The following is a 122519-nucleotide window of genomic DNA, read 5'->3' as shown; positions in this document are numbered from 1 at the left end:
ATTTTTTTGGCATCTGGCCGGTATGGGGATCCAAACCCTTGACCTTGGTGTTATCACACTGCACTCTAACCAACTAAGCTAGGCAGCCAGCCCTCTTGTTGTTTTTAGCTTAAGCATCTCTTCCTCTAGTGAGGGCAAGGTGGTTTCTCTCTTCTCCTAGCTTTCTCCCTTGTTTATTTACTTACCAGCCCCTTTTATTCAACAAATATTTATTGAGCGTTTAGTATGTTCCAGGCACTGTTCCAGGAGCTGGGGATATGGCAGTGAATGAAACAGATCACCATACCTGCTCTCTTACAGCCTTCTTTCAGGTTGGAGAGACAGATATCAAATCATAGAGATATAAATACATAAGCTATGCAGTGTGTTTGATGGTGATAGAGCTGTGGAAAACCAGAAAGAGGAATTAATTGACATGTCTCTCTCCTTGCTGGAGTTGGGGTTGAGTGAGGGCTGGTCGCAAGTCTGGCTCGTTCACCAGCATAGCCACGGAGTCAGCATGGTGCCTGCACATGGTAGGTGCTCAGGAAATATTGCTGGACAAATGAGTGAATCAGCAGGGCCTGGAAGAACAGGGCATGGAGAGATGGTGGGAAGGATACTCTAGTGAGAGGGAACAGCGTGAACAGAGGCCTGGAGGAGGGCAGCCTGCTCTAGCACCTGAGGAGGTCCCGTTGGGTCAGAGCGGGTGGCCAGCGGAGGGAGTGGTGGGTTCCGAGGCTGGCACAGGGTGGGCAGACCTGGACCCCTTCACCCCCACACTGGAAGGATGTTTTTCAGCCTGTGGGGTTGACACGTGGCAGGCCAAGGTGCCTGGGAGCTTATGTAAGGCCTGTGGCTGTTTTTCTGGAACCAAGAGCAAAGCCCTGAGCACAGGAGAAAACTCTGCCTCCCTGACCAGCCGGGTGAAGTAGCAGGAGGCGCCAACTCCCGCCCGTTGCCCCTGGGAGCCAGGGAAATGTCCAAACGCATCAGCTCCAGGCTGCTCAGTCGACAGCTGAGGAGCCGCTGGCAGCAGCCGGGTGGGCGCCAGGGATCTGGGCCTCATCTCCCATTCCCGCTGCCCTGCCGGGTGCCGTCAGGGTGTTAGGGCCTAGGGGACCCTGATGGACAAGGCTTCAGGGATGGGTGGCATCCTGGGTAAGGTGGGGCTGGGGCAGGCCTGGGAGTGGCTACTCTTCCCGCCCTCGGCCAGTGAGGCTACTGTCAGTTGTCATTGATGGGTCTGGAGGGCTGGTACTGGGATTCTGGCCTGTAAGCACCACCTGGTTCTTGGCTTGGCTCAGTGTGTAGACTTGGCAAGCCTCTGCCTTCTCTGAGCCTCAGTTTCTCCATCTGTCAAATGGGCATCATACCCTCCTGAGGCTGTTTGAGCATCAGAAGATGCCCATGAGTAGAAGTGCCCCTGAGTTGGAGTCAGGACCAGCTACATGATTTGCAGGGCCCAGTACAAAATAAACGTGTGGGCTCCCTTGATAAAAAATTATTTCGAGCTGACGACAGCAGACTGTGAAGGCAAGTGCAGAGCTTTCTGAGTGTGGGGCCGTCTGCAAGTGTCCAGGTCACAGACCCCAGAAGCCTGCCCTGACTGGAGTTCCATCTCTGCTGTTACTTGGCTGTGTGTCTGTTCTGTCCCTTCTTTGGGCCTCAGTCTCTCCATCTGTAAAGCAACGAGGTTGGTCTCTAAGACCCCCAGGTGCTCAGCCCTGTGAGGCAGTGGGTAGGAGGTCTCTGGGTCAAGGACTCAGCTGCAGGTCTCAGCTCAGGCGTCGCTTCCTTGGGGAAGCCTACAGTGATCCCTTCGTGGCTTGTCAGGGTCCCCCAGTGTCTGATTCCACAGCACCCCAACTTTCCCTTTGTAACATGCACTGTTCTGGCAACAAAGTCTGTCTTTACAGTAACTTTTTTCTTGCAAGTTTTCTTTACCTCTGATAAAGAAATAAATATAGACTCTAGTCTTGTAAAACAATTAATATCACGATTACATTCTGAGAAGGTTTATTCTCCCCACTTTGCATTTGCCAGAACTGAGTCCCAGCAAGGTGCACCACACCTGGCCCATGACCGCCCGGCTGGGTGGGTTCTAACTGGGGTGCAGCTGGGCCCTTGGCACTTTGCTGAGAGTGAAGGCGAGGCCTGCGGGGGTCTGGGGCTGGTTGAGCCGTGTCCCCATGCCGGGGGGAGGGTAGGTTTGGATGTGAGTGCCGGGCCTGCCCCCATGTGCTACCCTCTGTGTCTCCCTAGGGCTCCCAGCTCAGCGCTGCCATGGCTGAGAGCGCCTCGCCGCCCTCCTTGTCTGCAGCCACTCCAGCCTCTGAGCCGCAGGTCGAGGAGCAGCCGGGGCCCCAGAGCCCCCCTCCCTCCCCTCCAGGCCTGGATGAGCCCCTGGATGGAGCCGATCCAGCCGATCCGGATGTGCCACACCCAGACCTGGCACCTGTTGCCTTCTTCTGTCTGCGACAGACCACCAGCCCCCGGAACTGGTGCATCAAGATGGTGTGTAGTCCATATCCTCCGTGTGGCCCGGGCCATTCCATTCCAGCCCAGTGAGCCCTCCTGCCCACACCTTCCTCTGTCCGGAGCCCTGAGGCCTGGCTGAGGCCACTGGGCCTTGGTGGTGGCGACGGAGCTCAGGTGGTGAGTCTAGGAGACACCGGGCCTGGTGAGGACCTGGTGTTCTGCTGACATGAAGGTTCTGGAAGTTGCAGATGAGTGTGGGGTCATCGTGTCCAGTGGCTGGCTGGCTCAGAGTTCTTGGGTGGGGCCGGGGGTGCAGATAAATCAGATGCTGGCCCAGCTCCCAGAACTGAGCCGTTCATGGACGGTGAGCACACAAGTGACGGGAGCCACGATGGAGGACCTGTGGGCATGGCCTGGGGCAGCTGATCCCAACGGGGCCAACAGGCAGGACTGACACACAGGGGAAGCCCCGCCTACCCCTCGCTCTCCACGTTGTGCCTCTGTCCAGCGCCACGGGGCAGTGGCAAGAGCCTCCGCACGTCTTCCTGCCTCCACTTGCTGCCTTGTGCTTATGTCACCCCTGCTTGAGACCCTTCGTGGTCTCCCATTGCCCTAGAGGTACGGGGCAGAGTCCTAACCCCGCCTGCCAGGCCCTGCGTGCCCCTCGCCCGCCTTGCTCCCCAGCACTCAGCTTCCCCAGGGCTCTTACAGGCCTCAGGGCCCCTCAGTGCTCTTCCCTCTGTCTGCAACACGTGTCCCTTCCCTCCTCACCTGACCACATCCTTTGCTGCGTCACGGCTTATGCGTCTCCTCCTTAGGGAAGCCTTGCCATTTATTGTCACATTCCGGGGCACTGTCAGGTGACCAGCACCGTGCCTGGCATGTGGCGGGTGCTCAGTGCTTGCTGGGTGCATGCTGGCGATGTCTGAGCTGGCTCTTCAGTGAGGCATGGTGCTAGTCAGGTAGAGGGCGGTGGGCAGGAGGGCGTCAGGCACAGGGTGCAGCAGGAGGAGAGAGGAACGGAGGCGTGTGGTGCGGCTGGGGTAGAAGGAGCGAGGGGCTGAGTGGAGAGAGATGAGCTGGCGGGAGCAGGAGACCTTGCAGGGCCTGTGGGCTGCAGGAGGGCTCCGGGGAGCTGGCAAGGAGTCCAAAGCAGGGGTGTGGGGACATCTGGGATTTAGGACTGTGAGTTAGCCGTGATGTGGGACTGGATGGCAGGGGTGAGCCAGTGGCCAGGGGCCAGTGAGGTGGAGGCTTTGGGACCTAGACTGTGGTGGCCTCGAGGTTGCAGGACCCACTGAACAGAGCCCACTCAGGGCTCGAGGTACTGGTGGTCAAGGGCAGCATGGGGGATGCTGGGGATTCGGGCTGCAGGTCTGAGCCAATCCCTGCCCTGTGATGCCAGGGATGCCTGTGATGTGGGCTGGGGTAGTGGGGCTGGCCAGGGGGACGCAGCCGTACCCGAGCCCACATCTGCCAGCCTCCCTCTCTCTATGGGGCTCAGGTGATAGCGGATTCACCAACTCTTGGAAACCAGAGGATCTCTGCTGGAGTGGGCAGAGAGCACAGTTGGGAGAGTGGGGGGATGGCAAAAGCCTTAGAGCTGCTGTGGGATGGCTCATGGGGTCTCAAGTGTGGTGAGCGGGTCTGCTCAGTAATTTAGTCCATCCAGCTCTCACTGACGTTTGCCCTGGGGACACAGAGGACAAAGAAGCAGAGCCCTCCCAGAGAGGTCTTGGAGTAGGGATGCAGGCACCACCCATGTGGGTAGTTTTAACACAAAGTGCTGGGGAAATCCTAGAGGCCTGCAGTGTGTGAGCAGGGGTGGCCAGGCCAGAAAAGGGGGTGACCACAGGAGCTATGGGCTTTTGAGGAAGAGAAAGGCTGACTGAAGGACAAGGGAGACAATGAGACAATGTCACAGGGCCTTTCCTGGGCGGGATGACAAGAGTTGATTCTGGCTCTGCTACTTGGGTGCTGTGTGACCTTGAGTAGGTCACTTCACCTCTCTGAGCCTCAATGGTTAGGATAGTCAGTATTGCTCTGGGCTGGAGGCAGGGGTGTGGCTCAGATGACCTTGGCTGGGAAGTGTGGCGCAGCTCGGTCTCTAATGGGCTCTAGCAGGTCTGGCTGGGCTGAAGCAGCACAAAGCTGGCTCAAGTGTCACTGAAAGGCCCCTAGATGGGGAGTTGGTCTGAGTCCTGTCTGTCATGTGTGACTTTGGGCAGTCCCCTCTCTCTGAACCTCAGTGCCTCCACCCAAAAAGGAGGGGCTGGATAAGATGCCCCTGTCCTACCCTGGGAGCTCAGGTACCAGCCACACTTGCTACAGAAGATGGTGCCCACGCCCTTGATGTCAGGCACTGGGCCCTGGCCACTGAGCCAGTCCTCAGGGACCCTCCCAGTTCTCCACCTTTCTGGCCTGTTCGGCAGAGTCCCTGAGGTCCCTGTCCCCTTTGTCTTTACTACCCTTTTGCCTCTACCCTCAGAGCATGTGGATCATGGCCTGGGATTGGAGACAACAGAGGGGCTGACCCAGGAGGGGACAGAAGGGGTCCCGATCCCGGGCAGAGCTGGGCTTGGCCCTCATTTGTCTTGGGGAGAGCCCTGGGTCCAAGGGGGAGGGGCAGAATTCAGCTGTCTCCTTCAGGAGGGGGCTTCCAAACCCTGGGAGCAGCCCAGAGTGAGGGGCTCCACCAGGATCCCCCTGGCCATAGGCTGCAAAGACAGGGGCTGAGGGAAGGAGATAATTCAGGTCTCAGCCCAAACTGGCGAGGTAATTTCTGGGCTGCTTTCAGACCAGAGATTTGGTGATTCCAAAGCAGAGCAACTTCAAAAGTGTCAGGTTCTGGGACACTCTGACTTGAAACTTCTGTGACTGAGTCTAAGGGTTCAAAGTTATGCTTTAAGGCTCAGCGACACTGAAATTCTAAGCTTCTGTGATTCAAAGAGTGCAAAAATTTTGTGTTTCAAAGAGACACAGAGTGTGTGAGTCTAAGATTTGGTGGCTGCGACGTTGTGTGTCTGGGAGTTGGAGGTCCTGTGATTCTGGGACCTCTGACTACAGTGCTGCCGGGCTAAGACTTCATAGCCGAGTTGAGTCAGGCGGGAGAGAGGCCATGGGCGGTTTCTACAAACACAGGCCCAGGAGACTTTGGTATCCATAGAGGGCCCCTGGAGCAGGGACTTGGTCATGGGAGCTCAGGATGGGGTTTAGGGGCTTGGAGATGGTGTGTTTGCATGTGTGGGGGGTGTCTTTGGTTAGGAGCTGAGGCCTCTAGGATTCTTCCCTGGTCAGAAGCCTCCCTCCCCCACATTATCAGGGTTAACCTAGTGCTTAACCTAGTGCTTCCCTGGGCACTACTGGCATTTTGGGTGTGACGGTGTTTTGTAGTCCAGGCTGTCTTGTACATTACAGGATGTCTGTTGTTCTTGGCCCCTGGGGGCTGAACATGAATCATGCCCCTCAACCATTGTGACCACTACAAATGACCCTTCACATGCCCAGATCCTGCCGTGGGTGGTTTTGCTACCCACTGAGAACCCAAAGGCTTGGTGGACACACAGGCATTGGGGTCAGGCTAGTGGGAGTGGCTGTCGTGACCCCCAGCCCAGGAGGGGGCAGGCAGTGTGGGAGGGTCTGCCCAACAGCCTGCCTTGAGCTCGTGTCCCTGGCCCAGAGCCAGCAACCCTTTGAAGCTTGGGGCTCGCTGACTCAGCTCCTCAACCGGCCCAGAGCTCGGCCCTGAGTCACCACCTGACTCACTGAAGAGCCAGCAGGCTGCAGGACCCTCCCTGGGCCCACGAGCTGGGGCGGGAAGGGTCCCCTCACTCAAATGTCAGCACCGCTCCCTGCCTGGCCTGGGCCTTGGACATGTGCTGTCAGCTGGGGTTTCAGCCAGAATCCCTCTTGGTTTGAAATGTCAGGGGATAGATTGAACCATTTGACTCATGGGGATGTAGAGTGTGGCACTGTGGGGAGCACTGTGGACCTGAGTCAGACAGACCCAGGGGCTGGTTCTGCCTCTAACTTGCTGTGTGACCATGGGTCAGTTTCATGGCCTGAGACCCAATTTCCCCACCTTTCAAACAGATTAGTAATACCTGCTTCACGGGGTTGCACTGAAGACCAAAGTAGTACATAAGGCAAATGCGACCCTGGAGCTTTGTGGACTAGAAAAGCTGCCACACATTGGTTATCCCTCTGATTACCTGTGCCCCAGCAGCGAGCAGGGCCCTCGCACACAGCTGAGTAAACACTCTGCTTGTGGTAGATTCAATAAGACATTGGGCGACAGGTCTTCAGACAGAACATAACACTTTCAGAGAACATTGTTTCCAAGGAAAATCAGATTCCATCTCTGTTATTTAGGTGAATTTGTGCGAGCTGTGCTGATGGATCCCGGCATCCTCCAGCAGGGCACCCCTGCCAGCCCTGACTGATCAGTTGGAAACCTGTTTCCACCCTCAGTCAGGCTTCCAGAGCCTTTGTCAGGAGCATAACGGGCTGCACATGAGAGAAGGGCCAGTCAGAGGGGGGTTGCACTCGCTTTTGTTCCCCTTCCTGGAGCCTCAGTTTTCTCGTCTCTACAATGGGGCTATTGAAGACGCTTAGAGATGATTCCTGTAGAGCACCCAGCAGCGTGTCCGACATGGAGGAGGTGCTCAGGGTGATAACAAGAGTTGCCGCTTACTGTTCAAATTGCACCCCGAACCCTTGTAGCTACCCCCAGAGGTAGATGCCGTCACAGCCCTGTTTGACAGATGAGGAAAGTGAGGCTCAGAGAGGTTGAGTAACTTTTATCCAGGGTTGCACAGCCAGGACGTGGTAGAGCTGGGATGAAAACCCCAATTTCTCTGACTCCTCAGCCCTGGCTTTTATCCAGGACACCACTGCCACCTGTGGAGCCTGGAGAAATGCCTGGCTCTGCACTCCCCCCGGGCCAGGGAGGTGGTTTGCTTCAGTTCCAGGTTGCTGGGCGATGATCCCCCAGGTTCCCAGCGTGAACATTCAGCCGCAGCCTCCCTGTGGTCTGCCGGGGAGGACCCCGTTGAGGACTTTGCAGCCCCCTCCCGTCCTGGCATGCTCCTGGGCTGGGCCCCTCGGCAGCCGGTGCTGAGTGTGCTTCTGCTGCGGTGTACGGTGCGGAGCGGGCCGGCCGTGCGTGGTGGGGAGGCAGTCCGCCATGCAGGCCTCACCTCTGCTCGGGAGGCGGGAGGGCGCCAGTCTGGGCTGGGAGGCAGGAGGCACCAGCTGCCTAGTGACCTTGGACAAGTCACTCCCCTTCTGGTGCCATCGGTCTCCCCATCTGCACGATGGGGAGAGTTGGGTGGTGAGGTCTGGAAGGGGCTGCCTGGGGTACCCCCTCTGCTCCCCTCCTCGTGGGAAGGCTCACTTGCTGTGTGCCTTTGCAGCTGCGGTCCTGGTTCAACCCACCGTTCTGCCTTGCCCCGCTCCCCTGCCTGCCTCCAGCCCTCTCTCTGCCTGCTAGAGGTGGAGTCTGTGGGTGTTCTTGCTCCTAAGTGGCCGTCCAGCCTGGTGGTGCCCAGTCTGGTGCTGTTCCCTGCGAGGGTTCGGTGAGTCTTTGGGGGATGAATGGGCTCTCATTCCCCCATTCACTGGCCCAGCCACCAGAGCAGTCACTACTTCACTGACGGCTGTGAGCAGCACTGTGCAGAGGACAGCCTTGGCCACCTTGTGTAGGGGAAGATTGTTTGGGTTCCTAAGAGAGATGTGCAGCCTAGAGACCCATCATGAATGGGCGCCTGCGAGATTATGGTGAAAAATAGTGGTAGCCCATTGTGTTGGCTGGGGGCCTGCAGAGGAGGGTCCCAAAGGAGGGGTGGCTGCTTCTGGGATTGGTGTTGGAAGAAAGGGACTCAGAGGTGACTCAGGGTCTGCGGCTTGGTTGCTGAGTGAATGAAAACCTGCTCCTGGCTTCTTGGCCGAGTGGCCTTGGATGAGTCCCTTGCTCTTGCTGGGCCTCTGTCTGTGTGACGAGGGCTACAGTGACTCCCAATGGGAATGTCAAGGGGTCAAATGAAAATTCCAGGGCAAGCACGGGGCAGATGGTTAAGTTCCTAGTGGTAGCTTTGTGTGCCCTGGAGCTGATGGTGGAGTTGGCAGGGTCCTGAGGGCAGGTGGCAGGTAGGCCCCACGTCTCTGGCAATGGTCTGAGAGGCCCAGGGGGTGGCAAGGGTTGAACTGTGCTGGCCCCTGGAGGTGGGAGGGCAAGAAGTCAGCGGGGGGCACCTAGAAAGCTGTATATGTGGTGGGGGAGGAACGGGGCCATCACTGCAGAAGACCCCTTTCCCTTCACCTGCTACCCCTGCCCTGGTCATTTAGTCCATCCCCCTGCCTCTGGGCTGCCTGCCTGTCAGTCCTGCTGCACCAGACAGAGCCTTGGGCTGGTGAATAAAGACCCTTCTGGGGGCCCTGGACTAAAGGAAGTCCTCCTTTAATCTAGCTTCCTTCCCTCTAGTCCTGAGCCCTTTCTCCCTAGCAGGGCCCTTGGGAGTGTCTGGGGTTGAGTTCCTCCTTCTCTTCCTGTCTAAACAGGCAGCTCCTGGGACCTTGCTCCTCCTGCCCCATGTGACAGTGGTGTCACCCTCCCTGCCCTCCCCCCACAGTGGAGGGAGCACTGGGCCAGGAGCCCAAAGCTGTGTGACCTCGGCAATCACCTCTCCCCTGAACTGGCTCCCTCCTCCGGGGATCTGCATGGAAGTTGCTTGGCATCTGTCAAGTGCTCTATACCCAGGAGGGGCTGTGGTCCCTGTCCCTCCCCTCACTTGCTTGCTTGTTCTGTCCTCACTTGGAAACCTTTGTTGCCCCCCACTGCTCCCAGAACAGTTGAATTCAGCCCGGACCCGAGTTCTTCCGCCGCTCACCCTGGCTGTCCTCCAACCCCACGCCCGCTGTTGCCTTCACGCTCTCTGTCCTGAAGCCCACACAGCTGCCGCCGCTGTCGCCGCTTTCCCTCACCTCTGCGGTTGCCTCTGCCGGGCTGGCCGCCTGTGATGCCTTCGCCCCATCGCTGGTTCCAAATCCCACCTGCCCCACAGGGTCCAGCTTCCAGGCACCACCTGCAGGAAGTCTTCCCGGATCCCCAATGTTTTCCTCCTCAGACCCCTTCAGCTCTCATCAGTCCCTCCCTGCATTTGCTCCTGCGTCCCCGTGCTTGTTTGCTACCTGCCTTGTCTCTCCACAAGGCTGGGGGACCCTGGAGGGCAGGGCCTGGGCTCTGGCTTCACCATCTCAGCACCAGCACAGGCCTGGCCCTCACGGGCTTGTGTAGCACTTTCCAGCTCCCAAAGTTCAATCCCACCCACCGTAACCTCTCAGATTGTCACAGCACCTGCCACAGCCCAGAAGGGTGGGGAATGTGCTAGCTCTCCATTCTGCAGCTGGGGAGACTGAGACCCAAGAAGGGAGCATGACATGCCCAAGGTCACACGCTGAGTAATCAGCAAAGCCAGGGCTGACTGCAGCCCCGAACTCCAGACTCTCAGGCCAGTGCAGCCCCCAGCCCAGCCTGCTCATGGCTGGGGAAGGAGTTCTTTAGAGGGGGCGGTGTCCTCTCCGCCTTCAATCTTGGCCTAATGGGAATGTTGAAAGGGGTGGCAAGCATTGCTGGGAGAAGCAACACATGCCTGGGAAATTGACCATTTCTCTCCATCTGGTGAGAAGGTTGTTTTTCTCAGAAATAAAAGCCAGCAGCAAGTACCAATGCTCATGGTGGCCAGAGTGGATGCTGCACTGTCATTGGTCAGCACGGCAGGCCGCATAGCCAATCAAAGGAGCCTGGCTGAGCCAGGGGAGGGCCCGACCCTCAGGACAACCTCAGGTACCTCTTGGAGCTTTCTGTGCAGATTGCTGCAGGCGTAGAGGCTGCCTGTGACCCAGCCTGGGGTGAGGCCTACCTGGAGGAGTGGGTATTCAGCCTGGGCCTTGCTGTATAAATAGGAGTTTTCCAGAAGAGTTGAAGGGGGTGTTCCAGGCAGAGGGATTAGTGTAGAGAACAGTGAGGAGTTTAGTGTGGCTGGGACAGTGGGAGGCAGGTGCTGGACAGCAGGGCGTCACCTGCCAGGCAGAGCCTGCACTTGCTCTTGTGGGCACTGGGGTGCGGCTGATGGGACCAGCAGGGATGGAGCATGGGCAGATTCATTTATTAGAATAGTCACTCCTAGAGCAGAATGGAGAATGCTTGAGGGAGAGAGACCGAGGCCTGGAAACCAGGCAGGAGTTTCCTGCAATGGAGATTCATTCATTCATTCAACAAGTGTTTGCTGAAGTCCAGCTGTGTGTCGGACACTGTTCTGGACTTGAGTGGAGGTGCCCCCAGGGCTGTTTAGCTGTGTTGGGTGGGGTGGTAGCACACCAGGCCCGGGCACTCAGCAGTGACCCCAAGGAGTCCCCAGCCTGATGGAGGAGGCAGAACCACACCGAATCACACTCCTGTGAGGCAAAATCGAGTAAAGTCTGGGCAGAGGGGCCCTCAGGGGGCCACAGGTGACAGGAGAATGGAGTGGTCAGCTTGTCCTGACCAGGGATGCCGTGGGAGCCTTCCCCCGTGAAGAAGGAAGCCTCGGAGCCAAGACAGGAGAGACTTGAGGGGAGAAGTAGAGGCAGGGAACGGTATCCCAGCTAAGGGAACAGCCTGGTCAAGGGCTCAGAGCCCAGTTTGTGGTCACCAGGGATGCTGGTAACAGCCTGGAGTGTGGCTGGGGGGGACAGGAGCAGGTCGAGGACAGAAGGATGTTTGGGGTCCAGATTCCAGAGGGCAGAGGGGAAGACTGCAAGGGGAGGGCGCTGGTGTTCATTAAGGACCTACTCGGTGCTGGGTGCATTTCCTCTTCCCAGCAGCTCAGCCGGCTCCAGATGGTGCCCATTGGACAGATGAGGTCCAGAGAGGTGAACTGCTTGTCCGGGGCCACCCAGCCTGGTGGTGGCCGAGTGGGGCTTGGGTAGGAGACCCGACAGGCAGTCTCGTTGTGATTGATATAGAGCAAGTGACTTAGAAAGAGGGCTGGCTGGCTGGTGAAGAGTCAGTCTCCTCCTGGGGAATTTAAAACATGATTGGATTTTTACTGGTCCATCCTGCCTGGGCTTCGGCGTCTGACACAGAAGCGACTTTGACCTGCGGCCTCCCTCAGACCGCTCACGATCCTGTCGGGAGACAAATGGCCTCATCTGTTTCCCTCAGAGAGAAATCAATATGTCTTTTTAATCAGCCAGAAGGTCTTCCTGCTAATCTCTCTCTCCAGCTTTCCGGTGGGGCCCCTTCGCATCTCTGTCCCCCTCTGCCGGGTGGAGCTGCGCTCTGCTCCCCTGGTCTCCCTCGCCTCTCCCCAGGCTCTGATCCCGAGGCTGCTGCTTACTGCTGTGCGCTGCTGAGCAAACGACTTGGCCTCTCTGAGCGCCGGTTCCATCCAGATGAGAAAGCAGGAAGAGAAGGCTTGGCCGACTGTGGGGGCCGGGGTGCTGAGCTGCGGGGAGAGGGCCGGGTGGAGGCGGACAGAGAAGGGACTGCCAAGGGCTGCGGCAGGCTTACCCCGGCAGAGCAGTGGGGACGCGCCCAGGCCTGCCCCTGCGTCCAGTGAGGAGGTGATTGTGGACTGACTGTCCCAGGGTCCAGACTGGACTCTGCCAAGTCCAAGCCCAGTGACCCCAGGCAGGTAACCCCTCCTCTCTGGGTCTCAGTTTCCTCATCCATAAAATGGGGGTGGGGGGTGGGCAAAATCAGTGATTTTCAACCAGGGGTGATTTTGCCCCCCCAGGGGACATTTGGTAATGTCTGGAGACATTTTTGGTTGTCACAACTTAGGGAGGGCTTCCAGTGGGTAAAGGTCAAACATCCTACAATGTGCAGGACAGCCCCCACAAGAGAGAATGGTCCGTCCCCAAATGCCACCAGTGCCAAGGCTGAGGAGCCCTGGCCTAGGTGGTCTCTGAGATCTCTCGAAGCTCTGGAAGTGTGGGAATGGCATGGAGTTAAGGGCCTTGCAGGGAGGACGCCGAGACAGTGGGAATCTCGGGGAGGAGGCGGGAGTGGTGCAGAGTCCTAACCTGAAGGGTTTCCTGTCGTGTCTCTCTAGTGCCCGTCTCTTCCTCTGCCCTGCACACAGTCGGTGTGCAGCAAAGCCTTTGATGTGGCGCGTCCTAGCAGGCAAGGTTGGAGGTGGAGGCGGTGTGGACAGAGATGAGGCTAGAGGGTGGCCGAGGGCGCAGACACCAAGGACCTTGGATGCCGGGCCAAGGAGATGGGCACCTACCTGGAAGGCAGTGGGGAGCAGCAGGAAGCTTCTGGTTTCGGAAGAGCCCTTTGGCCGCCGCGTGGAGGATGTATCAGGAGGCAAGGCTGGAGGAGCGGGCTGTTGCAAGACTCTGGAAGGAGGGAGTGTGGCCTGCCCGGGCTGTGGGGTGCAGAGGAGTGGCTGGAGAGGAGAGGTTTAGATGGCAAAATGGGCAGGTCTCCGAGGTGGATGTGGGACAAGGGGGAGGGGGACTCCTGAGGAGTCTAGTCTGGACACCTGCCAGGACTGGCAGTGGTGATGGGGCACCGGTCATGGGGCTGGGAAGGCAGAGGGAGGATCCGGTGGTCTGGGGAGAATATGGCGTGATGAAATTGAGGTTCCCAGAGACATCCTAGGGCGGGGTCCAGGAGGCCTGTTGCTCAGCACAGAGTGAGCCTGCGCTGGACAGAGACTCAGGACCTGGTCAGCCCGTGGACCAGCATCAAGCCTGTGGGATCGTGAGGAAAAGTTTCTGGAACCGGAGTTTCAACCTGGGGTTTGTGATCTTGGATGGAGACAAGTTGCATATTTGTTTTCACTGAACTTTGAAATTTAGCATTTCTTTCTATCATGAATGAAGGTTAAAAGAAACCACGGTGCTATTATTAGCAGCTCCTGCAACTGTCACCCGTAAAAATCACCAACATTTTCATGTCACATCATGGTCGTTGCAGAGCTCTCGGGATGTCATTTACATTCATCCTCGCGACACAGACTCTTAGTATCACACCCACCACTGGATCTCGTTATTTATTGTGCTGATGACGAAGCACATAGATTCTCTATCACAGATTTGTTTCTGAAAAATATTTTGATAACTATTTTAACATGACTGACTTCCTTTCTAATCCTAAGCTTTTAAAAAGATTTTATGCATTTAAAATTGTTATTCCGAGCAGGGGCTCATGAGCTTCTTTTCGGAGTCACAGGCAAGGTTAAGACCCCTCTTCTAGAAGGAGAGGGGGTCGGTCATGCCCCGAGCTGCTGGCCTGACGGGTGAGGAGGAGGGCGGGCCGTGGGAGTGCAGATGCCTGCTGTTGCCCTGTGCACACGTGCACGAGCATGTGCAGATGTGCACGAGCGTGTGCAGATGTGTGAAGGGCTGCCGGTCTGCATATGAGCGCACATGTGAACGTGTGCATGTGTGTGTTCAGGGGCAGGCAGGGAGATGTGTGGTGGAGGACAGGTCCCCCAGGGAGGTTAAGGGAGCACATCACCTGCCCTTTGTCCAGCCCTCAGCCTTCTATGTGTGTCTCCACCGAATGTCTGCTCGCGGTTTCTGGAGGGCAGGGGGCAGGTACCGTGTCTCCTTCATTCCGGGTTCCCAGAGCCCCTGTGGGCCAGACACAGAGGCAGGCCTCAGTGAGGGGGTGTTGAGTAAATGAGTAAGGTGTGATGGATGTCACCAAGGGGAGGAGGGGCGTTCAGGATGGGAAGGCAGGCTGCGATTTCCCCCATGCAGAAATCCCTTCTTCGCCTCCTTGATGCCTCCAAGGCTGGGGGTCTCACTGCCTTAGGAGGCTGCAGGTGGGGCCCTGAGCACGGAGGGAGCATATGCTCTGCCCTTGAAGAGCACAGCCTACGTAAGGGTGAGGGGCCCAGGACAGACCACACTCGGTTCAGTAGCTTCAATAAGGGGGGCCGTCCAAGGCACTGCAAGGGCCCAGAGGAGGCGTCTACACCCCCTGCCTAGGAGTCAAGCAAGGCTCCCTGCAGACACACCTTCTTTATGGGTGGGCTCCAGAGACTGGGTGAGCCCACAGGCAGTGGGACCCTGGCCCCCAGAGGCCTGCCTGGCCCTATCTCTTCAGTGGTGGCATCTGCTGAGTCTCCTTGGCCGGAGCCTCCTTCCTGTGGACCATCCGCCTGGGTTTCCTTCCAAGCTGGCAGCCCCTGCTCCCTCGCCTTCGCCTCCCCCGCTCCGGCTGTCCGCACTGGGCACCCGGCTTGCTGGGCATCTGGGAATCAGAGACTTTGGCCAAATCCAATGAGTTCTCATACGATGAGTACACCAAGAAGTGGGACTGGGGGCAGGGACAAGGAAGGGAGGGATGGCTTACTCCCTGTCCCCTCCCCCATGGGATCTCAACCCATGGAGATGCGACAGCTCATAAGCAGACCCAATCAGCCCTGGCAGGGCCATTTGTCGTGTGGGGAGCTCCCCGTCGATGGAGGCATGTAAGTGGGGGGAGGCCGAGGACCATCTGCCCAGCAGGTCCGTTCACTTAATGGAGCAGCTTTCTGTCCCAGCTCCACTGCTGTGTCACCTTGGGCAAGTGCTGTTGTCTCTGGACCTTCCTTTTCATACCATAAAGTGGGTGTAATAACGTCTGCCATCCTGTCTTCCAACGTTGACATGGGCATAGGCGGAGCAAGTCCTAAACAAACATTAGAAGATGGGATGGTGTCAGGTTCAAATCCTGGCTCTGTCCTTCACTAGCTGTGGCCTTGAGCAAGTCCATGAAACAGGGATTGCACCCCTACCTTGCAGGCTGTTGTGAAGGTTCCTGTGGAGGTTGGTGACAGCGGGTGCCCCAGCAGGTGCTTCTGCATTTTAAGGCCTCCTTATAGCCGTTGCTCTTCGTCATTTTTTATTCCATTTTTTATTGAGGTAAAATACACATGTGGTAGAGCTCACAAACCTTTGTGTGCAGCTCAAGGCCTTTTCCATACAATTCCTCTCCTGTGACCACCACTCAGGCCAAGAAGAACGTCTCCAGCCCCCAGAAGCTCCCTCCCCCCAACATAGGTACTCCCCCAAAGTTACCTCTCTTCTGACCTCTTTCACTGTGGATTCCCTTTGCCTGATGTTTAACTTCATAGCATTGGACTCAGACGTCATTTGCTCTGTCGTGTCTGGCTTCTGTTGCCCAGCACAGATCCATCCATGTTGTGTGTGTCAGTAGTTTTTTCTTTTTCACGGCTGAGTAATACTCCATCACATGGATGTCCTGTAGGGTTTCTCAACCTTGGCACTGTTGACATTTTGGGTTGGATAATCCTTTGTTGCGAGGGGCTGTCCTGTGCATTGTGGGGTGTTTAGCAGCATCCCTGGTCTTTACCCACTGGATGCCAGCACCCTGTCCCCCCCCAAGTTGTGACAACTAAAAATGTCTCCAGACCCGGCCAGATGCCCCCAAGGGACAAAATCATCCCTGGTTGAAAATCACTGCCCTACCCATTCTCTTCTTGATGGACATTTGGGTTGTTGCTGGGTTGGGGCTGTTTCCAATAACACAACTGTGAACATGCTGGGATGTGCCTTTTTCTGGACTTATGCCAGCTTTTCTTACCCCATGCAGGATCTTGCTGGGTGCTAGTGTGGGCCTCTATTTAGCTTCAGTAGTTATTGCTAAGCAGCCTTTTCAGAGTGGCTGTTGCCCATAAAGATTTGTCGAATGAATGAATGAATGAATGAGTGAATGAGTGAATGAGTATCCTCTTAAAGCCCCAGGCCCATAACATAGATGATGTGCGAAGATGGTAACCACTGTTACTACAGCACGTGCCACACGGGCACCTCCAGAGAAGGAACTGAGCCTGCTTCATTTCGGTACCCCGATGCACAGGTCAGGTATACAGCAGGTGCTCCATGGATGCTTGTGGACCTGACCCTAGAGTAGCACAGAGCTGCCCAAGAACCAGGGTCTGGAACCTCAGGCCTGTGAGGGCCCAAGGGCTGAACTCCCCATCCTTGGGCCCTGTGGGGACCAGCAGGGTAGGGACTCTCATATGGGGGCTGGTCTGCCTTCCCCACCTCCCTGGTCCAGGAGGATGCAGCCCCCAGCCCCCTTCCTCCACTTGATTTATTTAGACAACTGAGACATACCCCGGGAAATGGGTCAGATTTCAGATTTGACAAAAATAAAAACAAACTTGGCCACCTCCGCTAAACCCAGCACTTCCACCCCCACCCAGCCTCCCAGAGCCCCCCGAATTACAGAGACTGTGACTGTCAGCAGGGCCTGCGGGAAGGAGGGTGGTGGTCGCCATGGTAACCATGCAGGCCTCCAGCTCACTCCTGGAGAGGAGGCTGCCCTGGGGCTGCTTCTGTGTCCGGCACTGCGTGTCCATCCGGTCACTCTTCTGTCTAGGAACTGGTGGGTGTGAGGGGGCCCCTGGCATGGTGGCTTCCCTGATGACCTTGTCCCCCAGTCTACACCTGGCTTTCTGAAGACTTAGCAGCAGGGCGTGGGGTGGGATCCGATCCAGCTGGGCCTCTTCCCAGGCTGGGGGACTTTGAGGCAAACAGCCCTTGCTGGCTTCCCCTCCTGCCTCCTGTAGGTAAATCCTTCCTTCTCAGCCACAGCAGGGCCCAGAATATCCCCCTTCCTGACCCAACTGGAGCCACCCAGGCCTGGGCACCCAGCAGGGGCACAGCCACACAGGCTGACGGCCAGGCTCACCGCTGACCCAGGCCCAGTCTGGCTGGGGCCCTCAGGGGGAGAAAGTGTGGATGAGAGAGAAAAAGTAAACATTCCACTAAACACATATCAGTTGAGCATCCCTCATGTGTCAGGCTCTGAGACTGGGGACAGCTGAGTATGTGGCTGAGAGCATAGAATTTGGAACCCGCAAGAGGTGGTTCAAGTCCTGCCCCTGCCACATACCACCTCCTGGCTGAAACTTCCCCAAATTTGATATTGAACTCACAGCTCTGGCTGCCTGCCCCAAGATGAAACACAAACTGAAATGTCAAATGTTGGTGAAAATGGAAGTCAGCTTTTATTCAGGAATACTGGGGACCTGAGGAGACATGTTAGACTAACCCATCTCTCCGGTAAACCTGAAGGGGAATGGCCAGGTAAAGCCACCTCCCAGACTCAGGTTTACTGAGGGATTTTGAAAGAGGAGGCTGAAGAATGGAACGTAGGAAATGAAAAGCAGGAGGGAGGGGCGCGTGAGCAGCGAGGGCTTCAGGCAAGGTCTCAGGTGCAAGGTCTCACCGTGACTCTGTCTAGTTTCTGCTCCCGTCCTTATCTCAGGGTCTGATCAGTATGTGCAGGTCTGCAGCTTCCGGCTGGCTGGAAAACTACATTCATGTAAATAATGTCCTCTTGCCCCATAACCAAGGTTCAAAATATCAAATAACCATGGGAAAAGAGGGAACTCAGAGAGATGCATGCCAAGAAAAAACTGTGCCTTTTAAAAATTTGCCTCCAGCCCATGCGGCTGTAGGTCCCAACATGGCTTCAGTCCTGCTCACTCGGATATTGTCTGTAAAATGAGGGCCAGTTTGGGGGAACTTTGCTGAAGTTCCAGGGCGACCCTGCTCGTGCCAGGTCTCAATCAATTGACTGATTATTTTTAAAAGGCGCTGAGTGAAGACTCAGGGGTGACAAGGCAGACATCAATCAAAAGGGCTTGTAAGAGCTTCTCTTTTATTTTCTACTCAAGGTAATATTAAGTAATCAGCAGGTAATACCAGCGTGGGATTCTCAGTCCTTTTCCTGGTGAGGTGGCTTTTCCTTTTTTCTCCAAAGCCCAAAACTGGGAGACCCCTGGCCCTGTTGCAAGAGAGGTTGACATGGAAAAAAGGTTCTCTCTGCTGAACCCCAGTGCCACCCCTGGTCCCAAGAGTCTCTGCTGTGTGAGCTCCACAGCCCCCTCAGCTCCCTGCCTCCCATGCTTGCTGTAAGGTTTAAATGAGATAATGCATGCTGTTTGATTAGGAAACTCTGTGACAAACACCCAAGACCACAAGAAATGTCTGTGATGGCTACTATTATAACAGTTGTTAACCTGGTGCCTGGCACAGCTGGCACTCAGTATATGCTTATTACTTCTCTGGTTGGCTCTGAGGCTCCAATTCTGAGGACTTTGGGAGGTACAAGCAGGAGGGGACAAAGTGGGGAGTGGGGGTGAGGGCCCAGGCCACTCGGGAGGGCTCGCCCAAGAAGTTGCGCTGGCCGGAGGTGTGGCTGACACACTAGGACGGCTCCACAGTCCCCAAGGCCTGGTGTCGAGGACGGCTTTTGCTGCCAAGGCAACTGTGCTGATTGGATTGCCATTGATCTGTTTCTCCATCTGTGTTCCTCAAAGGCACTCATGACTGCCTGTCAGGGATCTAATTTGCCCGAATGACCACCATGTGGCCGTGCTGAGCGGTGCCATGCATGCGGAGCTTGGACATGTGTGGAAACATCAGGTTTCCATGGGGGTTTGAAAATCCAGCCATGGCTCTGAGGCCCCCATGGGTGGGGAGCCTGCTGTCTGAGTGTCAACTCTGGTTTGGACTCACTGTATAGGTTGGACAGGTCTCTGCCTCTCTGTTTTACATTGGTGCAATGAGGGATTGGATGAGTTTCTCTCTAAGGGCTTTGGCAGGGCTGCTCGGTGACAAAGGTCACCCCAACAGGAGTGAGAGTCTTGTGGGGGTAAAGTAGGCAGGGTGGCTGGGTCCCAACTGCATGGCCTCAGATGTCCATTGGGGGCTTTGAGTCTCACTGTGAGAGGCAGTGGGGAGCCACTGAAGATTCCCTGCCCTCGTGGGGATAGCACTCAAGCCCTGCCTGCTCTATGACCCAGAAATCCTCTGCTGCTCTCCTGGGGCCTCTGTCCTCTCTCAAATTGTCCCAGAACCCCACAGCTTTGCTTGCCTGTGCTCTCGAGTTCTTCAATGCTTGTGACTAATGGTGCAAACATTAGGCATTGGGCCAGGCCGCAGTATCGCTCAGCTTGGAGACCTTGACTTCCCCTGACAACCTCCTTCCCCACGCCCCGTGGTCTGGTTCAACTGCAAGAAGGGCTGTTGCCTTTGATCCTGGAGCCAGGGGGAGCATGTCAGGTCTGTGGGCAGTGATGCCAGCTCTGGCCTGACTTCTGAGCCTCGTGGGCTCTTGGAAGGGACCCAGGCTCTACCATCTGGGATTTCTCCAAGTGGCTCTGACTAGGGGCTGAGATTGTCCATCCCTGGATGTCTGAAGCTGAGCAGTCTAGAGATGAAAGCCACTCTATCTGCCCCCTGGAGTCACTCAGTGCAGTGGGCAAGTCAGATGAGCAGCAAAGCAGTGCTGTGCAGTGGCCGTGGGCAGCGCTTAGAGCCAGTCTCGGCCACCCATGGACTGTGTGACCTTGGGCAAGTCACGTCAGCTATCCAGGTCTGTTTCTTCATCTGCCCCCAGTGGGCTATGGCGAGAGCTAAGACATGTCCCTAGGGTGCCTGGCACATGGTATTCATGGTTACTGCCATGTTCCTTACTGTTATGTGTACCAGACCAGGCAGGTAGGGAGCACTTCTGGAGAGAAGGCTGAGCCACCACCTGTGAAAGGTGCTTCCAGGGAGCTTCAAGAAGAACAGGGCTGTGCAGGAGTTTGCCTGGTGGGGAGGGTAGAGGAAGGAAAAGCACACACAAAGCGTGTGCTTGGGGACAGCAACGAGTTCAGTGCAAGCCACTGCCTGTGGGAGGTGAGACTGACCTGAGGAGCTCACTGAGGTGAGCGTCTAGGAGGCCTTGGTTGATGGGGAGCCACGGGAGGGTTTTGAGCAGGGGGAGGCACAATCAGAGTTGTGTTTCAGGCAGATTAATCTGGCAGAGCAAAACAGCTTGGGGGCAAGAAAAGCAGGCTCTGGTTTTGTGTCACAGCTCTGCGCTTTTCCAGCTGGTCACCTTGGGCAAATCTGTTCCCCTTTGTGTCTTAGTTTCCTCATTTGTAAATGGGGCTTATAGTAGAGCCGTTAGGATTAAATGAGATAACACTCAAAATTCTCAAATAGTGTTGGGCATACAGCAAGCGCCTGGTTATTGTGTGCGGCTGATTGGAGGGACAGAGACCAGAGCGGGAGGCTAGAGAGGAGGCTGGTGCAGGGTCCAGGGTCTGGGTGAGACCCTGGGGATGGCTGAGGCCTGGGGGGAGGGAGGGGCAGCCATGGGCAGGGACAGGCCATATGTTGCGGAGGGGTGCACTGGCCTGGTGTGAACCTCAGCTCACTTCCCACTTGTGTAACCCCGGAGAGGCCCCTCATTCTCCTGAGCCTCAGTTTTCCTCATCTGTAAAATGAGCCTGCTGACCCTCACTGCTCAGGGCCCTAGGAAGAAGTGGGCACCGGGCTCCTGGGAGACACCTGCTCTAAGTGCACTTTGAGCTTGAAACTGGCAGGAAGGACAGAGGGAGCGGAGGGTGGGGCTGGAAGGAGAGAGCACGACAGGCAGTGGGGAGAGGCAAGGAGGTTGGGGACGTTCGCTGGTAATTAGAACGTTTGAACTTCAAAAAAGTTAATTAACGATGAAACTGCTGCTGGAGCGATGCTCAGGCTAGAAGGGGGCCCTGGCAGCGATTGAAATTAATTACAGGCTGTGGCTGGAGAGTGGCAGCAGGGTGGGGGGACAGGAAGGAGCAGGGCTGGGGCGGCATCCCAAGGTGAGTGAGGGCAGGGGAGGGGAGGGAGGCCGTTGTCATGGGAACCGGGTCAGTCTCCCAGCAGGCAGGAGGGGGCGGGGCCTGGCTGAGGTCCGGCTGGCCGGCTACGCCCGAGCAAAGGGCAAGGGCTGTGACGTGAGGGCTCAGGGGGTTGTTTTCGAGACACTCGAGAATCACTGGATACCAGAGGGGGCGGGGCCTGTAGACATTTATTTGTTCATTCAATAAACATTTACTGAGTTCCTTCTAGATGCCTGTTACTGTTAGAGCCATGAATGCGAAATCCCTGTCCCCTTTGGACTGAGGTTCTAGCAGGGGATAAAGACAATGAGGAGGGGACAGACAGCTTCAGGGCCTGGTGCGTGCTTGGTAGGGAAATGGTAGAGGTGGGATGGGGAAGCCCCTGGGGGTGGCAAGGTGGAGTGGGGACTTCTCAGAGGAGGTGACAATGAAGTTTAAGGGTCAGCCCTTGAGGGTCTTGTGAAGAGTGTCCCAGGTAGAGGGGACAACAGGTGCAAAGGCCCAGTGGAGCATGCCTGATGTGTCTGAGAGGCAGCAGGGGTCAGCGGGGTTGGAGGGGATTGAGCCAGGGCAAGGGCAGAAGGAGATGAGGGGAGGGGGTGGGGCCTTGCCAGCCAGGGTGAGGGCCTCGAAGTTTGTGCTGACATAGACAGGGAGCCATGGCAAGGCTTTGCACAGGGGAGGGAGGTGATCTCACTGATGTTTTTAACTGCTCATTGCTACTGCAGGGAGGCTGGATCAGACGGGCCAGAGCAGACCCACTGGGGCCCGTGGAGAACCTCCAGAGGTTCAGAGGTGGGAAGGGGCTTGTCTGAGACCCCAGAGTCCGTGCTGCAACTGGAGCTCAAATGCAGGTCCCTGGTCTCCATGCTGTTACTGCTTTTACGGCACAAGGGCTGCCTTTCTATTTCCCGATGCTCAGCAGTGGGGGGTTGTAGGCAGTGTGTGGAGAGCTCTATCAGCCTCTCTCCTCTCAGAGAAGGAGAAATTACTCCCAGTTCCAGTCACCACCTCTAAGGTCAGTCAGACTTCATGGTCTGGAAGTTCACTCATTCGTGCTGTGTGGCTTAAGTCCATTTTACCATTTTACCTTGGGTTGCCCTCTTTTCAACTAGGCACTGATTTTCCAAGGCCCCAGGGCTCAGTGAAGGTGGGAGACACCAGTCTGGGAGATCTGAGCAGGCTGCAGTTTCTCACCTGCATAATGACAGGTGGGAGGCTGCGAATGACACAAGCTCCGAGGCCCCTTGGAGTGCTGACCTCCCTGGTTGCGTGACCAGGTGGACTGAGAGCAGTGGGGCTGCACACGGTTGGCTGTGCTCTAAGACTGGACAGGAGTGGCCAGGAGGGAGGGAGGGAGGGTGTTTATGGAGGTGCTTTCGGGATGAGGAGAACAGCCTGACGCGGCGTGCGGGAGGGGAGCCTTATCATCCCAGCTCCAAGCTAGTGCCCCAGAGCCCCTGCCCGAGGCTGGGTTCAGAGATGGTCTCCAGATCCCCTTGGCTGCAGTGACATTCTTCCTGGGCAGGCCTGAGGAGTCCGAGCCCCGCCCCGCTTGGCGCTGGGACTGGGGCTGGCCTGGGCACAGGCATTCTGGAGTCTGGCAGTGAGCTCTAGCCCCGGCCATGGGGAAGAAGAGAAGGACAAGGGTGTCCAGCCAGTCTCAGCCACACTGGAGGGTTCTCTGTGGGCTCCAGACCCAGGCCTCGGCAGAGATGGAGGGGCTGTGGGACAAGGGAGGAGAAAAGTAGTCAGGGAGGGGAGACAGTGACAGTCAGGGGTAGGTGGTCAGAGGTGGAGAGGGCGGGATGGTCCAGAGGTGGCCTGCCAGCCAGGTTTCTGGGGACCTTTCCCTTCCTGGGCTGGAGGAGAACGCTCAGGCTGGGGTGGGGGGGTGGTTCAGCAGGTGTTGGCTTGGTGGGGTTGGGGTCCTTTGGTGGTTTGGGCACTTGTGGCCATGTCTGCTGTGATGGGGGTAGGCTGGCTCCAAGCTCTTTGAAACTTGGGCATTGACCCATTCAGGGATCTACCTGGAGGGGGAAGAACCAGACACGGGGTGTGTGCCTGTGTTTGTGGTGGGTCTGGGGGGAGGTGGTATTACATTCCAGGGTGCACCCCACCCCCCATGGCCACGGTCAGCCACTGTTTTGTCCTTGACTCGGTGTGCACCTGGTTCGAATGTGTCAGCATGCTGGTGATCCTGCTGAACTGTGTGACCCTTGGCATGTACCAGCCGTGCGATGACATGGACTGCCTGTCTGACCGCTGCAAGATCCTGCAGGTGAGCCCGGCCTGGCCCATCCACTGTGTCCCCATGCCCTGCCTACCATGTGCCGTGCCCTGCCCACCGTGCTCCCATCCCCTGCCCGTCCCTCCGTGCCCCACCCCTCCAAGCCACGTCCCCACCACTGGCCCTCACTTGATGGGCTGTCCTCTTCCTCATGCCCAACTGGTCTTAGCCATTCCCCTTGGTGATCCTGTCTCCCCTCCATTCCTCTTCTCCATCTTGGGGCCTCTGCCAGGTGGGAGTAGATGGAGTCCAGACCCCCATCTACTCCTACCTGGGTCGGCCTCCTCCTGGTCTCCCAGCCCCAGGCTCCCCACTCCCCATGCCAGTAAAGCACAGATGGCTCCGACATTCCTCTGCCTACAACCTGCCCTTCCTCCCCAGTGTTCCTGGAATAAAGGCCCTGCTCCATAAGCCACCCTCGATACCCTTTAGGAGTGGGCCTCTGGTTTCTCTCCTGTTCTCATCTCCTGAGGACCCCAGGGGGGGTCCTGTAACCCTGTGCAGGACATGTATACTCATAGTGCAGGGTGTTAGGGTTGTACCCATTTTACAGATGTGGAGACACTCAATGCTGCTTCTTGGGAAAGCAGACTCCTCCTGGGAGGACTTGCTCTCTGCTTCTTGGGTATAGGACTCAGTAGATCCCAAGCAGCACTGGGCCACAGAATCTCCTGTGGCTCTTGCTAAAAATCCAGACCCTTGGCACATCCCACACATGCCAAATCAGCATCTCTGTGGTGGGTCTGGGGTCCGAATGGGGAACAAGCCCCTCGGCCACCCCAGCCTCAGGCCCGTTAGAACTGATTAGCCTGATGTTGAGCTCACTGAAGACTCATCTCTGTGTCCCCATCACCTGCCCACATCCTGGCACACAGTAAGTGCTGAGCACATGTTTGTGGAATTGAACTGACTGCAGCTCTCACTCATCCTGGAGAGAGGAAGTCCCCCCAGGGCCCGTCCTCAGGAAACATGCACTCATCTGAGCCCATGGTTAGGGACACATTTGGGGCCTCCCTTGTGAGCAGAGGATAGCAGCACTGAGGCCTGTGACTGGGGCTGGGGGGTGGGATGTCTGGTCTGTTTTGAGATGGCTCCTCCCACAGGAGCTTTGGAGTCAGACCAGCCTGAGTTTTAGTCCTGGTTCTGCCACTTACCTATTGTGTGACCTGGGACAATCACTTAGCTTCTCTGAGGCTCAGTTTCCTCATTTGTAAAATGGGGCTGCCCATGGGGTCCTTGTGAGAACTAGGAGAGAGAATGCAGGTCAAGTGTCTAGCCAGGGCTTGGCAATTATTGGGGAAAATATGGGAGAACCCCTGCCCCACCCCCATCTGGGTCCCTTGTCATTTCCCCTGGGCTTAGGGAACAAATAGAATGGATTGTATTACCCTGGGCAAGTTCATTCCCCTCTCTGGGCCTCAGTCTCTTCATCTGTGAAATGACTGCATTGAACCTGGGTCTCTGAGGTTCTCTTCCTGCCCAGGAGAAGTTTCTGGGTCTCTCGTGTCCATGCCCATGTTCCCACCTCACACTGTGGCCCAGACCCCTGGGTCCTGCTCTGCAACCTCACTCTGTCCCTTGCTTCTTTCCTCCTGCCTTCGCAGGTTTTTGATGACTTCATCTTCATCTTCTTTGCCATGGAGATGGTGCTCAAGATGGTGGCCCTGGGCATTTTTGGCAAGAAGTGCTACCTTGGGGACACATGGAATCGCCTGGATTTCTTCATTGTCATGGCAGGGTAGGTAGTGCATGCCTGACAGGTCCTGGCCTTTGGTGCAGCACACCAGACATAATTTAGATAAACTCTGGGCTTCTTGGTGATGACGATGAAGTTGTGGTCATATGTGGGGCCCTCTCGGACCCCTTGGCAGGAGCAATGATGCCCCTTCACTAAATGGCCTGGACAGACAGACAATCCTTCCTCCCTTCTTTTGTAAGTCGTGTGTCCTCCTGCACTGCCAGCTGACACTGGGTCCATTTTATGTTAATTCACTGAATGACCTTGAGAAAGCCACTTAACCTCTCTAAGCCTCCATTTACTCATCTGTAAAATGGGAATGATCATTGTAGCTATGTGAAAATGAGTACCTAGTAGATGTCAGCTATTATTATTATTATCCCAGATCACTTACCAAGTCAGGGATCGACTCGGAGACAGACTTGAGCACTGTCTGCATCCAAACCGTGATTATTTCCACCAAGGCACAGCCACAGAGAGAGGCCAGGCTGCAGCTTAGCCCATGTGGAGCACCTTGGACCCTTCTCTGTGCCTTGTTCCTGCTTTCCTGTGTCAAACCCATTCATGCATTCACCCACCAGCCAGGGATTGAATGAGCTTCTCCTGAGTAAGGAAGGTAAAGAGGGGGAGAAAGCCATGCAGACGCCTTTCCTTCCCCACTTCCCATCTGGGAGAGGCGTGGATGGAAACGTCTTCACACGCTGGGATGCTCTGGGCAGAACATGGTCGTTTGCTGAGAGCATTTGACCCAGGACCCAGACTCATCCAGGCTGGGGACCCAGGGGCTTGAGGGCTTTTCTGAGGAGGTGACACACAAGAGCTGAAGGACGAGCAGGCATTACCCAGGCCCCGTAATGGCCAATGTGGCCGAGGTGGGGAGGAGAGAGAAGCCTGGGACTGCGGGTGTGTGGGATCAGATGGGTGAGTGCGCGTGGGAGTGCGCACGGGGGTCAGAGTGCGCGTGTGAAAGTGTGTACACGAGTGTGTACGCGAGCGTGTACTGTGTGCATAATGCTGTTGGGGAGGGGCAGCGAGAGTGGTCCCGCACGGGGCTGAGAGGAGGACTCAGGACGTGGAGAATCCTACCAAATACCCACTGAACTTCACAGACGTGCTCCGAAGTGAATGATTGTTTCACTGAGGCTTTTAAAAACGTCACGCGTCCTCTAAGCGTCCTTTCCTAACACCCCATTCACTTGCACAACCATATCAACAGCTACTTAGACCTGGCTGGAGGTCGTGTGGCTTCAGGTGGCCTCTTGTGCACTGAGTCACCCCTATCAAGTTCCTCCTTCTGACTCTCATTCCGGTTTGGCTGGAGAACGCCCTTAAGCAGTTTTTAAAGAAAAGGTGTTTGGATGGTGTCACTTTTCAGTCCTGCCTGTCCAACGGATATTCCTTTGATCTTTGAGTACGAGGGACAGTTTACTTGTCTGTGCTGTTCTAGAGTCATATTTTCCTCCCCTGGAACCCTGTACACCTTGTGACATTCAAATCGACAATCTAGTGTTGCAGGTGAGTCTCGTACAGGTCTGGTTCTTCCTTCCTGGAAGTTAACCTTCCTTTTCCTCACTAGAAGCTTGTAAGGTTTTCTCATCATCTTTGGAATTCAGACCTTTCTCTAGGGCAGGTCTGGGTGTAGGTTTGCTCCCTGTGAGGACTTCCAGAACCACTGTCCTTCTGGAATCCCCATTAAATAGTCCCTCCTCTATATTTCTTTCTTCCACGTTTTCCTCCTTTCTGTCCCAGGTTTTGTCTGTGATATGAGAGAATTCCTTGACTCGGTCTTCTGAATCACACATGGGCTTCTCGGCAATGTCTTTCCCCCATTTACTGCCCTTGCTGGAATCGTTCCTTTCCTCTGCATCTTTTTAATTCCCAAGAATGCTCCTCGTTCTTGCATTTCTCATCTCTCCAGTAGCTTCTGACTGTTCTTGTTTTATGGAGGTAACATTCACCCAAATCTCCTATGGATACTAATTAGGCTTCTTGGAAGTCGTTTCCTGATTCTGGAAGTAGACTTGTGTCAGAGTATAATTTCTAAAAAGTTTTAAAAAATGAACCTTATACAAATCTTAGAATGAACATGTATCACAGATTTATTCGTATCACTAAGGAGGGAACCAGCAGGATGGTAATCAGCAGAATTAGGAAAGCAGGTGTTGGAGAAAGAATGTGGGAAGAAAGCTGGGTTAGAATCAAAGCTGGCTAAGGATCTACAGGGCAATAAAGCCATAACCTTTGAGGTTCTCTCTCCTACTAGGAGGAAATTATGTACCCTCTGCCAGACAAAAATCTACAAGTTAACAGGAAATTTCAAAGTATCCAGACCTTTAATTAATAGCAAATAGTCAGTCAAGCAAAGGTATATTCCCCTAGATAATTAAATAATCCTTAGATGGGTCTGTTAAATTATGATCCACAATGACATTGAGAGAAATGTCACCCTCTCTCTGCCTTACTTCTGAGTTATGGGATGAATTCTCCTAACTCCTGGTTCAGGGAAGTTGTTTGCTCTGCTGGCTCTGCTCACTGTGTCCCATGAGAGTCCCTGACTTGCCCTTTTGACTTAAAGTGTCTTCTCTATTGCTTAGTGACTCCCTGCTGTCTGCTTATATTTATCAATAAAGACCACAAAGTCTAAGCTGGCCAGAGTGAAGAGCTGGCCTAGTTTTGCGTGGTGGCGAAGTCTCAGTTGGATATCTTCTCCTGGTCTCTGGGATGGTGGCAGGATGGGGTGGGGTCTACAGGCCAGCATCCTGCAATGCGTGCAGTCACACAGGGCCCCCTGCATGGTGTCATGCTCTGCTGCCCCCGTATTGGAATTCTTAATCATTCATGAACAAGGGGCTCTGCATTTTGACTCGGTATCAGGCCTCACAGATGATGGAACTGGCCTTGGCTGGGGGTCAGATTCAAGGGGGACTTTTTTGCTAGAGTCATGAATACTCACATGTCCTGCCCTGTGCTGGATGCTGGGGACTCAGGTGAACCAGACCTACCTGGTCCTGAAGGTCCTCCTTATCCTCGTGCTAGGGACAGCACGGGTGGAGAGAGCAGGATGGGGAGTCACAACCCCGGGCTCCAGAGCCCAGCTCTCCAGTTCCACTCCCACCCACCTGTCCCCAGAGCCACCTGCCCATCTCCCACAGTTCCACCTGGCTTGGTGCTATAAATGTTATTTTCCCAGTAACACGCCTGACATCCCAAGGATGTTTTCTCCTTTCTTGACCCTCCCCTGCCCCAAATTACTTCTAGCTATGCAGGGTGACAAAGAACCTCCAAGTTGGAAAGTTCCTTAGAGAACACAGCCCTGATCTCCACATCCAGCGCGGCCAGCCCCCGCTTGCGTGCTGCCACTGTGGGGAGCTCACTGCCTCACACGGCAGCCACCCCCAAATAGGGACAGCCTAACGTGCTAGCAAGCTCGCTCTTCACCGAGCTGACATCTGTCTTCCTGTGGCCCTGCCTGATGGTACCATTCATTCACTTATTCATGTACTAAATCAACGTTTATTGAGCACCTATTACATGCTGGGCCTTGTGCTAGGCAGTGAGGACCTGAAGCTGAACAAGCCAGATGCCCTTCGTGATCTCATGGAGATCACAGTTCAGAGAAAGATACAAAACAGATAGTAGATTAATTCTAAAGTGGGATCAATGCTCTTGCAAAGAAGTACAGAGGACCGTGAGGTCATGGAATAGGGATCCCGTTTTCATTGGGGGGTCAGTGTATGGTCTGAGGAAGAGAGGTCTGGGGGTGAGTAAGAGCTGGCCAGGCAGAGGGTGGGGGGAAAGGGTGTCTCAGCTAGAGGGGGCCACATGCAGGGGCCTGATGCGGGTGCTGAGGAAGCGCAGGGAGAGTACAGGGGCATGTTGGAGCCCAGGGATTCTGAGGGTGGGGTGGGTGCTGAGAGGTGAGGCCAGAGAGGGGACTGGGGCTTGATCACACAGGGAGGACTGGAGGCTGCAGAGACGGTGTCACTGACGCCTGGCAGTCCTTCAGAAGTTGGAAGGCGGCTCCTGTCCTCCCTAAGTCTTCCCTTCCAGATGAAATGTCCCCAGCCCTCCCACCATTTGTCAAAGGACAACATTCCCAAGAGGCCTCACCTGCTGGACTAAATTCAGGCTGCCCTAGTCCTTGGCCAGAGAACAGGATGCCAACCTCCTGATGGCTTATGGGGCAGAGGCAATGGGCTGCCCTCGCCCCAGGGAAGTGTTGGATTCTGGTGACCTGTTGATGGCCATGCTTCCTGCCACCCCCAGGTCTTGTTCACCCTCCAGGCCAGGTCTCTCCCATCCTGGAACTAAAAGCAGGTGATTTTTTTAAACCTAAATACCAAACTTTGCATTTATTGCTATTAACTTCATCTTACAATGGCTCTTGGGGTCCCAATTCAGCCGCTCGTTACATTTACTTCCTGCGCTGCTCAGCCCAGGACAGCGAGCCTTGTGGCACCTCACCAGAGACCCTTCCAGTGTGTGACAAAGCCCGGTAATCATTTCTCTTTGTGTACAGTTGATCCCACTTCATTGACATCGTTTCAGCAACACTTTTCTGCCTTTGTCCATTAGGAGGTCATGAAATATTCAGTTACGTTCTTGATGAACTTGAGATATTCATTATCTGTATATATTCCTTTGTACATCGTGCTAGTTATTCTACCTCCTCCCCCAGCCAAAAACGTGAAATGGACTTGGCCTGGGCACCTCTGTTAAAAGCTTCCCCAAGAACTTCGATACCTGGTCTCTGGGGTGAGCCAGGGCTGGAGGGTGGGGCTGCGGGGACCTCTCCAGGTTGAGCCTTGCCAAGGGCATGGCCAGTGTGGGCCCCACTTGGGATGAGTGCAGGGAACAGGAACTGCCTTAAATCTGAAAGCCCTTGAAAGCTCCAGACTGCATCCTGGGAGGGCCTTGGTGTGGAGGAGGGAGCAGCTGAGGGATACAGGAAGGAGCAACCGCCATACTCCTCAAACACACGCACAGCCAGCCTTCTCAGAGCTCCTCAGACTTCAGGGAGCGTCAGGATGACTGAGGCACATGTTAAAATGCAGATTCCTGGGTGCCTCACCTCGGGATCCAGACCCAGCAGGTATGGCAGGACCTAGGAATCTGTATTTTAACCAAATGCCCAGGTGGCCCTGATGCAGGTGGTCTGTGGGCCATACTTAGAGGAACGGGTTCATCTGACCCTCACGGCGGCCTTGCTGAAAGGTGGAGATCGCATTTGCAGTTCTGGGAACCACAAGCAGGGGAAGGACGCGGGGGGTGGGGGGCAGCTGTGTCTCTGCATCTGTGTCCAGGCTCTGCATACCTCTTGTGACAGGTAGAAGTACTTTGTGAACAGACAGTGGGGACTCCATATAAGAATTTCTATGGTCATTGATAATATTAATAAGAATAGCGGTGACATCAGTAACTCAGCACCTCCGCCAGAGGGTGGGAGGGAGAGGCGGGTTCGGGATTTATCGTGGAAACACCTCCTGAGTGCATGCAGGGAGCAGCTTCCCTGCACTGACTCTTACAGGCTCTTGGGAAACAAGAAGTGAACAAGAATTGTTTCTCAGCTCTGGACTAGAGCTTTCTAAAAAGACAGGCAGGCACGTCCCCTCTGTGGTTGCTGGCTGAGGGTTCCTTTTGTCCAAAGTGCCCCATCAGTGGACTTATAAAAGCAAAGGGAATTGAGTCCTCTTAGGCGTCATCCAGGGCGTGACAACAAGAACATCTCCTGTTTGCTGAGTGTCCCTGCGGCCTGATGTTGAACGTCATCTTGTTTAACCTTCAGATGCCATCTGTGAGGGAGGGGCTGTGGTCAGTTCCACTTCACTGGTGAGGCGTGGTGTGACAGGCAGTGACTTGCTCAAGGTCACAGGCTGGCAAGGGGCAGAGCCAGGAGTTGAACGTGGGGAGCTTGGCTCCACCTGCTGGGATTGGGTCCTGGTTCTGTGTAATTGCTGGGTGTATTTGTCAGGGGTGCGTTTGGCTGCAAGTATTAGAAAACCCAACCAACAGTGGCTCGAGTAAATCCTGGCTGTGTTTTCTGACATAACACAAAGTTCTGAGGTTGGTGGTTACTGGCAGTAGCTCTGCGACGTGGGGGCTGACATCCTTGTGATTTTCCAGGCTTTTCCTCATGGTCGCAAGGCGGCTGCTAGAGCTGTGGGTGTTTGGATTGAAGGCAGGAAGGGAAGGGTGAGGAGAGACAGCGCTATGCCAGCCATGCCCGTTCACTTGGATCAGGAAGACACTTTCTCTCCCAGATCCCTCCCCTTCCCAGCACACTTGGCCAGAACTGGGTCTCACAGCCGTCCTTAACTGCAGGGAGGCTAAGAAAGCAGAAAACATCACTGAACTTGGCTACATCAGTCAAGAATTCTTCCCTGGGGTCAGGCAAGATCGGAAGAAAAGAGAATGCACTTCAGGTGGGCCACTCTCAGAGTTTGCCACATTTCCTTTCCTTGGGCCTCAGTTTCTTCGTCTGCCCTCCACCAAAGCTGTGGCTCTACCACGTCTCCAAGCTGTGGTCAGAGCCTCTGGAGCTCTTTCTGGGCTGGCTGGGCAGGGCCCATGTTGTTGAGAAGTCTAAAGTCAAATACCAACCTGTGCAAGCTCCACAGAGGCTAGTGCCCACCAGCCCACCCAGCCTGGTCATAGGGGTCAGAAGGTCATCATTGGGGTTATTTCCAGAAGCTTCTGGAGCCTCTGCCTCCTGAATGGCTCTGTGTGCACTATCAGTGGGTCAGGAAAGCACTCCAAAAGGCTGGAGGCCCAGGGCACCCTTCTGGCCCTGTCACTGACTTTACACACTGACTTATACTGGACTTTACAGGTCTGTCTGCCCTGAAGACAGGGTGCTGAGGGGACAGCCAAGGCTAGTCACCATCCTGGAGTCCCCAGATCCTGGCCCTGGGCCAGGAGGCGGGGGAGGATCCATGACATGTTTGTTTCCTATCTGTCGCACCCAGGCGCTGAAGCATTGGGGGAGCCATTTTCTTTAAGCTGAGCTGCCACTGGATGGGTGTGGACCTGGGAAGGTTCCACTGGGAACCGTAGTATGAATGTTTTTCTCATTTGCATATAGGGCAGGGTGGGAGAGAGGGTGATAGTCGCTGTGCAGGCCCGTATCCATGGAAACAGGACGGTAGACACCATGGGAGATGGGGTGGGGTGTAGTCACTAGAGAGTCTCAGGCCGCAGGCTGAAGAGCCAGACACTAGTCAGTCATGAATCAGGCAGGACTCTCTCAGTTGCATGGGACAGGAACATTGAACCTGGTTCAAAGGAAGCTTCCATTTCTTTTACTGAAAAGCAAGGGGTCTCTGGCTTCAGGGCCAGCTTGTTCCAGAATCCTGAAAGATGTCACCACACTGTGTGTCCTCCAATCCCACAGCTCTGCTCATTCGTCTGTGCTGACTTCCAGCCCTGGAGCTCTCCTCTCAGATGGCAGGGTGGTGGCAGGCAGCCCTAGGCTCACAGCTGACTTCCTTCTGTTCAGGAGGAACCTTTCCTTTCCTGCCATTCCAATGAGTCTGGAACTGAGCCTCCTTGCCTTGGATTGGCTGGTGTGGGGCACGTGCTCATCCTGGAGCCAATCACTGCAGGCCAGGGTAAGGCATAATCACTGTGCTCCTATTGACCAGGCCTAGGTCAAGGCCCACGCATAACACATGGCCTGAGAGTTGGGGGGATGGACTGCAAGCATCCCAGGCCCTGTCAACCTGGGAGCCCAGAAGTAGCTCCAGCAGGCAGAAACTGGGCTGCTTAGGTGGTTTACCACAATCCGGTGTTTCCTGATTGTCCTGGGCTCTTTTACATCCATAGTGATGTCACATCCTCACAATCCCGAGAAGTTAGGGTTGTTAACCCTATTTTGCAGATGAGGAAATGTAGGCTCAGAGAGATGAGTAGCCTGCCCCAGGTCACACAACCTGTATGGGCCAGACCTGGGATTGCAGGTACAGCTGCTCCCAGAGCCCATGCTCACTCACAACATGAAAGGATTTTACCTTTTCAGAAGTCAAAATACATCAGTTGATTTGCCCCTGAGGACTTGGGAAACCTCGCTAGCCTTCAGGAAGGTGTGAGTTGAATCCCCTGAAAGATACATTTCCCCCAAGCTCTGGTAGAGCTTAAAGTGTCTCTGCCCCACCCAGGGCCCACTTTCTAATTCCCATCTGCTATGGTGCCAAGACTACTTTGGGTAATGGAGCTAAATTTCTTGGGAGGCAGACATGATGAGGCATACTGTGGACACATACTACGAATATTATTGATTGTTGATCTGAAGTTCAGATTTAAGTGGGACTCCTGTATCTATCTGGCAATTTTACCCAGAGATAAAGCCATTGGAGTAGTCACCGAAATGGAGGCTTGTAGAGAGAAGGCTCAGGGTCTCCTGCCACCGACGTCCCCAGGGCTGCCCTGGTTTCCACCTGCCTGGGGTCTGTCTCAGTAGCCCATCTTTTGACTTTGTGGCCAACCGAGCATTCTTCCCCCAAATCTCCTTGTACTCTGAACTTGGCCTGAGTTGATTTTAGAGCATCTGTTTCCATATCAGTCAAGTGGGCTTAATAACCTCTGTGGTCTCATAGGATTTGTGTGAGGAAATATGGGTGTCTTAGTCCTTTTGGAGTACTATAACGAAATACCATATAGACTGAGTGGCTTATAAACAACAGAAACCTATTTCTCATGGTTCTGGAGGCTGGTCCAAGGTCAAGGGGCTGGCAGATTCAGTGTCTGATGAGGGCCTCTTCCTCATAGATGAGTCTTCTCGCTGAGTCCTCACATGGAGGAAAGGGCAAATGAGCTTCCTTTGGCCCACTTTACTTTTTTGGTGGCTGGCCAGTAAGAGGATCCAAACCCTTGACCTTGGTGTTACAATGGCCTATTTAAAAGGGCACCAATCTCATGAGGGCTCAGAGCCCTCATGACCTAATCACCTCCCAAAAGGCCCTACCTTCTAATACCATCACCTTGGGGGTTAGGATTTCAACATCAGAGTTGGGGGTGTACCCTAACATTCAGACCATAGCAGTGGATGTCATGACCCATAAATAAGTCCTAAGGTGCTGGTCAGAGTCAAGGGTTAATGTTATTCCTCCCTAATTCTCTCCATTATTTCCTTCCTCCCCTTCTCCTTGCCTCCCTCTGTCTCCACTGAACACCTACTGTGTGCTAGGTGTTGGGATACAGGCAAAGGGTGCTGGTCTAGTGATCAACCTACATGAGCCTGAGTCATCCCAGAGCTGCCTCCTGACAGATGATCTGCGGCTTCCAGCATCTCAGCTTCCCTTCCATTAGCTCCATCTTAACTTACATTTTAAGAAAGCCCCTTGCAAAGATTGAGGAAACACTCTATTTTTATCAGCAACACACAGAAATCATCTCTTAGGCGGGGTATTTCCTGGAAAGATGTTGAATCTCAGTCATTTTTTGTTGCTTCTTGTGGGCTCCAAGCTTTTTTTCTGATTATGTCCCTCGAGTTATTGGACAAGCTTGCCTAGGGAGCCGGCCTCCAAGCCAGGCCCTGGGCCAGGCACTGGGGACCCAGCTGGGAATCTGAGCCAGCTCCTGACCTGAGGAACGAGGACAGTACAGCATGTGCCTCAGAGCCAGAGATCCAGCGGGGCACAAGGCAGGAGAGCACAATTCTGCCTGGGGCTGAGGTCTGGAAAGCCCGGGAGGGGCCTCCTGCGACTCATGGGCATGTACGAATAAGGCAACACATGAGGCTGTGGCATGATAATAGCTCACACTCGTCTGGCTCTTGCTGGTGCCAGGCTCTGTTCTCAGCCCTGACTCTGTATGTGAGCGCGTTTCAGTTCAATGACTTGCCCAAGGTCACATGGCGCACTAGCAGTGAACTGGGATTAGAACCCAGCTCCAGGCTCTAACCATTGGACAGCTCTGCCTCCAGGGATGCTGGCCCTGCGTTGTGGCCACCTGCCCAGCTGAGGGGGGTGCTTGTGAGCCAGAGGTGGCGGCCTGCTTCTGGCCTGGATGATGACGATGAGGTGTGGGTGGTGGGGATGGGTCGCACAGAGCACCTGGATCCCCTATACCTGGCTGTATGACTTTGGCTCTTTCTAGCATCAGCTTCTTGGTTGGCAGTGGTGAAACCCGGTGCAAACGGGACCCAAGACCCAAAGAGAACGTGTGGGCTCATGTAACTGGAAGAACAGAGAGCAGGCCTGAGATTTGGGTTCAGCTGGAGGGAGGTGCTCCAACCATATGGTCAGGATCCTGCTTTTCCTTCTTTTGTGTTGGCAAAATTCTCAGGCCACCACAGAGGCAAGGTGGCCATCAGCACCTCTCTGTTTTGGTTTCCAGGTGGCAGCTGAGCCAGGGAGAGCACCTCTTCCCTGCGGTCCCAGCTCAAGGCCTGGTCACCCCTCATGGCCCACCTGGGGCCACGTGCCCATCCCGCACCAGTCCTGGTGGCAGGGCAGGGGTGTGGCGTCCTCTGGCGATCAGCCCTGAGCCTCTAGGCCTCTCTTAGGAGACAGGAGTCAGGGAGGGAGGCTGTTCAGAAGCAATAAGTTGGGGGTGTGCCCTGAGGAACTGTCCACCCTCCCTGCCCACTCTTGGCACCCTGGCATGGCCACACCCGAGCCCCTCTCCCCAGGTGACAGTTGGGGAACTGAGTTCAGCCACTCCCCTCCTGCGGTGATTTCAGGACAGCAGTGCTCCCTTTAAAGCCAAATTACCTAATTAGGCGCCTGGGAGCTTGCAGTAGGTTCTCGGGCTTCCTGTTGATTTTTTAAAGACTTTTAGCACTGAAGCTGTGTGATAAAGTAACTGTGTAATTAATTTCTCACTCCTGAAAGTGATGTCTTATTTGGGGCCTGAGGGAAGTCAGGCCGGTGGTCGTTCGCCCACAGAGCGTCCCTACTTCACTTTCTCTTTTTTGGAGTGGGTGCAGGGGCACCCAGCTCCCAGGCGGGAAGAGGAGGAGGATGTGTCTTCCATCACAGATGGGCTTCAGCAGAGACTGGGATGAGGCATTCATGCTGTGTAGATTCCCTGTACAGCAGCTGTGTGTCACACCAGGTGGGCTCAGGGTGAGTGACGGCGGAAGACAAGGTCCAAGGGGGAGAGACGGGCGCCCTGGGGGCAGCTGTACTGCTGCTGTTGGCAGAGCCCATCTTGCATCCCCTCGCCCCATGCCAGGGTCTCCTGCCTGCAGACGGTGGCCTGCCTGCTTTCTCCAGAACCGTGGGGTGCTGGCCCTCATCCCGCAAGCTCTGGACAAGGCCCTGGCCTCTGCCCCATGCAGGTCCAATTCGAAGGCAGCTCCATATGCTCTCTCGGGGCTGCCCGGTGGAATCGCTGGTTGTCTGCAGCAGAAACCTGCTCGTTCACAATCCTTTGTGGACTTCTCCCACATGCCCCTTCCTCGCTGTGCTCCCTGCAACGCTTCCCAAATCAATGGCTACTCTCGGGTCCTTGGCTCAGGATCCAGACAGGAGGTGTGCACAGGGCGTGGCAGGAGCCAGTGCAGAGAGGGGTGGGAAGAGGCTTCATGCAGAAGGTGTTCTTGGAGCAAGGAGAATCAGGAGAGAGGGCACTGTGTCGAGGAAAGGGGGCGAGAGGAGGATGTGTGTGGGGTGCTTGGTGGGCCTGGCTGGGCACCTAGGATGAGCAGAGTAGGAGCAGGAACTGGGAAGGTGGACAGAGGCCAAATTATGGAGGGCCTGGAAGGCCATGGTCAGGGCCTTGGACTTTGTTCTGAGGGCACTGGGGAGCCATTGAGGGTAGAGGAATGACACAGCTAGATCTGAGCTTTAGGAGGTTTCTAGTGACTGAGTATGAGCTGGTAGGCAGGAGGTCAGTCTGGAGGCTGCCACAGCTGTCGGGAGAGAGAGATGGTGGTGACCCAGACTAAGACAGAGATGGTGGAGTTGTCATCGTACTGTCCCAGTTTGGGCAGATGGATGTGCAGAGTCGCCATCAGGACAGCGAGGTTCCCAGGGCAGGGGCTGAAACTCAGTTACTACCTCCCAGCTAAGTGCTCTTCCTCATGTCCCCCCGTCCTTGTCCAATGCCCCCCTTTCTATCCTGTCCCCCCCAGAGAAGAATAACTACTGGACTCTCTGCCGTGAGCTACTGTGTATTTTGAATTCACTGAATGCGTTTATATGCTGTCTTTTCCCCCCAGACAGGAGATGCAGCCACAGCAGAGCACCCCGATAGGTTCTTGAAATGTAGAAGAGTTAGGACCCAGGAGAAATGTTCAGGCAAATGCATTCCCTGGAAGGAGGCACAACGTTGAGACCTTTCGTTCTGCTAAGAACTCAGTAACCTCATATTTCCCCTTTTGACTTCATTGCCAGGAAGCTCAGAGCTAAGCACTTGACACTAAATTCTATAAGAAGTTTCTCTTGGGGAGTTTTTCACTGGGGCCCCGAGGGCTGCAACTAAGGAGGTCTCGGCAATTTTTGCAGCAGACTATAGGTGTGTTCCTGTGCTGAAGGCCTGGTCAGGGGTGCAGGGAAGCGGCTGTGCCGCTCCAGGCCTGCCTGTCCCACGTGGACCTGCTCAGACTGGGAATCTTTGGGAGTCTTTGGGAGGCAGTGGCTCCTTCAGTTTCCCTCAGAGATCGGGCAATGGCAGAGGTTGCCCAAACCTGTAGCCAAAGTTACGTGAGTCTGATTGGCCTATGATGGCAAGGTCGGGGTCTGGGAGGTGTTTGGACCCTAAAGTTTATTAACTGGGTAATCATGGGCCTCGGTGCCATCCAGTCACAACTTGAATCTCTCTCATTCAGGCCCCCGGGGCCAGTCTCTTCCCACTGCCCCTTGTTTTAGAGAAACACAAAATGCAAGAGAACGTGTTTTCCCACCAAGGGACCTGAGCCGTGTGTGGCACTCTTGTCCCCCACCCATCCTGGGGCAGGGGCTGGCGTTGGCGCCCTCCTTTAATAGTCCCAGACTGTGGACCCAGGGTTTCTGCGAGGAGGGAGGATGGAGCCCAGGTGGCAGTGTGGGACGGGGAGTCAGGGCCAGGCGAGGGTGGTCCCGAGGGCTCCCACATTGAGTGAGTCCTGGGTGTGGCTTGTAGCCGGGTCTGCCCTGGTCCAGGGTAGGATGGAGGCAGGCTGAGGCAGGGTCACAGTAGCAGGCCACACTCGAGCGTGGGGGCCCTCAAGCGCGCTACCACAGGGTGTGGCACACAGGAGACCCTCAGGAAGCACTTGCTTTTCTCTGTCTGCCCACCCATCTATCAAGCATCTATTTTTATTGTGAGATGTCATGGGACGGGAACAAGTCCTGGATTGGCATCCACCAGAGCCAGGCGGATGTGCCCTCTGGGCCCCTGGGTGGCTTCAGTCTGGTGTGGGCTGGGAACTGCCCGTCCAGCACACCCAGCAATGCAGCAGCCGAGCCTCGGGGTGGGGGCGGTCTCCGCAGGGGCTGGGGCCCACCCCTGTGGCAGGATCTGGAGAACCAGGACTGAAGGAAGAGGGACTGTGTTCGCCGGGATGGGGTGTGGTGGGGAGGGGCTGGCTGTGTGCGTGCGTGTGTGCATGTGCACGTATGTGTGTGTGCGTGTGCGTGCGTGTGTGTATGTATGTGTGTGTGTGCGTGCGTGTGTGTATGTATGTGTGTACGTGTGTGTGTGCGTGCATGCGTGCGCGCGCGCGCATGTGTATGTGTGTGTGTGCGTGTGTGTGTGTGTGCACGCGCATGCACGTCTGCTTGCGTGCCATGTGTGCCGCCCCACAGCCCTTCCGTCACTGGCGACTCTGCTGCCTGCAGAGCTCTTTCTACAAAGTAGGAAAACGACAGTTCGGCTCACCCACGCGCAATCCTCACGCGGCCCCACTCCCCGCTCCCCTCCTCAGGCCACCCTCTGCCCTCCCCACTGCCTGGCCTCACCCCAACCCTCCCCCTCCCGTCTGCCCGGCTGCTGCCCTGGCACCCCTCCCTCTCTCCCCCTCCCTTCCCCTCAGTCCCCCAGGTCTGTGCCTCTGGTTCTAGGTCTCTGTCACTTTTGGGGTCACTCCCCCTCATCTGAATTTGGGCTTGGTAGGAGTGTGCATGTACGAGGTGTCCAAGGAGTGAGTGTGCGCACCGATGGTTGTGCACAGGTGCGTGTGTGAGAGAGAGGCGGGGCCGCACAGGAGCCTGCGCCTTAGGGGGCGGGTGGGTGGAGGCATCTCAGGCAAAGGCTTTCACTCAGTTACTGTTCAAGCAGCGGGAGGGGCAGCGGCTTCACAACAATTGGACAGGTTTGTGCGGTGTGTAGGAAAAGCCTTCATCTCCCTCTGACGCTGACGTGGTGACAGGTGGAGCTGGCAGCCGTGCTGGAGCCCGGGGTGTGGGGTGTGGGGGGAGGGTCTGCTGAGTGGGCGTCTGAGGTCAGGCTGGGGCCCCAGGCCCTGGCGCAGGCCCCAGTTCCACCCTCTGGGGTCTGTCTTTCAGTGGGAAAGGGGGGCTAGCCAGGTAGCCATCGAACAGGTAAGATCTGGTGGAAGCCCAGGGAACTCAGAAGGGGCCCCAGAGACCTGCCTCCTGTGGGAGATCTGGGAAGACTTCCTAGAAGAGGCAAAATTCCTCCAAAGAGCTGCAGGGCTGGTTGAGCGTGGAAGGGTGTGGACCCGTTTGGTGAGGCTTCAGGGAAAGAACTGGGGTAGTGGTGAGGATTCCTGGGTTGTCATCTGCCTTTGAGTCTCTCCCCTGCATGACTGGGTACTCCTGAGGACAGGGCCAGATCTGAGTCATTCGGGGCCCATAGCACTTAAATTGGGCTGGTTCATCATGGACTCCTGTGTGGAGAAACTTCCAGGACTCCAGGGGCTCTGCACGGAACCTTAAAGAATGAATAAGGTTTCAGTGCACAGAGGTGAGGGAGGGGTAAGAGCCTGCACAACGAGGTCAGGGGATCAGGGAGAGAGGACCAGACCTGGCGTGACTCTGGGCAGGAGCCTCTACCTATTTGCTGGGTGACCCGGGGCAGGCAGCATCACCTCTCTGAGCCTCGTCTGCTCATCTGCAAATCAGGGCTTTGGCCCTGGCTTGGTAGGCTCCTGAGGAAAGGGGTTGCTCTCAGGCCTCTCCCTGCAGCAAGGGCTTCAGGATTCTGCTGCTGCGACTGTGATGTTCAGTCCCCACCTGGGGTCAGCCTGGGGGTCCTGCTGCACCTCAGTTCTCCCCCTCTGAGGAATGGGCCTAATCAGATGGCCTGGCAGGTGGGGAGACGTTCCTCGCTATTTCAGGGGCTGCTCTGGAAGCCGGGCTGACATGGGTCGTGGGTCAGGCAGACAGGCCTAGAGGGCAAGAGCATGGGGCACAGGGCTGGCGTCTCTGCCCACTCCATCTGCGGGCCCGGCCTGCATCTGTGGAGTGCTCACGACGGTCTAGGAGGGAGCTGTCTTCAGCCCCGTTTGCAGAGGAGGAAGCAGAGGTGGGGGAAATGCTGTCAGAGGCACAGCCAGGATTCTGACCCTTTTTTTTCACTAGCCCCTTCCAGGCAGGTGTGGGTGGGCTGGGTGGCCGGAGACCACTGTTACCCGGCCCCTTGCCCTGCTGGTCCCCCTGCACCATCCCTCACTCTCCTACCTTTCTCTGCAGGATGGTCGAGTACTCCTTGGACCTTCAGAACATCAACCTGTCAGCCATCCGCACCGTGCGTGTCCTGAGGCCCCTCAAAGCCATCAACCGCGTGCCCAGTGAGTCAGCCTCACCCCACCCACCCATCCCTGGATGCCCAGCCAGCCCCCATTCATTTGCTCAGAGGAGACTGACCAGCACCTTCCAGGGCTGGGTCCTGCCCATGCTGGGCACAGGGATCCCACGGTGACTGGGCAGATGTGGTCCTGCTCCCATGGAGCTCAGGGGCCAGTATTTGGGCCTGAAGTTGCTGGGGGGTGGCCCTGACACCTCTGAGTCCCCAAGAACTTGTATTGCATGCTGGAGGGTCTGGCTTTGTAGGGACAAAAAGTTCTTGGTGGGGGGTGGGTGGGATTCTTCCCAGGCTTTCAAGGTGGGCATGGGTATGAAAAGAAGCTGCTTAGTTTGAGGGAAGGCATCGTGGAGCATTTCACTGGGGTGGTGAATCCCAACTCCCTCATTTGTGTTGACTTAGAACTTGAGCTCTGTCACCCACCCTCTCACCCACCTGCTCCCCACAGACCCATCCACCTACTCATTCATCTGCCTGTGCACCCACCCGCCCACCCACCTGTTCATTCATCTACCCGTCCATCCATCCACCCATCTATCCATCCATCCACCTCTCCATCCATCCAGCCATCCAGCCAGCCACCCACCCATCAATTTATTCATCCACCTCTCCACCTGTCCATCCATCCATCCATCAGAGGTTATTAAGCCCTCGACATGTGCAGGTGTGTGCACACATGCACATACTGTGGTGTGTGCGCTCATGTGAGTGTGTGGGGGCACCTCTGCCTCTCCTTCTCTGGCCCCCCTTGCTCCTTCTCCTGCTGTGTGAGGAGCTCATTAAGCCGCTTGTCAGCTGTGGAGGTCACTCCCCTGTTCCCAGCACCAGCCTGCTCTGATCTCTGGAGAAGGGCTGGGATCAAGCCTGTGCCCAACATTCCCTGTGCTCCTGGAGGCTCCAATTACCCAGAGAGGAGTTCTGACTCTTTTCTCAGGGGGCTCCTTCCTGCTAATGGCCTCCACAGGGAGGCCCATGTGGCCCCGAGTTGGGGGAGTGTCCGTTTCCATTTCCTGCTCTGGAGCCTGGTTCCATCTCTCAGCTGACAATCTAATCTCTCAGAACCCAAAGTTGAGGGAGTTGCTGGAGCACTAACCCTCCCAGATCCAAACTATAACCAATGTATTCCTGTCCCCAGATATGAAGCCACGCAGCGTTCCACCTGAAAGGGGACTTTAAGATAAATTCCTATTCATGAGTGATTTAATTAACAGGAGCCCTGGGTTGTTAGAGCACTTGGAGCCTTTTAAGTCCATGGTCCAGCCCCTCATTTTACAAGAGAAACAGCTTTGTTCCCAGGTGCCACGTCCCTGCCCAGAGTCACCAAGGAATGAGTGACTTGGGGGTTGGAGGGCACGGGCTCTTAAAAGTGCTTCCTAGAAAGGTTTGATTGGTTGCTGTCGCTTTTAAATATGAATTTCCTGGAAACATTCCAAGTGCTCTGATTTATCTCTAGAGCTGCTTCTGCCCTGGGGTGCTTTCTTTTCAACAGTAGCTGGTAGCATTCAGTTTTGCCACTAGGTGGCAAGGTAGAGAGTTGGTACTAGGCAAAGTCAAATTATGGGTTATTAATTGCAAAGCTGTGGGGAGTGGGGTGGTTGCCTGCAGTTGAGAAAATGCAGTGAAGGCTGCACAGCCCCAACAGGATCAACCAAGAGACTCGAGTGGGGGTCAAGTTCTGGTCTCAGCTCTGCCATAATACTGCTGTGTGACCTGAGAAGTCCCTTGGCATCTCCGGGCCTCAGTTTCCCCACTTGCACAAAGCAGAAGGAGGGACTGGGTTAGATGTGTAGTTCTCAACTTTGTCCAGGATGGGTGGGGGGTCTGGAAGTCATGGTGCTCTTCACATTATCTTGTGAAACATGTCCTTCGGCCCTACCCTTGCGGGTGCGTGTCCTGGCCACAGCCTCTGGTGGACACAGGGAGGGAGACAGCGTATAGGAGACAGCTGGAGAGGGAGGGAGGGAGCGCCGAGCTGCCAGTGAGGAGGCTGCGTTCTGGTTCCTTGCTGTGTGATCCTTCATAAATCACTGCTCCTTTCTGGGCCTCAGCAAGATGGGGCTGGATTATCTCTAAATGTGCCCCCTCCTGGCCCCAGCCAATTCAGGCCTGACCCTTCTGCACATCCCTTAAGCCTCTGTAGTGCTTCCCTAAGCCCATTGGCTGAGCCGTTTAAATACGAAAGTGCTCTTATCTCCGGTGAGAAACTAGGGCAGTCACTGCCCAGGCCAGAGCCAGCTGAGTCTGAGCTGCTGGCCCACATCTGCATCTGGCCATCACTCCCTGGCCCAGGCTGTGGAGGGGATGGGAGGCAGACCCTGGGGAGCTCCAGGCAGCTTCTGGGGTGCTGAGCCTCGCCTGAGTTCACAACCCCTGGTTTGGCAATAACCACCTCCAGGCAGGGGATCATGCAGAGGTGGAGAAGGTGCTCCCAGGCCAGGATGCATGGCTGGGGGTGGGGGGCAAATGCTGGCAGTGCTGCGGGAAGGCCACCGTCAGGCCCCCAGCTGCACAACCAGGAGCTGGAGGTTTGCTCTGTGCTGTCAGACCCAGGTCTAGTCCCAGGGCCTCCGCTCACCTCTGAGGAACACTGGGCAAGCCATGCTCTTCTCTGTGCCTCCATTTCCCCACCTGTGGAGTGCAGTTGGTAACCCAGTTTTCATCGGTTTGTAAGGATGCCATGCCATCGTGTGCATAAAGAGCTCAGGGCAGAGTCTCATGTGCAGTAAGAGATCAACAGTGCTACTATTGGAGGCAAGTGCTGGGGAGCGTTGAGGGTAGAGGCTGGGGAATCGGGGACAGCTCAGGGGCTGGTCTTGGAAGCCCATCACCAAGTGCACAGAGGGCTGGGAGGGCATCCCAAGGTGGAGTGGAGGTGTTGTCCTGGGAACGGTATGGCTGGGCAGGAGACTGCCTGACAGGAGAGGTGGGAGATGAGTGGTTCACATCTTCTGGGGACTTAATTATAATGATAAATGGCAAAAGTTTATGAAGTGCTTGTGACAAGCCTGTCGCGGTGCTTTACGTGGGCTGGCTGTATCGTTTCATCTTCACAATAGCCGTGGGATGTTGGTGCCATTGTGATGCCCCTTAACAGATGGGGAAACTGAGGTGGGGCTTGAGTAACCCACCCAAGGCCACACCACTGGGACAGAGCTAGGATTTGAACCTGTGCTTCCGCGACCCCAGAGCTTTTTAGCTTTCTGCACCATTTCACTACCTCCTTCCTTACGTTTAGCACATAGATACCTTTGCCACCCATCCTGTCTGCAGGACATTAGGAAATACCCCTGCCCACAGCTAGAGTCAGAAAGGCCCCAGGGGCTACATGGTGCCTCAAGCCCCCTTCTCTCCCATCGCCCCCCTCAGTTTGGTCTGCTTCAGACTTCCAGATGCCTTTCAGTGTCCAGGGTGCAGAGCTCTTGTGGTGCTGCAGACGGGGCACGAGTCAGGGCAGGAGGCCGGACAGTACAGTGGTCAGGGCAGAGTGTGCCACACACCTGCCCTCATGGTCCTTTCCTGCCCAGGTGTATGCCCAGCTGGGGTCATGGTCAGGCCAGCTGTGCTGAGGAGGGATGAGGAAAGCCCCAGGATTCCTTCTTGGAAGTGCCTTGGGGGACCTGTGTTTGATGGGGTCTGGGAGACACTCCTTGAAATAGAATTGGCACAGAAATCTCCGCATTTTCACTGGGAGTGTGTGTTTACTTGGGGCTTGGGGGATAGCAGAAGGAAGGCTGTGGGGGGCTAAACCCCTTGTAGAACATACCTTGGACTTCAGGGCTGTCTGTCCTTGGTAACTGCAAGGGTCTCCCAAGCCGCCCTGAGGGACAAAGGCCTGGTGGCCCCCAGGGGGAAGGAAGAGAGGGCAGGAGGGAAGGAGGAGGGGAAAAGAGATGGAGGCTGCCACCTTCCTGGAAGAGATGGGGGGAGAACATGTGGCCAGAACATCTGGTGAGGACGCGACCTGGGAGCAGGAAAGAGCGTGGAGACTGCGGGAGGATAAATGCTTGGGGGTGGGGGTGGGGTGAAGGCAGCCCCTAGGGTCAAGTTCCAGTTCTGTTCTGCAAATCAGGAGGGAGTGATTCCTGGACAGGGCACCAGATCAGGGGGGTGGGCCGCCGTGTGTTCATTCATCCTTCGGTTCATCCGTTCATTCATGTATCCAAAGTAGCAAACACCTGGGGACCACCAGGCCAGGCCCTGGACCAGTTGTGGGATCAAGAAGATTCAGACACAGCCCTTCCCCACAGGCCGCACAGGAGCCAGGAGCTACAGGCCAGTGGGACAGATGCTCTGATGTAGGAGCAGGGCCAGGGGAAAGGACACCAGCATGTCCTTTGTGGAGGCTTCACGGGTGTGTGTGTGTGTGTGTGTGTGTGTGTGTGTGTGTTTGTGTGTGTGTGAGACAGGACACTTGAAGAATAAGGGTTGTTTGGGTCCCTGTGGGTGGGGGGACCTCAGTGGGACAGGGGCCAGGCCAACCCCCTAGGACGTGAGGCCTGTCCTGGGATGGAGGAGGCGGGTGCTCCTTGGCTGGGGTTTGTTTTCTATCTGAGGAGTGGGCACCGAGGCCCCCATCAGCCCACAGGCCCCTCCCTGGCTGGGCTGGGGCCAGCAGCTGTGACCTTGGTGGCCTGGCCATCTGCTGCCTGGCCCAGCCTCACTGGCACCCACTGTGCCCCTGATTAGTTGGCATTGGCAATGGCAGGAGCAGCAGACAGCTTCTCCCAGCCACTCAGTGCCCTCCACTGACCTGGCCAGGCCAGAGAGAGGGGACCCTGGTGGCCAGGCCACAGCCTCGGCACCTCCATTGCCCTGACTCCCCTCCTTTGGGCCATAGGCTGTGCCCCTGGCAGAGGCTGGCACATGTCTGGAGATTTCTACTTGAGCTGGCCTAGCAGAGTGGCTGAGCTAATCTGGCCTGACAGCTCCTGTCTGCAGAGAGCACCCCAAACCTTGAGGGGAGATACTGCTCAGGAAGCACATCCCCTTCCTCCTGCCACCTCCTCCCAGGTGCCCCCACGGCCACCAGGGGGCCGTCCCTGCCTGGCTGCTGCCCAGGTTCCCTTTGAGCCAAGGCTCTTGTCTGGGGGTCCCCGGCCCATCAGGGAGGAAAGGGTGAGCGGCTCCATTCGTCTGCCCACCTGTCATCTGTCCCCACCAAGTTCCCAACTTCCAGTGTTGTCTAGAGACCGTCCCCACCCTTAGCTCCTTCCTGTCCCAGCTCAGCATTAGCTGGCATCTCCTGACCCTGGCCCCCTGGCACTCCTGCCCCTTTACCCCACCCTTCTGGTTTTGTAGCATTTATGACCCAACAAACAAGGACATTTACGTATGTATTGTGCTCCTTGTTTACTGCCCATCTTTCCCTACTCCTACCTAGAATCTACGCTTCATGAGGACAGGGGACTCTGTATTGCTTATTGAAACTGCTGTATCCCTAGGGCCTAGAACAGTGCCTGGCACATAGCAGGCCCTCATTAAGTACTTGTTGAGGGGACCATCTGCTCATCCCTTGCTCCTGCGTTGGTTCAAGCTGTCGTTCCCCCACGGGGCTGTACAGGGCCAGGCCCTGGGCTGGATTGGAGAACACGGGGCTCCCCCATGGGCCTCGCATGCATGCAGGACAGAGTCGCGAACTGATGAAGGCCACACGGCATGGTGAGTGCCATGATGGAGGGAAGACGGGCTGTGGCAGGTGCACCAGCCTGGCCTGGGGACCAGCAGAGGTGACCACTCAGCTGAGATCTGAAAAAAAGAGGAGAAAGATGGCCACACATGTGCAAGGGCCTGGAGGTGACCCAGAAGCTGGGCTTTCCAGAAACTGGAAGTGGGTCTGGCTGGCTGGGTGCAGAGGGCTACACCAGCACGGAACACCTCCTGCCTTGGGAAGGGGACTTGGAACTGCCCCTGAGCAGCACAATGGTCACAGCTCTCTATGGCAGAGAGTAGAAGAGGGCTCTGTGGGGGGCGGGGTGTGTGCAGAGGTGGGGAGCGGGGACGTGGTGGGGAGTCATCTGGCTGGAGCTGCCGGTTCAGGTAAAGCTACTGAGACAGGCTGGAGTCAGGTGGTGGGGCCTGTGGGCGGGGGCTGGGGATGGGGGATAAGGATTTGTGTTGGGTGGGTGGGCTGTTGGAGGCCTCTGACTTTAGGGGCTCTACTGTCAGAGGTGTCCTGGCCCCAACGTATTCCTGAGTGGCGGCTGGACAGGAACCGCTGTCTCCTTCTGTAGGTGAGACCTCTGGGGCCCAGAGAAGCCAAGCTTTGCCTCAAGGCCCCCCAGCTGGAACTGGGACCTGGGTATCCTCTCCTGGGTCTGTGTTCTGTGTGCTCACCGGGGTGGGGGCTACATCAGACGTCCTGGGGACTCTGGGGTCTTATTCCCCTTCCTGGGCGGGGGAGCAGGGCCTCAACCACACTCATGGGGTCACCTGCAGCCTGCCCCATCAAGGCTGCTGACCCAGGCTGAAAGCTGAAAGGGTTGCATTATGGAAGCAGAGGCAGATAAGCCCATCCTGAGAGGGGGTGAGTGAGAGCCGTGGAGGAGGAAACGGGGGGGAGGGCTTCAGACTAGCTCTGGGTAAGGATCAGGGAAGGCTGCCTGGAGGAGGAGGGTTTGGCTGGGGGAAGATTGAGGGAGATGGGGTAGAAAAGATGGCGTGAGGTAGGTGGTAACTTGAAGGCAGTCTCTATCTCTCTCCCCTGCATATCTGTCCGTCTGTCCATCCCTCAATCCATCCCCCGCCCCCTTTCTGTCCTCTTCTTACTTTGCTGTCTCTCTCTCTCTTGTTCTCTTTATCTCTGTTCTCTGCCTCCATTTCTGTCTCTCTTGATTTCACTTTCTCTTTCTCTGTCTTTCTGTGTCTCTCTCTCCCCCTCTCCTCTCCCACCTCCATCTCCTGGGCCCGGTGCCAGGGGAACCGAGGGCAGAGTGTAACCCTGCGACCTGTCCTGGCTAATTACTTGACTGCGGGCATGAAAGGAGGATTAGCCGGGGTCTCTTGGGTTCCTCCGTAACTCCTGAATCCTGTGGCCCCTTTTCACTGGCAGGGATGGGATGAACTTGTTCTAAGTCCCTAATTAGCTAATTATGCCTTGGCTCTGTGGCCCTGGGACTCCACGGGCCCTAGGGAGGATGTGAAGTGAGCTGGAAGCCCAGCTGGGCTGAGGGAGGTGCGAGGGGAGGAGGGACGGGGCTGCCATTCGGGAAAGCCAGCCAGGCAGGTTTTCAGGAGCCTTTCAGAATTTCAATATCCTGGAGAACAAGGAAATGTAATTAATTGAGCAACAAAGGCTGGACCCTTGGGAGCTGCCAATGGAGCGAGCCAGGCTGGGACTGTGCTGATCTGCCTCCCCTGGGCCTTTTGGATCCAGCTTCTTCTCCAGCTGCTGCCCGGCCCTCTGTGCTCCCTCCTGCCTCTGCCCCGGCCTCCAGGATGGCCCCTTCCAGTTTAAAGCCTGGAGCAGATCAAGGGCTCTGTCTGCTTAGAAATGTGCCCACGGACCTCCCTGACCAGTCACCTGGCACAGAGCCCCACACTCCGGTCCTTCTGTCCAGCAGGCTCCTCGCATGCTGCGGGGCCTGGCTCAGGGTTGGCCTCGCCACAGATGTGTCCGGAGCTGCCCTCACTCCCCAGGCATGGTGCTTCTGCTCCCCTTCTGCTAGACCATGAGGGGGTCAACAACGGGTCTCGTTTGTCTTTGAGTCCCCCGTGTGCCCAGCATCATGCCTGGCATGCGGCAGGCACTTCTTACAAATCTGATGAATGAATTTAAGTGATGGGGCACTAGAGGCCTGCCATTGACTGACTTCATCAGTCGGATCTGATTGGATGGATTATGAGGGCGCCCGTTCTACTGTCCAGCTTCCCTCCTCCGCACACCCCTGCCCGCCTGTTTGGGGTGTGGGGAGGTGACGCATTGAGCCTCACCCTGGCCTGCGCTCAGTCGGATAAGGTGGCCTGCAGGGGCCCCACTGCCTTTCCTGGGAGGAGGTGGACCTAATTTTGTGGGGAGGGAAGATGGGGGGTGAGCATTAATTATTGACTGGAAATCACTTCAGAGTCCATGATACAAATCCCAAATAATTATCCTTGTTAATAACCACCTCAGCATCACTCCTGGAATTAATAAAAACCTGAACAGGGCCACTGTTCTGCTTCTCACCATCCTTCCATCCTCCCCTCTCCAATCTTCCACTCTCTCCCCATGACCTAACACATCATTTGTTCACGAGCAGTCATTCAACAAATGGCAGCAGAGCCTGTCTTCTGGGCCAGCGCTTGCTGGGTTCTAGGAAACTGAGGTGACCCAGACATACGCCCTGGCCCCCAGGACCCTACAGCCCAGTGGAAGAGACAGGAGGGTGAATGAACAACTATACACTAGGGCTGGAAGAAGACTAGGTGTTGATGCAAATGGAACCTCCTAGACTGTAGAGAATACAACCTGCATACCTGTACATGGCAGCCTAGGCCAGGTCAGAGGTGCCGAGATTGCCTGGAGCAGAAGAGAGAGTGATGAACTCTACCTGGGATGGGGTGAGAAAGGGTCTGGAAGGCTTCACAGACAGAAAGAGCTTTAACAGGGCTGTGATGGCTGAATAGGGGTTTGCCAGGCACAAGAGAGGTGGAGGGTATTCCAGGAAGAGGGAACAGTATGTGTAAAAGCTGGAGGTGTGAAATCCCATGCTATGTTTAGGGAACTTCACATAATTTGGTATTGCTTGGCACGGGGTGCAAACTGATGAGAGAGAGAGAGAGAAACGGAGCTTGAGAGGTGGGCAGTGTAGACCCCACAGGACCTTGAGTGGTGTGCATTTAAGGGTGACCCACAGCTCTTGACCTTCTTTGGGGCCACAGATACTTGAGTGGACATTCTCTTCAGAAAATTCGTGGTGTCATACGTGCATTTTTACAGCAATTTCATAAGGTTCACGGGCCTCCTGGAGTCCCTCCCTGGAGCTCCTCCCCCCGGGTCCACCAACCTCAGTTTCGGTAGGTGATGGGACCCCAGAGGTTTTCATTCATGGTGGTGACATGCTCAGAATTGTGTTCCAGAGAGTGGCTGTTGTCAGGAGTCGCCCTGTCTCTGTCTCTCGACTCTGCTTTCCCTGGGGAGGCTTCAGTTTCAGGCAGGCGCTGCTCTCTCAAGGCAAGATGGTCCTGGCCGCTCCAGGCTCGTCTCCTCCCAGCCTGCAGCCTGTGCGGGACGACAGCACGTCTTTTCCTGTAGATCTAGCAGAAGTCCCTGGGCTGACTCTTATTGGTCCTGGCTGGGGTCACATGTTCATACTGGGCCAATCGCTGGGACTAGGGGAATGGAATAAGCTGATTGGCCAGGCACAGGTCATGTGATCTCCATGTCAGCCCCACCCACACCACATGGACTGGAGTTAGGGAGTGGGGCTGTTTTCAGAGGCCTGGGAAAGGGGTGCTGGGCAAGACCTCAGAGGTGACCATTGACCTGGGGCTTGCACTCCTGTGGATTCTCAGTGACTGGGAGCAGGTGGATCTTCCCTTGTGGGGTCAGGAGGCAGTGGGTGACATACAGACAGTAACTGAAGCCATGACACTGCATGACATTGCCCAGACTTGGGAGAGTATGTCCATTTTCACAGCCAGGGGGACTGAGCCTGTGGCAAGAGAGAGGACATGGAGGGTGCAGATGGGTCAGCCCCGGGCAAGATGGGGCTGAGGAGAGTGCGGGGAGACTGATGCAAAGGGTGGTGAGTGTGTGGGGAGGGCCAGGTGCTCATGTTCTGCCATCTTCTCCGTGGGGCAGGAGCCCTAGGGTTTGCTGAGAGTTGGGGGTGGCCCTTGAGCCAGGGAGCCCTTGTGGGGTGGATGCTGCCTTCTTGGGCCCCTTTGCTGAGGGCCTCTAAAGAGGGGAGGCTCAAGAGCCTACAGGTTACAGCCAGCAGAGCTGGAGTATGAACCCAGATCTCTAAGTCAGGGGCTGCGTGCTTTCCACAGGCTTTCGCTCCCTACCTGCCTGGTTTTCACTGTGACTCACACCCACACGACCCACTCTCCTGCCTGCCCAAAGTCCCCCTTAGATCATCCACCTCCTTCCCTGGGAACTCCTGTTTCTCCTTCCCCATTTTTCTCCTTGAGCCTCTGGCTTCACTGGTTCATTGCAGCTATTTCTCAGGAAGAGAAAAGGCCAGATCTGAGCCCCTTAGCAGGTCCATGTCTACTCTGAAGGTGGCCCTGGGTGCTGTGCCTGATTCCGTCATGCAGTGGGGGTGGGTAGTACCAACTGGTGCTGATGGGTCCTTACATGGTCAAGGGGACCGGTGCCTGCCTGGAGATGAAGAGCATTCAGGACACATTCATTGGGCACCTACTGTGCCCACCCTGTGTGGGTGCTGGGCATACTGAAATGAGCCAGCCTCTATCCCAGGCCTCCAGGGACAAGAGGGTTTTGGAAAGAGGGCTAGATTTGTTGTCAGGACACCTGGTTTAAATCCAGACTCTGCACTTCTTAGCTGTGTGACTTCGGGCAAGTAGCTTCAGATCTTTGAACCTGCAGTTTCCTCCTCTATAAAATAAGGATAACGTTACCAGCCTCACAGAGTTGTCATGAAGACTGAAGGAGATCACATTTGTGCAGGAACCCAGAAGATCACTTGGCACCTAAGAGGTGCTCCGTAAATGCCTGCTTGTTCATCTACAATCTAGTGTAAATGCGGTGGGGCCCAGAGCCCTTTCCATGGCTTTCTTGGTGGAGGGACAGATACGAAGGAGAAGGTCTATCTGGCAGCCACCGAGCAGGCTGGGAGCAACAAGGAGCCCCTGCCAGTGTGTCCCCATCTCTCCACCCACCACGCCCCTCTTTCTCTAGCCCTGCTCTTCCTCTCTCCTCTCTGGGACCTCTGCTCCCTGTCTGACAATCCCTCTGCTCTTCCCTCTCCCAGGTATGCGAATCCTGGTGAACCTGCTCCTGGACACGCTGCCCATGCTGGGGAACGTCCTCCTGCTCTGTTTCTTTGTCTTCTTCATCTTCGGGATCATAGGCGTGCAGCTCTGGGCGGGCCTGCTGCGCAACCGCTGCTTCCTGGAGGAGAACTTCACCATGTGAGTGCAACCCCTGCTCTCCGTTCAGCTCCTCGGGACTCTTACTTAACACACAGTTTTAACTTCCTTGGTGATTGGGAATCAGGACCGACAGGGTAGAAGCAGCAAAGAGAGGAAGGTTGGGTGGGAGGGGAGAGGGAAGTTAACACACGAGTAGGAGTGATGCCCACGCGGAAAAAGAAGACAGAAACCCTCAAAAGGAGACACAGAACCTGGCTGTCTGACTGCAGCACAGACACTCCTGTTGGTGACTCTGAGCCATCAAGGAAAGGCCAGCTCACTTTCGGCCCACTTGTGTCTAAAAGCAGGGTGATGGGATACTGTGCAGAGAGATGATTTTCAAAAGCTCTTTAAACATAAATCAGGCTTCAGCTTTTGGAGGAGTTGGGTGTAGTGTGTGAAAAATCTGACATCTACAGAATCCGTTTTCCCCTAGTGATTAGGGATAAACATACATACACACGCATGTACACACACACGTGTTTGGACATAAAGGCAGATGCTGCTTGACTTAGGATGGGGTTATGTTTCAATAAACCCATCATAAGTTGAAAAATATCATTAAGTCGGAAATGCATTTGATGAACCGAACCTGCCGAACCCACCGCTTAGCCCAGCCTCCCTCAGCGCGCTCGGACACCTACAATAGCCTGCAGTTGGGCGAACTCATCTAACACAAAGCCTATTTTTAAACAAAGTGTTGAATATGTCATGTAATTTATTGAATTCTTTCCTGAGAGTGCAAAACAGAATGGTTGTCTGGGCACTTAAAGCATGGTTTCTAGTGCATGTGTATCGCTTTTGCACCATCGTAAAATAAAAAAAAATCGTTACGTCTGGGACTGTCTGTATACTTTCACTTTAAATATGCATGTGCCAGGCCTTGAGGAGTCAGAAACAGGAAAGCATTTTCATCCATTCTGTCACTTGACAAGTGTGCCCAAGTGGCTGCCCTGCTTGAGCACGTGCTCAATGCTAAGGAGCAGCAGAGGATGAGGTTCCTGCCCTCGGGAAGTGCCAGGCTGGGAGCTGCTTACAAATGCCGCTGCATGGACCGAGGGTGACTGTAGGAGGTGTGGGGACACTGCACAGGTGTGGGCTGTTTCTCTCTCTCAGCCTGTCTGGTTGGGGAGAGTGTACGGAATGGGGGCTGAAGGATGGGGTAGGGACTAGTCCACCCACCCATCACTGTGGGGGAGCAGTGGGGTGCCTGGGTAGATCAGAGAAGAGGCACTCTTGTGGGGGATTGCAGGAGGGGGGTCTACACTTATGTCAATCACTTAGAAGAGGTGGGTCCTGAGGCAGGGCTTGGGCAGCTGGGGGTGGGGGTGGTGGCTGTTTCTCCTGGTCTGGCCTTCAAGGACAGAGAGGAGCAGGTATGAGCTCTCAGCTTTGGGGGGTCAAGACACATCCGGGCCCCTCTGTGCCACATGGGTCTTTCCCTGTATCAGTCTGTGGTTGACCCCTCTCCTTATCCAGGCTCAGCCCACATGCCACCTCCTCCTGGAGGCTTTCCCTCACACTCCCTCACCAGCCCCCAAACACGCTATTGCACTACCCTGCTTGATTTGCTTCTTGGCTTGTCTCTTTCTAAAATAATCTCGCTTGTCAGTTTACTTACTTGGTTTTTGGGTGTTTCTAGACCGGTGTATTGACTTGGTCTTTGGGGGCCACTGGAATGTAAGTTCTCCCCAAGAGCAGAGTAACCTGGGTCATTACTCTTTTCCTGGAGCCCAGAACGGGGTGCTCCCCATCTAGCTGTTGAAAGAAGGAGCGAATGAATGAAGGAGTGAGTGAGTGAAGGAGCGAGTGAGTGAGTGAAGGAGCGAGTGCATTTACCACTCAGAGCCAGGCTGGGAACAAGGACCACAGTTCTTCCCGGGCCTTGCCAGCTGGAAAGCTGTCCCCCTGTTGTCATTCCCAGGCCTCGTGAGGTGGCTCCAGCCCTGTCTCGGCTGTGATGAGGGGTGTTGGAGGGAGGATGCTGTGGACATGCTTGGGCCAGAGTGTTAAAGAGGACATTATCCAGCTCACCCTACCCTGGGAAGGGAAATCATAACTGTAAATAAATGACAGATGAGCAAGAGACCCCTAAGGGGAAGATGGCATCATCTTCCAAGCTCTAGGTTTTATTTTCTTAGGGCAGATGGCATCATCTTACACACCGTACTGGGCTGGGGAATGGCCGAAGCGCATGAAGGAGGAGGTCAGTAAAGGTCAGGGCTGGGTGGAGAGCCAGGCCAAGGTCAGCCCAGGACCCCTGTAGAAGGGAGGGAGGTTTAACCTCAACTCAAAAGGTCTTGTCCAGGGCAGGGAGCAAAGAACTTGGTAAATAGCATTTACAAAAAGGCAGCAGGATCTGTTCTTGGGGGTCAGGAAGCTGGAATTTGAGGAAATTCTAGCTGAGGGCCCGGGGGAAACAGGCAGGGTCTTGGGCAGGGGCAAAGTTCATTGTGTCCATGAATCCCCAATGTCCCCTTCGCATGCTCTCCTTGGCTGGACCTGTCACCTGGAGGCTTCTCAATGCACCTCCTTCCCCTGGCAAGCTGGGCCCTGTGGGATGCAGGTGGGGGAGGCAGAGCTTGGCGGGCAGGGCAGAGAGGGCCCTTCTTCGGAAGTAACACACATAGGTCAGTGGTGAGGCCTTGGGGAGCCTCAGCCCAACCTGTCACTACGCAGATGGGGCTGAGGCCTAGAGAGGGTGGGGACTCACCCAGGGCCACACAGCAAGACTCCTTCTGGCCATGTGGGTGTCAGGACACAAGTCACTCCTCTGTGCTGGGCCCCTGGGATGTAGAGACCCTTCATCTTGCCGCCACCCCCAGGGAGCTCACAGGCCAGCAAGGGAGCTGGACAGTTAGGGCTGCTGTCCACTGTGGGCTGGAAACCTCTCAGCACTGTGTGACTTTAAGAGCTTATTCATAGGTCTTCAGGAGTGAGTAAGGTTTTCAGGAGTGATTAAGTCTAAACAGGAAAATGCAGGCTGGAATAAAATATTTGCAATACATATGTCCACCAAAGGACTCAAAACCAGAATGTATAAAGAACTACTACAATTGATAAGAAAAAGAGAGATGATTCAGTTTAAAAATGGCAGAAAAAATAAACCTTAACAGATGCTTCAGGGGAAGATGTACAAATGGCTGATAAACACATGAAGAGGAGTTTATTCTCATTAGTCATCAGGGAAACACAAATTAAAACTACAATAAGATACCGTGACACCCCCACCAGCATGGTTAAAATCAAAAGGACCGAGAATGCCAGACGTTGCCAAGGATGTGGAGCTCTGGAACTCTCACACTTTGCTAGTGGAGGTTTAGTGCCACGATTCTGGAAAACTGGCAAAAATTGCTATAGCTCAACATATGCACACTCTAAACTCAGCAATTCCACGCCTGGGTGTTTACCCGAAAGAAAGGATGGCTTCTATCCACCCCAAAACGTGTACAAGAATGTTTATGAATCATAAGAGCCAAAAAATCAGAAACAACCCAAACCCACAGTGGGATGAACAAGCAGCAGTGTATTCACTCAAGCAGCTCACTGAAATGAGAAAGAACACACTTGCCTTGTTTTGCTGAACAGAAACTCTTAGTTGAAAAATGAAGTCCAGTTTATCAGTTATTTTTTAGCATTGCTTTTTGTGTTGAGTTTAAGAAATCTTTTCCTAAACATAGGTCATGAAAATATTCTCCAGTGCTTTCATTTAGAAGCTTTCTTGTTTTGTCTTTCACATTTAGGTCTATATATTCCTTTTCAAATAATTTTGTGGTTAATAATATATGTGGTTAGGGTCAAGATTTATTTATTTCTAGTGAATAGTCAATTTTCCTAGGACCATTTATAGAAAAGTCCATCCTTTCTTCACTGAATTGCAGAGGTAAATTATAAGAACCAGGTAACCACACGTACGTGGCTTGGATGTGTACATTTACACTGTGGATGGATGTGCCTCATTGCCCTCTAAAAAGCTTGTACTAATGTACACTCCCACCAACAGTACATTAAGTGGCTGTTTGTACACCTCCTCCTCACATCCAGTGTTATCAACCCTGAGATGTTTGCTGTTCGGATGGGTGTAAAATGATCTCGTTATTATTTTTGCTTGCATTTTGTTATTTATTTGCATTAGTGAAGTAAGCATTTCCCCCCTGTATATTGGCTATTCTTATTTCTCCTGTGAATTTTCTGTTCTTATCATTTCTCCATTTTTTTCCTAGTGGGTAATTTTTCTTATTAAGTTATAGGAGATTTTAATATGCTTTAGATAGTTATCTTTAATCTCTTTTATATGTTGCAAATACTTCATCCCAGGGGATGGCAAATTATGGCTTGTTTATGTAAATAAAGTTTTATTGGCACACAGCTGTGTCCACTGTTTACCTGTTTCCTATGACTGTTTTCATGATACAGTTATGAAGCTGAGTAACTGGGATAGGGACCCTGTGGGCTGCCTAAAATTATTTGCTATCTGGCCCTTTACAGAAAAAGTTTGCTTACCTCTGCTTTATCCCAATTTGTTGCTTGTCTTTCTACTTTGTATGGTATTTTTTGTCTCAGAAATTTTACATTTGCACATAGTAAATCCTGTCGACCTTTCCTTCATAAAATTTGGATTTGGTGTCTTAACCAGGAAGGCCTTACCTATCCTGAGTTAACAAAAATATTTCATATTTTCTTGTAATTTTTTTGTGGTTATATTCATTGCATTTATGTTTTTTTTTTTTTTTTTTTTTGTCTTTTTCGTGACAGGCACTCAGCCAGTGAGTGCACCGGCCATTCCTATATAGGATCCGAACCGCGGCGGGAGCGTCGCCGCGCTGCTAGCGCAGCACGCTACCGAGTGCGCCACGGCTCGGCCCTGCATTTATGTTTTTTTAATCCACCAGAAGTTTATTATTTCTAGTTTCATAATATATTTTATTTAATCTAATATATCCAAATATTATTTTCAATGTGCAATCTATATAAGAATTGATGATGAGATAATTTTCATACATATATTTTTTGATATTAGGTGTTCAAGTTTATTTTCATATATGGTGTGAGGCAGGGATCTACCATTATTTTCCAAATAGTAATTGTCGTAACAGCATTTATTGACTAGTCCTTTCTTTGTCCATAGGGACTGATAATCCATCTCTACAATATACTAATTTCCCCTTTATACATGGGTTTGTCTTTGTGCTCTGTGGTATTCCACTAATCTTTCTGTTCTGGTTACAATACCACACTTTATTAATAATTGTAGTGGTAGAGTATTTTGCTCTCTTGTAGGGCTGGTTTCCATTCGTCTTCTTTTAAAAACTTGTCTTGACTATTTTCCTATACTGATAAATCCTAGAACCATCTGGCCAGGTTCCACAGGCAAAAACATGTTAGGATTTTGATTGGGATTGCAGTGAAGTATAGATGAACCCTACGTCTGTACTTCATATAGATGTATATGAAGGTGGGCAGAGCAGGGATTGTTGTCTATCTTCTATAGGTGAGGAAATCAAAGTCCAGAGAGGGGAAGTGACCAATCCAGGGTCACATCGATGGGAAGTGGTGGAGCAGGTGGAGGATCTCATGCTCATCTGCTGGATTGGTAAAATTCAGCTCTTGTTTTTTGAGCACCTGCTGTATACCAACTAAACAGCATGCAGGGCCTGGGATGCTGAAATGTCCAGCCGAGGACAAAATGGAAGTGTGCGCAAGGCACAGTGGCCACAGAGAGCCCGGGATCAGCCCCACTTGACCCTGGGGATGCTCCCTCAGGGAAGGCTCCCAGAGGAGGGGACCCTGGAAGCCATCCACAGTGGGCCAGTAGGAATTTTTCTGATCATAACAGAGGTGGGAAAGGGTGTCCCAGGCAGAGGGAATATGTGCCAAGGCCTGGAAGTGTGACAGGGCCTGTTGGGCCAGTCCCTTCCTGATCCTCTTGACAGTAACCCCTCCCTCTTTCCTCTTTTACCTGCCCTCACCATGGACAGACAGGGGGATGTGGCCCTGCCCCCCTACTACCAGCCAGAGGAGGACGATGAGATGCCCTTCATCTGCTCCCTGTCAGGGGACAATGGTATCATGGGCTGCCACGAGATCCCCCCACTCAAGGAGCAGGGTCGCGAGTGCTGCCTGTCCAAGGACGATGTCTATGATTTTGGGGCAGTACACCAGGACCTCAATGCCAGCGGCCTCTGCGTCAACTGGAACCGCTACTACAATGTGTGCCGCACAGGCAGTGCCAATCCACACAAGGGCGCAATCAACTTCGACAACATCGGCTACGCCTGGATCGTCATCTTCCAGGTGAGGCCACTCAGGCCTGGGACTGGCCCCGATGCTGGAGGTGGGCTAGGTGGGCATCTCCACCCGGGAGGCAGGGCTTTTCTAGGTTTGCCACCCATCTCACTGAAATCTGCCCAACTTGCTGGCACAATAGGCATCATCATGCCCATTTTACAGACAGAGAACCTGAGGTTCAAAGAAAGGAAGCAAGCTGGTTGGCCAAGGATCACGTGACTATTAAATGGCAAAATCAGGATTTTAACCCAGTTCTGGGTGACCCCAAAGTCTGTGCTTTTTGTGGACTCCCAGGTTGCCTGGGGGCAGATGGGTCCTAGAAGTTTGGTCTGTCCACAGACAAGAGAGGCAGGACTCAAGCTCTGCTGGAGGGGCCGAGCAAGGCAAGGAAAGAGCCCCATGCTGGGGGCATGGGGAGGAAGGATGTTCTGGGTGGGGGTGACAGCCTGAGCAAAGGCCTGGGTGCAGGGAGCACCGAGGAGCTCAGTTTGTCTGGCATCAGTAAGCAGTACATTTCACCTTGTGACCCTGTGACACATGTCCAGTGCATACGTCCACAAAGCAGCGGTAACTTTACTATGTGCAAAGTGCTTTACTGCCTTGCATGGCCCCGCCACACTGACTCCATAGCCTGCAGTCTGAAGAGGACGGGGTGGGGTATGTTTGAGGAACTAGGGCTGTAGGGCCTTGGGTATATCGCTTGACCTTTCTGTGCCTCGGTTTTCTCATCTCTAAAATGGGGTAATAACAGACCCCTCACCTTGGGTGGCTGAGCAGAATAAACCAGACAACGTGAGCAGAGCAGCCAGCCCCACGTGAGTGAGTGCTCTGTGAGGGGCTCCTTCCTGCTGTCTTCAGGATGAAGGGGTGGGAGCTGTTGGGAGGGGGGGTTAGAAGCCCCTGAGAAGGCAGGGGGCTGGGGGCTTACTGAGGTGGACTTGGGCTGCCCTGCACGCTTTGCTCTGGGGAGCAGCAGGATCACAATTCAGAGCTGCGAGGTGTGATGTGATCACAGCCCAGGGGCTGTGTTTTGGGACCTTCCAGCCTGACAGGGGGGGTGGGCAGCTCAGGGCTTCTGCTCTGTGTATTTGCCAGAAGCAAACAGGACCCAGCATTTGCCTTTCCCAAGGCTGCTCCGTCTCCCTCTAGGAGGGAGGTGGGGATGGGGTGCGGGGGAGACAGAGCCACGCCAGCCTCATTACAGTTCCCACTCCCCGCCTCAGCCGAGCTGCACCCCAGGCCTGCCAGGAGGGCTCTGTTGTCCCTATGCATGGAAGAAGCTGGGGGTCAGACACGGGAGTGGCCTAGCAGGTATGTGAGCCCAGGGACCCCTGCTTTTCTGGGCCTGCCGCCTTGCTGTGGTAAACTGGAAAGGGGAGTGGGCTCTGGAGCAAGAGGACAGGGTTTAAGCTCCAGTTCCACTCCTTCCTGGCTGTGTGACGTTAGGCAAGTGCCCTCACCTCTCTGAACCTCAGTTTCCTCACCTGTATAATGGGGATGAGGATGGCTGCCCTATGAAGCCCTTGTGAGACGTACTGGAGGTGGTGTGTGTGACGTGACGTGGCCTGGCACACAGTAGGGCCTCTGCCTGCCTTTCCCCAGGCCAGCCCTGCTCAGGCGCTTCCCTCCCCTCCTCTGTGCTGGCTGCAGGTGATTACCCTGGAAGGCTGGGTGGAGATCATGTACTACGTGATGGACGCTCACTCCTTCTACAACTTCATCTATTTTATCCTGCTGATCATAGTAAGTGTCAGGGAGCCGGGGCAAGCTCAGGACCCGCAGACCAGGGGACCAGAGAAGGGGAGGGTCTTTGGGAGTCCCCAGGGAGCCCCTCAGAGCCTGGAGAACCAGGGGAGCAGGTGACTGGAGGGCGTGGGGCGGCTGCGGGAAGCATCCCTCACTTGCGAGTGCCTTCGTTTCTCATCTCTGGGCATGCAAGTCCACACCGTTGCTCCTGCTCCTGTTTATCTGCCTGGTACCTCTGGGAATACATTCTTTTCATGACCTCAGCCTGGGGTGCAGGCCCAGAATGGAAGCTTCTCCAGGGCTCCGGCTTATCCCTGTTTTCCTGGGGTGGGAAGACAAGGTGCTTGGAAACTGGAGCCCGAGGCTGCTTGTGAACAGGGTTTGGAGAGAGGAAGTTGACCCTGGTGGGACCTGGTGGAGCTCCCTGAAATTCTCACAGGGACTTCCACCCCTCAGGCAGCTCTGCCTGGTGGGGGTGACCTGGAGGTGGAGGCTGGGCTCTGCCCCTCCCCCCCAGGTCAGCCCGTCCTGCCTCTCCCCTGCCCCACAGTCTCACCAGAGCAAGCTCACCCACCTTGTCATGGCAGCTGCAGCTTCAGCCACAGCACATCCCCCAAATGTCAAGGTGATTCACTCTAGGAGAGCTGCTGTGCCTCCCTGCTGCTGCAAGGCTGGGTTCTCTGGCTTCCTGGTGGAGGGAGAGGGCAACACTTGGCCCTCTGGGAAGCGCCCCATCCTGGGCTGGCAGGACCTTGACCTGTGGGCCAGGACAAGCTGGCAGGTGGCCTGAGACATCTGCTGTTGGCTTAGCTCCAGGGCTTTCCTGGGGAGGCCGGGGCCTTGGACCCATGAGGAGACACCTCAGATAAAAGGAGAAGGCCCCGGGTTTTACTCAGCATTGCCACCCTTCCCTCATTTATTCATTCACCAGAACATCCAGGGGAACCTCACTGCACCAGGCTGTGAGCCAGGCCCAGCCCCTGCCCTCGAAGAGCTTGCAGTCTGCGGGGAAGATGGGCTGACAGCAGACAGTGACCGTACTGCACCTAAGTGCCATGACAGGAGGCCCAGGAGGCTGAGGGAGCCTGGAGGAGGCCCCTAATCCTGGAGGAGGGAGGGAAGCGGGAGGCTTCCTGGAGAAGGTGATGCCTGAATTGAGCCTTAAAGGCTCAGGGTGGTCAGCAGGGGAGAAGCCTTCTGGGCAGGGAGTGGTTCACTGAGATCCTGAGGTGGTCAGATCCTGCAATGGGGGCACCACAAACCCCTGGGGTCCCTAGGGAAGCCTCCAATTCCAGGGAGGGGCTGGAGAATGCTTCGTCTGATCCTCTGATGAAGTTAAAGGTGGGGGGTCTGGAGTTGCCAACTCACAGTGTGACCTGGGGTAGGCTTCCTAGCTCCCAGGCTCATCGTGACACGGGGAACAGGGAGAGCACCCAGCTCCTGGGTTCTGGGAGGGTGGATGAGACAGAGCCAAAGCCTGCACACCCCTGGCATACAGCGAGTGCTCAGTAAGGGTGCCTTGCTGCTGTTATTGCTGCAATTGTGGGTCCCACATGACCCTGTTACAGGACAAAGGGTGCCGGCAGGAGGCTGGGATGCTGGGCAGGGTCCAGAGAGCAGAGCCTGGGCAGCTCTTCTTCCATCTTACCCTCAGGGTCACCTGCCTGTTCCTCAGGTGAGGACCTGAGCCACAGGGAGCTGAGGTGCCTGGCTTGTACCACACAGCTCCAGCAGTCCTTCTGATCACATATGTCCTAGGCTCATCTTGCCCAGGCCTTCCATTTTACAGATGGGGAAATTGAGGTCCAGAGGGGATGGGGGCCTGCCTGGGTGACCAGGCAGCAGCTGTAGAGGCAGAGCTGGGTAGAAGCCTGGCAGGTGTGAGCTCCCAGGGAGCAGGATCCAAGCCCTCTGCTTCTCTGTGCCCCCCGCCCCCAGGCCTGGCGTGAGGCAGCTTGCCAGGAAGCGCTTGTGAACAGGGTGACAGACAGGGAGTGAGAGAGGCGTCTTCTTATGCAAGAGGCAGGGGATTTTCCCTGAGTCCTCCAGGCCAGGAAGCCCCCTGACCCCCAGAACCCCAGTTTTCTAGTCATGCTGTGGGGAGAGGAGGGAAGGAACCTCAGCGAAGGGGCTGGAACGTCCTGACGGGCAGCTCAGAGGGGGATGAAAAGCTACTTCTCTGTGGCCGGCTGGCAGCCGAGCTCTTCAGAGGCTTGGCGAATGCCAGGGAGGGGCTGCACCCTGGAAGGCGGGCAGGAAAGCCTCTTCTGCCTGGGCAGCCCCTGGTGGGGGCAGGAGGGGGAAGGGTCGTAGTGCTAACCGAGCGGCCCCTCCCACCATCGCGTCCCAGCATGGATTGAGCCCCACGGGGACACCCTCCTGCGGGAAGCTTCTCTTCTCTTGTCTGGAGGCCCAGCTGAGGCCCCAGGCCAGAGGATGGGACTCAGGGCCTGGGTGGCCCAAAAGGGGCTGTGGCCTCATTGCTGATGTGCCAAGCGGATGGTGGTGTGGCCAGGGCCTAGGGGTCCGAGGGGAGCCGGGCTTGGAAGAAGCAGGTCCCAGTCGGGCCTGGGGAGCTGCCTAGGCCACCGCCTTCTTCTGGAACGAGGCCTCAGTGATCTTTTCTGTCCCTATCTGTGTCTGTGCCTCTGTCTCTCTGGGCCCCTCCACACTCCCCTGCTCCTCTCTCTCTCTGTCCCGACGCCCAACCCTGTGTCTCGTGCTGTCGTTTCTGTCCTTTCTGAGCTGGCCTCACTCTCCCGTGTCTCTCTCTGTCCATGTCTCTCTGCACCCCTGGCATCTCTTGCTGTCTGCCTCCCTGCCCCGTCCTCTTTCCTCCTCCCTGTCCTCCTCTGTATCTCTCTGTCTCCACCACCGTGTCTCCATTTCTGTCTCCCTGTCTCTCTGTCTCTCCGTCCCCTCCCCCATCTCCACCTCTCCCATTCTACTGTCCCCCTCCGTCCCTGGCCCTGTTCTCTCCTCCCGTTGGTCACAGGTGGGCTCCTTCTTCATGATCAACCTGTGCCTCGTTGTCATAGCGACCCAGTTCTCGGAGACCAAGCAGCGGGAGCACCGGCTGATGCTGGAGCAGCGGCAGCGCTACCTGTCCTCCAGCACGGTGGCCAGCTACGCCGAGCCCGGCGACTGCTACGAGGAGATCTTCCAGTACGTCTGCCACATCCTGCGCAAGGCCAAGCGCCGCGCCCTGGGCCTCTACCAGGCCCTGCAGAGCCGGCGCCAGGTGCTGGGCCCAGGGCTGCCCACTCCTGCCAAGGCCGGGTCCCACGCCCAGGAGCCCAGGCACTACAGTAAGTGGCCCTGTTGGTGCGCCTCCAACTGGGGACTCAGAAACATAGTGTGTGCAGATGTGTCCCAGCACCCCAGCACGAGGGAGGCATCCAGCAGGCTCAGAATTCCAGGTCTTCATTTCACACTCAAGTGTTCCTTTGCAGCCCGGGAGCTCTGGTGCACACGCCTCCCTGCCTGCCCCTGTTCCCATCTCCTGCCAGAGCCCACCTATGCTAGCCCTGGGGTCGGGGCACTCAGCCCTGCCCTGAAGGAATTCCCTTCCCTAGACGTGGACTCTGCCCCCGGGACCCCCACACTTGAAAGAAATGAATTAACTGTCCTCAGTCTTGTAAAACTAAAACTCCTCCCCACCGCAGCCACCTTACCCCCCTCTGGACAGCTGCTGCCGTCCCTACTCACCAGCATGCCTGAGCAATGACGTCTGTCAGGCGCCTGGCACAAAGGCCTGATATGTTGGGGACCCGCGCCACCCTGGACTCTGCTCCTGCCTTGTGGCGATTTCTCATGCTCAAGCATAGACAGGTTGTTTCTGAGAGACAGGGATTTAGGCTTGGAGAGGGCTGTTCCTTACCTCATCTGTTCCAGGAAACAGTCCTAAGAAGGAGCAGACTAAGTAACATTGTCCCCAGTTTTCAGACGGGAAAATGAAGGGCCAAGGAGATGACGGAAGTCACCTAGGGTGGCAGAACGGCATGGAGTGTCGGGGCTTTGCAGAGCCTGGCCTCCAGCTGGAAGTGAACCACTCCATCAGGAGGGGGCAGAGGGGTCGCAGGAGGTGGCCCTGCCTGGGTCCAGTCCTGTCTCTCCCAGTTGGTGCCGAGAGGGAAGTCTGAGCCCTGGAGCAGCCACAAAGCGTGTGAGGCGCCAGTTCCCGCATGACCTTGAGCAGCCCGGGCCCCTCCGCGGTTCTCAGTCTCCTGTCTGTAAAGTGAGGGTGAGGGGCTGTGAGCGGTGGGAGTCGGCCGCCCCCAGGCCTGCTCTGGAGAGCGCTGGCTTCCCACTCTCCGGGTCTGGGAAGCTGAGATTCCTGGGAGGCACACAGGGAAATTCATGCCCGGAGCTGCCGCCCACCGGTGCCTGGGTGCCAGCCGTGCTCGTGTGGTCTTGGAGGAGGCTCCAGGTGGCCCGTGGGCTGGCCCGGCACACGGACAGGAGGACTGAGGTCTGGGCAAGGCTGGCACCTGCTCTCCTGGAGGACGTGGGGGAGGGGTGTTTACTTCCAGGGCCTTCCTGCTGCCGCCCACCACTCTCTCCCAGGAACTTGAGGGAAGTCCCAGGGAGGTTCTAGAGGGAGGTCTTGCTGCTGTCCCTGGGCCTCCATGCCATCACCCTTTCCCCTTCCCTGGGAAACCAGAGCCCCACGTCCAGGGGGGAGCAGCGAGGCTGGGGCTGGGAAGTCTTGGACCTGTCGCCCGGGGACTGAGGTGGGACTGACCCCTGGGCTTCTGGCCGCAGAGGAGGGAATGAGCAGATGGCCTGGCCGGGGTTGGGAGGTCTGGGGCAGGTGTGGAAGGAAGGGCAGGTGTTACACGCTTTGCTTTCTCCTTGATGTTACTTCTTTCGCTTACACAAGCAAAATGTGTTTATTCTAGGAAAAGGCAGAAAAACATAAAGAAGAAACCAAACCAACCAGAGAGAGATTTCTCTGGCACCCCTTTAAAATGGTTCACAGATCACAGAACTTGAGTCCAAGACCAGCCCAGGCTTCTCAAGGGCTTCCTGGGCAGTGAAGGGATAAAAGCTCCCCCTCCCTGTCGCGCCGCAGTCAGCCCTCCCTGCCTGCTGCCCGGGCAGCCCTGACTCTCTCTCTGTGGAGAGAAATCCCAGAGGGGGCTTCAGCGCGAGGGCTCTGCCCCAGGGCTCCATGCCTCCTCCCTCCCTGGGAAACAAGCCCCAGGCACAGGCAGGAGAACTGAGGACAGCCGTGGCTTCCTCTGAGGGGCCTCTGCCCTCCACGCCTGCCCGGCTCTTTCAGAATCACGTCCAGCTGCCCAACGCCATGCCTGGGGCTCCAGGAGGCTCAGTGACTGAGCCAGGTCGCGGGCCAGGAGCGCTGGGCAGTTAGCGTGGACGTGTGCGCCAGGCACCAGGCTGGGCCTGTCGTGCATACTGACGGAGAGATCCTCCCACGGCCTGTGTGGTGGGCGCTCCTGTCCCCTGCTGCACAAGGGTGACAGAGACCAGGGAGTGAAGCCACATGTCAGAAACACCAGCCCCTCAGCCTCCAGCCCTCCGGGTGGGGCTGGCTAGTTCCAGAAGGATCCCGTGGACCGTGGGGGCCTGAGCACATGTGGGATGTGTCCCAGGGCTAGGTTGGGGCCTGGTGTGGGCCTCGACTCTGCCCTCTGCTTCCTTTTCAGAGCTGTGCCCACGACACAGCCCCCTGGACCCAACACCCCACACGCTGGTGCAGCCCATCTGTGCCATGCTGGCCTCCGACTCCATCAGCTGCCCACACTGCCAGCATGAGGCGGGCCGGCCGCCCTCGGGCCTGGACGGCAGTGACTCAGGCCAGGAGGGCTCGCGCTCCAGTGGCTCTGATGGCTCCGGCGGTGGCGAGGTTGAGACTGATGGGGACGGGGCCCGGAGCAGTGAAGATGGGGCCTCATCGAACCTGGGGAAGGAGGACGAGGAGGAGCTAACAGATGGGGCGGCCTGGCTGTGCGGGAACATGTGGCGGGAGATGCGAGCCAAGCTGCGGGGCATCGTGGACAGCAAGTACTTCAACCGGGGCATCATGATAGCCATCCTGGTCAACACCGTCAGCATGGGCATCGAGCACCACGAGCAGGCCAGTCTCGGGGCAGGGCATGTGGCGGGAGATTGCCCCGGCCCGCACCCAGGGCCCGGCCACCCATCCAGCCTGGGTTTGTGTGTCTGACTCCTGTCCCCTGACCGGGGCCGGGTCCGGTTCATCCTTGGGACCCTAGTGCCCAGCCCAGGGACGAGCTCAGAGGAGGGAGGAGGTTGGTGTCTGCTGAATGAATGGATGAGTGAGTGTGGAAAGCTTAACAGGACTGGACCACTTAGTAGTGGGTGGGGATGAGGGGGATCTGCTTCCTCTAAGCTGTTGAGTCTGGACACCACAACGCTGCCCATCCCCTGCCAGTCCCTGCCAAATCTAACTTCCATCCCTCACCTCTCCACATGAGCCCTTATGTCCATTCTCCGCAAGCAGCTGGGGTGATCTTTCCAGAGGGCCAGTCTGGTTGGGCTCTCTCCTGTCCTCAGACTTCTGTAGCTCCCCATGGCCCTGGGCATAAAATCCAGATCCTTCCATTGATGTGCAAGGCCCCTTGTGCTTTGCCCACAACATACCTTCACCGGGTGGGGGCGTCCTTCTGTCCCTGATGATGTCCCCACACTTGCAGAGTCCCATCCCTAATGACTCCATCCCTCACAGCCTCTGGGCCCTGAGGTCCCCCTGTGCAGGCTCTCCCCACCTCCCTCCTGGGCCGGCCCTATGGTCTGGGTGCAGGGGGTACAGAAGGAGTGGTGGCTGAGTTGAATGGTGTGCCCCAGGTCCCCAGACCATCAGTGGTACTGCTGGGGGGCCCAGAGGTGAGAGGAGTTCAGAGAAGGGATCCCAAGGAGGGATAGTGCATGGGAGAGGGGACAGCTTCCAGTTGGCAGGAGCCCAGGAGGATGTACACAAGAGAAGAGGAAGGCATTTGTGGGGACACGGTGTGGAGGGGCTGTGGGGGGTTAGCACAGATGCCCCCTCCATAGACCAAATCCAGGGGTGCCAGCCTGGATGGCAAGTCCAGTCCTGGCTCCATTTGGAAAAACACCATTTTCTGGTTCCTGCTGTCCACCAGTCCCTAGGAGAGATGGCTCCCTTAACCTGTACCCCAGCCCTGGAGGGCAGCCCCACTTGGCAGCTGGTACCCTTAAGGCCCGGGGACGGGAAGTTACTGGTCCAAGGTCCCACAGCCAGCCAGAGGCCAGGTCGGAACCCACTTCTTTCTGCAGCAGGACTGACACCCGGTGGGGTTAAGATTTTGACTCCCTCTGCTTCCCCGCTGCACTCTTTCTGCTGAGGTCCCACCCACGCCACACCCCGCGGGGCCACGCTCCTCTCCACCAGCTCACCACGCACATGCTCCTTTCAATTTGCTGAAATGCGGCCCCTGGGGCTGCCGCAACACTCTGTTCGGAGCTGCTGGCTTGCCAGCCTTTCTGGCTTAATTAAAAAGGTTTCTGGTGAGGGCTGGGGGGGGGGTCTCTGCAGGGTAAAGCTGTGAGACCCACGGTGGCCCGGGCCCCTCTCCTAGCATGCAGACTCTGGCCTCTGCCTGGCCTGGCAGGGCAGCCTTCCTGGGGAAGGCCCCCCAGGGAATGGCGGCTGTTGGGGTGCTGGCTCCAGTTTCTGAGTGGGGCAGCACCCAGGGGACCTGTCAGAGCCCTGCTGCACCAGAGCCTGGGCAGTGTCCCTGCCAGTGGCTGGCTGGAGCCGATTTTCTAGCACTTAGGAAGTTTGCAAGCTGGTTGTTGAACAGTTGGTAGCTTGAAATTGGCCATGAAGGAATTGTTTACACCATGAAAATTGGCATATGCCACAAACCAGGGCTATTTCTCAGAGGCCCATTTGCTGCATGGTACTGGTCACTGCCTTCTCACACATCTCCTCCCCTCCAAGGCGACACCATGGCCGGGACAGCTCTGCCCTCTGTTCAGCCTCAGGCCACGCCGTGGTCCCTGCCTGAGCCTCCTCAGTGTCTCCCAGTCTGGCCTGAGCAAGCTTCCTAACCGTGTCTGGTCGTGCACTGGCACTTCTCCCTGGCACTGCAGGCATCTCTGGTGCTAAGGTTGTCCCTCGCCCAGTGGCCCCCTGCACACTCACAGGCTCAACCTTGGTTTCCTCATCTACAAGGCAGGTGCCCTAACCACGTGCCCATTCCATCACTGGGTGACTGTTCACTGAGCACCTACTAAGTACTAGGCCCCGAGCTGGTGCAGTGGCACTGAGTCCTCACACCACCCTCAAAGCAGGTTTCACCACCTCCCTTGCCCCCCTCGGAAGGCCACTGCTCAGAGGCAAAATCTATCATTCAAGGTTCAGGTTCCAACCCTGATTCTGCTGCTGACCTGCAGGGTGGCCTGGGCTTATCACTTGGCCTCCCTCAGCTGGTGTCCCCACCTATAAAGAGGCACACGGACCACTTCTCACTGAGTGTCTGGGAGGGTTAAATGCACTAAGAAGCTAGCACATAGTAGGTGCTCACTAATTAGTTATTATTTATGGGTCTTTTTTTGAGCCTTATGCCACCACCCCGGGCAAGTGTACCATCGCTGTCTGGAGCCTTAAAAAATTAATTAATTACAGAAAAAGTGAGGGGGAGGGAGAGTTCTTAAAACGTTCTTTTCACAGTGGCTCAGACGGCAGCCCTTGTTCGACGAGCTCTGCACAGGGCTGCCAGGACCCACTGGTATTTTTGCTCCACTCTCAGCTCCTAGACATGGCTCAGTGGGAAACAATCCGCCCCCACATTTATTTTGAGCAGCCTTGTCTGAGGTGGTGCCTGCAGGGAGAGGTGGTCCAGGGCCACTAGGGGTGCAGGAAGAGAAGGGAGAGGTGGAGGCAGGTGGATACGCACAGCCCCTCTCCTGCAGGGGTGCCGCTGGCAGGTGGCGTGGGGGCCCTGCCACACCCTGCACCCCACCCAGGCTGGCAGGGAGCTCTGTGTGCTGCTGCTGTGGGGGCCATGGGTGGAGTGGGGCTGGCCACCCCCACCTCCCTGGCCACAGGATACTTGAATGAGAGGTGACATTGCAGGTGCCATAGCCTTCAGGGTGGCCACTGCTGCCAGAAACATGGGATGGGGGGTGTCACTAGAGAGCAGCTCGCTCGGGCAGGGTCCTCGTGGCAGTGGATGCTGTTCCTTGCAGGGACTGGCCTGGAAGGAGGTGACAGGTGAAAGGATGAGTCATCCAGGCAGGGGCCTGTGTGTGGCTTATGAGGCGGTGGTGTGGAAGTCCGCACCCCCCGCCCGGCTAGCCCAAGGAGGAGGGTGCGCTCAGAACAGTCCAGGGCTGAGGCTGTGTGACAAGCAGGTGGGTCAGGTGGGCTGGGTGTCCAAGCCTCTCTAGGACAGTCAGAGGCCTTCATCGTCATTGTGCCACAGCTCTTCCTCATGTCTGAGCAGATGGGGAAACCGAGTCTCGGCCAGGTGAAATGGCTTGCCTGAGGTGACATGGTGAGCAGCTGGCAGACCTGGGCTCTGAGGCTGAGGTCAGGTGTGGATGGTTGAATTTTCAAGAGAGGGCATGGGTCAGGAAGACATTGCTCCTAGGAGTGGTCTCTGTCTCAGCCTCTCCCTCTCCTGGCACACACCATCCTGGCCTGTGACTCCTCCCAAGCTGGGCAGGGCTACTCTGCAGCCTCACTGTGTCCTGGAATTGGAGGATGGCCAGCAAGCTGGAGAACAAAAAACAAAGGGTTGGGCTGAATGGGCAGCAGGGCATTGTACAGGGAGCCTCCCTGGGGTAGGGCTGACCCCAGGCCAGGGCCTGGCCTCTGGCCCCAGCTCCCAGGGGACTGCATTCAGGGCCTCCAAATCAGTGGATGGTTCAAAGCAGGCTTTATTTTCTCTTTAGCAGCCCCTGTCAAGTCATAGAGTCTGGAGTGGCTCTGGAAAGATGAGGATGGGGTGGCTTAGCAGCTGACATTCCAGCACTGTGGAGGCCCAAGAAAGAGGCACCAACATGGGCTACAGTCAGGGAAGGCTTCCTGGAGGTGGTGGCACTGGAGATGGATTCTGAAGGAGTTCATCAGTGAGACAGAGAGATGGGTACAGGGACCAGAAGCATAGGCATCCCTCCAAAGGACGCTGAGCCCTTGAGAAGGATGTGCACCAGGGGCGGGCAGGCAGCCCGGGAGGCCAGGAGGGCTGTGCATCCACAGAGGGCCTTGAGGCTGGCTTTAACCTTAGGGCAATGGGGAGTCACAGAAAGCTTGTAAGTAGTGGAGCGACATGTCTGTGCTGCACGGGAGCCTCATCAGAAAAGTGGGGCAGGTGAAGGTGCCTAGGCCATGCAAATGGGGCTGGGCCAGAAGGAGGAGACCTGGGTTCAAGATCTGACTCCCCCACTGCCTGGCCATGACCCTGGGCAGTCACTTCTCCTCTTTGGGCCCCAGGTTCCCCATCTGTAAAATGGGGAGCATCTGGGGCTGTTTGAGGCTTAGAAGGGATGATGCGTGGACAGTCTCGGCACACCTGGCCCGTGGAGTTTAGCTCACACTAGCAGCCATCAGTACCATGGGGATGATGCTGGTTGGGAAGGGTTCCTGGGGGCCAGTTTAGAGACTCCTGCCCACCCTTATCTACACCTGCAGAAATGGCCAGAGGCTGGGCAGTCTGGTGTCCCCAAGCCTGGCCTCAGGCCGGGATGTGCTGGCCCCTGCCCCTTCTACCACCTGCTTCTGGCCTACCTTGTTTTTTTCCTGCCCTCGGTCACCTGCTCCTCTAGTTAATGGGTCTTTGCCATCTCCCATGACCTCTTGCTGTCTGTATGTCTGTCTGCTCTTTGTGTATTTCGTTCACTTTCTGGCTATATCTCTGACTCCCACACTGTCACTGTGACATTATCTGTCTTTCTCTATGTCCATATCTGTGTTTTTCACTCTCTCCGTGTCTCTATTTCTCACACTCTGCCTTTGCCTCTCCCTTCCCCTGCCTACATGTGTCTGTCTGTCCATCTCTCTCCATCTCTGCCCTGTCGCTTTCCACACACCCTCCCCCCGTGCTGCGTCTGGCTCTCTCCACCCTGCAGGAGTGATGGATGGTCCATTAGAGAAGGATTAACAGGTGTGCGCTGCCTGGAGCTGCAGCTGCTGCGAGGGTGCAGGGACGTGAGCAGCGACCTTTTGGGGAGAGTGTGTGGCAGGCATGTGGCTGAGAGCCGGTGGTTGCCACTGTGAACTCTGTGTCCACATAGGTCACCTCTGTGGATACGGTTTTGGCAGGCTAGAAAATTGGTGGCTCTGAGCAGCATCTGGGCCTTGGCTCAGCTAGGGAGACCAGGCCCAGCTCCTCCCCACTCAGGGGACCCTCTCAGGGACCTGCTCCCCTTTTGGGACTATTTTGTGAGTCAAATGTGATTACAGATGGAAATAGGGCCTTCTTCTTTTATCTGGGCTTGAGAGGAGCTGGCAGTTTTATTAGATGTCCCAGGAATAGGTGGGGAGCTGGTGGGGGGTGGTTATTTTTTTCTTTTAACCCACATGGAATCAAAGTCAGGCCCCTGTGGCTCAGTGGAGGGGCTGGGCTGGAGTCTGGGTGCTGATGGATGGGCACTGTCTGCTTTGGTCCTCAGCTCTCCCACCTCCCAGCCTTTACTCTGGCTGGGCCCTCTGCCTTAAGAAGGATTCCTCTTCTCCCTGTCACCAGCTCACTCACTCTCAGCTTTCAGATCTCTGCTGAGATGTCACTTCCTCCAAGAATTCTCCTGAGTCCACAAACAGTGTTCCCTCAAACACCCTTGGCTGTCCTGGTATTGGCACATATAGGCTTGGTTTGCTAGCCTGGTTTGTTGGGCTTTGTCACCAGAGCGTGAGCTTCTCAAGGGCAGGGACAATGCCCTGGCTCACTCACTGCTGCCCATCCAGGCAGCACAAGTGCAGCACACCCGGATGCTCAGAGGTGTGGGATGCATGTGGAAATGAATGAATGAATGAATGAATGAGCAAGCTCAGGTGTGGGGTGTCAGAGTAGTGTAATGGGAGAGCAGTTTGGAATCCAACTTGGTGCTGCACCTAGCCCTGTCCCATCCGTGCTGGTGGCTCTGAGCAAGCCAGTTCACATCTCCCAGCCTCAGTTTCCTCATCTGTAAAATGGGTATCATAATGCCTACCTCAGTGTGCAGTACCAGCATCATTTCCAAATTTATGGAGGGTCAGCCCTGTGGGCTCCCCCCATGCATGCCCCCAAGCCCCATCATCTCAGTGAACCTTTCAGGACCCCCAAGGTGGCAGACTTGAGAGGTCCTCAGGGCCATTGTGCAGCGGGAGAAGACTGAGCTTCAGCGAGGACACCAACCTGCCAGGGGCTTGCAGCCAGGGTGGGTGTCCATAGGGGATCCATGGCTGCTCTCTGGCCTGACCAATTCTCCACTGCCCACCCCAATGTCCCCACAGCCTGAGGAGCTGACCAACATCCTGGAGATCTGCAACGTGGTCTTCACCAGCATGTTTGCTCTGGAGATGATCCTGAAGCTGGCTGCCTTTGGGCTCTTCGACTATCTGCGCAACCCCTACAACATCTTTGACAGCATCATTGTCATCATCAGGTACCCACCCAGCAGCAGAGGGGCTGACCCCAGACAGTACATAAAGCACATAAGATGGCAAAAGAAGCCAATTACACTAAAACAGTTATCAAAATATTAAAAAACTGTGTGCTTCTGGATTAATGCATTAAATAGAAATATCTAGCAGCAGGTCTGTAACTACCATCATTCCAAAGAAGGGATGGGCATAAATGATATTCACAAATATCTGCAGCCACTGTCACGTGACATGAAGATATCAGTTATTTTGATTCCTCGCAGAGTCACAGGTGCTGCTAATTCTCTGTGGTGTGTTGATTACATTCACCATCAAGGAAATGTTAAATTTCAAAAAGAGGACAGTGACATTGGTGGACCTCCTAGATTCTAGCCAGACTTCTTGGGGGAGGGGTCCAGGGACGCCAAGTTAGGAGCCCAATTTAGCGGGTGTCTTGGATGCATGGATGAATGGAAGCTCTCTGTCTCTCTGACCCCTCCTGCCTCTGCGCCCCACCCCGCCTGCCCCACTGGGCTGCAGTATCTGGGAGATCGTGGGGCAGGCAGACGGCGGCCTGTCGGTGCTGCGGACCTTCCGGCTGCTGCGGGTGCTGAAGCTGGTGCGCTTCATGCCTGCACTGCGGCGCCAGCTCGTGGTGCTCATGAAGACCATGGACAACGTGGCCACGTTCTGCATGCTGCTCATGCTCTTCATCTTTATCTTCAGGTGAGCCCTGCCCACCCTGGGGACCATGCCTTTGGGGCCTGCCAGAGCTGTGGGTGGGAGCCTGGGGGAGCCTGTGTGGCTGTGGTCCTGGCACCATCACTCAACCCCCATGGCTCTGGGCAAGTATTTCCTCTGAGCCTCAGTGTTTATCTCTGTAAAATGGGACTGACACTGCCCCCCCCCACCCCTCTGCCTTGCTGCGTTGTTCCAAGAATGAAACCAGGTGGGTGGGCAGAAACCTCGGTGCGTGAGTCCCTTGTCCTTTGAGCCACCTCCATCCCTTCCCCAGCATCCTCGGGATGCACATCTTTGGCTGCAAATTCAGCCTCCGCACGGACACGGGAGATACAGTGCCTGACAGGAAGAACTTTGACTCCCTGCTGTGGGCCATCGTCACAGTGTTCCAGGTGCGTAGCAGCCACGTGTCCACGTGTGTCAGGGGAAGTGGTCCCGGGCAGCAGGACCACTCCCTGCAGATAGAGATTGCTCAGAGGCTGGGCCTGGGAGGGGGGTACCCCAGGGCTTACTTGCGTCCCCTCACAACAGATCCTCACCCAGGAGGACTGGAACGTCGTCCTCTACAATGGCATGGCCTCCACCTCCCCCTGGGCCTCTCTCTACTTTGTCGCCCTCATGACCTTTGGCAACTATGTGCTCTTCAACTTGCTGGTGGCCATCCTGGTGGAGGGCTTCCAGGCGGAGGTGACCACGGCCCTGGTGGAGGAAGCACCCCCACAGGGCCTGCAAGAGACTGGGCAGGGGAGGGGGGCCTGGGTGGAGGAGGGCTGCAATGCAAACTTCTAGCAGGCAACATGTCCCCAAAGGAGGGGATTGTCAGCGAGGTGTTGAGCTTCTCATCACAGGAAACATGCAAATGGAAGCTGCATCTGGGATCCCTGCCTCTCCCCCAGGGGTGTAGGACTAGGCTTCTCTATCTCGGAGATTCTAAAGCTCCAAGAGCTGGGATTCTGGATCCTGCTTCATCCATTCTCTGAGGCTTTGGGGATACTTGCAGTCTGGCAGATGTGGGTTTGTGGCCTAGGTCCTTGCAGCTTCTCACTTCCCTCTTCTGACCCTCAATTTCTCCATCTGTAAAATGGGGGTGGAAACACTTATTGAAAAATTCAGGAGGGAAGGGGGAAGGGCTGAGCTGACCTGCAATCCAACGTGTGGGACGATCTCCCAGGGTGATGCCAATCGCTCCTACTCGGACGAGGACCAGAGCTCATCCAATGTGGAGGAGTTTGACAAGCTCCAGGAGGGCCTGGATAGCACTGCAGGTAAGCAGGCCTCAGCTTGTCACCTAGGGGCCAGGAACCATCCCCAGAGATCCAGGTGGGCAAAGGGCACAGCATCTGGCTTCTCTCTCAAGCATCGGGCTCAGGACTGCTAATTCTCTGTGGTTTGTTGTTTACGTACATAACTGAAAGAAATGCTAAATCTCAAAAAGAGGACAGTGACATTCACGGACCTCCTGGATTCTAGCCACAGGGGTAGCTGCAGCCCAGTGGCATCCCTTCACACAGTGGCCTCTTGGTTGGAGCCTTGGGGCCTTAAGGTGCAGCCTGTGTTGGGTCCTGCCTGGCACCACTGGGTGGCTCGGGACAAGCCTCCCCCAGCCCAAGCCCAGTGTCCTTCCGGTAAAGAGGGTGGGCAGTCCCTGCCTTGCTTCCCACAGTGGGCACAGGACTGAGGTGCACATGCTGGGTGAAGCTCCAGGACGTCCCTGAACACAAGGAAGGTGTTCTATGCATACATAAATGAAGCTGAGAGCCTTGCAGGCGGGTCAGAGGGGAGGCACACGTGATGGGGTGCAACCACGAAGATTTCCTGGTAGAGGAAGACTCCACTGAAAAAACTCCCCATTTCTGTTACTGTCTGTTCTTTGACTCATGGTTTCCTTTGTTCTTGTTCTGTCCTTCTGTCTCCTGTCTGTCCCTGCCTTTGTCTCCATCTCACTTCTCCAGATCCCAAGCTCTACCCAATCCCCATGACCCCCAATGGGCACCTGGACCCCAGTCTCCCACTGGGTGGACATCTGGGCCTGCCTGGGGCTGCAGCACCTGCCTCCCACCTCTCACTGCAGCCGGACCCTGTGCTGGTGGCCCTGGGTTCCCGCAAGAGCAGTGTCATGTCACTGGGGAGGATGAACTATGATCAGCGTTCCCTGGTGAGTCCTTGTGGGGTGCTGTGCATGGGCTCTCCCTGCTTGGGTATGTGTGAAGGGATCCCAGGGAGAGGAACCTGCCGGTCCGCTTCAGACTGTGGTGCCCAGGCTAAGGGCACAGACTGCTGGTCCCAAGCCAGGTAGGGCCCATGTCTGTTGCATTCCTGGGTGCCCAGTGCCAGAGAAGGACCTGGCAATTGGGAATGAATGAATGAATGGTGCCAGTGAGGGCTGCTGCAGAGAAGTGGGTGTGTAGGGCAAAGAGCTGAGCTTTGGGGTGAGGCAGATTTGAACTTGAATCTGGCCTCTGCCAGCTCTGAGCTGTGTGACCATGAGCACGTTACTGCCCTTCTCTGTGCCTGCTTCCTTAACCTGTACAATGGGAAGATGGCCTTAACTTGCTTGCTGTACCTTCCTCAAGGGAAGAGAAGCAGCAGGAGGGGATGTGACCTTCCTGTGGAAGTTCCCACGTGTCCATGTGGACGGCGTGAGAGGCAGGGCAGGGAGAGGACTCCTGGGGTCTAGTCCCTTCTGTCACCCACTGGCCAGGTGGGTGGCCCTCTTAGGGCCACAGCAGGGCGCGCAGGCTGGCTTCGGGCACCCGTGGGTGTGCGTCTGGGGCTCTGACTGGAGCCGCGGGCCTCCTCTCAGTCCAGCTCCCGGAGCTCCTACTACGGGCCGTGGTGCCGCAGCGGGGCCTGGGCCAGCCGCCGCTCCAGCTGGAACAGCCTCAAGCACAAGCCGCCGTCGGCCGAGCACGAGTCCCTGCTCTCGGCGGAGCGCGGCGGCGGCGCCCGGGCCTGCGAGGGCGCCCGGGAGGAGGGGCCGCCGCGCCCCGCGCCCCTGCACGCCCCGCACGCCCACCACGCGCATCATGGGCCCCACCTGGCGCACCGTCACCGCCACCACCGCCGGACGCTGTCCCTCGACACCAGGGACTCGGTGGACGTGGCCGAGCTGGTGCCCACCGTGGGCACGCACCCCCGGTCGGCCTGGAGGGCGGCGGGCCGGGTCGCCGGACACGAGGACTGCAATGGCAGGATGCCCAGCATCGCCAAGGATGTCTTCACCAAGATGGACGACCGCCGGGATTGCGGGGAGGACGAGGACGAGATCGACTACGTGAGTGGGGGCCGGCTCCAGGGGCCGCCGCCCAACGGGGACCGCGAGAAGACGGACCGTGAAAGAAGGGGACGGGGCCGGGTTGGGCGGGGCAGAGGGGCGGGGCCGGGTGGGCGGGCCCTCGTGGGCGTGGCCGGGGCGGGGCCGGAGGGGCGGGGCTAGAACTGCCCACAGCTGAGCGGGGCTCACCCCTAAGACAGAAGCCCTCCCGGCTGGCCCCGGGTGGGCTGGAGTTCGGAGGTCATCCAGTGCCCGGGTTTGCTGGATGGTGGGGGTGGGTGGAGATGGGCAGTCCTGCGCGGCGCTGACCCTCCCATGCCCCATCCTTCCCTTGCCAGACTCTGTGCTTCCGCGTCCGCAAGATGATCGATGTCTACAAGCCTGACTGGTGCGAGGTCCGAGAGGACTGGTCTGTCTACCTCTTCTCTCCCGAGAACAGGTGGGCGGGGCCAGGCTTGCCTGAGGGTTAGAGTAGGGGGTGACGTGTCTGGGAGGGAGGTATCTTTGCCAAGCCAGGCAAGGCCACTGATGACACTCTCCCATACCCCAGAGGACCCTCCCAGCCCAGGGTTGGGTGGAGGGTCTGCAGGGGAGGGTGAGGGTCCAGATATTACTGCTTGGGCTTTCCTGAGCATCTTCTCCAGTCTGGACCATGCCTGTGTTGGGTACCAGATTGGACAGATCCTCAGGTACCCTGGAGTGCTCACATCTGGAGGAGGATATCAGAAGGCTTCCTGGAGCAGAAGGCCTTTGTGCTGGGCTTTGGAGGCAGATAGCATTCCAGTAGGTGCATTGGGGGCTATGAAGAAGAGGGTGCTGGTCCAGGCAGAGTGAGTAGCCTGAAGAAAGTCCTGGTAGCAGAAGCAGAGCGTATCTGGCAATGTGGTTTCCTCATGCTGGAGGACAGGGGTCAGAGATTTGGGCTAGCGTTTGGAAAGCCTTGAGTGCCAGGGCAAGGTGGGTTCCCTTCATCCTGTGGGTGTGTGGTCATGGGACCCTGAGCAGACGGAATGCTGACACATGTGGTGTGGCCAGAGAAGAAGAGATGGGTCGCTTCCTCTAGGCCATCCTGGTCTCCACTTGTGCCTGGGCCCTCTGTCTTCCTCCTGGTCAGGGTGGGAGGCAAATAGACACTCATGAAGTCCCCTGTCCCCTTCACCCAGGTTCCGAGTCCTGTGCCAGACCATCATTGCCCATAAGCTCTTTGACTATGTCGTCCTGGCCTTCATCTTCCTCAACTGCATCACTATTGCCCTGGAGCGTCCCCAGATAGAGGCCGGCAGCACCGTGAGTGGCTGCAGCCCTTGGGCAGGGCAAGGGACAAGGCAGAGGGACAGAACACCAGGGCCTGCCATGGGACAGTATGCCAGGGCCAAGGGGGCTGGCAGAGCACCAGGCCTTGTGGAGGCAGAGGGGGAAGGCCGCCTTGAGCTGAGAAGTGGCAGCCTCTCCTGGGTGCCCCTTGGCTGAAGGAGAGGCTGGACAGGTGGCTGGGCAGATCTGGGAGCCCCTGGGCCTATGGTATCTCCTGGCTCTTTTCAGGAACGCATCTTCCTCACCGTGTCTAACTACATCTTCACAGCCATCTTTGTGGGCGAAATGACACTGAAGGTAGCTCCCACACTCAGCTCAGGGACCCTGGCCCAGCCCCTCCCTCTGCTTGTCACCCACCTGCCCATCAGCAACGTTCCACACGTGGCCCTGCCTGGAGCCCCAGCCCCGCTGGGTGCCAGTCCCTGAGTTGGGCTCCTGGGACTCAGAGGGGGTCAGCCGCGTCCCTGCTCTCCAAGTCACAATCCAGCCAAATAGGCTAATGCAGGGAGACATGACAGTGTAATGGAGGTACCTGCTGGAGGTGTGGGGCGCAGGGGAAAGATTCCATCTGGACACTTCCCAGGTTGAGTGGCTTTGAATTGGGTTTGGCAGTTGTGCTGGAAGGACCTAACCTGGTGGTCCCCTGGGCCCTGACTCCTCAGAGGGGCGGCCAGGAGCTGTCCCCTGCCCGCCCCAACCCTTGCCTGACCTCGCCCCGCCCTCTTGCCACGGCCGGCCAATCCCCACGCGCTCCGCCCCCCCTCCCGCGGCCTGCCCGACCTTGGCCCCGCCCCCAGGTGGTCTCGCTGGGCCTGTACTTCGGGGAGCAGGCGTACCTGCGCAGCAGCTGGAACGTGCTGGACGGCTTCCTCGTCTTCGTGTCGATCATCGACATCGTGGTGTCCGTGGCCTCGGCCGGGGGAGCCAAGATCCTGGGGGTCCTCCGGGTCCTGCGGCTCCTGCGCACCCTACGCCCCCTGCGGTGAGGATGGGGTGTGTTGCAGCACTGTACAGGGGAGACATGGGGTCGGGGTGAGCCGCTCACTCCGGCCCTCCCCACCCACTCAGTCTTCCAATAGCACGTGCCAAGCGTAGTGAGGGAAGGAATCTGCAGACCCTGGGGGTGGGGGATGCTGGAAGGACAGGGCTGAAAGTAGCCCCCCCAGTACTGCTGTGTATCCTTGGGTGGCTCACTGCCATCCCTGGAGTCAGTTTGTAGACCAGGCTGTGGTGTGGACCCCAAGGAGACTGGGCACAGTGAGGGGTGAGGGCACAGGGCCCTACTGTGTGTACGGACCCTGGGTTGAAGTTCACCATCTGCTCTGCTGAAATCTGGGCTGCCTGGTCACTTCCTCTGCAATCCCTGCTGCTGTCCTCGTGCCCTTGGGGGCGCAGCCCTGGTCACTCTGGGCTGCCTGGGGGCGGGCTCACGGTGCCCCGGCCCCTCCCTGCCTGCAGTGTCATCAGCCGGGCGCCTGGCCTGAAGCTGGTGGTGGAGACCCTCATCTCCTCCCTCAAGCCCATTGGCAACATCGTCCTGATCTGCTGTGCCTTCTTCATCATCTTCGGCATCCTGGGGGTGCAGGTGAGGGGCGCCCAGGCTGCGCAAGGACTGGGGTGTGCTCTGGGGTAGGGGACGAGGAAGCCCACATTCCTACCCCCACCCCCTTGCTGGCTGACCTGGGGGCTCAGGTGGCCCTGGTGGAGCAGCCAGTCCAGGGAGGGAGACAGACATGGGCCCAAATGACAACACGAGGCAGTCTGGGTAGATGCGATCTGAGGGGTGAGTCCCTCTTCTGATTGCGCCCCCCTGCGACCCCTGCCCGGGAGCACTGACTTTGCCCTCCTTTCCTCCAGCTCTTCAAGGGCAAGTTCTACCACTGTCTGGGCATGGACACCCGCAACATCACCAACCGCTCCGACTGCGTGGCTGCCAACTACCGCTGGGTCCACCACAAATACAACTTCGACAACCTGGGCCAGGTGAGCGCTGCCCCCCAACCCCTGATCTGACCAGTCCCCTGGGGGTGGAGTGACAGCTCTTCCAAGCTTTGGTTTACTTTTCTGCAAAATATGAGTAGTGGTAGCACTCACCTCACAGGGGGCATGAGGCTTAGAGATCCTGTATGAAGAGTGCCCAGCGAGTGCCTGGCTCTTAGTAGGTGTTTCAGTGAGCATAGGTTCCTGTCCCCCACCTCTACCCAGGGGATCCTGACAGGAGTATGAGAGTCAACCAGACCCGGTGTGAATCCCAGCTCTGTCACTTACTGTAGGTGTGACCTCTCTGAGCCTCCGTTTTCTCATCCGTGAAATGGGAATGTTACAGCCCACCAGGCAGGCTGTGGTAGAGATGAAAGTATCAAGCCCCTGGCCTAGGGTGGGCTCCCTCTCCGGTCTCCCATCCTCTCTGCTCTCCTCTCCAGTCAGCAGGCAGGCTCTCCCCAGTTCCCACTTTGTCCTTGGTCCTGTCTCCTGGGGGCCTGACAGGTTGGACCCATCTGGGCAGTGCCCCAGGTGAGAGCCCTCAGCTGGCTGCCTCCAAAGAGCCTTCCCCCCAAACTGCTCCCATTTCTTGAGAGCCCACTCAGGTGGCTAGGTATGTCCAGACAGAGACAGAGGAGTAACCCGCCCAGGTCACACAGGGAGGAAGCAGGGTCCAGGCCCATGTCCCCCACCTGCTGGGTAGCCTCCAGCTGGATCTCACTGAAGCTCTCACCTTGCAGGACGAGGTACCCACCCCCCACATACCACCTGGGAGGAGAGCTAAGGGGCCTTGGAGGGGCAGGAGAGGCCAGGGAAGTGTTGTCAGGAACTGGGGCACAGTCTCTCATGCCCCCTTGCTGTCCAGGAGCAGTGCTTTTTCACTTTTTTAACTACTCAGTGGTTGTAGAACAGTAGGGAGAAAGATGGTGCAGGAAGCGAGGAAGAGCCAGCGGGGGGCCTTTGTTGCTCTTGACCCCATTCAACGTGGGCCCCACCCCAGCCCCTGCCCCTTTGGAATGTCCCAGTAATTTCCCCTTCTGAGTATACTTGACAGCTGGCTGGCTCACCTGGAATCCTAAGTGGGATGTTCTCAGCACCCAGAGCCACGTGGAGGGTCACAGCATGGCCCACAGCCTTTGACTCCTCAATGGGCCTTTACAGCTGTGTGCCCTCAGGCACATTCCAGACCCTCTCTGAGCTTCAGTGTCCTCCCCTGTCAGTGGGGACAATGTTGGCAGGTTCTTGGAACGTAGAGGCCTCTAGGCCCCGCTGGCAGGGAGGGCTTTCTCTGTGTCCCCTGCCCTGCCCCTGGGTCTGAGCCCTTTCTGGCTAGCCCTCAGCACCATTCCCACCTGAAAGGAAACAGGAAGGGATCGTGTCCTGGGTGGGTGGGAAGGAAAGCCAGTGCAGGGCAAGGGACTCATCCACTTCCAGGCCCAGGGTGGTCAGAGCACCAAGGGGGGCATGACCACCTCTGCCTGGGGGAAGAGGCTTCCTGAGTATGGTCTGTGACCTCCAGGCAGTCTCTGGTGATATGGGAGAACCCACTAACTATCAGTGCGCTCAGCTCTGCAGGGATGCCACAGGAGGCCACACCCAAGTTCAGTTCAGAAAACCTTTGCTGAGCGCCTGCTGTGTGCGAGGCTCTGGGCTGTGCTGGTCCTGGAGACCAGCCTGTGACCCTGCTGAAAGGACATGAGGATGCTGGCCTGCAGTCTGTGTAGGAGCCTCAACTGCTGTCTCCTGGGGACCAACTCCTTTTCAAAATTTCACAAACTAGTGAGAGAAATTACTACCATTTTATAGATGAGGAAACAGGATTAGAGACATTGAGGAGATTGCCCCAAATCACGCAGCCAGTGAGTGGCAGAGCTATGACCCAGTGCTCCTGACTCCTCTCTCATGAGCTAGCTCCTGTTTTCAGGTGCTGGGGGCAAGCTTGTCTTTACCCCTGGGGTGACAATGGCAGGGCCCCTTCCAGTTTAAAGCCTCAGCTTGCCCTCCCAGCACCCTGGCAGACAGGCAAGTATGAGCTGCACTCTGTGGGTGAGGGACAAGGTCTCATGAATTTTCCTGCTCAAGACCACACAGCAGTTAATTTCAGAGCTGAGACTGGAACCCAGGACTCTGGATCTAGTGCTCTTTTTCCTGCCAGAACAACTACAGAGTACCTGGCAGGCACATAGTAGGTCCTGAGAAAAGGTTTTTTAGTTGTGGGCACAGTTCTGCCACACGGGGAAGGCCTCTTTGTCCCTCTGCCTCCTGGAGGCAGAAGAATGGAGAGCTGAGAAGGGGCCAGGTGCAGCCAGAGCTGCCCGCACCCCTCACCCCTGTACTGTGCCCTCCCCAGGCTCTGATGTCCCTCTTTGTCCTGGCCTCCAAGGATGGCTGGGTTAACATCATGTACAACGGACTGGATGCTGTTGCCGTGGACCAGCAGGTGGGCGTGGTTGGAGCAGGCCGGGCCCTGGCAAAGGGAGGGACGTGGGGGCTTAGGGGCTGAAACTGGTACCAGTTCCAGTGTCCCATGGCCCCAGTGTCTCCCCACCGTCAGCTACAGACTGCCCCTCACACCCGGCCCAAAACTTCACCATTAGGGCCGCTGCTCGGGTAGCGTAAATCTTTGTTCCATTTGTATCCACAAATTTCCCTTGCTCAGGGAAGGGAGGAATCCAAGCTGGCTTCTGCTTGGAGGTTGCTCAGAGCCTGGCAGGTGGAGAACTAAGTGCAGGAGGACAGGGGCATGGCTAGCTGGCAGAGGGGCAGCAGGTGCAGACCTGAGACGAGAGAGTGGTGTGTTCAGGGAGCAGAAAGTGAGAGGAGAGTGGCAGGAGGCAGGTGGAGGAGGCACACAGGGCTGTATGGTCTGCAAGACCCCATGTGTGCCACGGCAAGGGGCAGGAGCCACCGAAGGGGTTATAGCAAGAGAGCGGCGCCCCCTGCTGTCAGATTTGCTTGTGGGCTCCGATGGGCTGCTGGGTGGGGATGGATTTGGGAAGGGGGGAGGGGGCCTGGAGGAAGGGTGACAGGGGGGAGGCTGAGCTAAGAGGAGGCCTGGGCTTTGACTCCCAAGACCCCTCTGGGATCAGGGGTCCCCTCTAGGGCTAGTCACAGATTTTAGGCAAAACACTTGGCTGACCAGAGTTGGCTGTGTCCAGACTGAGGGGTTGTTGGGAGAAGTGGCAGGGAGGTTCTGTCAGTCAGGACAGAGCCCACTTGGGAGGAGTCAGGGTTGTGGATAACCCCCAGGTCTGTAAGTGACCTCTGGCTTTTGGCCTCACTGGATCCACCTGGTAAGATGCTGGAGGTGGGGGATGGGGTGCAGAGGGAATGAGGACACTTGGGGCATCTTTCTCCACTTCCTTGTCTGTTCTGACCCCCACCCCCATCACTGCACACGTGAGCACACACGGACTCTACCAGGGCTGTGCTCTCCCCTCTGTTGGCGGCCTTGCTTTCTGCCTTGTTTCTGGATGGATGAATACATGGGTGGGTGGGTGGGTGGATGGATGGGTGGGTGCGTGGGGAGGGTGGATGGGTGGGTGCGTGGGGAGGGTGGATGGGTGGATGTGTGGGAGGGTGGATGGGTGAGTGGATGCATGCATGCATGCGTGAGTGAATGGATAGGTGAACGAGAGGAGAAAGACAAGTGTCCAAGAGGCAGCAGCTGGAGCAGGGTGGGTCCAAGGGGGCTGTCCTCTCAGGGTGGGCACTTCCTACCTGCCGCCTCGTTGAAACCCCCCGGCCACGCTGGAGGCAGGCCGTCAGGACCCCCATCCCACTGAGGCTGTGCGAGGTGGGGCGCCTGTCCACGCTCTGCGGTGCCCAGCCAGCCTCCCCAGCCCCACTTGGCTCCCCTGCAGCCCGTGACCAACCACAACCCCTGGATGCTGCTGTACTTCATCTCCTTCCTGCTCATCGTCAGCTTCTTCGTGCTCAACATGTTTGTGGGTGTCGTCGTGGAGAACTTCCACAAGTGCCGCCAGCACCAGGAGGCCGAAGAGGCGCGGCGGCGCGAGGAGAAGCGGCTGCGGCGCCTGGAGAAGAAGCGCCGGAGTGAGTGGGTGACTGGCGCGTGCGCCTCCGTGGCTCTAGGCCCTCTCAGCCGCTGCTGCTGGTCCTGCAGTGCCCGGGCCCGACCCCGGCCTCCTGGGCCCGGGGACAAAGGATACAGTCCCTGTGCCCATGGCCCAGCCCCTTCTCCCAGCGTCTGCCTGTCCAGGTGACCTGAGCCCCGTCAGTGTCCATGCGGAGTCCAGTGGTTACCAACCTGAGTGAGGTGCAGGTGGCTGAGTCCAGGCAGAGGGCAAAGGCGGAGGCTGGACGCCTGGCCCTGGCTGTGGAACCCGTTCTCTCCTCAGCAGAGCTGGAGCCCCTGCCATGGTCATGTTTGGGCTAGATGAGGAGAATTGGTGTCCCACCTCTTTGCCGTCCTGACCCATGTCTTGCCATTTCCCACATGGTGCCCTGGCTGGGTGGAGGAGACCCGACCCTGATTCCAGGGGCCTGGGTGGACCGACATCTTTCCTCCTCGCTTCCTTCCTCCCCTCCACCTCTCCCTCCTTTGTGCTCTGTTCCCTTCTACTTGGCCAAACCCTCTGTGGTCTGTGTCACTCCCTCTGCCCCCCTGCAGAGGCCCAGCGGTTGCCCTACTATGCCACCTACTGTCCCACCCGGCTGCTCATCCACTCCATGTGCACCAGCCACTACCTGGACATCTTCATCACTTTCATCATCTGCCTCAATGTGGTCACCATGTCCCTGGAGCACTACAATCAGCCCACGGTGAGCCCCAGGCCCTCCTCCCAGCCTGAGGTCACATGGCCAGGGAGGGGCCTCAGGAGGATCCCACCCCAGGGACGGGGGTGGGGGCGGTTAGCTGACAGCAGGATCTGAGCAGCTCCTCTATGCTGGGCTCTATGCTGGACACTGCAGAGGGAGGAGGCTCAGGTCAGCCCTTAGGAAGCTCAGGGCCTTGTAGGACAGATGTGTGAAAGAGAAAGGTCGGAGGGAAAGGTTATTTATTCCTGGTGGGTAGGGGAGGTGACATTTGGGACCAGCCTGGAACAATGACTATGGCATGTAAAATATCAACTCTTTCAAGGCATGCTACATATATGAACTCTTTAATCTTCACAGTGACCCTAATGTGGGGAGGAGCGGGGCTTGTCCATATTTTGTAGATGAAGAAACTGAAGCTCAGAGAGTTAAATAGGCTGCCAAAATTACTGAGCTCTAGGTAGTGGAGCCAGGACTGGAACTTAGATTTGCAGTCAAAGCCTACGATATAGACTCCACTACTACCTGGGCATATGGAGACTGGAGGAAGAGCATTCCAGGTGGCAGGACCATTGTAGGGGGTGGAAGAGAGTGACCTTTTCCCAGCTAGTTGCAGACAGGGTGTGTGAGCGTCAAGAGCATTCTAAAAGCCTTGATGGAGTTGGAGGGGAGCAGAGCCTTCAGGTAAGGAATTAGTGTCTTCAAATGATAGGAGAGGAATATTAGGATTGCAGGGAAAGGGAAGGCAACCATTGGTGGAATGGAACAGTAATTATAGAACTTCCAAGTTAATGAGAAGAAATGGAATAATAGCTCACGTTTACCAAGTATTTATTCTGTGCCCAGCATTGAACTAATAGCTCATTTAATTTTCACAGCAACTTTCTCAGGTCAAGTGACTTGCCCAAGGTCACACAGTGAATAAGGAGTAAATGCTAAGCCAGGACTCAAATCTAGGCAGTCAGGTTCAGGAGCTCTTTATCAGCCTTTGGAGTGGAGCAACTAGACCATACCAACAGAAATAAAAGGAAAAAGAGGGAAAAACATTATAGAATAAATAATACACATTAATTAAGATGGAAGGAGTAAAAGCTGGTATATAAATCATTACACTAAATATAAATGGCCTAAACTCTGTCCTTAAAAGGCAGAGACTTTCTGACTGGAGGAATGTTGGGTCTCAGGTCATGGGGCCTGGATCATGTTTCTCTTTGCACCCATAGTCCCTGGAGACAGCCCTCAAGTACTGCAACTATATGTTCACCACTGTCTTTGTGCTGGAGGCTGTGCTAAAGCTGGTGGCATTTGGTCTGAGGCGCTTCTTCAAGGATCGGTGAGCAGCTGGGCTGGGCTAGGGCAGCATAGGGTGGGCTGCAGGATGGGAAGGCAGTCCTGACCCTGGCAGAAGCCTGGAGCACCCTGAGGAGGGGAACCAGTAAGCATGTGGGCACTGATAGCCAGAGTCCCCAGGTGCTGCCTATAGCCCCAAACAGGAAGTGATTATGGTCTCATCTGATGGGTTCAGGGCATTCTACTAGGCCCTTCTTGGCTCATCTGTGGTGCGTCCCTCATACCTCATAGGAAGAATAGGGTCTGCCTCATGCTAATCTTCCTTTTTCAGAGAGAACAAGTGAGACTCAGGTTAATGGACTAGCCCAAAGCCACACAGAGGGGAACAGGCAGCTCGAGATCTAGACCTAGAAGTCAGAGCCCATGCCTCTTCCTCTGCAGGAGGCCAGAGATGTTTATTGAGACTGGATATCCCTTGTTCAGGAGAGTGATGGCCCTATGAGGGAGAGTGGGAGCTGGACCCTGTGGCATATGGAGGGGCTAGTAGGGAGGGTGGCCACATAGCCCACTGGGTCACAACAGGAGGGTGAAGAACTGGGAGGCTACCCCAACTAAGGTGTGCTGAACCAGAGGGCTCCTCCCTGGTCCTCACTCTTGCCCTCCTCTGCCCGGCCGAGCAGGTGGAACCAGCTAGACCTGGCCATTGTGCTGTTGTCGGTCATGGGCATCACACTGGAAGAGATCGAGATCAATGCGGCACTGCCCATCAACCCCACCATCATCCGCATCATGCGGGTTCTGCGCATTGCCCGGGGTGAGGGGCAAGGGGTGGGACAGGGAACGGGGATGGGCAGGGGCAGGATGACACTCCCCATTGCCTGGGGAGAGCACATAGGAGTGGAGTGGGGAGAAGCAGGGGAAAGGGTGTGTGGGCGTGACAGTCCCCCTGCTAAGCAGGAGGCACACATGGCTGACATGCACGCATTTGCCCCTGTGTGCATGGCTTCCCCCAGCACACTCACCTGCCCGCACAGACAGCTCTGCACAGCACACCCGTGCACACGCTCTGCTTTCTTAGAACACCATGACCCGTGTGGTCCAGTCTCAGATTGCAACGAAAGGAACCCAATCCAGCAGGGAAGATATTGTGAAATAACTCCAGTTCCTGGCTGGCATTTCTCAAACACTGTGACTGGGACACACAGTCCTCAGCACTTTTTAAAACCCCCCTTCTTCTCCCAGAAGCCTCCCTGTCACCCCGAGGTCGTTCCTACACTTCCCAAAACCTCCTGCCTCAGCGCTAGCCTGGGTGCCTCTTGCTCTTCTGCCTGCCTCCTGCCATTACCTCCAGAGCCCGAGCTGGGGAGGGGCGTGCAGAGACTCAGCAAGCTCCACCAGAGTCCTCGTTAGCCGGAGGGGAACGACGTGGACACTCACGTCGGTCGTTTTTGCCTCGGCACGGTTAATGATGCGTGCATCCACAGCCTTTCTATCCCCGTTCCCCTGTGTATGCCCCATTTGCTTGGACATTTTTACACCAACATCCACACCACGTGTCCGCATGTTTCTATGCACACCCCACTCACCCTGTAGCTGCACCCACATTCTCGTAGCATGGCATCCGAGAGCCAGACTCTGCTGGCACGCTCCTCCACATTCTCACTCTTCTGTATTTACACACGAGCACACACGTGTGCAAACACACACCCCCACCAGGCTGGGGCTGAGCGGGCAGGGCTGGGTCTCGCCCACAGTGCTGAAGCTGTTGAAGATGGCCACGGGAATGCGGGCTCTGCTGGACACGGTGGTGCAAGCTTTGCCCCAGGTAAGAGCGGCTCCCAGATAAGGGCAACCCCGCCTAAGTGTCATCAGCATCAGGCTGGGCCCTGGGGGTCAAAGGCCCCGATTTTCCTTCTCACTTGACAGAATTCCCTCTCTGGGGAAGCAGTTTGAGCCAGTGGCTGTGGGAGGTTGAAAGGGCCCCTCCTGCCTCTTCCTGGCTTCACCAAGGGGCTGCCAATGCCTGCTCTGCCTCTTGCCCTGTGCGGGCACTGTGGACCTACATAATGCCCTTGGGAGCCCCCAGGCTGGTGGGGTAGGCAGATGCCTCGGGCAATGTGGGGAGGGGCCGACAGTGTGCTCCAAGGAGAGAGGACGGTGTGGGACAGTCTGGGGAAATCAGGGAAGGCGGCACAGGGAGGGGAACCTTGAGCTTGATCTTCAAGGGTGGCTTGGCAGAAGGAGGTGGCGGTGTGGAGGGAGAGGTCCTGATGTGGCATTCCAGGAGTGGGCAGCATGAGACCCTGACCTGGGTGGGAACCCTGAGAGGTGAGGGAGTCCCTCTCCTCCTGCCCCTTGGTCAGTGGAAGATGAGATAGGGTCAGGGCCACAGACGGTCCGTTGTTTGTCCTGCTGGGAATTCTGCAGGCCCAGCCCCTCCCTCCCCCACTGTCCTGACTGCTTGAGGCTCCCCTTCTCCCTCCCCTCAGGTGGCCTCTGCTCTGAGATGAGCCTCACACAGGTTCACTTATTCATTGTGAGTCATCTAGTCTTAAGGAACTTGACGCATCTTAAAAGACAAGGCACAGGGCCGAGCCTGTGGTGCACTCGGGAGAGTGCGGCGCTGGGAGTGCGGCGACGCTCCCGCCACGGGTTCGGATCCTATATAGGAATGGCCGGTGCACTCACTGGCTGAGTGCCAGTCACGAAAAAGACAAACAAACAAACAAACAAACAAAAAAAGACAAGGCACAGACACAGTGCACTAAAAATGAGGTAAAAGATGCCCGGCCCCGGGGAGATGGTCGCGAAGCTGATTCTCTCAGAGACCCAGGCTGAGGATGCCAGCGAGTTCTGTTCTTGAGTTCGGTGTGAGCCTCCCAGCAGCTCAGTTGTCACATGGGAGATGGGGGTGACGCTGAGCTGTGGGGTATGCAGACGGGAAGTGGGTTGGAGCCCAGATTTGAGCCACCCTGCCTGGGATCATAGTGTGGGCCCTGGGCCTGTTAACTACTCGTGCCTCGGTTTCCTTGCCTGTGAAGTAGGGGTGATGACAGTGCTTCTTGCAAAGGCTGCCACAGGACCTGGTTCATGAAGTGCCCTATAAGGGTCAGCCAAGGGTGGGGATGGGGGTGTGATGGTGGCAGGTGTGTGCCCAGCCTTCCTGGCCGCCTTGCCCCTGCCCCTTCCCACTGCTGTGACTCCGGGCATCCTGTCTTGACTCCCTAGGCCACCACTGAGGTGGCACAGGGCACATGTGGGAGACACATGACAGTAACAACGATTGCATCAGCACTGTGAGAGGAGCACGTGCCACGTACCAAGGGCGGGGGGACATCTCAACATCTATTGGCTGACGCTGTCATGTGAACATTGGACATTTCCTCAGTTCTGTGTAAAGTGCTATAGGAATGAAACGTCTGCCTGTTCAGACCGTGCTCTGCTGCATGCACAGGAGGAGGCATCGGGAAAGGCTTCTCAGAGGAGGTGACCCATGAACTGGGCTTTGAGGGTTGGGGAGGAGGCATTTACCAGGCAAAGACAGAGAGTCTTTCCTGCAGAGGGAACAGAATATGCAAAGGCATCACAGGGTCCATTTTCCATGTGGCTGGAATCCAGGTTGGAAGATCAGGTTGGGAGGAGGTCCTGGGGGCCAGGTCACAGCAGGCCTTCAGTGCCAGGACAGCAAACTTAGGCTTTACCCTGTAGGCAATGCATGCCACGGGAGGGTTCTGGACAGGGGAATCCTCAACAGAGCTGCCTTATAGAAGGTTGCTCTGGTGACTGGGAAGAGAATGGATTGGAGGGAGAGGTTGGAGGGAGAGGTTGGAGGCAGGGAAGCGGGTAAGGAGCTGTTGCAGCAATCCAGGTTCTGAGATGCTGAGGGCAGAGGGAGGGATGACAGGAAAGGCAAAGGCGACCCTGGGTAAGAAACTGCCAGCTCCAGCCTGTGGGGCCTCAGGCCTCGGCCACGCCCCATCCTTCGGCTGTCAAACCCTCACACTTTGCCTCATAGGCACTCAATAAATGCTTGTTTCATTAATGAACGGAACGTCATTTAATTAGTCAGACGCTATCAGTGCAGAACAGCTTGGAGGGAAACCCTCCTCTGGAGCAGAGATGCGAAGGGTCTGTGATTAACGGGGTTTACTTTTCTGCAGTTAATGTGAATGTCTTCCACCTCCACTCATGCAGGCCTTCTGAGGGTTCTAGGAGATATTTCATTTCCAGGGCAAGAATGTGTTTGAGCCTTATGTTACCCATAGCATGAGTTAAAGGATAGATCTGAACTAGGTTTGGAATCTGGGGTGTTGTTTCCCTCAGGGGCTGTGGGATGGGGGTGGCTGGATTTGCAGGACCTCTGGGGCCCACAGGCCTGCATGATTCCTGTGTTCACGTGTCTCTGTGGCCAGACGCTGTGCTGGCCTGAACAGGCAAATGCAACTTCATCCGGCTGTCTCTGCTCTTGAGGGCTTCCCAGACCAGCAGAGGACAGTGACAGTAGCACACTGGTTACACTTGCACTGTCAGATTGCATTCCAGTTTGCCTGGAGGAGTCCAGGCAGGCTTCATGGAAGAGGTGGCATTAGTGCTGAGACTTCCTTCCCTCGTCCTTCCCTCCCTCTCTTCATTCATCCAAGGAACCTTACTAACTACGCAGAGTGTACAGAATAGAGATCGTGTGCACGGACCCTCCCTGGGGCCAGCCTGCTGGGTTTAAATCCCTGTCCTACCACTGACTGGCTGTGTGACTCTGAGCAAGTGACTCCACCTCTGTCTGTCTGTCTTCATCCGAGGAATGGGGATAAAAGATAGGTTATCGTGGGACTAAGTGAGCTGATGAACGTGAAGCACTTGAAACAGGGCAGCTCGCGGTCAAGGCTTCCCGAGCATATCATTATTATGATTCTGTGCCCTGTGCTGGACTCGGCCTGCCCTCCGGGAGGCCCTGTAGGGGGCAGCAGACATGGACATAGCCTGGTGAAATGTTACAGCTGTCGTGACCCCTGGGCTGTCCCCCTGTGCGGAGCCTGGGCCCCCACATTTGCCCTCTCTAGGCCTGGACCCCCCACCTCCAACCTTCCCAGGGCTGGACCCCCAACCTCCACCCTCCTCAGGCCTAGACTACCACCTGCACCCTCACCAGGTCTGGTGGACCCCCACCTCTCCCCTACCGAGGCCTGGACCCCCCACCTCCACCCTTCTCAGGCCTGGGGGTCCCCACCTCTGCCCTTGCCAGGCCTGGGGGTCCCCACCCCCACCCTTCTCAGGCCTGGATCCCCCACCTCCACCCTTCTCAGGCCTGGGGGTCCCCACCTCTGCCCTCGCCAGGCCTGGGGGTCCCCACTCCACCCTTCCCAGCCCAGCCCCACCTGCTGTCCCCACAGGTGGGCAACCTGGGCCTCCTCTTCATGCTGCTCTTCTTCATCTACGCTGCTCTGGGAGTGGAGCTCTTCGGGAAGCTGGGTGAGTGACTAACTAGCTGGCCTGGGACAGGGTGGAGCAGGGCTGGAGGGCCTTGGCCTCAGGGTCTCAGTACTGGGAGGGTGCCCCCATGGCAGGATGGTGGGTGGCAGCCCTCAGCCACCCACACCCCCTTTTTGGAGTGGGTAGGAGCTTGTGAGGGATGGTAGCCTGGTCCACATGTACACACCAGGCCCATGTGGTAGACCCCTAACTTGGAGCCCCCCAGCTGTCTGGTCTCCTGGGAACCTGCCCTGCCCTGCCCCTGTGCCAGTGCCTGTCCTGAGCCAGTGCCTCCCCAGCAAGCAGTGAGCCCGGGGTGGGGCAGAGGCCAGCAGAGCCCACACTGAGCTCGGCCCTGCACGGGGTTGGGGGTTCCCTGAGGGGCGGGCCCTTTCCCCCCTCATCCTCTCTCGGGAACCAATTCTTGGGTGCCAGCTTGTGTGACACCTCCCTGAGCCTCAGTTTCTCCACCTGCAAATGGGGTGCAGCCCGCATGCACCTCTGAGGGTTGTGGTGGGGTTCTGAGATGAGGCTGGGGTGCCAGTGGCAGCGGGCTGACCTCCTCTCCCCTCTCAGTCTGCAACGATGAGAACCCGTGCGAGGGCATGAGCCGGCACGCCACCTTTGAGAACTTTGGCATGGCCTTCCTCACGCTCTTCCAGGTCTCCACTGGCGACAACTGGAACGGGATCATGAAGGTGCTGGTGGGCGGGCCAGGGAGGGAGATGTCAGGTGGGCTCCTGGTGCCCTCTGCCCGCCCGAAGCCGTGGTGCACATGGCAGGGGGTGTGGGGCACAGAATGGCAGAGGGACCTGCCTGGGACCCCCAACGCAGTGAGGCAGAACTGAGGCCAGAAATGCTTGATCCCCCAGTGCTGCCCTGGGACCAGTGGCCATATTCTAGGGGAAACAGCTCCACCCAGGCCAGGCCCTCAGGTGTTGGCTGCACTGACTGTCACCCAGCAGAGGCTTCCTGGCTCCGGCCCACAGCCCATCCTGTGCAGGGCAGGGAGGGCTCACGATCACAGAAATGAGGCCTCTGCCTCCAGGTCCTCGGGGTGGGAGATGTAGTAGTACAGCCTGTCTCGCTGTCCCCCCAAGAATGGCTCCAACAACGAGGCCATGGCGCAGGAGCAGGGAGGTGGAGAGGCAGGCCGCTCAGCCCTGTTGGGTTGGGGGTTGAGCTGGCACAAGAACCAGAGAGCAAGGACAGGGAGGGCTGTGGCCCAGAGAGCTCGGCCGTGAAGGCACCGCGCTCCTGCCCGGCCCCGTGCAGGGACCGAGGGCCACCCTCTGAAGGACGCCCTGATGCTCCTGCCCAGGCCCGGCTGCTGCGCTGGGGGTGAAGCGGGCTGGAGGGTGGGAGGAGAGGCACCTGAGCCACTGGGGCCTGGCTGACCCTGAGGCAGGCAGATGGCATCACAGGCCAGAGAGGGGCCCGGGGCCATCTGGGAACGTCGTGGGGTTTGAATCTTGGCTCTGCCGCCTCCGTGTGTGCAGCTCTGGGCCTGCCTCACCTGCCCGGCAGCTCCATCGCCTCCTCTGTAACATGGACGTGAGGTGGTGGGGAGGCCCGTGGCGGGTGGCCTGGGTCCTCACGGCCCCCTTCCCCGTGGCGCAGGACACGCTGCGGGACTGCACGCATGACGAGCGCAGCTGCCTGAGCAGCCTGCAGTTCGTGTCGCCGCTGTACTTCGTCAGCTTCGTGCTCACGGCCCAGTTTGTGCTCATCAATGTGGTGGTGGCAGTGCTCATGAAACACCTGGATGACAGCAACAAGGAGGCGCAGGAGGATGCCGAGATGGATGCCGAGATCGAGCTTGAGATGGCCCACGGCCTGGGCCCCGGCCCGCGGCTGCCCACCAGTTCCCCGGGGGCCCCTGGCCGAGCACCAGGAGGGGCGGGCGGCGGGGGCGATGACGGCCACTTGTGCCGGCGCTGCTACTCTCCAGCCCAGGTGGGCAGGGGCCGCAAGGACGCAAGGGTCGCCAGAGGGTGGGTGCCGTAGGGCTGCAGGGGCGGCTGGGCCAGGGAGGTCTCGGACAGAGACCACACTGCTCAGCTCCACAGAAGGGGTGACTCTGTGATGAGGGGTTGGTCCCAGGCCATGAGCACAGAGAACCGGGAGAGCAGCTGTGCCCCGCCCGCCCACAGTCCCGGGACCCGGACGATAATCCCACCTGTCCCCACCCCGTCCCCGTCCGCCTAGGAGAACCTGTGGCTGGACAGCGTCTCTTTAATCATCAAGGACTCCTTGGAGGGGGAGCTGACCATCATTGACAACCTGTCTGGCTCCATCTTCCACCACTACTCCTCGCCTGCTAGCTGTGACAAGTGTCACCACGACAAGCAAGAGGTAATGATATCCTGGGAGGGGCCTCGCCCCTTGTGGTGGGGGTGGCAGGAAGACTGGTGGGGGGCTGGCCCAAGAGAAGGGCCCTGACTCTGGGCCACAGTGACTGGGCTGCACCACCTTGGCCACCTGCTGTCCCCTGTGGCCATGGGCAGACCCTCTCCCTGAGCCTGAGCCTGCTCGTGTCTATAAGATACAGGCCTGTGGTGTGGCCGCAGAGAGCTGTGAGCCCCGGCACTGGGCCTGACACAGTAGGAGCTCAGAAACGGCTCAGGGGGAGCTTCCCAGGCTGTGCCCACGCGTCTGTCTCAGTGCAGGCCAGGTGGCCCTCTCCCCTCTCCCCAGCAGTGTGGGTTCCTGAGTTTGCCCCAGGGTGTTCCAGCCTCCACGGAGGGTCCCAGCCTCAGGTGGCTGTCAGGTCAGATCCTGAGGAGCCCTCAGCAGGAGCTGAAGGTCTGAGCAGCCCCACCCCCTCACCCCACAGTTTCCCTTCCCTATGACACCTGTGTAGGTATCCACGCAGGGCCATAGAGGAGTCATACCCCGCCATGCCTCGATGGGCACTTGGTCTAGGGGCAAGCAGACAGCTGTGGAGTTCATACTCCACAACAGCGCTGTGTTCTGCCCTCTGGCGCAGATAGCAAGTGGGCCTCCCAGGCCTGGCTTCCGTCAGAGATGGGCACTGTGTCATCACCATGTGTCACCCAGGCTGGGCCCCCACACAGGGTGGGCACACTGTCCATGCCCAGCAGGTCTCTGGACCTCGTTGACTACTGCCCTGCATCTTTTGGAAGATTAGGCCTGGGCTGAGTGCTCCAGGGCCCATGCCTGCCCCATCCCAGTCCCAGGGGTGACCAAGGTCACCACCTCTCCCTGCAGGTGCAGCTGGCTGAAACAGAGGCCTTCTCCCTGAACTCAGACAGGTCCTCATCCATCCTGCTGGGTGACGACCTGAGTCTCGAGGACCCCATAGCCTGCCCACCTGGCCCCAGAGATAGCAAGGTGAGCAGCCCCAGTGTGCTCCTGGATAGGTGGTCTGTCCTCGTGGCCTGGCCTCCACCTACCCAGCCAGGCCCCTGCTTCTTCCCAGGCTATCATTCAAGCAGCACCTACAGTGTGCTAGTCCCTCATCTCCTGTTGGTCAGATAAGGGCAGCAGAGCTCAGAGAGGTGGAGAGATTTACCTGAAATTACACAGCAAAGAGCCCAGCCAGGGCTCCAGGCACAGCATCCAGTGGCCTCAGCTGCTGCGTGTTGCTTTGGGTACATTTTATCTATTCAGTGGGGGTCACCCCAGGCAGGCCAACCTCACGGGGGGCTGTGAGGACGAAGAGAATGGAGGAGTCACAAAAGGCACAAGCACCTACTGTGTGCCACAAGCTCAGTCTGTCTGCCCTGCAGCTCTGTGCATTAGGGATGAGCGGGACCTATTTCACGTTCCAGGAAATGGGGGCTCTGAGAAGTGAGGTGAGTTGCCTACATCACACAGCCAGGATGACAGAGCAGGGAAGCCACCCTTGGGGATGGTCCCCAACCTCTGCCCCCCAGTGGTCAGTCTGAGGAGGCCTAGAGGGCAGGAAAGGCCCCTGTGTTGATCCTGCAGACTTGGGCGGAGGGATGTCCCTGGGCTTAGAAACTCAAGGCCAGGGGTTCCTGCCCCAGCTGGGGGGGCGGTGGGTGGGGGATACAAAGGGCAGCTACGGATGGGAAGCAGAGGGAGAATCTGGCCTGAAGTGGTCCTGCTCAGAGAGAGCCTCTGTCCCTAGATCCCCGGCAGCCTGGGCTTGGCACCTCTGCCCCCCAGGGCTGTCCTGCATCAGCACAGGGAATGCTGGAGTGGGGGATGAGCATGTATTCCCATCCCCTCCCTGGCCCCTTTATCCCCTACCTGAGTTAGCTCCTACAGCTCCCTGTCACCCCTATACTGCTGTCCTACACAGGAAGCCCAGGTGCACGGTTTCTGGGGCACTTTGAGCTTAGGCAGGGCTCAGTCTGGTTCATCGAGGCCATGTTCTGTGCCGGACTCAGAGAGCAAGTCATAGGGGGTCAGGGTGGTACGAGTCCATTTGCCTTGGCTCTTGAGGAGCTCGCCGAGCAAGAGTCACCTTGGGCTGCAGGGCTGAGGAATTCCAGGGCCAGGTGCTCCACGTGCAAGATACTAGTGTGGCAGCCAGGAAGGGGAGGTTACTCTCCTCAATACTCGATGTAGAAACTGAGGCCTGGCAGTGGGAAGGGACCCGCCCAAGGTCATGCTCACAGGAGGCGCCTGTGGCTTCTCCACCTGTCTTCTGATGCCTTTGCTGACTGTGACTTGGCTTCAGGGCTGGTCAGGGTCTGTACCAGGCACTTGGTTACAGAGATAAGGAAGATCCTCCACTGTCCTCAAGGATCTCAGAGTCAAGGGGGGAGTGAATGCAGGAAACCACTGACTGATCCAAGAGGGCTTCCTGGAGGTGGGGCTCTTTCACCTGGGTATGGGAAGGTGGTGGTTGCTGGCCAGGTGGAGGAGGTGAGAGGAAGGGCATCCTAGGTGGTGAGGGCAGCCCGGGCAGGGCTGTGGATCAGGGGTGTGGAGGCAGCTGTGGTGGGCTCAGCCTCTGTCCCCCTCCACCATCTTGCCCCCTCTGCCTCCCTTTCCCTGCAGGATGAGTCGGACCTGCTGGAGCCCATGCATGTGAGGGGCCTGGGCGAATGCTTCTTCCCCTTATCCAACGCGGCTGTCTCATCGGGTCCAGAGAACTTCCTGTGCGAGATGGAGGCCATCCCATTCAACCCCGTCCAGTCGTGGCTGAAACACGAGAGCAGCCAAGGTGAGGGGTGGGAGCACCGCCAGCTCCCCACGGCCCTGATCCCGGACATCTGCTTCACAGGGAGGTGGTTGAGTTTTTTCCCTTAGTATTTTTGCCCAGAATATTGTGTTCAGAGAGAACCAGATGGATTTCTGACAATAAGAAATAGATTCTCAGGCTTGATATAACAATGATAAAAGATCCAGAGCCAAATAATAGAGATGAGATAATAATTGTAACAGAAACCTGGGCTAAGTGAAGCTTCATGCTGAGCTTCCTAGGAGCTGTGGTGAAAAGGGAAGCAGGTTGGCAAACACAGCTCACATTATCAAACAGAAGGAAAGCTGCCGGATTATTGAGATGTTTCTCTACAGCTGAATTGGAGAGGTGTTTATTCCACAGATCTTCACACAGGTGATGTTAAGCCACGGAAAGCCTCATGCCTTTAACAGCTTATTTGTAAAATGTCCTGACATTTATCCTCAGCCTCACCCCCGGTGTCCTGTGTGTGCTTTGGACCCATGGCTGGGCTATGGGCATGAGGGCAGGGGACTGAGTGGGCCCGTCCATCACTTGGGCTCACCTTTGCCTGCAGTTCTCTTGGAGGGTGACAGGAATCTGGTTTTATAGCACTGGCTGGGGAGGAGGGCAGAGAGATGAGGAGCCCAGCACAAGAGGGACCCCCAAGGCCCTGAGCCCACCCCAAGTACTCTTCTGGGACTCTGCATTGGGGTGACTTTTCCTCTTGGCTGGACATGATGGCTGAGGTGGCTTCCTGAACCAAAAGTCAGGGCTCAGGACCTGACCCAAGAGCCATTCTGATGGAATGAAATCTCATCCCCTTTAGTTAACCATTTATTTTTGTTTTCCTTCAATAAAAAGACAGTGTAGCACAGGAATCCCACCAGGAGCATTCAGGCTGTCCAGCCATCTGGGGTACGTATTTACGTATTCTCAGATCCCTTTAGCCCATCCTCATCCTGCAAGGTGCTGAGGGGACCATGGGCAGAGGCTGCTGCTGGCCCTTCCCCCCAGCACACTCAGACCCTCCTTAGCACCTCCCCATCCCCCTCTCCCCCTGTCCAACCCCCTCCACCCCAGCAGAGCAGTCCAGGCTGACCTGGCAGCATTCAGTGCTTGACCCAAGGCTGGGAAGCCCCACCCCTGCCATCTGTCCTGCAGGGGCCCCAGTCCTGTCCAGGCGACATGGAGTGTCAGGACCCAAGGGTAACTAAGCCTAGTGAGCACCTGCTGTGTACCTGGTACCTCTTCTTATACTTACCACCCTCTCTCCACCCCTCACGGTAGGCATCTTGTCCCCTTCTACCCAGGAAGATAACAAGGAGTTGGGACTTGAGCCGGGTCTGCTTGGCTCCAAAAACTGTGCCTTTGCCCAGTGCCTGTCCTCCCAGGAGTTACACAGGCTGGCTCAGTATTTCTCTCTTGCTCTCACAACGGGGAAACCGAGACCCAGAGAGGGGGACTTGCCCATGGTCTCATGGCCAGTTAGGCACCCCCTGCCCTCCAGCCGTGTGCTCAGCACCCATGCCCAGGGGCTCTCTCCCCCAGCTCCATCTCCTCCCTCCCCAGCAGCACCCCCGAGCCCCTCCAGCCCACTCTTGCCCATGCCAGCCGAGTTCTTCCACCCTGCTGTGTCCGCCAGCCAGAAAGGGCAGGAGAAGGGCACCAGGACCGGGATCCTCCCTAAGATTGCCCTGCAGGGCTCCTGGGCATCCTTGCGGTCCCCGAGTGTCAACTGCACCCTCCTCCGGCAGGTATGGGCACCTCTAGGGCTCCAGAGAGCTGTCCTGCTGGGGGGCATCTGACCACCTGTAAAGTCCAAGGGAGGGGGAGGGGATGGGCCTGACCAAAGGTGCAGGGGCTTGACAGTGTGGGGGGACTTGGAAAAGTTTGGGGGGTGATGCAGAGGGGGAGGTGGCACTAGAAGCTGATAAAATGGGCAGGGCCAGACCCTGGGGCACCTGGGGGTAAAAGAGTGTGGGAAGGACCCAGATGGTGGGTGGCAGTCCTGAAAGAGGGTCTGTGGGTGCTAGCTTGAGGGGATAGGGAGGAGGAGGTATTGGGGAGGCTTTGCAGAGTGACAGGGTTGCTGGGGGTTGGATGTGGGTAGGGGCTTGATTAGTGGGAATGGAGGAGGAGGAGCAGGTCTGGGGGATGGGAGGTTTTGGCTGCAGGGTCCCCGGTACTGGATCTGCTGGGGCCGCAGCCCCCATGCTACCTGGACACACGGAGTGCCCAGAGCCCAGAATGGAAAGGCCCTGCAGACCCGCAGCGCCTTTCTGTGGGTGGGAGATGGGGCTGCACGGTGCTCCTGGAATCATTCATTCATTCAGGGACCGTCTGTAGAGCCTCAGGTCAGGTGTGTGCCAGGCTGTGCACTACACCAGGCAACAGGACACAAACTCCCTGCTCCTGGGCTTAAAGTTTAGTGTTTAGAGTGTGTTGTGGGGTGTGGGAGAGAGATGATAAACCAAAATAAATGCCTAAAAGGTATAGTCTTCTTTATAGCAGTTCCTGCTAGGAGGAGATGGCACAGGGAGGGGCTGGGAGGTGCTGGTAGTTCTGGTGGAGGGCTGGAGGCCTTCCCGAGGGAGTGGGCACAGCCTGGGCAGAGGCTGTGGGAAGGGGCCGGAGGAGCCGCATGAACGCGGGCCAGGGTGATGGGAAGTGAGGCCAAGAGGTGCAGGTGGCTGGGGCCTGAGGGCTTTTACTTAGGGACCCCCGGAGCTTGTATGAAGGGCAGGGCCAGGGTCAGACTTGGGCTTGAGAAGGGTGATGCTGGCTGTCCCTGAGGACCAGGGCGAGGTGGGGCAGGGAGCCCAGTCGGAGGCCACTGTGGGGACTGCACGAGAGCCCTTCAGTGGCTCAGACACGGTGGAGAGAAGCTGTGGGGTCCCAGCTGTGTTCTGAAGGGAGCTCCTGCGTGCATGTGCTGGGAGGCTGCGTGCATGTGCTGGGAGGCCTGGCATTCCTGGTAGGGGCCGGGGGGACCCGACGGCCGCCATCCCCTGCTACCTCCCTGCAGGCCACTAGGAGTGACACGTCGCTGGACGCCAGCCCCAGCAGCTCCGTGGGCAGCCTACAGACCACCCTGGAGGACAGCATGACCCTGAGCGACAGTCCCCGGCGCGCCCTGGGTCCGCCCGTGCCCAAGCTGGGGTCCCGGGCTGGCCTGTCGCCCGCCGGCCGCCGGCGCCTCAGCCTGCGGGGCCGGGGCCTGTTCAGCCTGCGCGGGCTGCGGGCGCATCAGCGCAGCCACAGCAGCGGGGGCTCCACCAGCCCGGGCTGCACCCAGCACGACTCCATGGACCCCTCGGACGAAGAGGGCCGCGGCGGCGCGGGCGGCGGGGGCGCGGGCAGCGAGCGCTCGGAGACCCTCAGCAGCCTGTCGCTCACGTCCCTCTTCTGGCCGCCGCCGCCGCCGCCCCCCGGCCTCACGCCCGCCAGGAGGTTCAGCAGCACCAGCAGCCTGGCCGCCGGCCCCGGCCGCCCGCGCGCCGCCGCGGCCCCAGCCCGAGGCCTGGCCCGGAGCCCCTCGTGGGCCGCGGACCGCTGCCGGGACCCGCCCGGCCACGCCCCGCGGGCCTCGGGCCTGGGCCCCTCGGCGACCGAGCCGCGGCCGCGCCCCGCACAGCTGGAGCCGGGAGACGCGGCCGGCAAGAGGAAGAGATGAGGGGCCGCCGGCCGCCCACCGCCCGCCCGCCCCGTGTCACCCACCGCCTTTTACCTCAGGAGCCAGGGACAGGCAGCAATACTTTGTCCGCACCTGGGAGTCGTGCGGCCGTCCGCGAGGCCGCCGAGGCGGGATGAGTCGGGTCCGCGTCAGCCAAGGCCCAGCGCGGCCCTTGCAGTGCATATACGTGTATAATATGCAGATACAGAGAGACAGACACATCTATATATATATTTATTTTTTTTACCGACAGCTTATGACTTCCAGAAAGTGCTAGAGTTGGAGAATGCGGGCCAGGGCCTGCCCAGGGGTTCTGTCTGAGGCGGAGGACCCTGGCCGGACCCACCCCTGGGCAGTGGTCCTGCGGGGGGCATGGGCAGCCGTGGTTTTCGGTGTCTCCCCCGGGGTTGAGAGTAGCCTGGGGAGGACTCTCAGGCTCCTGAGGGCCCCGAGGCCCAGGACACAGGCCCAGAAGAAGAGGTGCAGTTCAGGGTGCGCTTTTTTCCTCTAAAGAAGAAATGCTGCTAAGATCCCGCAACCTCCCCACGCATCGGGGTGTCTGTCTTGTCATTTCTGACCATCTAGTTGTCGTGAAGTCTCTTGTCGACACCCCAGAGCACTCAGACTCTCCTAGTCAACTGGTTAGATGTCTGTCTTTAGAAAAATCAGGGGTGAGTAGTTGTACTTTCTTAGGGCAGGGGGTGGGGGTGGAGGGCAGCTCCAAAGCTGGGCAGGGGTCTCTGGCCCCAGGTGAAGGCCTGGCCTCAGTGAGCACTTCCAAAGGGTTTCCGCCCCCAGGGAGGCTGAGGGAAAGAATAGAGGTGGCAGGAGACAGGAGTTCATGGGAGCCACAGTGTGCTTGGGGGGTCGCAGGTGCCCACCTGGCCCACTCTGGCTTGACTGCCCCGCAGGTGCCCCTGGGCTCAGGCAGCAGTTGTGCGGTTCCTTACGGCCTTTTTCCCTGGTGTGGGCTGTGAGCCTCGGCTGTTCCTGGATGTTGTGTTCCTCCTGCCCCGGGGAGGTCGGGGTAGAGCAGATCTGACAGGATTCTAAGCTGGAGTCAGGACACCTTCCTGGGCCCTGGGACCAGCCCCTACCCCACCCCCCAGCTCCTTCAGCCTCCAGCCGGGTCACCTGGAGACCCACATCCTCCGACTCCCCATCTGCCTGTCCCTGGGTCTCTGTCTCTGTCTCCTCTCACTGTCCCTAAGCTGCAGATCAGGTTCACTGTAGTAGTGCTTGCCAAATGGATTCACGATGGGTGTTTTTTATTTGAATAGTTATGCATTTATTTTCATATTTGTTAGAAAAAAAATAATGCACTGAACCCATAGTTTATAGACATAATGCTTAGGTGAAAGCTAAGTTTTGAAAAAGTGGGTGGGTTTAAAGTCTGTTTAAAGGAGACTGGGAATGTGTTGGTCGCAGTGGTCTGCAGGTATGTCAGAAATGCCACAAGCTGGGGCATCGCTGCACCTCAGCAACACCTGGGGGCCTTTGCTGAGCTCTCCTCCGAGGGCTTTGGCTGGGCCCTGCTGAGGGAGGCCTGCCTTGTCCCCGTTCCCAAGCCCTGACTTTAAAGGACTTGGCTTCCAGCCAGGCTGGTGAGGGGTGCAGAGGGTGGGCCACTCAGACGGGCTCCAGGTGTCTTCCAGGCTGGACGAGGTACCCTCAGGGTCTGGGTGCTGTAGCAAGTGAAAGGTGATGAATGACCCGAGCTTTTGCTGTGTGAAAAGCCCTCCCCTTAGAGCGGAGGTGGTGAGGGGCAGGGGAGGGCTGTCACCACTACATGCGAGGAAACCGAGGCCTGGAGAGGGGTGGAGGCCAGCCCGGTCCCTCAGGGCCCTGGCAGCAAAGAAGGGAGTGCCCTGGAGGGCCAGCCCCTGAATACCTGGACCATGAGAAAGCACACCCCGCATTTCAAAGGACGGCAATTCAGGGGTCCAGCCAGCCCAGCCATGGAGTTGGGCCATCTTGGTAATGGGGCCTGGCTTGGCCCCTGAGCCCCACTGACCCTCCTGTCATCACCGAGAAGTGGGCCACCCCAGCAAGAGCTGACCCAGGTCCCGGCTGGGGTGGGGTGTGGAGGAGGGTCACTGTGTGCTCCCCTGCCTTAGTGATGCTCAAGTGCCTCCAGTGGAGGAGTCACCCTTCCCCCTCCTGGGGGAAGGGGGAGATGTCGGGGAGGCCAGGCCCACGTCCAAAGCTGCCTGTCCAGAGAGCCCTGCCTCCCTTTCCATGCTGATTGTTTTTTGGGGTGGGAGGGTGGGGCAGGCGTAGACAGGCATGCTGCTGGGGGGCTATACAGAAGACCCTGCGGAGGACGGGTCAGGCTTCGGCGGGACGGGATCCGTCACCGGTTGGGCAGCCTCTGCTTTCCTAGACCAACCATTGTCTTGTTCAATCCACGTGGCGGCCAGCGCGTGTGTGCTGTTGATCTGAGCACTTTCTCGATGTTACCAAGTCCTGAGTGGTTGGACAGGGACTACATCCCAGGCATGTCTGACATGAGGCCATCCCTCTGTCCTGAACCATGTGATCCCAGAACAAGCAGACATGTTGGGGAGGGCGTTCTAGGTAGAGGTACAGGCGTGAACACAGGTTTGTGGGCTGGACAGGGGTGAGCTCAGAGGCAGGGAAGCTTCACCTGGGGGAGTCGTGGGAGATGGGGCGGTTCCCAGAGGGCCCCAAATGCTGACCGTAGGCACTTGGCCTTGTTTCTGTGGGCAATGGGGGACAGGACCAGGGAAGCTGTGATTCACTGGCGAGGACAAGTCCAGATGGATAAGGGTTGGGCCAATGGCCCTTCCTCCTCCCCAGCCTTGAGGCCTAGGGCCGTGGCTTCAGGCCCATGCCTGTCCATCACAAAAGCACAAACTTTCCCTAACCTACATGGGCCTTACCATGGGGAGAGTGGGGATCCAGGTGCCAGACAACCCACAGTTTCTGTTTGCTGGGCTCTGTAGGGTGGTGGCTGGTGGGCACCTTGGCCTCTGCACAGAGGGGTCCAAGAGCAGATGAGGTGTGGCCTACTCTGGCCAAACCCTCTTCTTCTCCCCTGCACTGCTTGCTCCTGCACCAGGCAGCCCCTTAAAGGAGGACAAAGTGTGCACAGTCCCAGCCTGTCTGCCCATCTTCCCCCCAGATCTCCCCCCGGAGCCTTCTGCTTTGGGGGCCACCTCCAGCCCCCTTTACTGCGTTGTGTAAGGGCTTGGGATCTTAGAAGCTGCTGTTTAACCCAGATACACATACTCTTTTTGTCTTTGTGCAATAATCAGTGTTCCTGGCAGAGCCCAGGCTGAGCTGGGGCCTGGGGAGGAGGCAAAGGCCACCTCCTCCAGGAAGCCCTCGGCCTGGCCTCGCTGCTGTGACTGTAGCACTCCCAGTCGCTGTACAGTTTCTATGGTGTGAATGAACTTCCCTCCTAGTTGCTAATGGCGCTGGTACCTGCTGGCCCAGATGGCCCGGGCATAGAGAAACCAGACGGCAGCCACCACTAGTGTTGTTTTGAATAAAACCCCAGAAGCCTATTTAAGAATTTCTCCATGTGTCTCTGCTCTTCTTTCCCCAGCAGGGTGGGGGTCGAGCTGGGGCTATTCCCAGAGGAGGGGCGGCGATGAGTTCTCCCTCGTGTTCAGGCTGTCAGGCCTGGGGTGTCAGGGACCTAGAGAAAGGCCCCATGGCAAGGTCCTCTCCTGGCTGGGCCTGCAGGGCTGGGAGGAGGCAGACCTGGCTCTCAGGCTCTGGTGCCATGGCTAAGATGCCAGACTAGGGAGAGAGGGCCACGGGGCATAATAGTCTCACCTTTGGCACTGTTTCCTGAATTCATATTGCAGGTGTATCAGGACTCTTCTGGCTGCAAAGGACAAAAGCCCAATTCAGGCTTGAAAATAAAAGAAAGAGAGAGAGAAGGGAGAAAGGGAGGGAGGAAACAAGAAAAGACATAAGGGAATAACTTAGTGTCTCAAGTTTAAAAAAGCCCAGAGGTGGGGTTGGCTTTAGGTGTAACTGGATCAAGGGCTCCGTCTGTGTCACAGGACACAGCCTCTCTCCACCTCTTGACTCTGGGTCCTGCGTTTGCTCCTCTCCTGTCCTCATGGCCACCAGCAGCCCCAATTCAGGCCTGTCCTCCCATCCCCGGGTGAATGGGAGCTTGTCTCCCCGGCAGTCTGGCAAAGTCCTGGGGCAGGAGCCTCACTCAGTGTCACTCAGGGTTGACTGGGGTACTTGCCCTGGAGATGCTGTGCTCTGACTGGTCAGGCTGAGGTGAGCCACTCTGGGGTGCAGGGATGGGGCGACCTGCCTGTGTCATGGCCTGAGAGTAGGAAAAGGAGAAAACGCCCAAGGAGAACTGTGGTGCGCCTGCTGGGCAGAGGGAAGCGTGCTGGGTGCGCCGCGAGCCCTGGGATTCCTCTCTCCTGCTAAGCTCCCTGGGAAGGGCGGTTCTCATCCTTGCCCTTCAGGAGGAGGCAGAGGACCCAGAGAGGTCCAGAGACAGGTCCCCTGGCTATGGACAGGCTGGGAGAGCAGTAACAGCCAAGCTGGTGGCCTCCCTGTTCCCATTGTGTGTCCTCTCTCCCAAGGGGCAAGTGTGGCCTCCAGCATGGCCTCCTCAAGGCCCTGCTCACGCTGGAGATGGAGGTGAACTAAGGCCACCCCACAGGAAGGCCTGTCCCCCCTAGCTCACTTTAACCCTGCCCCCTTGTCACTCTTGGTCTGCTAGCCCCTACTTTTCCCGTTTCTGCTTTGTGATCCTCTTCCTGGTGGCTCCTGCAGCTCTTGGAAATAATAGAGAAATCAGCACAGCATCTAGGCCCCTGTGCCTGGCACAGAGTGGGCGACGGGGTGGAGGAGCTGAAGCCGAGGCTGGAGATGGGAGCTCTGAGCGCCCCGCAGGACCACACAGAGCACTGGGGTTTCCTGCTCCAAGCCCGTCCCTTCTGCCTCCCGAGTACCCTCTCCTCCCCGTGCCGCTGCCCACTCAGGTCTCACGGCCCTGGACAGCCCTGGACTGTCATGCCACCCCCTCCCACCCCTCCCAGCTCCAGGGCCAGTGCCCTGTTCCCACCAGGCCCGTCCGACACCTCCCTTGTCCACGGTCCTGAGATAAAGTCCTGAAAGTCCTGAGCCCTTGGCTGGTGCACCCTTGCTCCTGCTGTTCCCACCTGGAATCTTTCTCGCCTCCTCCATCTGCCCCTGCCCCCTGGTGAGTGCCCCTCCCAACCCCCCAGCTTCAAGGAGACCTTCGAGAACAAGCATGAGGGGCGTTACGCATGCCATGGCCTCCAGGAAACTGGAAGCTCCCCAAGAGGAGGGGCATGTCCAGTTCATTTCTGTGTCCTGAAGGCCCAACTCTGGGCACGCCAGGGCAGGAGCTACATAGGTGGATGGATGGACAGACGGATGGATTGCTGGGCTGAGGGGTGCGGGCTGCGGGCTGCAGCCTCTGCTGGCAAATGGCCACAGCACTGTCCGCCACACGACTGGGGGTTCGATGCTCCAGGCAAAGGCGACTGTCTGCAGCTGGACCAGAGGTGGATGTCAGGGCACCCACTGGACAAACTGGCCGATTGGAGAAGTCCTGGGGCTGGGGTGGGGCAGGGAGCAGGGAGAGGAGGAGAGAAGGGTGGATGCAGATGCAGGAGGGGACAAGCAACGTGCGCTCCAGGCGGGACCTGGAGCCTGACCTTCTGCTGAGCAAAGCTCAGGGGCCTGTTCTGTCCTCCCTCCTCCGCCTGGCTGCTGGCTCCAGGCTCCTGCTGGGACAGAAGGACACAAGTGACTGGCCGCTCCCCCAGAGTCTGAGCAGGCCACCTGCCCTCCACTGTCACTCCCTCACCCGGGCTCTGGGTCAGGAAGCCGGGCCTACCTCAAACTTCCTCCTCCTGTGGACTCCCAGGGTGGCATCCCATGGCCTCTGCAGCTCATCCCATGGGCCCTTCGAGGTGACGGTCACTCCCTCTTCCTCAGAACTCTCTCCTCCCTCCCAGGGCCCTCTGTGCCTCCACTTCCCCTTGTTGTCTGCAGGACCTTTACGTCCGGGCCCCTCCCCAGCTGCCCCTGCCCAGGTTGGGTCAGCCTCATTCAGGGCCCTGAGCACTGTCTGCATGACACTGCTGCCCCTTCGCCCCTAACTCCAGCCCCATTGCAGGACTGTCCCCGCACTTCCCACTGTGCCTTTGCAGCTGGCTGCCCGTCACCTCACCCTGCTGCCTGGCAGAGGGAAGAGAGGCAGGTGCGCAGGGCCCAGCTCGGCAAGAAGCCAGAGACCTTGGGCACACCCTGGTTTCACCCCCAATAACAGGGAGGATGACGACATGAACAGCAGCAGCTACCGGGTCCTGAGCCGGCCCCGGTGCAGGGGCCACTGAGAAGAATCTGGTGTGGCCCTGCCTCTGACGTCCAGTGGGAGCTCATCAGTGGGAGATGGAGGAGTGTGCACAGATCCCACCCACTGTGTCCAGGCCTGGCTACAGATGCGACGGTGCTGGGGACACCCAGGTGGGTCCAGCCCTTAGGCTGAGTATCTGGGCAGCTGGTTCACTCTGTCCCAACTCTGTCTAAACCTTGGCTTTCACGGCCCTGAACACCCGAGCCTGCCCCCAGTGTCCTGCAGGACAAGGCCCACCCGCTGGTCTCACCCGTTCCCTTTCCCTGGCTAGTTCTTATGTATCCCTTTTCAGTGCGTGGCTCATATGTCACTTCCTCCGGGAAGCCTTCCTGGCTGTGCCATGGCTTGGGTGGGTGCTCCTACTTCTCCCTCTGTGTCAGCCCTTCTCCCCCAGCATTGTCTGTCTCCTGACTGAGTCCCCCACCATCCTGCACAGACAGTGACCGTGGTTCCCTTCTCCCTGCCCAGAGCCTGACGTGGTTGGGCCTCAGCAAGTGTCAGCTGCCTGGCTGTGTCTTGGAAGCAGAAGGGATTGACCAACTAACCCCTTCTCTCATTTCTCTACCTGAGGAAACAGGCCCAGAGCGGCGCATGGTGTGGTCTGGGTCACACGTGAGGCAGAGGCCAGGGGTGACCCTCAACCACACTGTCCCCCATAGCCGGGGAGCCGGTGCCCGCTCTCCCACGCAGCTGCCCGGGCCCCTGGGGAGCAGAGGCTGATTTGTTTTCCTCTCCTTTACCCGTTAATAATGGGATTAAAAGCAAGTTGCTGCCAAGGAGAGAGACTTGCTTAAAAAAAAAAAAATCCATGAACATTTTTAAGAGAACAAAAACTTCAGCCATCAGCACTTTTTATTCAGACCTGAGTTCATGAATTTTAACCAAATAAACACAGGCACGTTAGGTATTAATATATGGATGATTATGCAAAACCACTATTATGGCTGTAACGAAAATTAGATTCTGACTCGGTGTTGGCGTTCCAGGAGGGAGGCGTCCTCCGGTTTCCAGTGCTGTGACCTCGGATTGCCGTTGCCATGGTAACGGGGCTGTTGTGGGAATCTGTGGACAGGAGGCTGGTCCTGTGGGGAGGGACGGGGGCAGGGCCAGGCGGGTTGGTGGCAGGACCTGCCCCGGGTGGCTAGTCCTCGCCCACCGACCTGCTCTGTCCTCCCCTCCCCCTCCACTTGGCTCGACCTTCCTCAGCCCTCAAGCCCCAGTTCAGGAGTTGTTGTCTCCAGAAACTTTCCTGCAGCTCCACTGCCTCACCCGTGCTGACTCTCAGCTCCTCACTTTTATTTTTAATTAGCCATATATATATTTTTATTGTGCTAAAATACACAAAACATAAAATTTACCATTTTTAGCTGTTTTTAAGTACACGGTTCAGTGGCATTAACTACATTTACAATGTGGTGCAATGATCACCATCTGTCTCCAGAACTTTTTCACCTTCCCAAACTGAACGTCTTCACCCGTTAAACACCGGCTCCCTGCTCTCCCTCCCCCAGACCCTGGCAACCCCCATTCGACTGTCTGACTGTGTGAATTTGACTCCTTTGCATACCTCACATAAGTGGAGTCATACAGTGTCTTTTTGTGCCTGGCTTATGTCACTTAGCATAATGTCCTCCAGGTTCATGGGTCAGAATTCCTCCCTTTTTTAGGCTGTGTCATATCCCACTGGATGGCCGTACCACACGGTGTTTATCCATCTGTCGGTGGCTCCTGGGCTGTTTCCTCTTCTTGGCTACTGTGAGTAATGCTGCTGTGATCGTGGGTGTGCGGATCTCTGCTGGAGTCTTGGGGGCGTACACCCAGAAGTGGAATTGCCGGGTCGCGTGGAATTGCCGGGTCGCACGGCCGTTCCGTGTGAAATTGTCGGAGGAACCGCCGTGCTGTTTTGCACTGAGGCTGACTTTCCCCTCCCACCGCAGCTCCCCACTTTTACGTGAGGCTAGATCAGCACCTGGAAGCATCGCACATAGATTTTTGGCCTCCAGTATTTTTCTCTTTCCACTTCCCCTCCTTTCTTCTTAGCACACTTCTGCCTGCTTGCCTCAGGGGACATCTGTGGCTTTCGCTGTGTGGTCCTCAAGACTTCCTGTTATTTCTGAAAGCCCAAAGGAGATCTTGGGGAGTTTGCGGAAAGGGAGGAGAGGGGGCTGCGGTCTGACTCCCGGGAGGAAGCCGGAGCCGCCAGTCCAGCCGGGCTCACGCCCTCGGCCTGCAGGCTCAGCGGGGCAGGGGTCTGTCTGCCATGCCTGGACACTGCACGAGGCCGACCTGGGTGGGAACAGCCCGAGGAAGGACTGAGTCATCAACAGAGAGCAGGGAAGTTGTGCCTGTGCCTCTCTGAGCGCAGGGCCGAGGCGCCTGCTCCACAGGCTGCATGGACATTTCCACTGTGTGGGGGGCTCACCGCGCCCACCCAGCCGGGCCCTTTTCCTAGTGGGGTCGGGTGAGCAGCAGGGCCCTGCCCGGGCCACACTCAGCTCCGGCTGCCCTGCTCCTGGCTCAGGAGGGCTGGAGCCAGGCTGGCTGCTCTGGGGCTGTGTATCTTCGGGGCCCCACGTGAGGCTGTCGAGGCTTCAGTGCTGCCATCCCCGTTCAGTCCGTTTCAGCCCATCAGCCTTCGTTTGCCTTTCTGCTTCTCAGAGATGCCATCCCAGAGTCTGCACTGCTCACTCTCCGCCTCTCTCCCCGTCTCCCTCCATCTCTACCTCTGCCCATTCCCTGACCATTGCCCACCCCCCATGTCTATAATCACAGAAAGCACGAGTGCCAAGCCCGCAGTCCTGGGAGGTTTGGAGGGGCGCGCTCATCTCCAGGCGGGGACAGGGAGCGAGCAGGGCCTACACCTGACTCTGGCTCTTCCCTCCACACACTCTCACCTCCTGCATTTCCGGCAAAGGTAAGGGCACTCAGGACAAGGTTCCGGAAAGGCCATCAGCTCCTGAGTGGCCATGGCCCGGGGTCATCCTTCTGGGCAAATCAGAGACAATGAGCTGAGCTAATGCTAAAAATAATGAGCACCCCAAATGCAGAGCACAGAGCCCCCCTCCCCAGGGCACCCCACTCTACATACTCCTCAGTGGGGTGTCCTCACAAGACACTTCTTCCTGGGAGGATGGGAGAGGCTAAGTCAGGAGCTCACGGTCTCGGGCAGCTTTGGGTCAGGGTCCAGGCCAGCTGCAGCCACGGGGAGGGGCATCTTCCCACCCAGGAGGCCACATGGAGGGACACAGGCACAGGTCTGTCACTGTCGTCACCTCCACTGAGCCAGGTGGGTGTTTGGAGGGGAGCACTAGGAGCACAGCTCCAGCTGGTGATGGGCAGCCCATGGTGGCTTAGAACCATGCTAAGTGACAGATGCCGTATGCTATGTATAGATGCCTCTGCTAAGTGACAGGGAGTCCTGTGGGAGGCAGCTCCCCAGACAGCTCCCAGGACCACTGCCTCCTGGCACCTAAGCCCTTGTACAATCTCCTCCCTTGCATGTGGCTGGACCTAGGAACTTCCTTCCAGTGAACAGAGTATGGCAAAAGTGACGGGATGCCACTTCTGAGAGTGGGGGACAGGGAGATCCGGGCTTCCATCTCACTCGCCCTCTCCTCCTCTGCTCACCCTGATGGGAACCGGCTGCCACGGTGTGAGCTGCCCTAGAGAGAAGCCCATGAGACAAGGAATTGGAAGATGCCCCCCTCTGGCCAACAGTCAGCAAGGACCCAAATCGTGCCCACGACCGCTCAGGCGAGCATGGAAGCAGACCTCCCTCAGCCGAGCTCACAGTGACACTGTGGCCTCGGAGAGACCCCAGGCAGGAGAGATAGTCAGGCCACATCCTGGTTCCTGGCTTGCAGAAACTGTGCAGCAATAAATGTTGTTGTTTTAAGCTGCCAAATCTGGGGTGATTTGTTACATAGCTGTAAACTGATACAAGTGCATTCTGTACTGGGTCATGAAATCATGCCCTGTATTATGTGAAATTCTAGACCAGGCCAAATTAATTAAAAATCCCCTTGGAACAGTGGTTGCCTCTTGGGAGTGGGGTGGGGCTGACTGAGAAGAGGCGTGAGAAAACCTTCTGGGACGGTGGTGAGGGATGTCCTTTATTTTTGGACAGGGGTTTGTGCTTCGCAGGTACATGCGTGTGTCAGAACTCAGCACGTGACTTTCAAGATTCGTGCATTTCATCATATACGGTAAAGAGCAAATGCTGAAGCATTTGGGGAAAGTGTCCGTATGTCCTTAATTTACTTTGAAATGCATGAAAATATAATGTGGATGGGTGGATGGATATATGATAAAGCAAGTATCATGAAATGTAGATGGTGGAATTCCAGATGACTGGGCATATGGGTGTTCACTAAAAATTTCTAAATGTCACTGTGTTTGAAACTTTTATAATAAAATATTGGGAAAAAATAATTTATTTAACAAATATTGACAGAGTGCCTAATGGGGAAAAATTACAATAATGGAGCTGTGGTCTGGAGAGTAATTCTAATCAGGGTTTATTATGTTCTAGGCATCAGACGAGGCTCTGTCACTTGGTTTACCTCATTTCATCCTCACAGCTGCCCCACAAGGAAGCAATGATGGCTCTCAATTCACAGTTGGGGAAACTGAGGCATGGAGGAATCACTCAATCATTCAGCCAGGAAATGGCACACTTAGGGTTTCTCTGGGTCCAAGTGCTCAGAAGGGTTGAGCTGTGTCAATGGGGGCATCACATCTCCCTGTACCTCAGTTTCCCAATCTCTGAAGCAGAGATGGTCTGCATGAGGTACTGGGGGGCGCCCTCTGCGCAGGCTCTGCACTGCAGCACTGGCACACATTTGGTGTGGTGGCCGAGAGGCAGGGGAGGTGCCGTCCCCTCTCGCTGCCTCTTCTCTTTGGGGTTGGCCTCTTCTGGTCTGTGGCTCAGACACCCAGTTGGGGATTTTCTCTGGGGACCTCACCCCTTGTGGTCGTGTGACACTCAGTAGTGACGTGGTGCAGAGACGTTACCGGTTTGCAATGTCCCCAGGCTCCAGGCTGCCTGTTCACAGGAAGGGATTAGTCCATCCGCAGCCCTGCTGGAGAGGAAAGTCCCTGATGCTGAAGGATCAATGAGGCTCAGGAAACTGCTTCCCTAAGAGCACCGATCCTGTAAATATGTGTTTTAACACCACGTTTCGGCCAGCTAAGAAAGGAAAGCCCACGACTCTCCTGCCTCTGGGCCTTTGCCCATGTTGTTCCCGCCACTGAAGTCACTTTCTCTGACCCCTCCTCACCCCCCAGTGGTATTAGGTGTTACATGTCCCATGTCCCCACAAGCTTCTCCAGGCAGGGACAAAGTCAGATTCACCTTTAAATCCCCTCCCCAGCTGGCAGCCCATATGGCAGAAGGAGCTGAGGCGTGGCCGGGGAGGGACAGGAGGGCAGGGCTGGAGCAGGGACACCTGGGCTTGGTGCTCTCCCCTCAGGCCCGCCTGGGGAAGTGGAAGCTCTAGTTCCCGCCTCTGTGGACGAGGAAATGGGGGCTCAGGGAGGTGAAGCGGCCCGTCCGGCCCCCACTGGTCGGGGCAGCACCAGGACTCCAGCCTTGACCGGCCGACTCTGGGGTGCGGGTTCTTTCTGGCTGGCTCCACAGGTTATAAGGAGAACGTAAGTGAAAACAAACCTTCCTTTCCCGACATCCAAACAGCGGATTCATAGACCAACCTGTGTTCGCAGCTTTCCCACTGCTCTCTAATCCCACACATCCAGAAGCTCTACTCCAAAATGGGGTAACCAGAGGGGAAGGAGCGTAAGAGGGAAGTTTTCTCCGGACTGCAGTGCAACGACCAGCGGAGCCCGCCGAGGTCAGAGGGCTGGTGTGGGCTGCGGGGTGCGAGGCTGCGCCTGGTTCCCAGGGGCCTCCGTCCACAGCCACGGAGTGTGATGGGTGGCCGTGGGGCCTGACCCCAGCCCCCAGCTCAGGCCTCCTCTTCCCACAGGGATTTATGTCCTGTGGGGCGTGGGGTGTAGGAGGTGATGGGTTTCTGAGTGGCACTTCGTTTCCCAAGAACCTGGCATTCTGGGTGGCCAGGGACTGAATGCTGAGCAGGCACAACCCAGTAACCCTGCATCTCCCCAGGTGGTTTGCAGCACCAGTTCTGCTGTGCCAAGTGCCAGCTCTGCTCCTCCCAGACGAACACTGCCTGGAGAGATGTCCAGGGCCGAGCCGGGTGGCCCCTGCCCCCACTGTCTCCTAGGCTTGCAGTTCCCATGGGCACCGGGTCTTGCAGACCTTTTTCTTTGGGTGGGTGGGGGTCATGTCCAGGACGGACTTGGGGTAGGGGGAGCCCAACATTCCAGAACATGCCAACTTCTCAGCCTGTTGTTCAAGGCTTGTCCGTGCTGCCCTCCCTGCCTGGCTGGCCTCCCCCATCACCTCACTTTGTGCAGTGCTCAAGCTCCTGAAGACCATCCCCCTGGAGCCTTCCTGAGCCTCGGGTGGATCGGCTTCGCCCTCCTTGGGGCTCCGCTTTTCCTCTGCCCCTCTCCTCTGGGGCGTGTCAGAGTTGGCATCATGCATGCATCTGAATCCCCCGGGAGACTGTCTTAGCTTGGGCTGCCACAACATCCACCACCGACTGGGTGGCCTCAGCAGCAGACATTTGATTCTCACAGCTCTGCAGTCCAGAGGTTTGGCTGATTGGGTGAGGTCCCTCTTTCTGATTTGCAGACAGCACCATCTCACTGTGTCCTTGTCCTCACATGACCTCTTCTCTGTGCCTGCAGGGGGGATGGCGGGGGGGGGGGTGGAGAGAGAGAGGGCATGCACTAATCCCATTATGGGGGCCCCATTCTCATGACCTCATCTAAACCTAATCACCTCTCAAAGGCCCCTCACTTAAAACCTCACATTGGGGGCTTAGGCTTCAACATATGAATTTGGGGGGGATGCAAATACTCAGTCTATAACAGAGAGTGACCATGTACTCCTGAAAGACAGGGGCTAAGCTTCCGTGCACTGTGTGCCGCAGGCTTTCAAAAGACTGCGGTTTGGGCAGGAAGGCACGTGGGAAAGTGCACTGGTGTGTCACTCAGCATTATCCAGAGAGAGAGAGAGGACTGGCTCATGTAGTTGCAGGGGTTGGCAAGTTTAAAACCTGTAGGGCAGGTGGGCAGCCTGGGAACTCAGGCAGGATTTCTACATCAATCTTGAGGCAGAATTTCTTTTTCTCTGGAAAGCCCGCTTTTTGCTCGTACGACCTTCCAATTGTCTGGATGAGGCCCATGCACGTTATCGAGGGTAATTTCCTTTGCTTACAGTCAACAAATCATGGATGGTAATTACATCCAGATTAGTGTTTCACCAAATACCTAGGCACTACAGCACAGCCTGGTTGACACATAAATTAAAAGTCACCACTGGGTTCAAATCCCACCTCCAGCTCTTGCTATTGGTGGCCTGCGTACTGCACTTGTGTCTCATCAGCTGGAGGGCTAGTGACACTTTTCCTACTGGGCCACTGAGAGAGGCAGAGGATACGTGTGTCAGGTTCCTAGCTGGGGTCCGAACGCGTGTTCTCTGGCCTGCCGTGTCACTGCAGATCCTGTCCTGGGAATACGCCAGCTGCAAGAAGCTGCAAGAAGGCAGCTCTCGTCACTGGGAGGACTGCTCAGCAGTGATTAGAGGTCTGATGGCCTATTGACAACATGTGTGCCTGAGGACTCCAGTGCCGCCAGGCAAGGCATCATTAGGGCTGAGGAGATGAGGTTTTCTAGCACAGGGCAGGCCTCAAAGTCCTGCCAGCTCTGGGCTCCCGCCGCCTCCAGAGTGTCCCCGGTCAGGCAAGGCCGGGATGCCCTATAGAGTCCTGCCTGCTTCAACCTGGGGTGAAGCCTACCTGGTTCTCTGTCTTCAAGCTCTGGGCTGTGTGGTGCCCGTGCCAGGCACAGCCCCACCCAAGCCCTGAAATCTCAGGACGAATGTGCCATTGCCTGAGTGACCAAAGCCCCTGTCTTCAGACACACTGCAGCCATTGTCCTCTTGTCCTGAGGTCACCTGTGTATGTATCTGTCTCCCCAACTACCCAGGAACTCCTCGAGAGCAGGGCTACATCTGAGTCATCTGGAAACATAGTTGCACAGGGTCTGGCCCAGAGCTATGAGATGGCAGGAAAGAAGGGGGAATCTTTCTTGGCACCATCTTCCCATCTGCAATGCCAGTGGTAACTCTTGATTCCAGATAAACACCCTTGATGTCTCTGAGCTCTGCCAAGATTCTGTGAGTAACACTAATCTGTGGGATCATTATAAGTGAGGCTTCATTGTGGCAATATGGTGGCCTGGGCACCAGTTAAGCAACACTAGCTGCTGTAGCAGATACAGCGCTAAGTCCCAGTGATTTTTTTTCCAATGCAGGTAACGTCTGAAATGGTGAGCAGGTCTCCTGTAAAAGGTGATTACGAACCCAGGCGCATCTATCTTATGGCTCCACCTCGTTCACCCTGAGGCTTCTGAGGTCACTGAAGAAAGGGAAAAGCACAGAAAATCGTGTGGGAGGGTTTTATGGGCTGGGCCTGGAAATGGTGCTCACAAAGTCCACCCACGTCCCATTGGATGGCACACAGCCACGGGGCCATGCTTGGATGCAAGGGAGGCGGGGAATGTGGTCTAGCTGTGAGCCCCAAAGGAGGAGGAAATGGTGTGGTGGGCAGTGAGACCTGCTCTGCCACAGCCACCTTCGGGAGTGGACAAAACCCTTCTGCTACAAACCACCTGAAAAATGCAACGTAAGTTAAAGTTACCACCTCTTTACTTGACGCACAGCTAAGTTTGCAAGGAAGTAAGGGAAATTTCTGAGAACCAGAAATGAAGTGGGAGCTGATACCAGAACAGGAAGCAAATGCTGACCTCTGGACGCCCCAGCATTTGCCCCTAACAAGAGCCGAGGACCTCGGGTTTTAACACTGCAGGGAACAGAAGATTCTCTCTTATCTTGAGCTCACAAAAGGTTGGGAATGAGAAGTGAAACTCTCATCTCAAGCTGTGACTCTCAAAGGCTGTACCCTCAAGCCTAAGGGTGGGTGATGGAGTTTGGATGTGTCGTCCCCTCCAAAACTCATGTGGAAATTTGATCCCCAATGTGGCAGTGCTGGAAACTGATTGAGTCATGGGGGCGGATCCCTCATGAATGGATTAATGCTCTCCCTGGGGGAGAGGGGATTAATGAGTGAGTTCTTGCTCAATTAGTTCCCGTGAGAGCTCGTTGCTTAAAAAGACCCTGGCACCTTCTCTTCTCTCTCTCTTGCTTCCTCTCGCCATGTGATCTGCTTGTACCCACCGGCTGCCTGCTGCTTTCTGCCATGAGTAGAAGCAGCGTGAGGCCCATGCCAGATGCAGCTGTCCCAGAATCATGGGACCCCCAGCCCAGGCCAGTCCCTGCTGCCCAGGGAGGCCCAGGAGCTGCTGGGCCCACATGCCCCAAGACAGCCACACTGGAACAGGCAGGTGCTACAGGAACCCCAGCCCAGGCCAGTCCCTGCTGCCCAGAGAGGCCTGAGAGCGACTGGGTCCAGATGGCTTGAGCCAGCCATGCTGGAACAGGCAGGCAGGCACCACAGGGCCCCCAGCCAGGCTAGTCCCCACTGCCCAGAATTGGCAGTCCCTTCAGGATCGAGGCCAGACATCAGGGTGGAACAAGTGATTGTGATACTCCCTGCCACAATGATTAAACACCAATGGAAAGATACCAGAAATATAAAAAATCAAGAAAGTTCATCATCACTAAAGGAAAATAATAACTTTCAAGCTGTACATCCTTTAGAACAGGAAGTCCTTGAAATGACTGACAAGGAATTTTGATAAACAATTCTAAGGAAACTAAATGAGATACAGGAAAACTCAGTTAGACAACACAATGAAATGAGAAAAAATATACAGGATCTGAAAGAAATAATGTACAAGCCCTGAAAAAGAATGTAGGAGAGCTTGTAGAGCTGAAGGATTCATTCAACAAAATGCAAAACACAACAGAGAGTCTAACCAGCAGGCCAGAACAAGCAGAAGAGAGAATTTCTGACCTTGAAGACAGGCTGTTTGAATTAATGCAGGCAGAACAGAAAAAAGAAAAAAGTATTAAAAACATTGAAAAAAATCTAACAGAGATAACAGACAACCTTAAGCGCTCAAATATCCAAATAATGGGTAGTCCAGAAGGGGAGGAAAAAGGAAATGGCATTGAAAAAATATTCAATGAAATAATAGCAGAAAACTTCCCAGGTATAGGGAAAGTCACAGATCTTCAGATTCAGGCGGCCCAAAGATCACCAAACATATTCAACCCAAAAAGGTCCTCTTCGAGACATGTTACGGTCAAACTGGCAAAACTCAAAGACAAAGAGAATCTTAAAAGCTGCAAGAGAGACACAGCAAGTCACTTATAAGGGAGCCCCAATCATACTAACATCAGACTTTTCATCAGAAACCCTAAACGCCAAAAAAGAATGGGATGATATATTCAAAATACTAAAGGACAAAAACTGCCATCCAAGAATACTTTACCCAGCAAGGCTATCCTTCTGAAATGAAGGATAAATAGTATATTTCTCAGACAAACAAAAACAGCAGGAGTTCACTATCACATGACCAGCCTTACCAGAAATTCCCAAGGGAGTACTGGGTTTGATATCTGAAAAACAACCATCACTGCCATGAATACTCAAGAAAAAACAAAACCTACCAGTAAAACAAAAATGCTAACAATAAAGAGAAAAAATAGTTTATCTACCACCCCAAGAAACCAACAAACACAGAAGACAAAAAGAAAATCAGAAAGAAAGGAGCAAAAGATACTTAAGACATCTAAACAAAAATCAATAAAATGCTAGGAGTAAATCCACACCTTTCAATAATAACTTTAAATGTAAAAGGATTAAGTTCCCCACTCAAAAGACACAGACTGGGCCAACCCTGTGGTTCACTCGGGAGAGTATGGCACTGGGAGCTCTGAGGCCACGGGTTCAGATCCTATATAGGGATGGCCGGTGCGCTCACTGGCTGAGCGCGGTGTGGGCGACACCAAGCTGAGGGTTGCAATCCCCTTGCCAGTCACACACACACACACAAAAAAGACACAGACTGACTGACTGGATTAAAAATATGAACCCAACAATATGCTGCCTTCAAGAGACTCACCTCACCTGTAAAGACACACATAGACTAAGAGTGAAAGGATTGAAAAAGATTTACCATACAAATAGAAATGAAAAACGAACTGGAGTAGCTATTCTTATATCAGATAAAATAGACTTTAAACCAAAAACCATAGAAAGAGATAAAGAAGTCCACTATATAATGATAAAGTGATCTATCCATCAGGAAGACATAACAATCATAAATATATACACACCCACCATCAGAGCAGCCAGATTTATGAAGCAAACACTATTAGATATAAAGAATGAGATAGACTCTAACACCATAATAGTGGGGAACCTGAACACCCCACTCTCAACATTGGACAGATCATCTAGGCAAAAAATCAGTAGAGAAACAAGATCTAAACAACACTTTAGACCAATTGGACTTGGCAGATATCTACAGAACATTCCATCCAACAACCTCAGAATATTCATTCTTCTCATCAGCATGTGGAACATTCTCCAGTATAGACCACATGGTAGGTCACAAATCAAGTCTTAACAAATTCAAAAAAATTAGAATTATTCCATGCATTTTTTCTGATCACAATGGGTTAAAATTAGAAATCAATAACAAACGAAACTCTGGAAACTATACAAACACATGGAAATTAAATAGCATTCTACTTAATGACATATGGGTCCAAGAAGAAATTAAACAGGAAATCAAAAAATTTCTTGAAACTAATGAAAATAACGATACATCATACTAAAACCTGTGGGATATTGCAAAAGTAGTACAAAGGGGGAAATTTATCGCATTAAATACTTACTTCAGAAGAACAGAAAAATGGTAAATAAATAACCTAACACTTCACCTTAAAGAACTAGAAAAACAAGAACAATCTAACCCAAGGTTAGTAAGTGGAAAGAAATAATTAAGATCAGAGCAGAACTAAATGAAATAGAAACCCCAAAAACAAGACGAAAGATCAATGAAACAAAAAGTTGGTTTTTTGAAAGGATAAATAAAATTGACAAACCTTTAGCAAGACTAAGAAGAGAGAAGATCCAAATAACAAAAATTAGAAATGAAAAAGGTGATATTACAACTGATACCTCAGAAATACAAGGAATCATTAGAAACTACTATAAACAATTACAAGCCAAAAAATTTGAAAATCTGAGGAAATGGGTAAATTTCTGGACACGTACAAACTACTAAAACTAAGCCAAGAAGATATAGAAAATCTGAACAGACCAATAACATTAAAGAGATTGAAGCTGTTATCAGAAGTCTCCCAACAAAGAAAAGCCTACGATTGGATGGGTTCACTGCAGAGTTCTACCAAACCTTCAAAGAGGAATTGATACCAATTCTCTACAAAGTATTCCAAAAGACTGAAACAGAGGCCATTCTCCCAAACTCATTCTATGAAGCAAACATCACCCTGATACCAAAACCAAAGATGCATCAAAAATAAAAAATTACAGGCCAATATCCCTGATGAATATAGATGCAAAAATTCTCAATAAAATACTAGCTAACAGAATACAGCAACACATACACAAAATCATACACCATGATCAAGTGGGATTCATCCCAGCGATGCAAGATTGGTTCAACATACGCAAATCAAACGTGATACACTACATCAATAAAAGCAAAGACAAAAAACATATCATCTCTACAGATGCTGAAAAAACATCTGACAAAATTCAACATTCGTTCATGATAAAGACTTTTTACAAGTTAGGTATAGATGGAAAGTATCTTAACACAATTAAAGCCATATATGATAAGCCCACTGCCAATATTATCCTGAACAGGAACTAGACAATGATGCCCACTCTCACCACTCCTATTCAAAATAGTGTTGGAAGTACTAGCCAGAGCAATCAGAGAAGAGAAGGAAATAAAGGGCATCCAGACTGGAAAAGATGAAGTCAAACTGTCCCTGTTTGTGGATGATATGATCCTATATATTGAACAGCCTAAAGCCTCTACAAAAAAAAACTCTTAAGAGCTGATAAATGATTTCGGCAAAGTTGCAGAAATCATTACACAAAATCAAAATCAACACACAAAAATCAGTAGCATTTCTATACTCCAACAGTGAACAGGCAGAAAAAGAAATCAAGAAAGCTAGCCCATTTACAATACCCACCAAAAAAATAGAATATTTAGGAATAAAGTTAACCAGGGATGTGAAAAATCTCTACAAGAGAACTACAAACCACTGTTGAGAGAAATTAAAGAGGTCACAAGAAGATGGGAAGATATCCCAGGCTCTTGGATAGGAAGAATTAACATTGTGAAAATGTCCATATTACCCAAAGTGATCTATAGATTCAATGCAATCCCCATCAAAATTCCAATGACATTTTTCTCAGAAATGGAAAAAACTATTCAGACATTTATATGGAACAATAAAAGACCACGAATAGCCAAAGCAATGCTCAGCAAAAAAAATAAAGCTGGAGGCATAACACTACCTGACTTTAAGCTATACTACAAAGCTATAATAACCAAAACAGTATGGTACTGGCATAAAAACAGACACACTGACCAATGGAATAGAATAGAGAATCCAGAAATCAACCCTCACACTTACTGCCATCTGATCTTTGACAAAGGCACCAAGCCTATTCACTGGGAAAGGGACTGCCTCTTCAGCAAGTGGTGCTGGGATAACTGGATATCGTTATGCAGGAGAATGAAACTAGATCCATACCTCTCACCATATACTAAAATCAACTCAAAATGGATTAAGGATTTAAATATACACCCTGAGACAATAAAACTTCTTAAAGAAAACATAGGGGAAACACTTCAGGAAATAGGACTGGGCACAGACTTCATGAATACGACCCCAAAAGCACGGGCAACCAAAGGAAAAATAAACAAATGGGATTATATCAAACTAAAAAGCTTCTGCACAGCAAAAGAAACAATTAAAAGAGTTAAAAGACAACCAACAGAGTGGGAGAAAATATTTGCAAAATATACATCTGACAAAGGATTAATATCCAGAATATATAAGGAACTCAAACAACTTTACAAGAAGAAAACAAGCAACCCAATTAAAAAATGGGCAAAAGAGCTAAGTAGGCATTTCTCTAAGGAAGATATCCAAATGGCCAACAGACATATGAAAAAATGCTCAACATCACTCAGCATCCGGGAAATGCAAATCAAAACCACATTGAGATACCATCTAACCCCAGTTAGGATGGCTAAAATCCAAAAGACTATGAACGATAAATGCTGGCGAGGCTGCGGAGAAAAAGGAACTCTCATACATTGTTGGTGGGACTGCAAAATGGTGCAGCCTCTATGGAAAATGGTATGGAGGTTCCTTAAACAATTGCAAATAGATCTACCATACGACCCAGCCATCCCACTGTTGGGAATATACCCAGAGGAATGGAAATCATCAAGTCGAAGGTATACCTGTTCCCCAATGTTCATCGCAGCACTCTTTACAATAGCCAAGAGTTGGAACCAGCCCAAATGCCCATCATCAGATGAGTGGATACGGAAAATGTGGTACATCTACACAATGGAATACTACTCAGCTATAAAAACGAATGAAATACTGCCATTTGCAACAACATGGATGGACCTCGAGAGAATTATATTAAGTGAAACAAGTCAGGCACAGAAAGAGAAATACCACATGTTCTCACTTATTGGTGGGAGCTAAAAATTAATATATAAATTCACACACACACATACACACATACACACACAAACTGGGGGGGGGGGGAAGAAGATATAACAACCACAATTATTTGAAGTTGATACAACAAACAAACAGAAAGGACATGGTTGGGGGGGAGGGGGGGAGGGAGAAGGGAGGGAGGTTTTGGTGATGGGGAGCATTAATCAGCTACAATGTATATCGACAAAATAAAATTAAAAAAAAAAAAAAAAAAAAAAAAAAAAGAAATGGAAAAAACTATACAGACATTTATATGGAATAACAAAAGACTATGCATAGCCAAAGCAATCCTGAGCAAAAAAAATAAAGCTGGAGGCATAACATTACCTAACTTTAAACTATACTACAAAGCTATAATAACCAAAACAGCACGGTACTGGCATAAAAAGAGACACATAGGATCAATGGAATAGAATAGAGAACCCAGAAATCAACCCATACACCTAGAGCCATCTTATCTTTGACAAAGGCACCAAGTCTACACACTGGGGAGGAGACTGCCTCTTCAACAAATGGTGCTGGGAGAACTGGATATTCATATGTAGGAGAATGAAACTAGACTTGTACCTCTCACCATATACCACAATCAACTCAAAATGGGTTAAAGAATTAAATATACACCCTGAAACAATAAAACTTCTTAAAAAACATAGGGGAAACACTCCAGGAAGTAGGAGTGGGTACAGACTTCATGAATAGGACCCCCAAAGCACAGGCAACCAAAGGAAAAATAAAAAATAAACAAATGGGATTATATCAAACTAAAAAGCTTCTGCACAGCAAAAGAAACAATCAACAGAGTGAAAAGACAACCAACAGAGTGGGAGAAAATATTTGCAAAATATACATCTGACAAAGGATTTATATCCAGAATATACAAGGAACTCAAACAACTTTACAGCAAAAATCCAATTAACCCAATTAAAAAATGGGCAAAGGAGTTGAACAGGCATTTCTCAAAGGAAGATATACAAATGGCCAACAGACACATGAAAAAATGCTCAACATAATTCAGCATTTGGGAAATGAAAATCAAAACCACTTTGAGATACCATCTCACTCCAGTTAG

General features: G+C 55.8%; 1 protein-coding gene across 1 annotated transcript; it reads left to right on the top strand.

Annotated features, from left to right (window-relative positions):
• Positions 1-2265: 2265 nt before the first annotated feature.
• CACNA1I (calcium voltage-gated channel subunit alpha1 I) lies at positions 2266-100214 on the top strand. The gene is made up of 36 exons (XM_063076312.1): positions 2266-2507; positions 23304-23415; positions 25029-25162; positions 40738-40835; positions 51766-51925; positions 57904-58219; positions 59864-59956; positions 62955-63267; positions 65629-66059; positions 72405-72556; positions 73074-73259; positions 73549-73666; positions 73806-73961; positions 74446-74539; positions 75227-75429; positions 76078-76548; positions 76887-76987; positions 77712-77835; positions 78091-78159; positions 78660-78844; positions 79321-79447; positions 79720-79845; positions 82196-82285; positions 83709-83901; positions 84479-84630; positions 85848-85957; positions 86595-86728; positions 87669-87739; positions 91302-91380; positions 91957-92078; positions 93001-93336; positions 93589-93735; positions 94612-94734; positions 96376-96541; positions 98114-98295; positions 99567-100214. The coding sequence occupies exons 1-36, from the start codon at positions 2266-2268 to the stop codon at positions 100212-100214; spliced, it is 6564 nt and encodes a 2187-aa protein (XP_062932382.1).
• The last annotated feature ends 22305 nt before the right edge of the window (positions 100215-122519 follow it).

Source organism: Cynocephalus volans, chromosome 12, assembly GCF_027409185.1.
Source record: "Cynocephalus volans isolate mCynVol1 chromosome 12, mCynVol1.pri, whole genome shotgun sequence".
In the NCBI taxonomy this organism is placed as follows: domain Eukaryota; kingdom Metazoa; phylum Chordata; class Mammalia; order Dermoptera; family Cynocephalidae; genus Cynocephalus; species Cynocephalus volans.
Note: the sequence above shows the minus strand (reverse complement) of the source record. Positions and strands in the feature narration are given on the sequence as shown.

Excerpts from the sequence above, each read along its gene's own strand:
- CACNA1I (XM_063076312.1), top strand. The coding sequence starts at position 2,266 with ATGGCTGAGAGCGCCTCGCCGCCCTCCTTGTCTGCAGCCACTCCAGCC. Across the intron at positions 72,557-73,073 it reads AGCATCATTGTCATCATCAG|TATCTGGGAGATCGTGGGGC; the intron begins GTACCCACCCAG and ends ACTGGGCTGCAG. Across the intron at positions 94,735-96,375 it reads CTGGCCCCAGAGATAGCAAG|GATGAGTCGGACCTGCTGGA; the intron begins GTGAGCAGCCCC and ends CTTTCCCTGCAG.